Source organism: Dermacentor variabilis, unplaced genomic scaffold (genome assembly GCF_050947875.1).
Source record: "Dermacentor variabilis isolate Ectoservices unplaced genomic scaffold, ASM5094787v1 scaffold_14, whole genome shotgun sequence".
NCBI classification, from domain to species: Eukaryota; Metazoa; Arthropoda; class Arachnida; order Ixodida; family Ixodidae; genus Dermacentor; species Dermacentor variabilis.
The window spans coordinates 11,408,124-11,530,019 of record NW_027460302.1 but is presented as its reverse complement, the minus strand read 5'-3'; the positions used below and the strand labels follow the sequence as shown (position 1 = coordinate 11,530,019).

General features: G+C 45.4%; 2 protein-coding genes and 1 pseudogene across 6 annotated transcripts; 2 read left to right on the top strand and 1 right to left on the bottom strand.

Moving 5' to 3' along the window:
• The first annotated feature begins 8,727 nt into the window (after nt 1-8,727).
• LOC142567866 (U2 spliceosomal RNA) lies at nt 8,728-8,909 on the top strand (annotated as a pseudogene).
• Nucleotides 8,910-20,356: 11,447 nt separating this feature from the next.
• Nucleotides 20,357-24,685, bottom strand: LOC142567736 (uncharacterized). 5 transcript variants are annotated; one of them, XR_012825232.1, is made up of 4 exons: nt 24,362-24,685; nt 23,929-24,200; nt 23,085-23,172; nt 20,357-20,517 (listed from the first exon to the last, which is right to left on the bottom strand). XR_012825232.1 is itself a non-coding variant. In XM_075677912.1 (4 exons), the coding sequence occupies exons 1-3, from the start codon at nt 24,380-24,382 to the stop codon at nt 23,112-23,114; spliced, it is 390 nt and encodes a 129-aa protein (XP_075534027.1). In that variant the 5' UTR covers nt 24,383-24,684; the 3' UTR covers nt 20,357-20,517; nt 23,085-23,111. The 5 variants fall into 5 exon arrangements, 3 of the variants coding, with proteins under 3 accessions (XP_075534027.1, XP_075534028.1, XP_075534026.1); XR_012825233.1 differs by having other exon boundaries at nt 23,089-23,172; XM_075677912.1 differs by having other exon boundaries at nt 23,085-23,208; nt 24,362-24,684.
• A 4,798-nt stretch (nt 24,686-29,483) lies between these two features.
• Nucleotides 29,484-114,165, top strand: cni (protein cornichon). Its single transcript, XM_075677918.1, has 6 exons — nt 29,484-29,640; nt 29,806-29,874; nt 47,251-47,363; nt 94,236-94,379; nt 104,782-104,922; nt 113,947-114,165. Exons 1-5 carry the CDS (start codon nt 29,560-29,562, stop codon nt 104,810-104,812), a joined length of 438 nt encoding a protein of 145 aa, XP_075534033.1. The 5' UTR covers nt 29,484-29,559; the 3' UTR covers nt 104,813-104,922; nt 113,947-114,165.
• Nucleotides 114,166-121,896: the final 7,731 nt, after the last annotated feature.

Genomic DNA, 121,896 nt, shown 5'->3' with positions numbered 1-121,896 from the left:
GTATAGGTAGCAGTGCTCGGCAAGAAGCAAACCAAGCGGACGCACCCAACATAGAGAATGGAGGCACAGAAGGTGTCGCTTTAATAAAGCAATTATATGCATTCCAAGCTGCATATTCGTTGTACTGTAGACGTTGGTACAATTTGTTGTTTCACTGTGTAATTTCCTAGAGATCAGAGCTGGCTGCTAGCACATCTGTAAGAATGTACAGATGGGGCTATATATAGGCCAAGATTCGTTATGTAAGTGTGGTCCTATGTGTCAGCTGTTTGGCTAGGCAGCAGCAGCAACCACGATGAGCAGAGGCCAGGAGGGTTTGCCTAGAAAGCTTCGTAAAACAATTTGGTATACATCATTCCTGTCTACACCAATCTAGAAGTTGAGCTAATACACAAATACAGGCTATTAGTTTTATCAGTGTACTAAGTCTGTTTCATAAACCACTACAGGCTATCATTGTATCAGGTCTAGTTTATACTCCAATAGATCAATACAGGTTATCAGCATCATTAGTGTATCAGACTTATCATTTCATTATCCAGTAATATGAAACCTATAGAAACCAACCAAATATTTCTATTCCAATTTTTCCTAAGGAAATATAACACAACACAAGCAGAATTTAGCATAAACACAGCTGTCCAATGTCTTTTGCGAGTGTTTACAGAAGACATTCGCAGTCCATGTGGTAGACACTGAACACTGTGCATTGCATCTATATCTTTTTATTTATATTGTTTATTTAGACATACATTAACACAGATGAAGGGACTAAAGGCAGATGCAGCTGCCTAAGCAAGGCCCTCCTACCTGTACATTGCACAGAGGTGGAAAGCAACAAGAACACAGTGAAACAATACAGAAACAGAGAAAAACCAAAATCTGTGCAAAAGGCAACTAAAAAAAATTACACAAGAAGCTACAAATTGTTGGAAATCTATACTTGCATCATTCTCAGTAAAGCCTAAACAATTAGGAATAATTCTGACAAACAACAATGCTGAGCAATTGTGCAAGAGTTTAAACAATAAATAAGGAATATAGAAAGGACTGACATGACCACAGCAGCACTACGTATCACACGACAAGCATTATTCAACAGCTTAACAAAAGATAAACTTTTTTTTTGTTAAGGCTATAAACAAACCTGCATTGGCGAATCATATTAGCACTTTCACGATTTTTGATTGCTAGGTAATCGGTATTAGGATGAGCAAGTGCCTGTGTCCCATATTTACTTCTGAACATTGGTGTCCTAAGTCAGCTATGCCTAAGATGGTACTGTGTATTATTGTCAGGCAGAGAAGATGAGGAGGGAGTAATATACTGGTCACATAGAATGTTCTTCTGTCTATGCATAGGAAGCATTATTTGGAACAGCTAGTTAACTTTGAGTATGTTAAGCTTAGGAAAGAATAGTGCTGTGTTGGCCTTTTGTTCTATATTTTTATAATGCAGTGCAAATCTCTTTTTTGTAGAGCTGTGCACTGCACAGCTCTACAAACCTGTCTAAATTTGTCTCAGGAGCAATATCCCAGATGAGTAGCCAGTAGGAAACATGAGAATGAACAAGGACATAATATAACTGAAGTTTTAACCATTATGGCACCAAATTTCGAATATTGTTCATTATTGATATTGCCCTACAGATATTTGCATGGAGCTTGTTTATGTGAGGTGTCTAGCTCATGTTCTCTTCGAAAATAACACCTAACAATTTTTAGGTTTGTACTCATTCAATAGCACAGTTAATAAATTTAGTAGAAGCATTGTAATTTGAAAATAATAAAAATAATTTTCCTAATATTCAATTGAAGTAATTTAAATATAACCAGTTTCACAATTCAATCAACAGTCTAGTAGCTACCTTTCCAAGATAGAGTAAGTGCATGTTTATCTGCAAAAAAATGTACTAGTGTCTTTTGCATACAGTAGCATATATATAGCATATAGTAGTGTAGTTTGCATGTAGTAGTTTGCATATATATTGAGGAAGTTGCAGTATATTCACAATATCTTTTGTTTATTTATTTATCAAATACTTCAGGCCCTCACAGCAAGCCCTAGCAGGTGTGGCATAACTATACAACAATGCATAAAATGAATTCAGCGTAGTGACAGCACAAAACATAGGAGCTCATTTACAATGGGACAGGTTGTACAGTAACAGGAGAAAATTTATACAGTGTGAAACATGACTATGAATAAAAAGCAATCAATTTGTCAATAGATTCAATGGTCATAATCACATCAGAAGGCAGCTTGCACCATTCCTCAATTGTACGGGGAAAAAAAGAATACTTAAAGGTGTTTATTTTGACATGGTGTGGAGTTAGACACTGATCATGATGATGCCTTATACAACGAGTAGTAATGGGCATAAGATAAGGTTGAGGACTCATAGAAAGTTTATTGTTCTTAAGTAAAAATAGAAATTTTAGTCTTTGAATTTTCATTCGTGCTTGCAGCGATGAGATGGCATGCTCTTTCATTAAATCAGAGGGCGAGTCTGTACTGTGGTATTTTGAAAAAATGAAGTGTATGACTTTCCTCTGGGTCAACTCCAGTGCCTCAACATTCTGTTTAGTGTAGGGGTCCCAAACTGTACAAGCATACTCTAGTTTTGGTCTGCTGAGACTATATATAGTATACTAAATGCTTTATCCTGGGAGGAACATTCTTTAGTTTGTGGTGAAGAAGACCAAGTTTTCAGTAGGAAGACAAGAAAACATTGGTAACATGATTGTTCCAGCTTAAACGGTTTGTTATGGTAACACCGAGGTATTTATATTCATTAACTCCTATATAGGGGATGCGATGGAAGGGTGTATGGAAAGGAATGCACAAGTTTTTTGTTGGTAATCTAAAGTCCTAAAATAACCTAAAGTCTTAGGTAAATTTAAAGAGAGCATCTATTTGAGAAGAGGACTTGCAGATATCTGACACGCCATCTCCTGATGCACATTCACCGAAAATATTTTGCATGCTGATTCCTTATCCAAATTATGCCCATGATGCTGCATTTTGAAGACCTCACCGAGTACAATGTCTCTTCAAAATCCACCAGACGTCTTGATTTGGATGTGGGACGTGTGGATCTTTTTGGGACGTCCATGGGGACTTTTTGTGTCATCTCGCTGGAATCAGTCAACCTTACAAACGAATTAAATGACAAGTCATATTTAGTACATCCATATTTGTACATGTCTGCACCACACAGAGTGTAATGCCAGTAGTGCAAATATTAATTTTCACTTGGAAAATTATTTCCACCGAAACACATGGTGCATTTATGCCAGCATTAACTCTCACACTTCTGCACTGAAAAAAAAATCTATACTGTTACTCACAACAAATGTTTACCTAGGTATGAACAACAGAACTTAACAAACAAACCTTTTCAATTTCTGAGCCTAAGCTACACTCACCCAACTTGTCCAAGCCATATATCTCCTTTCAATTTTGTTGCAGAATTAGCAAATGATGTTCATTCAACACTAAATTGTGGAGCTAAATTAAGGTGCTCAAGCAGTTTTGGGGCAGTTAATTGCTATATTCATGCTGAAAACTTGGTGGAGAAGCAATGAGTAAGAGAGAGACAATACAAATACATACTTTTGATTGAAGGTCTGTTTTTGAAACATTGGTTAACATACCAGAAAAACTCGCACATGTTAAGAAAATCAAGACAAATTTGGGCCTCTGTTAATATATAGGTCTAAAGTACCTCAATGTCTTCCCACACCAAAATCATTAGAAGGATCGCTCGTCATCATAAAAAACACTAGAGGGCTGGCTGACATACTTTCCGCACATTTTCTTTATGTGGAATTGCTCACCGATTTCCTCATCAACATATGTCTCTATGTTGGAAATGCAACAATGTATGTGCAACATGAAACACTCTGCCTTAAGGGTGTGCACATTTTCTTTATGTGGAATTGCTCACTGATTCCCTCATCAACATCTGTCTCTATGTTGGAAATGCAACAATGTATGTGCAACATGAAACATTCTGCCGTAAGAGTCTATGAGCCATTGCATCTTTGCTTGCTTACAGCATATGAGCCATTGCTGATGATAATATTTTTTTGTACCACTCGACTAGACGCCGCATTCTTTAGATGTGAGCCATTGCCCTGAGCCACGTAAGGCTTTGCATCATGGAATGTGCAAGTGTGACTGAACGAGGACATAGAAAGAAACAGATAGACAGAGACAGCACTACTTTCAACTATAGATTTTATTTTCACAAGCATCGATAAATATATACTGAACGAGCAGAAACAAATGAGACAGCAAAAAAGAACATTTAGTGGTGCATGTCGATGAACCATACACATGTCCAAGGTATGGTCAAAACATGAACTGCAATGGTTACTACGATAAACCGAGGAATCATATCTCTTTTTCAGATATCGACACTAATGGCTTGCTCATGCACCTTTCCTCTAATTTTCCGATTTCATAGGCCTCCACAATCTCCCTTGTCATCCTACTATGAGCACTATACAAAATAGAAGTTCTCCCTAGGGAAAATTCTGACAGAAATATTTTATTGGTTTCTATATAGGTTTCATCTTACTGGATTATAAAACGACAGACCTGATACCCTAATAAAGCTGACAGCCTATATTGGTATATTGGACTACAAAATAGTATGCCTGAACACTGGCAACACTGATAGCCTGTATTGGTATAGATGTAGATATCGTATCAAGGTGGTTTGTTCTACAAAGATGCATTAATTGTTCATTCTAAAGCGAATCTTTCTACGTGAACAACGTGAACCCTCCCAGATTTTGCTGTTCTTGGTTGCTGCTGCTGCCTTGCCAAATAACTCACACACAGGACACAACTTATACAATGAATCGTGGGCTATATATATATATATGTATATGTATGTTGAAACAGGCATGTTCGTCTTGTCAACATGGGCACAGCATCTGGAAAAGGGCCACTAACATAAGGCAGTCACAGCCCGAAAAATCGACAGAGCAAGACACACACGACCGTCAACTTCTTCCTCCATGCTGGCACAGAACTGGTGCCAAAGTGCTCCGGTACAACATATACATGTATATATAGCCGCCGCATCTTTTCTACCCCGACATGTCTGCTCGAGGCCAGCTCTGATCTCTACGAAATTACGCAGTGAAGCAAAAAATAGTACCTAAATATCCTCAGCACAACAAATAAACAGCTTGGAATGCATAAACACTTTATTAAAGCAATGCCTTTCCCACCCTCATTCTCTATGTTTGGCGCATCTGATTAGTTGGCTTCTTGCCAAGCAATACTACCAATACAAGTTTATATCATGATATCGGTTTGTGTTTTTATCCTGCCATATCTGTCCTGCGCCTCATTGACGACTTGCTGAAAGTAATAAGTTGTCCCATGTCCTGGAATTTTGGACATTCCCCGTGCGACCATCTTTCCAACTTCACCGCTGTGTACCAGTGTAACTAAATGGGCAGCATATGAAAAGAAATTCAGAAGGCGGCCCAAATTCCAACTTTCCATTAGCAACATTGAGAGGGCACGCGCCGTTTTATTAACATGCGCATTTATGGCACTTGGTCCTAACATCTTTGCTGCATTATAGCAGTGTTTTGATTAGGATTAAAGTACTTGTTGAAATTCTGGCGTTCTTTCGAGATACCATTTTTAATATTGCAGCCAACTGAGTTACGCTAGTCCATTGCGGTGGAGTTCAAGAGATGGTCGCAGGGGCGATGTTCAAAATTCTTGGCTATGTTCAGCCCAATTTCTTTCCTGACTTTTCGAACTCTAGCTGTGTCTAGCCCTGCGATCCGTTTTCTGGATTCTGTATCATGTTAGTGAACTGTGCATATGCCCCCTGCCTCGCGTCTCGGCGAGGGTCCTATATGCGTTCCATAATGAGCAAATAGGCTTTAGTAGGCTTTACTGTAAAACAGTCCTGTAATACAGAGAAGCATACAGAGTGCATTGCGGTGAAGGTAGGCGAGAATTTGCGCAAGTACTAAGCGTTAACAGCGTGTATATTTAGTACGTTCGGGCTGCGCCTCCAGGACACCAAAAGGGCAACGGTGACGCCACAGCTGGAACCTGGGTTGGTCTGTGGGTTCAGGGCTCGCCGAAATGCCAACCTACGGTTCCACCTTTGATCTTTCCGCTGGCCCTTCCGTGCTTGGTATAAAGATCCTTCGCCGCCCACTTTATTTTAATAGATGCTCTCCTGAGGTCTCCGTTTGCCGGTATTTATATTTCTCTCACGCCAACTTCACTGTAATACATTTATGTACTGAGGTGAAACTTACTAAAGCGCATTGGTCATTACGGGACTCATATATAAGGCCCTTGCGGACTATGTATCACCGCTTTGTTTCCAAGGGGATGCCATTAGAGATCATAATCATGGGTGACACATCGCTTCCTTGGCTTTGTTGACGGGCACGACAAATCGTTTTTTTTTTGCGTCTAGAACGTTATGCGCAGCAAACGCCCACTCCGTTGGCGACGCGGAAGCACTCATGCAAGGAAAACGGTGTAGTAGAGATGTTCCGAGATACGCGGAGGGCAACAAATTTTCATGAACCCTAGCTTAGCGTTACATTGCTGCGCTGGCCACTGTCGTTGGTGCAAGTAAGCACCTAGCACACTATGCAAAGCAGCCGGTCACCTTCTGATTGCAAAGTCAGTGAAAGAGGTAAAGAATGTTTGTATTATAAATTTGAGCCACAAATGGGCTCTGCCTATGTCCCACGACTGTTCTTAATGAAAAAATAACTTCCTTCTTGATATGTACACCTGTTCATCCCATTACAACAACAGGTTTTCGACTATAGGCATCTCTATATGCCTCAATCCCTACTGTCATTTTAGTGCTCCCACTAGAAATATAATTTCAACAGAAAATTATCTGACACCTTTTGACTTGGAGTTTAGTACTGTGCCTGGGGTATAGCTTCGACAAAATGCACAAAAAAAATAATTTTAAAATTTTATCAGCCCTAATGGTGTCCCATACATTTGTGTACTGTGCTCTCAAAAGTTTGTTATTGTTCTTCTCCACTCGAAAGCACTTGTGCTGATAGTACTGTTTGTCAGTTGGAGGATGTCTCATCACCTGCTTTGAAGCCTCTCTTACAATATTCTGATACACTAGTTAAGTTCTACTCTGTTAATGAGATAAAAATGAAAGTGTAGGCTTTGGATGGTAACATTTTCCATTTAGCAATGAAGTATAAATGATGTCCAGAACATGCCTCTTGGGTAATGCATCAGTGAATTATTGAGGCAGCACTTCTTACAATTCACAGATTAAGTCATGGAATGCTTTGCATGTAATGCAAGGTCAAAAATTGTGGCTAGAAATCAGTGCACACTTTAGCAGTATGCTGAGCTGGGCTAGTTAGTGCATGCTGAAGGGAATTGAACAGTGCAATAGACGAGACATATTTGCATATGACAGCACTGTGCCTATTGTTTACACTATATGTCCAGTCTTTTGTGCTGTTTCATTTACTTCAATGTGTAGACCTTCACTACAATAATAATGCTATCTCATTAAATTTGGGCCGTTAGTAACATTGTGAACAAATGCACTATGCATTTCTTGTTATTAATGTGTGTGTATGCGTGTACTTGCATGCATGCATGTGTACTTTGTGGTTGTTACAAGTCTCTTTGATTACTATTAAAATTGGGAGATTACAGACAAACTAATTTTTGCTAACCAACCTTTATAGGAGTGGCAGACATCAGAAGTTGTGCTACCTAACTAAATTAAGTCATTAATAACTAAATTTAAGCAGTTATGTTAGGAGGCATGTTAACATGAAAGTGTAGATTTGAATATGTTCGGTAGTTGAGGAATAACCATTGCTGGAACTTCTGTGCCTTATTAAACACACTACTTTCTTGAAATAAGCTCAAAATTTGAAACAAAATACATTGCTCTTCCAATGAGCAGTTTTCATTACACCATTTTCTGTCAGCACATAAACATATTAACTGGAAGACTTTGCAAAACTTTGATAATTATTTAACCTATTGGCAATTATTCCACAAATTCTGACGTCCACTGCTGCTATGTAGCTTGGCCTGCAAAAATTATAATTTGACTCAAATCTCCTATTTCTCATAACGTGAAACAGACATAGCAGAAGCACACAAGATGAGTGTGTGTGTCAACGTGTGCATATTATAGAAAACTTAACACTACGTATACAGGGTGTTCTTTTTTAGCTGCACCAATTTTTTTTTTTAATTTCATGTGGTAGATAGCACAATTCTAACCCTTGATCTAAACTACTTGATAAAGTGGGCATTACTTCTACAAGAAATAAGAATGCCTGACTGAATAATTAACTTTATTCTAATTAACTTCTTGTTTGTTACTTTATGGCGCCCATTTCAATTGACAAATTGTAGCTGGTGAGATTGCAATGCGTATCCACTTGGAACACATTATCAGGACTAGCCCAGTTTCGAGATATGAATTTTCAAATGTCCAATGAAATGCATTGATGTTCCAGTTACCTTCGTGCGTCAATGCATAGAACAGTTTTTATAAGTAAGTGGAACAAAAGTGAATTTTTACGGCAAGTTTGATGCCACATATCTCGAAACTGGTGCCATCCTCAGAATTTGTTCCCAAGCAGATATGCCTTTCAAACTCACTGGTTACATTTTGTAGATTTGGAATGCCCACAAAGAGAGGGTGGTGCAAACGTAGACATGGCCAGCAAGGGTCAAAGTGCAGTGTCTGTTCTTATCAGCTTAATATCTGATATGGGTTCTATTTGGACCCAAGCTATTAAACTTATTTTTGCAAGTTGCCGGAGTGCTTGAAGCCTGCTTCACCAATACTTTTGTGCAATATTTTTGTGTGTACCTTAATGTGGCAAATATGCTGCAGTGAGGGTTGTCAACGCATGTGTGAATGTACTACTGTTTGAGCATAGGAAAAATAGAAGTAAGAATATTGGGCCTCTCAAATTAGCAAATTAGTTAAAAGACCAGGAGAATAATTTAAAGATACATTTAGAGACGTGTATCTGCCTTAAATACTGCATCTTTAAAATCAACATCGTCATCATCAACCTGTTTTATGTCCACTGCAGGACGAAGGCCTCTCCCTGTGATCTCCAATTACCCCTGTCCTGCGCCAACCGATTTCAACTAGCGCCCGCAAATTTCCTAATTTCATCGCTTCACCTGGTCTTTTGTTGTCCTCGATTGCGTTTTTCTTCTCTTGGTACCCATTTTGTAACCCTAATGGTCCACCGGTTATCTAACCTATGCATTGCATGGCCTGCCCAGCTCCATTTCTTTCTCTTAATGTCGATTAGAATATCAGCCGTTTGCTCTCTGATCCAAACTGCTCTCTTTCTTTCTCCCCTTTAACGTTACGCCTAACATTCTTCGTTCTATCACTCTTTGCATGGTCCTTAACTTTTTTCCCAATCAAGCTTCTTTGTCAGTGTCCAAGTTTCTGCCCCACATGTCAGCACCGGTAAAATGCGCTGATTGTACACCTTTCTTTTCAATGACAATGGTAAGCTCCCAGTCAGGAGCTCACGATGTCTGCCGTATGTGATCCAACCCATTTTTATTCTTCTGTGAATTTCCTTTTCATGGTCAGGGTTCCCTGTGATTAATTGACCTAGGTAAACGTACTCCTTCACAGACTGTAGAGGACAAATGGCGATCCTGAACTCTTGTTCCTTTGCCCGGCTATTTATCATTATCTTTGTCTTCTGCACATTAATCTTCAACCCCACTCTTACACTCTCTGTTAAGGTCCTCAATCATTTGTTGTAACTCGTCTGCATTGTTGCTGAATAGAGCAATGTCATCGGCAAACCGAAGGTAGCTGAGATATTCGTCATCGTTCTTTACTCCTAAGCCTTCCCAGTTTAATAGCTTGAATACTTCTTCTAAGCATGCAGTGAATAGCATTGGAGAGATTGTGTCTCCCTGTCTGACCCCGTTCTTTATAGGTATCTTCCTACATGTGTAGAATTAAGGTAGCTCTGGAATCTCTGAATTTTCCCAGGTACATAAGCGGTCTGTACTCCTTGATTGCGTAGTGCATCTATGACTGCTGGTATCTCTAGTGAATCAAATGCCTTTTCGTAATCTATGAAAGCCATATAGAGAGGCTTACTGCACTCTGTGTATTTCTCGATTACCTGATTAATGACACGGATGTGATCCATTGTAGAGTATTCCTTCCTGAAGCCAGCCTGTTACCTTAGTTGAATGAAGTCCAGTGTTTCCCTTATTCTATTGGAGATAATTTTGGTGAATATTTTATATAATACTGGGAGTAAGCTAATGGGCCTATAATTTTTCAGGGTTTTAATGTTTCCCTTTCAGTGGATTAGTATAATGCTTGCATTCTTCCAGTTTTCTGGGACCCTTGCGATCGATAGACACTTCGTATAAAGAGCCGCCAGTTTTTCAAGCATTACGTCTCCTCCATGTTTGATTAAATAGACTGTTATTCCATCTTCTCCTGCCACTCTTCCTCGTTTCATGTCTTGCAAGGCCCTTCTGACCTCATCGCTAGTTATAGGAGGAGTTCCTGTATCCTGTTCATTACTGTTTCTAATTGAGGTATCCTGACTCCTCTGGGTATTGTACAGGTCAGTATAAAATTCTTCCGCTGCTTTTACTATATCTTCGAGATTTTTGATGATATTTGATGATACCCTGCTTATCTTTTAATAGTTATATAACTAATATTAATATTATACTATATATAATATTAATGGTTATATTTTAAAACAAAATATAGCATAACCTTGGAAATTGCGATGCATAAAACCACACTTAACAGATTATTCAAATGTATGGTGATATTCATTTCTTGCATTCTTTGCCACTTGCTTAGCAACTGCACAATTCCTTTTTTGATAAATCTTGGAGAAGTTTACTGAAAGAAACATATAAATCCACTTAAATGTCCTCAGATGTTGAGAAATTTTTCATGTTGACGAAGTGGTCTAAGGGTACCGTATGTGAGGAGGGAGGGACTGTCAAGCAACACATCCCACTCAAGCACAAGCTATCTTCCCTCAGATATTGTGGGATCTGGCATTGTCATGATGAAAAGCAATGCTTCTTTTAATTTAAGAACTCTGCCCTTCTCTCCTAGATTGTTGTGCATAACTAATTGAATAAGCAACAGTAGTTTGCATAAATTGACTATTACATTGTTTTCAGTAAAGGATTTCTTGGGGAAAGGTTTGTGGTCATTGTTTTTACACAGCTGGCCACTTATGGGAGGCAGTGATAAAGGTTGCAGTCACTGAACTTTTGTAGAACTGAAATGTGTTGTTGGTTAATATATGCAGCTTTTTAGAAATGGTCATGAGTTCAGACATTTATAGATTGAATAGACTATCCACATACTAAGCACTTGGATGGTAGTTCTCATTACTTTTCTTAATTTTGTTAGAACTACCAGAGGTTATCTTGCCACTTCTGTGTTTGTGGTCTTCAAAAGTAAAGCGAAATGAGTGAAAAAAATTTAATGGAGCAGGCAAGCAAAACCTTTCAGTTGGAATGTTATTCCAAATGTCAGAAAAATGTTTTGAATGAATCTCTGTGAGTGAACATCTGAATTGCTTCATGCTTATGCAATCCGTAAGGAGTCATTTTCTTAGAGTGTAAAAGAATTAAGATGAGTTGGAGCACACTTTTGCAGAAGCAGTGTCCCCTTGTTTTTAGTGGTGTGTGGATGTTTCAGATCACAAATATTGAATTGAATAGTATTTGCTGTTTGATTTGTATTTGATTTATGAATTGATTATTAAAAATTATGGAATAATAATTTATTTTGATTATGTAAAGAATAACATTTATTGTGGCCTCAAAGAAGAGAAGGGGTAGGAACTGAGGACTATTCTGAATAAGTCTGCTGAAGGGAAGCTGTGGTTGCTATACATGAGCGCTAGTTCTTGAGCAAACACAGGGGTCAGAGGTGTTTGATTTTGGCAAAACAATTTATTATTTGGCCACTTGCATGATGTATCAATCATTTTAAAACAATGTGCAGTGCTTTAGTATTACACTTTTCTCCTTGAACAAACTCAACATTTTCCATGGCTCCAGATGTGCTATTCCAAATTTCTTTTTTTCATTACTGTCATTGCCATGGCATACCACGATAACTAAAAGTAGTTGTTTCTCATTTATGCGCTCCTCAGTTGACTGGACATCTATTTTGCAAACAGCATAATATGCATTTATATGTGCCTGTAAACAAGCCAAGTAAATAATGCCAACACACTTCATTTTTTACAACTAGCACTCTACACTTACTTTATATTTCAGCAACTTTAGAAATTCTAAATTTGATTCAGTATTTGGAGGTTGCTTTCCTCAAACATATGTAGATGCAGTAAGAAAATTTCATTATTTGAGCACCCCTACTTCTTTTCTGAAATGACACTATTAAATTATTTTAATCTCCATTGAGGGAGGGAGATAAAAAAAATAGGAGGGGCTGTTACATCACTTTTTGTGAAGTCAGACAATGCCATTTGGTCATGCAGCCCAAGCAACTTCTCCATCTTTGTAGGTGCTGTCAGAACACCCATGTATGTTTTCTGTTTCTATGCTACTGTGCACCAGCTTTGCGAGTCTGAGTGCATCACCTCTGTGGCCACAAAGCTCAGTATGAGCAACTGTGATGTATTTTAAGGTTACCTTATGAAGAAATGGAAACTACCCAGTTTTTCTGCACTTTGCATGCATAGCACTACGATACTGTGTAACTTGACAACAGATAGCTTCTTTTGTGTGCACAAAGAACTTGGAAGTGTGATAATTCCCACAATAATTTCATTATTTTTAGTATGCAATATTTTACCCAACTTTGCCATTGGCCATTGGTGTTTGCAGGTGTGCTACACATTTTAAATGTGGTACTATTAAAAAATAGGCTGAAACCTATTTATGGATGGTGCTGCATGTTAATTAAAAATTTTACCTGGTAAGAGCGAGTGCAGAACTTAAATCTGTTTATTGGAAAATGTTTGAGTTCAACACAAGGTTTAGTAGATTTACATGGTAACAACTTGTGAATGGGGTGGGGACGTGGCCATAGCAATTGTTCTGTCTCTAAAGTGCTACCTAGACAAGAATAGATACATGGTAATTGAACAAGGATTCTCGCTGAAGCCATCGTTTTGACAAAGGGACTTGTCTTCATAAGGCCAGCAACTGCTACAGATGAACAGGTCACTTTTGTGAGTATATATATAATGAAAGTTTACAAGAAGTTCCAGGCATGAAATAAGATGGAAATTATTTGCGTTATGTTGGCTTATTTTGAGGAGATAACCTTATTTGGTATTTACAAAATGTCATTGTTAACACAAACTTAGCATTTGTAGCCATTTTCATGGCTACTATACTGAACTGTACCCCCTTCAGTCACGAATGATGGTATTCTGCCAGGACATTTTTCGAGCTTGCAGGTATGAATGTTTCAGGTGTCCAGAGTTCGAAAAAAAAAATTCCCCTCTCTAGGAATATTATTTTGCAAAGTCAATCGCGTCCTCATATGGAGACATCGTGACTCAATACTTTCTATCGCAAGTTCACTATGCCACTTTAAAGGAAGAAGGGGCATTATCTATTCAGGGTTGTGCGAGTGGTGCATCGACTGGTTGACAGGTTGTGATATTTGAAGAAGTGATCCTGAGCTGCGATGCACAGAAAAACATCGCATTTCCGGCAGTGGCCCCGGTTTCTACCACACACTTCTCATACTTGCTTTGCTAAGGAAACGGCAACTGGACTTGCTGGGGCCAGTGGTCCTTTGCATCCTACCTCACACAATCGCATCATGTTTAGAGCAAGGATGGTGACTCAAAATGAGCTATTCAGGTTGGACATTAAAAGAAAATGCTAAATTGCAGCACAGACAAAATTCTCAAATACAAAAACAGAAAACAGTCTGTACTGCTTCTGCAGGTCAACTTCGCCCAAACAAAATTCTGTTGTTCTGGGACCAAACTAGGAATCTCTCGTATCTGGACAACCATTCGAGGAAGCGACATAATTGCCAGACTGACGTTGTTCGTTTCATGGTCCGGAAATGTGAGCATTTACCACCTTCATGACGAAACAGTGCGTACGACGATTTGTGCATTTAAAAAATGCCACCACTTAAAACTAAAAGGAACACTGAAAAACACAGTTTAATTCTTCGACGGTGAACTAGATTGCCCAAGAAGTCCAAAAAGTGTCGGTGGTTTTAAGTTTTCGCACAGTGGCTATGGTTCGCCGGCGTGGTAAAAAAGATTGAGTGAGTCACAGTGTCTCCGAATGGAGACTCGGATGAAAACAGGATCAAAACTATTCAGTAATAGAACTATGAGTATTGTGCAACTGTTTTTCTTTAAAAGTAGCTCTTTCTTCACATAAAACAGGGTTTTTAACCGTTCTGAATGTTTGAGGCTGCTGCAAAAGAGAAATTTGAGCAGCGACAAACCAGAGCTTCCGTAAAACATGGAGTCGTCCGTCTTCAAACATCTTTTTCTCTAGTAGTGTTTCGTCGCTTCATCAGATGGCGTTCATTGCATTTATGTATGCTTCCCATATTATCCCCACCAGTGTGCAGTGTCACTCCTTCGCTTTTTGATGAAAAACGCAACATAGAAAGTCGTATCTTCATATGGAGACACCGTGACTGAAAGGGGTACCGTACCCATAACAGCCATGTAACCATGATTGGATGTAGTAGCGAACAGGAAATGGACGTTCAATGTGTAACTATTGATCAGGTTTGAAGGGCTTCGCAAGATAAGTCCAAGGAAAATGTGGCAGGAGAAGATGAAATAACAGTTGATTTGATAAAACATGGAGGAGATGTTGCACTGGAATCTTGCAGTCCTTTATTCACAATGCCTAACAACGCTAAGCATACCAGACTTTAAAGAATGCGAGCATAATTACAAGAATGGAGGTGTTTAAGAATTGGAAGAACTACAGACCCATTTCTTTAGTCTCAGTATTGTACAAGATATTCACTATCAAATAGAATAAGGGATACACTTGACCACAATATTCCATGATGGATCTCATCCAATAAGACATTTGAGACCGTAGCCAACCTCTCTGTATGACCTTTGAAAAGTACATATTTGGTTCAAGAGACAATAGTGGTCATGGAGGCATTGCAAAGAAGTAGAAGCATACATGTATGCCTTATTGCAGTAGCGTAAAGTCACGCTTTCTCAGTGCATAGTTTTAGGCAAGCACCCTGAACAAAGCTTATGGAAAACTTTTGAAGACATTATTGCCATCCATAAATATTCTGAAAATTGTGTCGGCATGCCTCCACTATCACTACACAGCTGTAAAATCATGCATCTATTCAGCCTGTGATTTCGTTCTCTTAACAATCATATTGTACGTCATCATCTGTTTTTTTCTGCACCCAATTGTACATCCAGTATATATTGATATCAACATGCAATAAATATTGGTTCTAGTCAGCACAGTGTTGGATCTCCTCTCATTGTCCTGTTTTTAGCACTGTTCCCTTCAAGAGCTTTATTAATATTTTACCTTCAGGTACCACATACAAATAATAGGAAACATGGAACAGCAATGCAAAACTTTTTACATCAGTGATTTCTTTGAGCAGTGTTAAGGTTGACAATTTTGCCTCCTTCAGGAACTCCGTTGAATAAACTTCCTCTAAGCATCTGCCATCCTGGTGTCCTTTCACTACAAGATTTCGAAGGTTATGGTCAGATACAGACAAAGGAAACTCTGTTTGGGTCTTGGGTGCAGTAGTAAATTTCTTAGCATGACTGTGAAAAATTTACAAGGTGCCCAGCATAACCAATATAATCCTGACAAAAGTGTATGGGAGGCTATGCTTGTAGTATATGATGTCTAACAATGCTGCAAGGCAGTGCAAATGCCATAGACATGCATGCATCTTTGTGACATGCACTGCTGTGTCTTAACACCTTCAAAACAGTTTCACAAACTTTTTTTTAGCAATACCCGTCTCAACGTTGCTAAATTTTCTAAAAGCCATACTTCTACGTACATATACCACTGCTCACAATGCTTTTGTCACCAGTTGCAAAATGATGCATTCAGCTGCAAGTCGTCGTTGCATACCATAACGCCATATGAGACCTTTCATTTGCATTTAAAGCAGATGGTATAGAAATAAAAAACAAGTGCAGAGATCATGTATCTCTTTGCATAGTATGTAAATGTAATGATTCAGGAAAGCTTTGCTTATAGTGTATTGCAACAAAGGCAATGGATTTGCTGCAATTTAGCACCTAATAGACCAATCTCACCATGCCTAGCACGCAGATGCATGCTTTTTTCCTGCCTTGTTACTTGTAGTTCTTAGGAGAATTTGGAACACGGTGGGAAGGCACTGCGTAATAGTTATAGAGTTTGCATATTCACCAACATGAGTTTTGTGGAAGCAGTGGTGGTGGTCAGAGTGCATATTCAGCGACTACACTTCTGGCCAAGTTGAGGGGCTGGAGACGTGAAAGTTCATTATCTCAATGTGAATGACATGTGTTTCAAAGCTTGCATCTGTTAACATGCACCAGCTATGTGAAGCAGATTCTTTTCTGTTTGCGGCAGAAAATACTCAAGGAAGTATATAAAGGAAGAAAAAAAAAGTTGCTCTCCAATGACGTTTTGCATTAATATCCAAGCTTGACGATCCCAAATTACGACACCTTGCATATAAATGGTGGTGGTCATGTGTTTACATTTCAGCAGTGACTCGACCAAGGATATAATCTGCATGCATGTTTAAATATAAGGACATGCATTGAAATTTACTTAATGATGTTTATTTGCTTGAAGAAAATGCTTTTGCAATGGTTAATATCACATACACTATGAGGAACTTGGAAGCAGTAAGCTTTGAATGGAATAAGGAAAGCAGAAACTTCAAACGAGATGGATAGAGAGACAGACACAGGACTCTCTTTCTGTCCCGTTTGAAGTTTGCACTTTCCGCTATTAGACTGATAATGAACCAACTAGCCCAGCAAAGGATTTTCTTAAATGGTAAGCTTTATGGCTTATTTGACTTGCTGTTTTCAAGCACTCTAATAGTTGTACGAAGCAACAAAGTTGGGTTGCACGATTTTTGTTACAAGGTGCTTGTTGGCACGTTTTCTTTGATTCATTAAAGGACCTTAAAGATGAGCAATAATGCTTAAAAGTGACCAGTTGAATGCAAGGTTGTGAAGCGTTGGTTATGCTTTCTATTGCATTTTTCTTTTCCTGCAGAAAGTATAGAAATGCTTGGGTGAACTGTTTTTTTTCTTGAATATATGAGCGTGAGGTTAATTCTTTGTTGAGCCCGAGTGGTTACAATTTGCTTATGTCACAAGACGCATTCACTAATACGCAACTGTAGCCCTGCAGTTAAAGTGCTGTCTATCAACAATGCGAGGAGTTCAAGAAAGCAATGTTATCTAACCATCTAAATGAATGGGTAGATTTTTGATGGTCAGGGATGTGGCTAGGACTATTGTATAGCAGATGAGCGCAGGTATACAGATTGAGCAATGCATGTTTGTTCTTGTTTACAATGGCCAAGCCTGGCCGTGTGAGCAGCACTTCATACTGAATGCTCATTTGTCCGTTATATTTATCTGGTATTGCTGCATGTCTTCAAAGCCTCTCTTACTTCTAAGACTTCACTGCACATGACTGATCCTTTCATTTGTTCACATCTTTGTGCCTTTCACAGCATCGTCGTGTCCATTGTGGTGAAAATGCACGATTGCCACGTTCCATTTGCCTAAGTTTTACAAGCTGCACTAGCAGCCACAGCAGTTTTTCACGAAATCAAACCAACAAAAAAATTTTACTTGCTTTTCTGTCAGGCTAATTTGCTATAGTCCTTAAACATGTGTTCCTGTGGCAAGCTGTTGTCTTTTTGAAAGAAATAAAGACTTAGAGAATTTTGTTCCTTTGCATTTCATTGCAGCATACAGGGACGCAACAGTTTATTCCTTTACTATAATGTCACAATGCTTCAACGAAAAAAAACTGTTGCCTATGATCAAAAAGACTCGGTGGATTACACATTTTATATGCTCTCTATTCGCAACTCAGCTGTAGTGCAATTACCAGCATGCACCACAGCTGTGGTGGTGTAGAAAAAAATGAGACCAGTCTACTTTGCCTTTTATAATTTCAGGAAGGGCATTCCATCTGTCTCACGCCATTTTTTTTTATTAATAAATTATGTCGAGTAGGTTTTGCAAATGAACCATCTTTTTCCAGGGGTACATTATGTGACTGCTTGTATTATAGGATTATTTTTCTTCAAGCTTTAACAGGGACCAAGTTGCAAAGGTAGCATATATTATATATAATATTGCCAGCCCCAGTGATAGCAGTTCAGTAGCATCCGCACTTAGATGAAAGGTAAAACTAGTAAATTAAATAACTGGTTGGAAAATACAGCACCTGATAAAATATCTGGCTAAATGCGAGGTGTGCACCTGTGCTTTTGTCCACACATCCAAATCACATAAGGTACACTATTGGACATGCTTCACTGTGGAGCTGCTAACCAACAAGACACGAGTGTGATTGACCATGTATGAACAAAGTAGGGTAGTTCTGATCCAATTCTCATATGTAAAGGCAAATCAAGTAACAAGGAAGTTCCTTATATAGTTAAATATCGTGAACATGGTTCAGAACAGTAGATGTGTGGTAGGACTAATGAGGGCTAACCAACAGCAAACCAAACAAAACATAAAGTACAAAACTGGAATGTAGAGTGCAAGTTGCACAGATGTACACTATGAACTGCAACAACTGCTGCAAGGTATAGGTTGTGCAAAAGAAAAGGAGATACCTGAGGCTTGTGCTCAAGTTGAAGGGGTCAGGAATGCCGATCCACCAGCTACACGATCATCCAGCTTGGCAACAACCAGCAGAGCCAGCAAGTGAAAGGGCAAAAGTATGCAGAAGCATGCTTTTCTCTAAATCAGATTACTGTTTAATTGATGTCAAAAGCATGACTTTAATTGTGCACAGCAGTAGTGATCAGGCTAGGCTAGCGTGCAGTTGGCACGCATGTTTCAAACATGCCAGAGTGCATCGCAAACCAAATTTCGCCATGCAGTCTGGCATGTTGCCATGCATGAGCAACACACCTGAGAACTTTCTTCGACATTTCACTTGTTTAACTTCTTCCTCAATTTCTTAAAACATTGATGACTACTGTGGCACATATTTCAACACAGTGGCATAGCCAAAATTTTTTTTATAGGGAGAGCAGGTGGACGGGCTGCACCAACATGACTGCGGACGGAAAGGGGGCTGGGCAGATCCCATATAGATAGAAATTTTGTATGTGTGTGTGTGTGTGTGCACGGGGGGGGGGGGGGGGGTGGAGTGAGGGCTTGTGCCCAGTTTGTTACCCACTGGCTTCGCCACTGCTTCCAGATAGTCCATGAAGACTTTGTCCCAAAATGTGGACATATCAGATAAATTGCACAAACCTGGATTCTGTATTTCTTTAGCCGAGGGGAACAAATGCCTTTTCTTATGGGATTGTACAAAAATACTGAAGCGGCCTGTATGAACTTGAGGCAGCCTTCTTTTTACTATATGAAAAAACAGACTACAAAGCCAGAGAAAGCACAGGGGAAATTGTGTTTCATTGAAATGTAGAAATAAAGGAAATGAAAGTGGATGAAAAGGTGGGAGCTGAACCACATTATACGTACTATGCTATACCAGTTAAGCTGTCATGAGGGCCCTCCCTTGTTCACTTTCTTAGGTATTTGTGTACACATACAAAAAGAGCACTAGTAGTGCTAGCCAGGACCACTCGTAGCCAACAACAGCACATGTGGAACATCCCTTTTTAAGAACAGGAGTCACATAGTAAATCAGCTTTGCAGCAAGCAACCGGTCAAAGGTATTTTCTTTGGCTGCCTTGATGCCATGAGGGAGCATTTAAGGGCTTGTTGTCCAGTTGCCTAATCCTGAAGTCATACAATTTGACATCATCAGTTAGAGATGTTCCACATCCCCTGACATGGCCGAGAGAAGCAGTGCTGGCCAACCCTCCCAGGACTACCCCTTACACATACACAGATAGCCAAGTAAATGGGAGGACGACCACATCAGTAGCTTAATTGGCAATGCACGGCATGCTTAATGCACAGTATGGGGGTTCGGTTCCCACCTTCAGCAAGTTGTCTTTCTATCAACTTTCACTTCCTCTTTACTTATTATTTCTACATTATGATTTCCCCTACATATTGTCCAGCTTCACTGTCTGCTTCCTTCACAACATAGTAAATAACAGAAAATTGGGTCCATCAATTTCCTTTATTCTTTGTGCCTCGTTCTCTACTGCTGCTGATAGTTTACAAAATCTCCTTCACAATCTGTCCTTGTGTGAAGAGAAATTCAATCACCGGACAACACCCTGTTTGAGAAAAGTCCAAAGTGATCGACAACTTCTTCGGTTTGGTGCTGAAAAAGATTTGAGAAAAAATACTCAGTAGTCATCCAAAACATATTTTTACACAATGCCTTAAAAAGTTTTTATCAGACAAGAGGATCATGCTAAGGGATAAAACTTATCAGAATTTTGTTATACAGATCAAGAGATTACTTTAACTGTGAGGTTTTGACATGTAACTTCACTGTGGTTTACATCGTAGGTTCTAGTTTATTTTGACCACCGGAGATTCCTTAAAGTGCGCCCAAAGCTCAAATGCAAGTGTTTTTACGTTTCACCCCCATCAAACTGTGGCTGTTAGAGCCGGGAATCAAACCACTGAGCTTGTGCTCAGCAGGGCACTATAGACACTGAGCTGCTGCAACGGATACCAAGGGATGACTGAAACAAGGCTTGCGAAATTCCACAAGGTGAAGAAAGACTCACGGGATGAAAAATTGGCATTTTCTTGATTGGCATGAGCCTAGAAACTTACACATTTGCGTACACCCACCTACCAGTATAGTGTCTTTACATTTCACATCTACGTAGTGCAGGTTCTACAATGACAAATTCCTGATTCGAGCTCAAGAATAGCGCGAAAATAAAATCCAAGAGAAGGACAGGATACAAAGCTTGATTCCTACAATGAATCTACGTCGTATTTCCATACAAGTTGCGAAGAATGTTCGTGCAAGCATGGTGCCTCAGATAACAGCGTAAGAAACAACAATGCTAGTATACATATCAGTTTAGGAAACAAGCTGCACCACATTCTGGCTTCAAGACAAACTTAATTTGAGAGCAAGATTGAGCCTGAGTAGAACACGTTCCTATATACTGGTTTTCATAGTTTAGATTAGGGTTTCTCAACATGTGCATTTTGAAGTGTTGTGAGCAGGCGCAGAATGTAGATGCTGTAGCCTTCTTTGGGCTTTCTAGCAGGTTCTCAAGCAAGTCGTGATTCACAATCGAGCCGAGAAATCCGTGATTAGGGAAACCGTACAGTAGACGAAGAGTAGAGGTAAACGCTGCATTGAGTGCCATAAAAATTTGCGACAGCTCACTTACTCGCACATTATGCAAAGCCCCACGAAAGATGGAAAAAAAAAAGGAAAAGTCTTCACGATCAACGTACTCAAGTAAGCGACAGCAACAAACGTTTAGAAATATTTTAAATTTTTCTGTCATAAGAGAAGAAAGTGCCGCCAAGCTGAAGACACTCACGAGCTCCATTTACAACAAATTCAGCAAACAAGAGCAACAGCACTGAAAAACTGAACAGTAAGCTGCACAAAACCACGTTATGAACCATAACAGGCACTGCAAGGTATAAGGAAATGAGTTGCTTTAGGCGTGGGCCCAAGTGTCGCTCATGATCGCAAGCTCAGGCACATTTCGGTTGTCCCAGCACAACTAACTAGCATATTTTGCTACACAATACAGTAAGGAACCATAAATTTATGTTTTAACTAAGATCAAAAGTGGAAGCAGCGCGCGCAAACTGTAGCAAAATTGTTAACTGGAACACGCCATACTTGTTTAAACGTCACAATCACGTGGTCAAAAATGTGACATCACTTCCGTGCATGGCAGTAGCGTTTTGGTATGGCATTTCGCCTCTACTACGCGTGTCACCAGTCACCGCCTTTTTTTAAAAACCCATATGGGTCTCAAGAATTTTCCTTTTCGTGTACCCTCCTTGATCTTGCGGGTTTCTACAGAACTGATTTGCCAATAACTGGGGTTAGGAGCAGGCAAATGGTCGGAATTGTCATTCTTCTGCCTGTCCGTGTAGAGGTTAAGATGTCCTCTTTGCCACATTAGGGCGAGAAAATTGTTTAATAAATCAAGATTAACATAAAATACATGTTTTCTTTAGATCGTTGCTCTGGGTGATCTAGTGCCTCACTTGAAACAATTTTTGTGTTTCCATCGCTATGAATGTTCGCACTCATGCAAAAAAAAAAGACCCATTCTGTCACGCCAAAAATGTGTGCAACAGTGTACAACATTTATCGACGTGAAAGCAAATAATTTTGCTAGTGGCTCTCATACCACGAGACAAGGGTGTATGAAAAATCATGCCAACCATTTTGCATTGTGCTGTGGGTTGGTCTATGAGATACCTCTCGGCTGTGGCAAGTTCTATGTAGACCAAACGGCCCAATGCCTAAATGACTATTTGAGGGAGCATTCAAACAATTTAAATAAACCGGATGGTGCAGCGCACATTGCAAGGCCTGCTCATGTGAGCCGTGCTTTCCAACATTGTGATCCTGGGCAGAAGTAGCAACAAAACAGCACATGAACTCGCGAAGGAATATTTTATCAGAGAGATGGTGCACATGTCAGTAGCACTTCAACTGCCTTAATTCCCCAGAAGTGCACTTGTTTAATGCCGATTTGTAGCATTACTAGACAAACTAGCACTGTCACAACATTCGCCTCTTGCATGTGCACAAAATTTGTACCCTATCTTCCATCCTTTGAATCATTAAGTCAGTTGGTAGTTCGCACTTTCATGCGTCCTTCTTCTATAAATATCTTTTTGCACACAAAAAAAAAAAAAAAAAAATGCGTCGCAGATTTCACCAACTTGCCCAAGACGAAGTCCTAGTCAGTTTCAAAAATTTCCTTCAGAGATTTTCTTGTTGTGATGAGAATTTCTGTCAATGCATGGCACTCTGTTCGAACAAAGGGACAGGTGGTTGACAACTTCACTGAAGATGGGAGAAAAGAAAGGTTATAGAGGCAAAGATTGTCACATTATCACCCAGATATGTTCCCTAACGCAATGCCTAAAGAGTTTTTTTTTTGTTGGACAAAAGGATCAGGGTAAAGCTCAAGACCTATGAGCATTCTATTGCACAGACAAAAGGATTAACCAAACAAGCCCTGTGAAGTGCAGCAAGGTCAAGGAAGATTCATACAATGGAAACGGCATTTGCTTGAGAGCGGCATGCATGGACCTGCAAGCCCACACTGGTCATATTAGCATGCATTTCACATGTATAACAAAATGCAGGTTCCTGCAATGAAGCTACGTCATGTCTACAAACAAGTTGCGAGGAACATTTGCGCAAATCTGGTACCTCGCACAGCGCCATCATAAGAAGCAATACTAAATAGCAGCTTAGCAAACTAGCTGGAAGAAATTTAAGAAAATTTCTCGGTCTTCAAGACAGCCAAACTTTACAACAAAATTGAACCAAAGTAGAGCTATGAGTGGCTGGGCCACCTTTTGCAATATTTGTCTTCATAGTTTACATTCAGGTTGCTCAACATGTGCCTTTTGAACTGTAACGAGCAGGTGCACAAGCAAGTCGCGATTCGCTAGCCACCAAAATCCGAGGTAAACAGGGAAACAGCATGAAGATGCAAGACAAGAAACAGTAGAGGTAAATGCGACATTGCCGTAAAAAAATTGCAACAGCACTTACTCGGGCAATATATGCAACAGCAATCCTACGAAGGATGAAGAAGAAACTTTAATAGAGAATGGTCCGGCAGTTTTTGTCAGGTGGCGGCTCGAAGTCGTTGAACTCGAGCGGCACCTTCGGCTTGCCGGATGGCCCAGAGCTGCGGTCTGCCAACTCTGAACTTTTGAGAGTCGTCTCCCAGCGGCGGCAACGCCGATGGAGAAGGTCCCCGGCGGCCCTCGAAGCCGGGGCGGCGCCGGGAAGAAGCGAGCTCGAGGCTTCCCGCACTCTGGCTGCAGCGACAAGAGTTTAGAACGCGTTTAAACGTTTTTACCATAAGAGAAAAAAGTTCTGCCATACTGAAAGCCAACATGTGCCCCATTCACAACAGCAAATTCAACAAACAAGAGCACTGAAAAACGTAACAGGAGCTACATAAGACCACACTACCAACCATAAACGCGCTGCAAGGCATAAGGAAACGAGCTGCTCCAGCGTTGCGTCCAAGTGTCGCTCGTGATCGCAAGTTCGAACACCATCCGATTCTTCCAGCGCAACTAGAACAACATTCTAGCACACAATACAGTAAGAAACCGTAAAATTGTGTCTTAGCTAAGCTGAAAAGCTGAAGCAGCTCCAGCAGCGCGCGCAAAACTATAAACCGGAACACGTCATACTTGTTTAAACAACGTCATCATAACTCTGACGTCACTTCCGTGCGTGGCAGCAGCGTTTTAGTATGGCATTTCGCTACTACCACGTGCGTGTCAGCAGCTTACGCCTAGTATTTAACCTGACTCGCCGACAATGACGCCGCGCAAGGACGGCATCATGTGACGGCATGACTGAACCACGACCTACTGTATAAGGGGCTTCCTGCGCGTGCGGCGCTGCGCCAGCGCCGCTGATTTGCTTTTGCTTGTGTGGCTTTTTTTAGTTTTCCAAACCGCCGTCGCGAACAGTGGCGCTAGTGCTCACCCCCACCTACCCCAACCCCGTGGCCGGCCGCGCGCACGGGCAGCAAGCATTTTCAGCGAGAGCACGGAAGGACGTACGCAAACGCACGCGCGCGAAACAATCGATTAGCTGAGTGCTTGGTGATCTGTTGGTGTGGCTAGATCTTGATTACCAGATTCTATTTCAGTGACACTGTGATTCTCAGACCCGTGGGCGCCGGCTTTCGCGTTTGCGGCTTCTTCATGCACGATGGTTTACTTCTGCGTACCGTTGTGAAAGTCAAGCGGCCGAGCATCAAGAGGAATTTCATTTCATGAGTTCCCCGTGACCGATATTAGAAACCAATGGTTGAAACCTGAACAACAACAAAAAAAAATGGCTGGGGCTTAGCTAAGGTTAAGCCTGGATATCTCGAAGCGAAAAGGTTCGGTGATGCTTATGGTTTAGCTTATAGTTATGCTTTATGAGCCTATGATTATTCTTACGGTTTAGCTTATGGTTATGCTTTATGATTTAGCCTATGGATATGCTTACGGTTTAACTTATGGATATGCTTATGGTTTAATTTAGGGATATGGCTTGCGGTTTAGCTTATGCTTTATGATTTAGCCTATGGTTATATATATGCAAGCTTATGGTTTCACTTATGGATATGCTTTGGTAAGCTTATGGTTATGCTATACGTGTGCCTTGTGTAGTGATGCAAATTGCTTATGAATGATATATACCATAAGTTATGCAGGATTATTAATCTTTATTCATCGTTGTTGGGCACATTGTCTTGCGATTTCTGTACAGCCATAAACACAGCTCTCTGTATCGGTAGTGTCACTCTCTTCTCCTTCCATGTTGAATGCGCACGCCTGTTCTCTGGCAAGCGGTTATATAGTCGGCCTCCGCGATAAACACGCGCTTGCGGCGAATGTCAAACGACGACGCATAGCGCGCGGCAGTGGCCACCTGCGCCGACTCCGAACACGCTTACGGAGCCAATTCCGACATACGCCGGCTCGCGCGAAGCGTGGTGTCGACTAACGTAGCGAAGCTTTTCGTTTCAAAAGCCCAACTCCAGAAAAGTGCTTAAAGTGTAGTGACTATCTGTGTGATGGCACAATAAAGCGCCCTTGGAATTTTTCAAGCTAGGCTTTCGTTATCATTTGGTAAAGTGGCGTAAATAAATACGTCAATAACAGCACATTTTTACGATTGTGGCATGCACTGCAATTAAAACCACTCACGTTCTGCCGCGCTCTCAGCGGCACGTCACTTCACTGAACGTGCCGAATGCAGCAAAGGAACGCGTGGGCCCTGCAAAGCGGTACGTAGTGCGTTCATTGCGTCCGGCTCGGGACTAGCGAAACCTACGGGAGAATGAAGTGCGGGCGCGCTCAGACCTCGGCTAGCGCGGAAAGTGCGCACCAGACCTTATTGGCACCACAGCACTAACCAACATTTTAGCAGACAATGAGGAAAAAAAAAAAAGCTCTAAGGGATTACACTATTTCAATCCTAGCAGCCGCGCCGCCGCGCCTTCAAAGTAGTTTAAAATTTCATTGCACTGCACAGCGAAGATACCAAATATCTGGGGCGTGTATCGCATGTATCGACGCGGATTTTTCTAGCCGCACCCTGTCAATAATGTGAAATGCCGAGTTTACTGCAGCTCCTCTGCGAATTTTCACCGTCATCGCCGTACTCCTAAAGGCAGGGCCGGAGCGTTTCGGGCGTTGCTGTGAGGGTGAGCACTGGCGGCCTCTACCGGCACGCTTGGTCCCTACTCAATGATCACGTGGTATTTCTTCGGCCGCGCGCTGCCGTAGGCGACCACGGGATGTGCAGGTCGCCCTTTATACAGTAGGTCGTGGACTGAACACGATCCAGCGAAGCGTAACAAGACCACGCGAACGAACCTACGTGAGTCGGCAGAAACCACAGGGATTTAGCAGCAGCACCTAGCAGCGTCTTTCCCTAGGCGTACAAGTACCTATCTGGGGGCAGGGAGTACGGCACTGGCTTACGTCACATCCGGTTTGCCTCCAAACCGGGTACAGCCGGCGTGCGGGGAGACGCTTCTCGGCCACAGTCATCCTTCCTGAGGCCCTAGGGTTCAGAGATGATAGTCGTAAATAAATATGCGGTGGAAATTAGCAAAAGGCGATTGGAGGATTGGTGGCTCAAAAGCAGAGAGGTGACATAAGGCTAAAAGGGTAGGAAGACGTATTTAAAGAAAATCGAGAAATTCAGTAACACACAACACAGATAAAAATAAAAGGCAAAATAAAAATCTGAGCATGGTGGCAACTGCCATCGCCCCGTTTCAAAGGGGACGCTCCTACCTTCCATCCATCCATCCATCCGTCTGCTACGCGGTGGGCGGCTGTGCGGCGTTGTAATTAGTACGGCAGCTGTTGTGTTGTGACTACCTGCTTCTCTAGTTGATGATTTTTGCTAACACAGTGACAGTGATGTCACAAGGCTTTGATCGGTTACTTGGCTCCAAAAGTTGACTGCCCGAACCTAAAAAATGTCGGAGCGTGTAGTCCGCTGCTCTCTAAAATAGCGTTAAATAGCCGCTCCTATTGCCTTTTTCAAGCAGATTATTATAAATCACATTGTGTATAGAGTTCGCAACGTACACAACAGTTTCATTGTACACGTTGTAAAATTCGCTTCTGCGCTCTTTAGAAACTTGAAGCCACCGTAATGTTCGACGACAGAACGATTACCACTCATTTTAACTCTTAAAAGTTGTCCGTGAATGCGTCGCGAGTTCAAAATGTGAATTATGCACACAGCTTCACTGCGTTCGTATCTTAAGCACCACCGTTATGCTACCGCCGTACCACGCAGAAAAGCTAGCTTTACAGTTTGAAAAGTGTTCCGTGACACGATTTTTAAGGCCTGCAGTGCAGCACGTTTTAAAGCACTGGGATCGCTTAATTTTTTGCAAGCTTTCTACTGAGCTAGACATCTAACGACATTAAAAACAAGATGTGCTCACCTTCCCTTGAAACAGAATCGATCAGCCTATTGCACATATCGGGCTGAGGACTTACTCGTGAATACTTTTACTATACTTTTACCAGATCATCTGCCTTTCACTACGGCACACAGCAGCAAATCCTAATGTCATCTACGACATTAGGCTGTCTGTAATCAACTAAAGAAGGCTAGATTATCCTATGAGTTTTTTAAAACAATTTTTCCAGTCTCTTAAGGAGGCTAGGAAAGGGAAATTTATGCTGTCGATCTAGCATTGCAGCGGCCACCTATGCTCGTTGTTTACATTTCCTGCACCGCTCCTCCTCTTCTAGTTTCACTATTAAAACGCAAAGCATTCGTAAATATGTCTTCTTTTGTATATTTGGGAATTTATTCATTTACCGCCAATAGAAGCGCTTTGTGCCTGCCGAAATGGCAAGACAAGCGCTGAACAGAACGCAGAAGCAGACGACAGCGAACAGGTTATAACTAGCGGCACTTTGCTCGTACGTTCTTTCCCTAGCGGATAAAGAGGCGAACTAGACCAGGCGTGCTGGAGGAGGGAGATCTGTGCAGGTCTGGAGTTCAGTAGGTCGTGCTTTTTACGGATCATATAATCGTACACGCAATAAGAAGTTCTCATAGTTAAACAGAACATGTTTTTGCGTAATAATAAAACCAAAACAGCATTTTCAGTGCTGTTTTAGTAGAAAATGAATCAGTGTGAAAGACGGAACAGTGCTTGCTAAACGCATCTTCAAGGTGTCCTGTATCTGCGAGAACGATGCCAATCCGAAGTCACAATATACCGGCATTCCCATGCATACCACAGCTACTAGCCACTGTACCACAGCGCAGCAGCGCCAGATTTCCCTCTAGGTAATGTAGTGAGAAACTCTATGGCAAGAGTCAATTTCCATATATAGATACATGAAACGACCAGCGCTTCATGCCTCGAACTGGATATATGTCTAGGCATCCTTGCCCTCTAGTTAAATTGGTGGTTCCACGGAGGAAGGAAACTGAGGAGAGGCCTTACCCCATTACCCCCTGCGCGCGCTAGGAAAAAAGTGTGGAGGATGTGACGTAGTATGCCCTCTTCTTTTTTGCTGATTTTTTTATTTCTTTGCCATAGCGGCCACGCCTTTCGGGCCACAATGGTGGCTTTGTTTTGGTCCTGTGCGCTCACACGTGTTGCTCCGTAGGTTTCGTACCGTGTCAAAGGCGCCGTGCGGGCAGGTTTGCGTTGGTCTTCGTGTTTGGTTGCGCTGCGTTATCTGGACCGTGCGCTCCCGGATCTTGCTGTGGCCCGGTGGGACAGGAGGAACTAAAAATTCGTGAAATGAACGCGCATGCAACGCCGTATGCAATGTACCGCGCCACGGCAATGGCTACGGACGAAGGAATATCCGCGGGAAATTTTGCCATTTTTCGCGGAATCATGCTAACGTGCTAACGATTGCTTAGTATTGCTGCGGAGCGCGCTGGTCCGAGCAGCACGGTTGCACGCAGCGCCGTGTGGTTTCGCGAGAAATGCAAACAAGAGCGGAGAGCTGGCCCGATAGGCGGAGCAACGCCATGAGCAACGCCAACTTCCGGCTTCACTTTCGCTTCACAAAGAGTGACGTCAGGGCCTCTCCTGAGTTTCGTTCCTCCGTGGGTGGCTCAATGGAGGCGCGGCGCTCGTATCGCTAACGCCGTTGGACAGTGAAAATGGCGTTCAACTTCGTTGCGCTGTGCTACATCGTTGCTCTAATTCTCACGGCGTTCCTCATATTTATGGCCGTATTTCACGTACGTAACATGAACATGCTCTCGGCTCTTTCGCATGCAGCCTGCCTTATGGCCCCGTCTCGTGGGGATACGGCGGCGCCTTGCTGGTACCGGCCCGAGGCCGTTGTGCTGTGATATTGCGTGATTGTGCACGCAAGGCTTTCCTAATTTTGACATCTCTTCTAGGTCATCGCTTTCGACGAACTGAAGAACAACTACAAGAATCCCATCGAGCAGTGCGACAGCCTCAACCCAGTGAGTGTGGAGTTCCAATTACCGCAGTATCGGTGCTTGTGTAGACCTAGCTTTCAGTGCCGAACAGTCGCGCTGATTTCGCTAGTGCAGCGAGCCTCGTGATCCCCAACTTTTTTCCATGTCGCTCTTTGAGTGGCGGAAGTGAACGGGCGTGTTCGCGAGCGTTGGGTGGGCCCAGTCGCCGCAAGCGAAGCTCCGATAGCAGCATAGCCTCGCCGGTCACTTCGTCCTACAGCTTTCATATTGAGTGTTGTTCGCGATCTCAAAACGAGACTTGTTGTTATACAATATTAAAACGAGAGGTTCAAAGTTGGTGACTATAGCCGGATGGTCGCTTAGTAAGTACGGGGATAAAATCGTCAATTCCCACCAGTGCTAAAAGGTGCTAAGAAGCATCAAAGCATTCCGAGATAATGCATGTTGTCGAGCGAGCGAATGACACAGCAGTCGACTCTCCGGGCGGTAGGGTTTACGCCGCCCTTATATAGGCGTGGATGCTGTGCTGCCATCTAGTGGTACTGCCGTACACTACATGCTCACTTCGGTAAAACCAAACAACAAAACGGAGGAACTCTTACTCCGGAAGAAAACGTTCACAGGTGGAGCTTTCTCGGCCTGCAGATCATTTTGCCGAACCTTGAGATGCGTGGCGCAAAAGTGGAACCGCAGGATACCTCTTCTGTGGAGGTACTTTCCTGAGGCAATGCGGTTCTCTGGTCTTGGACTGCTTGAGCAGCTCCAGTCGTTGTGGACACGGCGGTCTGTGCCCCCGCGGTAGTTCCAGGTCACTTGGCAGTGCATTCCGCAGGATGTCCTGTCATTGGAACCAGGTGCGTCCGGTTGTGCTGGAGTACACCTATCGGAGTCTCCACCACGTAGGAGCGGGGTTGTTGAGCTGGCACCATGACGGTCATGGGGGATGTCCCATACCCAGACCTGCTTGTCAGCCTAAAGACGCCGCAGTGTGCGAGCCGCTTGTCTTCGGTTGAAGTTGGATGCTTGGTAGCTCTGGTTGTCCTGGCCACGCCGAGTGAATGGGCCCGAAAGGGGCCAGGCTGGCTCCAGCTGGTGCGATGTCTTTGGTACCCTGGTGTGTAGGCACCTGCCCATGAGCAGCTGAGGAGGGCTCACTCTGTTTACCCCAGGGTTGTCCCGGTATACCAGAAGCACCAGGTCGGTGTTTCGTTATGTCTCGTATAGTGGACGATAGAACACTGGACTTTTGTTAATGGAGGTTAACTGGGTTTATTAAGCATGGAGTACACAGGAATGGGTGTGGTTACATGGAGGTACAGAGAGTAGAGTCTGTTGAGACAGGGCGGCGGCCGACCAGCAGGAGGGGAGCGGGAGAGCCAGACGCAACTTGATATGTCGTCTGCTCAGAGTTCATAGAGGAGGAGGGCTGCCGCGACGGTGGGACCGGAGGTTTCAAAAGGGGCGCGTGGCCAGCACGTGCAGGATGGGGGCGCCATCTCTTGAGCCTTCTTGTAACATCCTTCCTTTTTTGGTGATGATGTTTCCACCGATGACAAAATCCTCGAACCTCTTGGGAAGTCTTGTGTTTCTTGGAGGTCTGATGGTGGTGTGGTTTGCCTGATTTGTCGCGCTGGTATCCTCTTCTGGTTGCGGTGTAGTGTCGGGCTGTTCTTGTTGGCTTTTGTCGGCAGTCGCGGAAGGTCTTGGTCTGATAAATACTCGGTTCCTTCGCAGCACGCTTTCACCAACTTTAACTTCATACGACCGTTTGTCAATTCTTCTAGTTATTGTCCCTTTGACCCATGTCCTGCCTTTCAGTGGTCGAACTGTGACACTTTGACCTTCGCTTAGGATCGGCAAATCGTTGGCTTGTCTGTTGTAGTACAACGTTGCTTTTTGCCTTTTCGCCTTTCTTTTCTCGCTCACGTCGACTGCTCTAGGTTGCAGTAGCTCCGATGGTGTTGGCAAAGTCGTTCTAGTGTGGCGACTCATGAGTAATTGCACTGGACTAGCGTTGAGTCCTTGCAGCGGAGTGTTTCTGTAATCAAGAAATGCCATTTGTGGATCTGAGTGGCTGTCTTCTGCTTTCTTGAGCAGCATTTTTGCCGTCTTTACGGCTGATTCAGCCTTTCCGTTGGAACGCGGGTATCCTGGTCTTGACGTTTTATGTTCGAAGTTCCAGGTTTTCGAAAGGTTGTTGAATTCCTCGCTGGTGAATTGTGGTCCGTTGTCGCTTATCAGGATTCTTGGTATTCCGTGTCTTGCAAAGTGAGACTTTTGTTTGAGTATTACTTGAGTGGAGCTCACTAATTTCAGTTGGTCCACTTCCCAAAAGTTGCTGTAGTAATCCACTGTGATCAAGAAGTTATTTCCGTTCAATTCAAAAATGTCGCATCCAACTAGCTCCCATGGATAGCTTGGTTCTGGTTGAGGAGAGAGAGTTTCTCGTTGCTGGGAGTGTGCGTGCTTTTGACACACTTCGCACCCTGCGATGAGGTCTTTTAATTCTGCATTCATTCCTGGCCAAAAGACACATTCACGAGCGTGCCTTAGACAGCTCTCAATCCCAAGATGTGATGAGTGAAGCGTTGCTTTGATCTCACCTCTCAGAGAAATTGGTACGATTAAACGTAATCCCTTGAAAATGAGGTTGTCTTCAACTGTAAGCTCATCTCTGTATGTGAAGTACATGCGCGTGTCTTGGGGTAGTTGACGCTTATCTTGTGGCCAACCTGACAACATGATTGCTTTCAACCTTTGCAGTGATTCATCTCTCTCAGTCACAGACCGAATCTTTTCCAGGGTTTTTTTTCTCACAGGAAGGTAGTGCAAGACGTTGATGTTTTCAAGTTCTTGTTCATTGCTTTCGTTGGGAAGGAACGCACGTGACATCGTATCAGCCAAAAGTAATTCTTTGCCTGGTCTGTGCTCGATGACAATGTTGTATCTTTGCGTCTGAAGAATCATGCCTTGTAGTCGTCTTGGAACTTGATCCAATCGTTTCTTCAGGATCGCTTGTAGTGGCTTGTGATCGCTGATCTTTGTTTCTCTTTCGAATGTGTACTGGTGGAACTTGTTTAGTGCGAAGACGATAGCCAACATTTCCTTTTCAATTTGTTCGTAGCAGCTTTCTGTCGGTGTAAGTGCTCTGCTGGCGAACGAGATTGGCTGTCCATCTTGAAGAAGAGCTGCTCTGAGTCCAAGATCGCTTGCATCACACTGAATTTCTAACTGCTTTCGTGAGTCGAAGTAGGCCAGAATTGGAGCTCTTGTCACAGCGTCTTTTGCCTTTTGAAATGCTTCTTCTTGCGGTTTTCCAAGGTGCCATGGTGTATCCTTGACAGTGAGCTTTCTCAATGGCTCTAATACACGCGAAATTTTCGGCAAGAATCTGGAGAGATAGTTGATCATTCCGCAGAAGCGTTGTATTCCCTGGACGTCGACTGGCTTTGGCATTTGTTCAATTGCCTTGACTTTATTTGGATCAACTTTTAGTCCTTCTTTTGTCAGCAGGTGTCCCAGGAAGACAGTTGATGAGGCTCTGAGCTGAGTTTTTTCTTTGTGGAGACGAATTCCGATTTGTCGGTATCGCTGGAGTAGACTCTCTAATTTCTTGTCATGATCTTTGACAGCATCTTTTTCATTTTCGCCCACTCCATAGACAAGAATGTCGTCTGCAATGCAGAGAACTCCGCTAAGTCCTTCAAGTGCCACTTGAAGTCTTTTCTGAAAAATTTCGCTGCTTACTGCAAGTCCAAACGGCAGGCAGAGCCATCGATAACAAGCTTTTGGTGTTTGAAATGTGGTCATATAGTTTGACTGATTAGCGAGAGAACATTGCCAGTAGCCTTCCCGCAAGTCTAGTTTTGAGAGGATTTTTGCTTTGGCAAGATCGGGTAGGACATCATTGAGGATGGGCAATGTGTGACGTTCTCGTTCGAGATCCTCGTTCAGTGCTTGTGGGTCAATGCATATTCGCATTTCACCATTTTTCTTGGTTGCCACAACCAATCTGCTCACCCACTGCGTTGGCTCTGCTACACTTTTAATGACACCTCTTTTTTCCAGTCTTGCCAATGTTTGTTCTAATTGCAGCTTAATGCTGACAGGCACTCTGCAACTTGTTATCGCTTTCGGAAGCATATCTAGCTTGGTCACCAAGTGTACTTTTCCCGGGAGTGTTCCTAGAGTGTCACCAAAAACATCTGGGTATTTTTCCACTATGTGATGAGTGAAATTTCGTTCTGGAATTTCGTCGATTCCAGCCACAAGGTTATAGTCTATGGTTATCAGACCCATTTTCTCAGCTGTCGATCTTCCGATGAGAGGAGTGAAGTCATCTTTAACCACTATGAATTCCACAAAATGTCTCTGTCTGTTTGCGGTTGTAACATCTAGTTGCGCCTTGCCTGAACAGTGAACTTTGCTTTCATTCCACGTTTGCAGTGTTGTTGTGCACGGTTGTATTTGCTGTTGCTTGACATGTCTAGCCGGGATGATGTCAACAGCTGCACCGCTGTCCACTTGAAACTTTACTTGTGTTCCGTTCACTCTCAGAAACGTGTGAACTGAGCTTGGTTTGTGGCTGTGAACTGCCAGTATGTTTTCATCCTTGCTATCTACTGCCAGGCCAGCAATTACCTTGCTGCTTTTGCAAACTACCGCGAAGTGATTTCGTTTTTTGCACTTGCTGCATGTTTGCTTCCAAGCTGGGCATGTTTCTCTTTTGCGCTCGTGGCTACCGCCGCAATACCTGCATGTTGGTACGTTAGCTTTTTGTGGTTTTTCTTTCTGGACTTTTGTTAACTGAGGTTAACTGGGTTTATTAAGCATGGAGTACACAGCAATAGGTGTGGTTACATGGAGGTACAGAGAGTAGAGTGTCTTGAGACGGGGGCGGCGGCCAACCAGCAGGAGAGGAGCCGGAGAGCCAGACGCAACTTGATATGTCGTCTGCTCATAGTTCATAGAGGAGGAGGGCTGCCGCGACAGTGGGAGCGGAGGTTTCAGAAGGGGCGCGTGGCCAGCACATGCAGGATAGTGGCGCCATCTCTTGAGCCTTCTTGTAACAGTCGGGATCATCCGCCTTCCGTAGTACGTCCTTGACCGTCCTCGCCATCCGTTCCACCTCCCCGTTCGACTGTGGAAAGTGGGGGCTGCTTGTAAAGTGGCGGAAACCATAGAACTTGGCAAAGGCAGAGAACTCCCTTGCAGCGGACTGGGGACCGTTATCGCTGCGTACCAATCTCGGTATCCCGTGACGTGCGAAGACACTCTTGATGGCGTTGATGACATTAGGTGCTTTAGTCGAGCACAGGCTGATGACTTCTGGAAAGCTGTTGCACTATGTGAGCAATTTGGTTTAGACCGTCTTGGCAAACAGATAGAAAAAAGCAAAATTAATGCCTTGAAAGTCTTCTTTTTTGTAAAAACGCATAAGCAGGGTAGGCCATTTAGAACAATAGTCATGGACAAAGGGTCGTGGCTGAAGGAACTAAGCCAGTTCTTGTTGGATTTATTCTACTCTGTTCCTCACAAGGCCGTTTGCTGCAGTGTGAAAGTATAGTGAAGAAAAAAAACGAACCCATCTCCTTTCAGAACAATGCGGGAATTTCCATCGACGAATTTTAACCCTTTTAGAGTTTTACTTGCAATCAACTTTTATAACATTTGACTAGCAGTGTTTTCTGCAGAAAGCCGGCATATGTATAGGATCCTGTGTGGCACCAGTATTGTGTAAAGAACTTATATTGGGGATGGATTTTTTGAGAGAGTATGGTGCAGTGATTAATGTCCGTGACCTTGTCGTCACATTTTCTACGAGTTCAGACGACGTTGACCCCGTGGAGCACCAGCGACCCCGCTTCCGTATCGCCGACGACGACGTCACGCTTCCGCCGCGAAGCTGTTCCCTCGTGCCTGTAATCTGCGACAACTTCAACACTGGCACTGGCGTCGCTGAACACATCGACGCACTGGTACTGAGTCAAGGCGTTTCCATCGCCAGGGCCGTAATTAGCGTACACGACGGACGTGCTGAACTCCTGCTGACGAATTTTACCGGGGAACGTCGACACATTGTTAAAGGCACGGCTGTTGCTTACTTCGATGAATTTACATCAATACAGGACTGCCTCTCAGTGGAGAACGCGACGTTCACTGGGGCTACGCCTGCCCCTGTGGTCGATATCAGTCCCACCTTATCGCCCGTCGAACGCAGCAGCCTTCTTGAGCTCATCAATGAGTTTAAGAGCTGCTTCTCATCCACGTCACGAGTTAGCCAGACGCCGCTCACTAAGCACCGTATTGTCACCGAAGCAGACGCCAGACCAATTCGGCAGAATCCGTATCGTGTAGCACCAAAAGAGCGCGAGGCAATCCAGACACAAGTGAAGACGATGCTTGATGACGGCGTTATTCGGCCATCTAAGAGTCCTTGGGCATCGCCTGTCGTATTGGTGAAAAAGAAGGATGGTAGCCTGCGCTTCTGCGTCGACTACCGAAAACTCAACCTGATCACAAAGAAAGACGTTTATCCGCTACCGCGTATCGACGATTCACTGGACAGGCTACGAAACGCACTTTACTTTTCGTCGATGGATTTGAAAAGCGGCTACTGGCAAATAGAAGTTGATGAGAGAGACCGTGAGAAGACCGCTTTTGTTACGCCCGACGGACTTTATGAATTTCAGGTGCTCCCCTTCGGTTTGTGTTCTGCGCCGGCAACATTTCAACGACTAATGGACACTGTACTCTCAGGCCTCAAATGGCAAACCTGTCTGGTCTACCTCGACGACGTGATTGTTTTCTCCATAACGTTCGAGGAACACTTACGGAGACTAAAGATGGTCTTCGAAGCAATACGCTCAGCTGGTCTAACTTTAAAACCTGAAAAGTGCCATTTTGGCTTTGAAGAACTTCAATTTCTCGGTCACATTGTTAGTCGTGAAGGTGTCCAACCTGACCCTGATAAAATATCTGCCATTGCTAATTTCCCAACGCCATCAGATAAAAAGGCCGTGTGACGTTTTCTGGGCCTTTGCGCCTACTACCGACGGTTTATTGCGGAATTTTCGCGCATCGCATGGCCATTGACCCATCTTACCAGAGAAGATGACCCCTTTGTGTGGGGTGAAGACCAGCAACGGGCTTTTGATGACCTACGGCAACGGCTGCAGGCGCCTCCCGTCCTCGCACACTTTGATGAAGACGCTCCTACGATTCTTCATACCTATGCTAGTAATGTCGGCCTCGGCGCAGTGCTTGTACAGTGGCAGGACGGCACCGAAAGAGTGATTGCTTACGCCAGCAGGACGCTATCCAGGACGGAGGCTAACTACTCCACTACAGAAAAAGAATGTCTCGCTCTGGTGTGGGCCGTCCTGAAATTTCGACCATATTTGTATGTTCGGAGTTTCACCGTTGTCAGTGATCATCATGCACTTTGCTGGCTGACTAATTTAAAAGATCCAGCTGGTCGGCTTGCGCGCTGGAGTCTTCGGCTCCAAGAGTTCGACTTCACGGTTGTGTACAAATCGGGGAAACGACACACCGACGCTGACTGCCTCTCTCGGTCTCCTGTTGAGACCAGTCCACGACGATGATGACGCGGTTTTTCTAGGCGTGCTAGATACTGTCGACGTTTCACGCCACCAACGCAAGGACGCAGAACTGGTTCCTCTTTTCAATTACTTAGAGGGAAAAACAAGCAGCGTGCCAAGGTTACTCGCGAGAAGGCTGCCTTCGTTTTGCTTACGCCACGACGTTCTCTATAAAAAGAACTTTTCACCTAATGGCGGCAGCTACCTACTCGTCATTCCCGCATCTCTTCGCGACGAAGTCCTACATGCCTGTCACAATGAGCCGACCGCTGGTCACTTGGGATACACCCGCACATTGGCAAGAATTAGGCTAAAGTACTATTGGCCAAGACTTGCGTCGATCGGGAAACGTTACACACAGACATGCCTAGATTGCCAGCGCCGCAAAGCCCTACCCGGCAAGCCAGCTGGACTGCTGCATCCTGTTCAGATACCGCAAGCGCCGTTCGAACAAATTGGCATGGACCTTTTAGGTCCATTTCCACTGTCTACTGCCGGAAATAGATGGATAATCGTCGTCACTGATTATCTTACTCGATACGCCGAAACACGTGCTATCCAACGTGGAACAGCAGCCGAAGCAGCGCGATTTTTCGTCGAAGCCGTCGTCCTAAGGCATGGTGCTCCCGCAGTGGTCATAAGACAGAGGATCTGCGTTCACGGCTGCGCTTCTGGATACCGTGTTGCGACTAAGTGGTACCACTCACCGAAAGACCACGGCTTATCATCCCCAAACCAATGGGCTGACAGAACGTATGAATAAGACACTGGCAGACATGATGAGTATGTACATCGACGTCGACCACAAGAACTGGGACGAGATTTTACCATACGTTATATTTGCGTATAACACGGCTCGCCAAGAGACAACACGCGTGACGCCTTTCAACCTCGTTTACGGACGCGAAGTGACAACAATGTTGGACGCAATGCTGCCACACGAGTGCGGTGACGATGAGACTGGTGCCAAGGAGTTTACTCAACGCGCCGAGGAAGCCAGGCAGCTTGCGCGTTTGCGAATCCAAGAACGACAGGAATACGATGCCCGACACTACAATCTTCGGCACAGACCCGTCACATACAACGTCGGTGACCAGGTGTGGATCTGGACTCCGATTCGTCGGCGGGGGCTGTCTGAGAAGCTCGTGCGAAGATACTTCGGCCCGTACACAGTTCTGCGCCGCATCAGCGATGTGAATTATGAAGTTGTCCCCGACAGCCATAACTGCTCCAAACGCCGGCGGCATCTGCCCGAGGTTGTGCACGTGCTTCGTATGAAGCCCTACATTTCCTCGTGACCTCAACTTTGCACCGTCTGTGCACAGCCTGCGGCGGTTGGTGCATCGGGACGATGCCTTTTTCTTTTTTTTTCAAAGGGGGGGGGGGGCAAATGCCACATCCTATATGGTCGCCGTGGGTATGTGCCAGGCGATGAGAACGACGCTGAAGTGGCGCGCGAGTGGAAAAACAGAGACGACAACGACGTCGCGTTGACTGCTCTCATAAAAGTGCTTTTACACGTCCTCTACGCCGGCTATCTATCTCCTAATAGGCTGCGAAAATATTTTTCTCTCACAAATGGATCAAGCTTTACATCAGATTTTACTGGCTAGGCACGTTTTTAAAGTTTTTAGGTATGTGGATGATTTTTTTATTTTTTTAGTAAGGACGGAAGTTTGAACTTCAAAGAGAATGTGCATGATATTTTATCCATATTCCGACAACATGGAAATGGCTTGCAATTCACCATTGAAGTGCCCGAGGGTAACTACCTACAGTTTCTAGATATAAATATTGAGTTTTGTGCGGATCGTATTTGTTGGGCATATGTACCTCGTGCAAAAAAAGGGCTTCTGCCATACGACTCTGCCCATTTGAAGTTAATAAAAAGGGGGATTGCTTCACTTTGCCTGATATCCGCCCTTGAAAAATCGTGCCCTCACAGGATGCAGTTTAGCTTCCAGAACCAATTGGCCAGGCTGTCTTCAGCTGGATTCCCTGATTTGATTGTGATGGCAGTCGCTGAAAGCCTGCTACAAAAGATGGAGTGCGGCTGTGAGAGCTGGGGAAGATCCCCGTTGAGATGAGGTGGTGAGGCCTGTGGTGGTGCCCTATGTACACAAGGTGGCCCACAAATTAAAGAAAGTTGCTAGCAGACATGGGGTGCCGCATGTGTTTTCAGACTCCAAAAAGCTAGGAAGCCTTTGTTCTCGTATCGAAAGAATCATCATCAGCAGCCTGGTTACGCTCACTGTAGGGCAAAAGCCTCTCCCATACTTCTCCAACTACCCCGGTCATGTACTAATTGGGGCCATGTTGTCCCTGCAAACTTCTTAATCTCATCCGCCCACCTAACTTTCTGCCGCCCCCAGCTACGCTTCCCTTCCCTTGGAATCTAGTCCGTAACCCTCAATGACCATCGGTTATCTTCCCTTCTCATTACATGTCCCGCCCATGCCCATTTCTTTTTCTTGATTTCAACTAAGATTTCATTAACAACTCGCGTTTTTTCCCTCACCCAATCTGCTCTTTTCTTATCCCTTAATGTTACACCTATCATTCTTCCTGCCATACCCCGCAGGGGCGTCTGCGTCAGCAGGCGTTTGGTGTGTTGCGACACCACGTACCCGAGCACACGAGGGTCGGACCCTCCCGCGTTTAACCGTGCGTGGCTTAGCCGTGTCCGGGGAAAAGGGGATCCTGGGGGTTGAGCCGATGCTGGGTGTTCGGACCTTTAAGGCCCCCCGGCGGAGGCAACACACCCCTTTGGCCTCAGCTTCACGTAGACGGCACCCCCGGACTGACCCACCCAGGGGAAATCGGTAGTTGCCTTTTCCTGTCTCTCTCTCCCTCCAGCCTTCGTCTTTCTCTTACTTTTCATCTTTCCTGTCTCCTTCTCATTTCTTTATTACTTCCGATCTTCCTGGCAGCAAGAGTTAACCTTGTGTGAGTAGCCAACCTGGGTTACGTCATATTTGGTTATAGTAGTAGCGTACAGCTGGCGTTTGTAGGCCCTGTTTTACAGGCTCTGCAGCGTCCCCTTGTTGGACTCCATGGTGGGTGGCTGGCGTTGCTGCCGAAAAATACACGTCCACACATGGCTACTTCCTTCCCTCCACTACCTGATCGTCCTCAGAAAAGAGGGCGCACCGATGAAGTCTTCCAATTTTTTGGCCGCCAAAAAGAATCCTTCCCGCGCTTCCATGTCATCCATTCTGCAAAACCAGATAAACCAGTAAGAACTATCTCACCCTTCCTTGTTTCCAAGTCACTAACTGAAGCCTTTGGTCCTGGATATAAGGCGTCGAGGATGTCAAGCGGTGATCTCCTCTTGGAGCTCCGCGATCAAAAACAATTTGAAAAATTGTCAACACTAGTGTCATTTGGGGAAACCCAAATAATTATAACCCCGCACCGCACGATGAACACCACCCGTGGTGTTGTCTCTGACGATGACTTGATGGAGCTCACTGAGGCTGAACTCTTGGAGGGCTTCAGTGACCAGAATGTTATCAATGTTAAACGAATTAAGATGAGAAGAGATGGAAAAGAGATCAATACGAAACACCTGATACTCACTTTCGGCTCAAGTGTCCTTCCCGAGTCTATCGAGGCTGGTTATATCAAACTTCGTGTTCGGCCATACGTTCCCAATCCTCTCAGATGCTTTAACTGCCAACGTTTCGGCCACAGTTCACAGAACTGTTGAGGCCGGCTGACTTGTGCCAAGTGCAGTGACAATGAACATTCCTCCGAAACGTGCCAGAACACTCCACATTGTGTCAACTGTGATGGCGAGCATGCCGCATATTCGCGCGCCTGCCCGTCCTGGAAAAGAGAAAAAGAGATTGTGACAATCAAAGTCAAAGAAAACATATCTTTCAAGGAGGCACGTAGGTGGGTGTCATACCTGTTAAGAGCAGCTTTGCCGATGTGGCGCGTAAGGGGACAGCGTCACAACGGCCTCCGGCGGCTGTCTGACCCACAGGCAGTGAGTCGGCAGTTACGCCATCTGCCCCCGCGGCGGTTGCAGCTAGCGCTGCTCCGTCAACACAGCAAGGGGGACCATCGACCCCGAAGGTGGGCGCAGCCGAGGCTGCCCCAACCTCCCCGGCCCCTTCCAGCGCTGGCAACAGCCAGCGCAGCCAAATCCCGCAGGGTACCCCATCGACCTCTGGGCTCGTGGGCGCAGGGGTCTTGCCCTACAAGGCAGGACGCTCCCTTGTAACTTCTCGCTCACAAGAGCACGTGTCCGGCGCCTCACAAGAGGCAATGGACACAACACCTATCCTCAAGGCGCACCAAGCGCCTAAGGAGCGCCGAGGCTCCCTCGAACGCTCCAGAAAGGGCAGAACTCCCGTTACAGGGCCTCGAAAGAGCTCTGTAACCTAAGGCATCACCTCCGTTTTCGTAAACACTGCACCAATTTTTCTTTAAATATGGATACACAAATCATTCAATGGAACGTCAGAGGTCTCTTTAGAAACCTTGACGATCTACAAGAACTCATCCACCAACACAATCCAAAAGTGCTGTGTTTACAGGAAACACACTTAAAACCACAACACACAAGCTTTCTTCGACAGTATGTTACTTTTCGCAAAGATCGTGATGATGCTATCGCATCGTCGGGTGGTGTTGCCATTGTAATTCAAAAAGCACAGCGTAACAGCCCTCCGTAACAAAATCACGGCGAACAGATGTCCTATTCTGTCGCCTCAGAATAGGACACACATTTGGCACGCATAACTTCTTGCTCACTGAAAATGATCCTCCAACCTGCGGTAGATGCGGGGAGAGGCTGACCGTCCTCCACGTCCTCCTGGAGTGTCGGGCAGCCGAATCTGAAAGAAGGAAACATTTTTCCCTAGCATACCGGCAGCACATCCCCCTACATCCCGTAATGCTACTCGGCCCAGAACCTTTATTCGATACCAATGCAGTCCTAAGCTTCCTGAAAGATGTTGTCCTGCATTTTTTTAGCCCCACATGTTCGTAGTGGGTCCTCTCGTCAGAGGATGTCGCTGTGTCGCTGTGTCGCTGTGATAGCTCTAGGCCCTTGTGTTTCAAGGGCTCTGGCGAGGCAGCAGTGCTCCAAGTAATTTTACCATCGCATATATTTTCTATTCTGTGTCATTCTTTTACGATGGATTTTAATGTTCATAGTATTCGTCATTAGTCATCGCCATAATTTTATAGCACATAGATTTTATGCACTTTGCAGCGACTATTTTTAGGCCACTTTACAGCCAAGTCACATCTTCCATAATACATCGTTAACACTACCACTTGTCATGGCGCTCTTTGGCCAAACCTGGCCTTTGCGCCATAAAACACTACACATCATCATCATCATTCCTTCCATAGCTCGTTGTGTTGTCCTCAATTTAAGTAGAACCCTTTTCGTAAGCTTCCAGGTTTCTGCCCCATACGTGAGTACTGGTAAGACACAGCTGTTATACAGCTCGAAAGAATACGAGAAGATAAAAATGGATGCGGCACCAAGCATGGGCGACCGTTTATGAAGTGCACCGAAGGTGTCGTGTACGAAATCTCCCTATCATGCGGCCACTTTTACGTAGGGCAAACTGGGCACTGCGTTAATGACTGAATTAGGGAACATGAAGGAAATGTAGAGCAAGATAAAGAAGGACCAAACATTCCCGAGCAAATTAAGTCCTGCCAGTCGCGCTCTTGTGAGGCATGTTTTGCAGGGGCGCGGATTCTAGCAAAGAGTAAAGATAAATAAGCTCGGTAACTAATTGAAGCTTTCTTTATCGGAAAGAAAGGAAGTATGTGCGTCGGCGATCCATCAATATCTTTATATATGGCTGAAAAGAAATATTTAACCACTTCCCTTCTATATCAGTCTTGATCTGATTGTGTTCCTTGTGTCTAAGACGGGTATGTAAGTGTGTGGTGTGCCTCCAAATATAGCAGTTGTAAGTGGCGCTCTGTCCCGTCTCCTTCCTTGTGTCTTGTGCGTGTTCGTGCCTAGTACTCAAGATGAATTGTGACCAACTTGCCCAACAAGACATACTTTTAAAGACATAACCTAATTTTGAGAAATACTTTAATGAACCATCAGGATTTGCCCAGGGATAAACACCTGCGCTGCACGTTTCAGCTTTGTTAGTTAACCATCTGTACGGAGGGCTTGGGCTGACAGTTCTTTATTTTGTAATTATGAAGACTGACCTAATCTGACCTAAATATTCATGCCACAATTCCAAAATATTTTTGCCAAAGTTCATGCCATGTTTCTGAAAAAATATGAGGCTATAAAAACACTGACTCATAATTTGCGACTTCAGGGGATAAATTTTGCACTGTATCATGATGTCCTAATAATGATAATGACACCACGTTGGGCCTTTCAAGACCAATTTTAGTATGAAATTAAAATGTAAATGTTTTCTAAACATAGTACTTGCTAAATGCCATCCTTTCATGTGCAAGAAATGTTATAGTAGAGGTTCTACAACTTGAAGAATGTGTCACTACTCCTTTAAGCAGCTTGTGGTATTGAGTGCAGTGCATAATATTCGTGCTGGGTCTGGACAGCTGCCTTAGTTCAAAGGCCTCAGCTGGCAAAAGGTGTTTATCTTACTTTAATTTAGGAAGCAAAGTATTTATTGAAATTTTTAGCCGCTGCAGTGTAGTGGCTATGTTGTTGCACTGCTGAGCTTGAGATCACAGGTTCACTGCTGGCCACAACAGCTGCTTTCCGGTGGAGGCGAACTGCAAATATTCTTGTGTACTTAAACTCCGTTTCAGACATCAGACAAGTGCAACGCTGTGGAAGCTACGTAAGTAGTTCGGTGACGAAACTGTATCACTCCACATGGTCCATCCATGCTTCGCTGCACCCCAATGGCGTTTGCTTGCGCAGGTGTGCACGTGAGGCTGCAGCGACGGGCTGTCAATAAAGAAACTGAAAAGAAATGTAAAGAAAAACAAATTGATTTAAAACAACACATTAGATAGCAATATACCACAGTTTGTTTGTTTCTAAGTATTACAACATTTTCTTCATTCGATACTGAGTCTCGTATATAAACGACAGATTCGCACAATTGCTATCAAGAACACCAAACTATTTCCAAGTGCAGACACAGCCACTGCAAGAAGTCTCTCTAGCCTCCACAGTGTTGCACCTGATGTCTGAAATGGAGTGTAGGTGCACACACAAAAAATTCCAGGTGGTCAAAATGAATCCAAAGGCATGAATCCAAATTATATTGTACTTTTGGCATGTAAAACCTCAAAATGTAATTTAAGAATTTGTTGAATTTGTGCGATCCCCCTTCTGAGGTTGACTGCTCACATTGTAGTGAAGAGCGGTTTATCCCTAAGTGTTCAATGCGCCCCGCTTTACTGTAGAAGAAAAATGTGTTTTCTGCAGATGTACTCATTTAGGTGTACGATAAAATTAAATATGGCGATAGCAACAGATGGTGTCAATTTTTTACAACACATGCGCTGCGCACAAATATCTGCATAGCAATGCGTTGCCTGCAAATTACAGAGATCACGAGAGCGATTTCAATTTGCTTTGCTTGGACTACTTTTGTGCCAGATAACAGAACGGCTTTGCGCCTGCCTCGTGTGGTAGAGCAGTCCATAAAATGTTGCCGAAATGGCTTACTGGTCACCTGTCACTTTGGCCACCATTGCATGATTTATTTATTTATTTACATCATACTGCAGGCCTTGTGGGTAATGCAGGAGGGGCAAGGTACAGTTATAAATGTGCAATAGAAAAGGCTGGAACACTAATATAACATTGCAAGAAAAACTGTATTATCATTGTTAAACTTGAGAGCATTCGAATAGCAAATCTTCTGAATATAGTACAAATGTCCAAGAATAATGAGCTTCAAATTTCAGATTGAATACCAAATACCTTTCTTTTTTTCATTCTCTAAACGAAATGGAATACCTGTATATGTTGTGTGGAGCTCATTTGATAACAACAACAAAAAAATAGTAAGAGGCTTATTCACATCATAATGCGTGTAATGCCATTCAGAACTGCACATCTGGTGAACTGTAGAGCTTGTAAATGAGAAAACACCTGAAAGGTGATGATGTATCATGTGCACCATTGCAATGACAGTGATAGGACAGCATGTCACTAGAAGCACTTTGAGGGCTGTGTTTGTTGAAGGAAGAATGGGTAATACTTTTAAAAAGATGCAGACGTGGTGAGATTGGTCTAAATAAATTGATTTGCCTAAATCAGAAAACAGGTTCACAAGCTGCCTAAAGGTAACGTGTACTTATTTATTGACTGGAGATTATTGAGTAGTTAGTTGCACCTACGACTGCAGCAATTGTACTGTTGCTCTGTACAGCAATCACTGCTCCCCTTCAGCAGGATAATCTGGAACAGCCACCACATGCATTTGAGTGGCTTTTCATCTGTAGACTCCGATAAGTGTTATTATCCATTATATTTGAACAGAAATGAATGTTTAACAACTTCATTAGCTGTTTCTCTAATCAAATACCAACTGATTAGCAGACATATTTGTATTCAAAATTGCAAATATTTGCACTCCTTTAGTTAGAATACAATATATGGTGCTGTAACTGGCACAGGTAATCACGCAGTTTGACAAACTGTGCAAAATTTGTTATGCTATAAAAGATGTGAAACAAGGTGAAGAAACAATGGAACAGGGAAAAGCGTCTCTCCTGTTCTGTCGTTTCTTTATATTGTTTTGCATCCTTTTACACCATATGTATGAACCAGCTAGCTCAGCAACAAGTAGTCATCTGTACCAAACAAGTGTGGCTTTTACTTATGTAAAAATGACCACAAAGTCTATGCACACAATTATGTGCAACATAAAGGAATCGTCACATGACATTTTCAACTTTTCATTTCTATACATTGAAAAAATAATGGGAAGCCTCAGAGCACCCCAAATAGCTTAGTATAGCAGCTTTCCTAGGACCATAAGGCTTAGAAGAAATTTGTGTGGGCCTAGTTGGTATGGTATGGTAAAACTTTAATGAACTCCTGCAGATCGCGAGTCTTCACGAAGTGGGCTGCTCCCATGTGGGAACTGGAAGGTCAAGCCTCTCGGCTGCATCGTAGGCCTGCTAGACAGCCCAGAGTTGGTCAGCCAGAGAAGGGCTGCACAGAACCGCTTCCCATCTGGCCGAGCTGTTATCGTACCTGACAAATATTTTTAAAGCGCAAACAAGATACACGGCACAAAAGGAGGCTCATACACGGGACAGGCACAACTGATCCTAGGAAGTGCCTGTCCGGTGTATTACCTTCCCTTTGTGCCATGGCTCTTGCTTGCGCTTTAAAAAATATTTTGCTTAGGACTAGTTTAGTTTTTTGTTTTCCATGACGTCACTACGCAGGAGGGGTCACGTGGGAGCAAGATCGCAACAATGTGGTGCCCGCTCTCGCTTGCTCAATGGTCTGCTATGCTGCTTCTCATTTTGCAGCCAGACGATCGAGCGAGTGGAAAAACGTTGTGATGGCCGGTTCCCACGTGACGCTGCATCATGAAAACGAAGCTGGTCCTAGGAAGGCCATTGTATCAAGTCACTGAGGGTTCTCTGAGGCTTGTCATTATTTTTCTTGGGGGAGGGGGTTTAGAGGTCCAGGGCTTTTATGTAAAGTACATAAAATGAAAAGTAAAAGAATGCCATGTCAGTGCTCATTGAGGAACAGTGATACTTTGACAGAGCTATGCTTATAGTTATGCACTGCATTCGATAATGCAAGCCAACCACGGCTGCTCAGCAGTGTGTCCTGTGTTTTCTTTTGCAGCTGGTGCTTCCCGAGTACCTGGTGCACATTCTCTACAATGTGCTCTTCCTCTTTGCGGGCGAGCTCTTCACTGTGCTGCTTAACCTGCCACTCATCGGGTACCACATCAACAGGTGTGACACTTTCTTTTGTGCAGAGCATTCCTTGCTTCATCCCAGGCACTTTGTGGTAGGAGGGTAGGTTCTTGTCCTGCATTGTTTCAGGCCTCCTCAGTAAAAAAGAAATTTATCTGTTGGTGGGATCAAGCCTTGGCCTCCTAGCACGACAGCCCGATGATGTAACCATTGGGCTACACTCACACACACAATTCTCTTTAGCCAGGGCCAATTCGCTCTATAGACTGGAATATGTGTCACATTGCAAACGCAGGACTGAAATTTATCAATAACAGCTAACCTTACCACTGTCTTTAACTGGTATTACATCACGTTTCATTTCATTTATTTCACTTTAAAGGCCTGAAGGCATTATGTAAAGGGTGCGTACGAGGTATAATATACAATTGAACAAAAACTCAGAGAAGAAAAAGAAACGCAGTACAGAAACTAGACAATCCTAGAGCAGCAATGACAATGTTACAAAGCGGGACATAAAAGAGCATTCTAAAACGACGTAGGACAAGTATACTCATTCATTCATTCATTCATTCATTCATTCATTCATTCATTCATTCATTCATTCATTCATTCATTTATACTGTCGGCCCTCATTGGGCTATTACAGGAGGGGAGAATAAAAACAACAAAAAGAAACATAGAATGCGACCGAGTTACAAGCTTTGAGTTTACAAGCTTGTCTTAGAATGGAAAAGTATGAACTACAACGTACAAGGGAAAGTAATAAAGAAACCATTCACAATTTGGCACCGCATCGTCATAGACACAATAAGAGTCACACATCTAAAAGTAAATGCATATATATTGGGTAAGTCACTATGTGTTATTACAAAAAATGGTGCTTTTAAGACTTTTCAAAAAGGTTGTTAAGGGCATCGAGGTTACAAGAGAGTCGGGTAACAAATTCCAGTCTCTTATTGCCCTTAGAAAGAAACTGAACTTGAAGCAATCATTGCGGGCGAGTGGAGGAGGAATGTACATACTATGACGACGCCTCGGCGCGTTCATAGGAAGCTCAAAATAATCATCTGTGGCTTCAAGGCCTCCAACTCTCAACAGAAAAATGTTCCGTGATTACATTCACGCGAAAACAAATGACCAGGTGTTCGATAATCGTTAACGGAGTAGTGATACCTACGGTTACACACCACAGATTCCTTGGCTTAGTCATAGACCGGGGATTATCTTGGTCAAGACACGTTGCCGCACTGAAGTCAAAGCTGAAGAGTTTTGATCACATCCTTCGCGTCGTTGCAGGAACAAGATGGGGCCCTTCGGAGTCGTCATTACTCCAATTGTACCAAGCACTATTCGTAGGGTATATATGGTACTGTACAGCATTCCGGCCCACTCAAGCATGGAACTTAGCTGTGTGCGCGCGCTGGAGAGCTGGTGCCTGTGTCGGGTCGCTGACCCGACACAGGCACCATCCTCTCTCATCGCTCTCTGCCACCCACCCAGGTTCCAGCTTTTCAAGGACTATATTGCGCCATCAAAGTGTTTTGCCGTCGAGATTTTCTCCCGCCTGTATTCCAAGCATACCCCGTGGGTTCTGCCTAAACCTGTCGTTACATTGCAGATACCTGGAATTACTAAAAAGTCATCCATTGCATCTATTGGCCTCAGGCAACTCACCCTGTGGCACATTTCTGAAAAGTACAGAGATACTGTACACGTGTATACCAATGGCTCTGTCACACCATATGCCTCCACTCTTCGTCATTCCACATATGATCATCGCTCGGCGGTTTAAACTAGACCATAGCTCAACATCAACTGCCGCAAAACTTGTTGCTATCCGGGAGGCACTTAGATTTCTCTCCGAGGAGCCTCCTCACGTATGGACGATATTCTGCGATTGCAAGCCAGCTCTTCAAACGATTGACTGTGTCCTCAGACGGGGCCCATATTATTCCATGGCTATAGAAATTACAGAACGCCTCGACCACACAACTAGGAATGGCCACAATGTCACCTTTCGGTGGATACCCTCACACTGTGGCCTGATTGGGAATGAACAGGCAGACACTGAAGCAAAAACTGCTTTAGATAATGCTTGTGAAGTACGCATTCCGTTCTCACGTACAGACACAAACGCCCTACTTTGTTGTGTAAACCGCAGCTCTACGTTAGAACACTGGACCCAACAGATCGACGACACAAGCGATTACACAAATGGGACCAAGAAATGAAATTTCGTATGCCTCACAAGCTCAAAAGAAGCCATACGAGCATGGTGCACCGGATTCGCCTTGGTGTCGCATTCACCAACTGTTATAGACATATGATAGGTGCCAGTGATACTAGCCCAAACTGTGAGTGCTGTGAGGTGCCAGAAACACTTGAACATATATTTTGTGTGTGTCCTGCCTACGCGCAAGAATGACAGCAACTTGTCTCCTCCATTGGAAAGATCCACGAGAGACTGCTATTGGACGAGTTTCCTTTAGGTCCTTGGCCTAATGCAAGCCCTGGTAACAAGAGTCGCTATAGCTTTTCTCCAAGCCACTGGGCTGGACGCACGGCTTTAGAGAGTCCACAACTCTGTGAATTTGTATATACGCATCTCTTCCTTATACCATCATCATTCATCAGCCCTTTCCCTCCCCGTCCCTCTTCCCCAGCGTAGAGTAGCAGGCCAGAGCAAGTTATAGCTCAGGCCGACCTCTCTGCCTTTCTGTAAATAAATTTCTCTCTCTCTCTCATCTAGTTTAATATCTACTTGATTGTGAATAACTTCGAAGAGAAATTTTAATCTGTCATATTTATTTCTGAGCTCAAGTGGTGCTAGATCAGCTAATTGACATAACTCTGTTGGAGAATGATTGCGACGATATTTATTAAATATAAACCTGGCAGCCAGGCTCTGTATTCGGTTAAGTTTAGAACAGTTAGTTATGGTGTGTGGGTCCCAAACAATTTTAGCATATTCAATAATTGGTCTAACTAGAGTTTTGTAAGCAAGACATTTAATTTCAGTTGTTGCCCGATAGAGGTTCCGCCTCAACGACTACAGGGCTCTAAGCGATTTGATGCACACATTTTCTGTGTGTGTATTCCAGCATAAATCTGATGTAAAAGTTAAACCCAAGCATTTGTGTTTTCAACGTTTTCAAGTTTGTTGTCAGCAATGTAGTATGAGTAACTAAGGGTATGCTTTTTGCATGAAATAGACATAAAGACCAATTTCTGCGGGTTTATGGCCATTTGCCAATCGTCGCACCATTTTAAAATTTTTTGTTGATTTGAGTTAAGCTCTTGGTCTTGTCTCAATTGAATTTTGTTATGACACAGTCGTCAGCAAACAAGTGCAATGGTACAGTGATGTCATTAGGCATATCATTAATAAATACGAGAAATAAGAGTGGTCCTAGTACCGTGCCTGAGGTACACCAGACTACAAGTGAGGGTACAGACTGGCAGTTTCCAATTTGAACATACTGTTCTCTGCAATGAAGGTAAGACGTGAACCACTTGGTGATTGCGACATTTTTTAAATATGGCGTCTATTTTGTGTAATAACTTAGGATGATAAACTTTATCAAACGCCTTTGCAAAGTCTAGGTACACTATGTCGGTTTGGCCACGTGAATTAATGGTTTGGGAGAGGTCATGTACAATTTTTATAAGTTGAGTTGTCGTGGAGAGTTTTCTTCTGAACCCATGTTGACAGCTGTATAATACCCTATGGTAATCCAGATATTTAATTAAATGTTTTGATACAATATGCTCCAGTAATATTGAACACGCGCTGGTAAGGGAAATTGGCCGGTAGTTGTTGACGTCTGCTGTTGCGCCGCCCTTTGTGTATGGGTACAATTTTGGCACGCTTCCAAGGACTGGGGAAACAGCCGGAAGTAATAGATGAGTGAAATATAATGGCAAGATATTTTGAAACTCACTCTGCGTACCTGTATAAAAATTCGTTGGGTATTTCATCTGGTCCAGGCGATTTCTTTATATTAATGTTGAGGAGCAAGTTAAGAATTCCTTCTTCGCTAATTACTATATCCTCTATTGGGACCCTATCAGAGGTATCCACAAAGTGCGGAACAGTACCGTTATCTCGTGGAAGAACAGACGAGAAAAAATCATTAAAGCTGTCAACCTGTTTATCGTTATTTTGGCTCGCATCCACGTGTAATCGCTTATCCTTAAAATTAACGTAGCGCCAAAATTTTCCGGGGTCTTCTGCAAGAAATTTTTAAAGTGTGATGCTATAAATCCTGTCCTTGCTCTCCCGAACAAGTTGTTTTAAATGGTTACTTAGTTCTCGAATGCGTTCCTTATATTGTGAGGTGGGGTTTTGCGAATGGGCATTTCGTTTCCTTTTCAGTTTCCTTTTAATATGTATAATTTCCCTCGTCATCCAAGGAGTTTTCTTCCTGACAATTTTGCGGCATTTGGGGACAAAACGTTCGATGCACTGTCGTACAATGTTTGAAAAAGTGTTCCACAGTGGGTCTGTACTGGCTCCGGAACAATAACGTATTAAAAACTGGTCGAGGGACTGTTCTAAGAAGTCAGGTGCACTGACGTCATCAGCAGCTTGAAAATCTAGAATGAACTTCTTTGAATGAGTACTAGGCATGTCTGCAGTAACGTTTAAAGATAACAAAACCATATTATGGTCGGATAGACCCTCTGCAACTTCACAGCAAACAAGAGAAGACATCAAGCCTGGCGATACAAAAACCAAATCAAGAATCGAGGACGTCTTTCCGCATATCGTGTGTAATCCGTTACAACCTGGGTTAGCTCGTAACAAAGCGCAAGCTCTAGTAGTTGTTCACAATTGGCGACTTCTACCGGTCCGGGGGATAGGGACAGCCAATGAATCCCTGGTAAGTTAATCCATAAAGTTCCTAAGTCAATACAACGCATCTATGGGGCAACCGGGGGGATGGTACACACCACCTGTGAAAACTGTACGACTGCCTAAGTTAGTTTTAATCCATACTGCTTCAATATCACTCTCAACTGGCAGAATCGTGAATGAAATGTTGCTTTTAATCATAATGGCAACACCACCAACCCTTCTCCCTCGATCTTATTACTATGTACCTGGAAGGTGTTATTTCCGCATCACATATGTCCGTGGGTAACCATGTTTCTGTTATGACTAGGATGTCTGGGTCATGTTCCAAAACAGCACATTCCAAAGCATCAGCTTGTTCACCAGGCTTCTGGCATTTAAATTTATGATTTTAAAAGCAGAGGGTTCTCGGTGATGAGTTCATGTCATAGTTTTATCGGCAGAGGCATTGCCACTTGCTCCGCTCGTTTGTTATGTCATTCCAAGTGTACATAGTTTTATCAACTCTGAGCTTGTCAAAGAATAACTTAACCTTGGCACCCTTAATTCTTTCTTCTTCCGATGATTTCCAAAGTTTCTTGCGGATTTCAACGACTCACCTGGAAAAGTATTCATTAATGCTAAATTCTGTACCTTTGAGTTTCCTGCAGTTGCTCAAAATTCTAACTTTATCCCTGAAGTCCGTAACTCTAAGAATAATTGGACGACTTTGACCAGGGATTTTCTTTCCTAACCTATGTATTCATTCGGTTGGGTTTAGTTTCTGTTTTAGTATACCTCCAAAGATTTCCTCGTTCACCTTTTTCATCAAAATTTCATCTGTTTTGGATTCTTCCTCCTCTACTCCTCTTATGATAAGATTATTTTGCCTAGAGCGTTTATCCAAGTCCTCAGTTTGTCTTCTCAAGGCAGCCACGTGCACATCTAGTGTCTCAACACAACTTTCCACTTTGGCAAGCCTGTTCTCAATTTGGTCCATGCTCTGTAACTTCTTTTCGATATCGACAAGCTTGCTTTGAATTTGCGTTATGTTTAATTCCAATGATACCTGCTTTTGTTGAATTTCGGTAATTTTTGACAAAATTTCTTTTTGGTTCTGAAGCATTTCTTTAACCATATCCTCCAGTGGAGGCCCAGGGTTTTCTTCTACATCTCCGGAAAGCATAAGTAGCAGGCTTGCCATTGAAAACACATCATTCAAACAATCCAGCACTCTTTGTGGGCACGGCAACACAATAAGATAAGGAATTGCTAGAAAAGCCTGTTTTTCGACCACCAACCTGCACGAAGAGCGGCACATTAGGTGTCATCGTCATGACAGGGTTGCCGTGTCCACTGAAGAAAGCAGGCGCTGGTAGCCCTTTTAAACCCAACGGTGAGGTGATCCACTTATCAGTGAGTGATGTCATTGTAGCTTTGTGCGGTCCTCCCTAGGCATCATGCGCATGCGCAGCAGCTGAGATTGTTGGGGGCGTAGAAAAGGTACCGAAAGCATTGTCGAAACTAAGCGAAACCGGAGTTCCCAGTTCAGCACCACGCCAGCAGCATACATCGTTTGTCGAAATTGTTGTTCCCGAGGCCAAAGCGAGAACAAGGCGTCCAGCGGCAATCCGCACGAACAGCGACACATTAGGTCTCATCGTCTAGACAGGGTTGCCGTGTCCACTCAGTGAGATTGCCACATGTGATTGTTTAGCATATTGCGGAAAGTTTGACGGTTACTGCATGTGACTATATTATCGGGTAGGCTGTTCTACAGTGTTATACCATTGGGAAAGAATGAGTTATTCAAGGCAGAACTTCGGCCGTTGATTGGTGCTATAGGGTGGCTGTAGTTTATGCGGGATGAAGTTTGATGTGGATGGTTGCAGGAGGACGGGGGGGGGGGGGGGGTGTCGTGTTTGAGGATCATAGAAAAAACCATGGATAATGCACAGTCGGGAAACGATACGACAAGATTCAAGTGACGACAGATTCAGTGATTTTTTCAGTGCAGTGATGCTGGTATTGGTTTGACTACTGGGAGCATATAAAATGGGCAGCGCGGTTTTGGATCCTTTCTAAATCATTAGTAAGATAAGGTTGTGAAAGGTGCCAAATTGAACAAAGCATAATCGACTTTTGGTCACACGAAGGTTTGCTAAGCTAGCTTTCTTATGTCCAATGATGCTAATTTCAAGTTGCGACGAGTGTATCCAAGTGTGCGCGAGGCTTCTGCGCAGATGGATTGAATATGGTTTGACCATGATAGCAATAGTGACATATGCACTCCGAGATATTTGTATGACGATGTATGGCTAATGAGAAATGACTTGATCCTATAGGTGTGATGTGCTGTGCTGATTTTGCGGGATTTGACATTTAGTAAGGTTTAATGGCATGAGTGATTTATCACACCAAGTTGCAATTACCGTATTTACATGATTGTAAGTCGACTTATTTTTTTTTAATTTGAAGATGTGAAGTGGCGGGGTCGACTGACAATCGAAACCAAAACATGGCACCGCCATAAAAAAGCGAGACCAACAAGATATTAGGGGAGCTACAATGTAGTTACAATTTTATGTTTGCTGTATGGCCCTACCCGTAGTTTTCGCTATCCCGCGCGTTTGTTAGTTTTTTGGAAGGGTTTTTCAACATGTTTTAGGGTTTTACAGCGCACGCAACACTCATGGGGGGTATCGATAGTCGCTGGAAGTGCCACTGTTCCATTCGCGGCGGCACCCCCAGAACGGCGGCGCTTGCAGGGACTATCGATAGTTCATGGAAGAACAGACGCCGCTCACATGTTTGCATTTCCCTGTAGCTTATATAGGTGTTCTATGGTAGCTTTTAGTTTGACGTGTTCGATTCTACTGCCGGCTACGTGCTACTTCCATGCTTTCTCATTCGTCATGCGTGCTCCAGGCCCACTAAACGTTAGGTCCTCATTCACAGCAGCGTTCAAGAGGGCTGCCATCCTTTACACCAAAGAAACAAATCGCTGCGCAGCGGGCTGCAAGTTCGATGTTTCCTCCAAATGGTTGGTGCGACAGTGGCAACTGCAGCGAAGCAAAATTTTCACCTGTGACAGCAAGCGAAGAATTTCCAATGGGCCGAAGTTGGGACGCTTGCCGGATATGTAGGTGAAGCTTGCACAATAAGTCAATGTAGGCGAAGTTTCTAGGCTACGTCGCTGAAGTGCGTGATCGATCCCTACCAGTGAAGTGCGACATGGTCATGAAACAAACCCGGATCTTTGCCTTTGAGGACCTACTCCGTCGTGAGTACGAGTGGCCGGCAGTAGAAGACTGTGAACTTGTGCCAATTGGACCTGTAAAAAGCGCCTCCCTGATGGCTGCATGTGGTTGGGTGCATTCGACGTGGGCTGCTGTTTCACAAGATGCCATAGTCCGGTCATTTGCCAAATGTGTAATTTCGCTGGACGACGACGCACTGTGGGACTGTAGCAGCGATGACGATGGCAGCACTAGTGAAGACGAGCAGTCTAGTGACCATGCTAGATACTAATAAATTTTCGTTATGAAATGCGCCCTTGGGTATGCTCTTTTTTTTTTCCTGTCACGCAATACGGGGGGATTGACTTACAATCGTGTAAATACGGTAATCCTAGGTCATGTTGAAGTGTAGTGCTGTTGTCTGGATTACGGATGGGAGAGTATAAAACGCAATCATCGGCAAGAAGTCTTAACTTCGTTAGTCTGTTAGTGGGTAAGTCATTTATGTATATTAGGAAGGGAAGCGGGGAGAGACAGGCACCCTGGGGTACGCCTGACATTACGTCAGAGAGAGGCAAGCCGTAGTTATTAGCGGTTGGGAACTGCTTCCGTTCTCTTTCTTTTTTTAAGTTTTCTAGCCAGGAAATTATGTTGGGAGGGATTCCAAGGTGGTATAGCTTAGAGAGTAATTATTAGGGGCATGGTTGAATGCCTTAGAAAAATCTAAAAATATGGTGTAAATTTGAAGGTTTTCATCCATGTAATGTAGTATATCTTGTGTGAATTCTGCCAGTTGAATTTCACACGATAACTGTTTTCGAAAACCATGTTGGCGGTGAAAGAAAAATTGATAGATTCCAGATAGGTCATTAGGTTTGAAGCTATGATATGTTCGAGCATTTTCGATGGGATGCTGGTTAAGGATATAGGACGGCAGTTTGCTGGGATCGCGCGATTACCTGTTTTAAAAATTGGGGTAACCTGAGCTTACTTCCAATCATCAAAGACGTTTCCTGTTTGTAATGTTTACATGAAGATTTAAGTGTAGTACCTGGCTTGAGACTGATACGGTACCTTTTAGTAATTTGCTGTTAATATTGTCACAGCCAGCCGAGGATGAAAATTTGAGATCATTAATCAGTTTAACTGGCATTGCTGCAGTGGTAAAATTGGGCAATGTTCCTTTATCAGTGGTATTATTAGCAGTGGAAAACACAGAGGAAAATGGTCGTTTAAAGCAGAAGCACAATGTGCGGCATCAACTCTGTTAGCGTTTGTGAGGTCTATGTGATTAGGTTGTGACGTAGGGGAAAGCATGTGCCAAAATTTGTAAGGGCTTGTTTGAAGTATTGATAGTAGGTCGTCGGAAAAGAATTTGCTTTTTGCAGCTTTCAGTTTAAGTATTGCCTAACGCATTAGCGGTACCGCTCTCATCAGTTGCACTTTGGCTTTGGTGAGTCGTTCTGTAGAGGCGTTTCTTGCGGTTGCATAGTGTTTTAAGCTGTCTGGTAAACCATTGGCAGTTAGAATCGAATTTAACAAGTATAGTATGGATGTACTTGTTCTTAAGGTTGAGCATTGTAGTCTTAAAAAGTTCCCAATTAGCATTGACACTTCGAGTCAGGTATGCGCTCCTGAAGTTAATTAAGAAATCTGTGAGTTCGAAATTAATGGCATCAGAATTTCCTCTCTTGTAATCTGTGATTACTTTCTGAGTAGGCGATCTTTTTTTCCGAGGAGTGGCGATGCAGATATTGTAATGTTTGGAGTCAGGCATCAATTAGATGGTAGCTGGCCCATGCTGTCGTCCAACTTATCCACGCTGAGGACGTTGAAGTGAGAGACTTGTTCTCATCGAGAACGAGGAATGTGGGTTTATTTACAGTACCTACATAAGGACGTTGCAGTTCATCAGTCTAGCATGGCTGCGAGAGAAAGTGCCCTGAGGAGCTGCGCAATAGCTCCTTAAATACTGTCTGTCCTCCCTAGATCCCTAGGTGAGGGAAAACGTTCGACCAGAGTCATCGTAGCTGAGCCGCCTTTGAGGGGGAGGGCTTACACACACACTTCCACACAAGTTTCACCGCCCCCACCGAGGCGAGACGGTTTTCGCAGAACTGGGTCTTGCCCTAAGGAAGTGCCTCTTAATCCCCGAGCTGACCCCCGCAGAATGGCCGCCGTGGTTTTCCATTGTCTTGCGTCTTGAAAGGCGCGTGAGACGATGCCGCCAAATACATTCCTTCATAAGCTCCCCTGCTCCCGACAGACCAGGTTGGTGATGGTGAGTTCACTAACGAAGCCTGGTTTGCCGACCTTGTCTCTCAGCATTCTGGTGACGAAGAGTTGCTGACTCGGCGTATTGTCCTCCTCACAAAGTCAGTCGCCGCAGCAGACATTGTGACGCCAAGAGGCGGCGGAATAATGCCTTGTCCTTTCTGTCACGTGGTTAGTGGCGCGTGAGGCACGAGCACGCAGGGACGGACCGACACGTACCGCCACTTGCTTAGACAAAAAGGGAATGCCCCTCCTTTACTGGGTCCGAGCATATATACACACACACAGGTCACAGGGGGCGCCACACTCTGGTGGCAGCCTAACAAACAGGGCTGAACTGTGGCGACCTCTACATCTCCCCCCTTGAAGCATTGGAGGTTAGACGGGAGAGATTCAGGAAGCCAAATGCGTCAAAAGTTCCACAAGTTCAAACGGCGCGGCAGAACAGCAGGCCGGCCGTAACGTGTTCGTGTCACACCGTCACTGCGGTCCCTGGCTGCAGAGGACTGTTGCACAGACTGTCCGAGGAGGACCGTTGATTCCACAATGTTGGCAGGCTGAAGTTCCTGACAGCGAATTTGCTGCAGTGGTGGTGGTTTCTCTCCGGAGGCAGTAGGCCCAAAAGGCACTAGGTGACGCCGGTTGCGCTGTAGGGTGCCACCTCGCTCCGTTTCGACCACGTAGCTTCTTGGTGTTTGCCCCGGACTGAGGACCGTAGCCTGCACTTGATCAGGTCGCACCCAGACACACTGACCTGTTTGGAGTGGCGGTAAGTCTCGAGCTCCATGATGCCTGTTGTAGTTGTCGGCCTGCTTCTGCTTGTAAGTCACATCCTTGGCGACGACTTCTTTCGTTGGGGCCCAGTTGGGACATAGCTGGGAGTCTTGCTTTGGGACTCTGGTTCTGAGTTGACATCCCATCAACAGCTGGGCTGGACTAAAGCCGTTGACTCCTGTAGTATCCCGATAGCTGAGCAGAGCCAGATGAGGATCCTTTGACTTGTGAAACAGGACCTTGATTATACGCACCATCCTCTCCACCTCTCCGTTCGATTGAGCGTAGTGTGGACTGCTGGTCCTGTGGTTAAAGCCTTATGACGCTGCAAATGCCGCGAACTCTTGCAATGAGAACGGTAGGCCGTTGTATGACCTGACTTCTTGCGGGATTCTATGGCGGGCAAAGATGGATTTGAGAGTGTCGATGACTGCCTGAGCTGTCGTGCTCCTCAGGGTCACCACCTCAGGAAACCTTGAGTAATAGTCCACCACCAGGGTGAACTTCTGGCCATTGAGGTGGAACAAGTCCATCCCAAGGAATTCCCAGGGATGTCCAGATAGGGCTGTGGAGAGCAGGGGCTCGGCAAAGTTCACGCGGGTGGAAGCGCACTGTTCACAGTTGGCAACGAGAGAGGCGATGTCTGTCAAGATACCGGGCCACCAAACTGACTCCCAAGCTAGGGCTTTGGTCCTGTTGATGCCCTGATGACCTTCATGCAACAGCGTCAAGACCACTGGTCGAAGGGACGATGGGATGACTATCCGGGCACCTTGCAGCAGAACACCGTCGCAGACAGAGAGCTCGTCTGCCACAGAGGCGTACTTTGAGAGGTGCAGTGGTATCTTGGTCTTTTGTGGCCAACCATGCTGGCAGTAGGAGGCGAGGGCCTTGCACTCGCCATCGGACTCTTGTGCCTGTCACACGTCTTTAGGGCTGAGTGGCAAGACTTCCGACGTGCAGCCGACTACCTGTGCTGCAAAAAGTTCGATAGTGTCTAGAGGAGTGGGTGGCTTGTAGGTGATGCGCGACAACGTATCGGCTGTGGCTAGCAGCTTTCCTGGCACGTGCAGCATACGGAACTGGTATTGCATGGTCTTCAGCCGTAGTCTCTGAATACAAGGCGGCAGCATGTCCAGTTCCATCTTGCTGAGAAGTGAAACAAGTGGCAGGTGGTCACTCTCAACGTCGAAGGGGGATGCCACGGACGAACTCGTCGAACCTTTGGATAGCCCACGTCGTTGCCAATGCTTCTTTTTCAGTCTGGCTGTAACGCTGCTCGGTCTCAATCATTGACCACGAAGCGAACACGACTGGGCGGCGCTCTCCAGAGGGTTGCGTCTGTAGCAAAACTGCGCCGAGTCCAAATGAGCTTGCGTCTGCAGACACCGTAGTGGCGTACAACGGGTGGTACTTGGCCATGCACCTGTCTGACGTCAAGAGTTCCTTGATTTTCTCAAATGCTGCCTTTTGCTCGTGCTGCCACACCCAACTCGCAGACTTGTTCAGTAAGGCTCTGATGGGAGCTGTGACATCCGAGACGTGTGGCAAGAATCTGGCAAAATGATTTACCATTCCGAGCAGTCTTCTAACGCCAGCAACGTCCGTTGGAGCTTCCATGGCTCTGACTGCTTCGACCTTGCCCGGATCTGGCCTGATGCCCTGTGCTGGGACGACGACTCCGAGGAAGGAGACCTCAGGTACCCCAAAACTACATTTGTCCTGGTTCAATGTGATACCTGCTTTTGCAAGGCAAGATAGCACCTGGCTCAGTCTGGCGTCATGTTCCTGGCGGGTGCGTCCAAAAACCAAAATATCTATCATATTGGCGACTCCTTCTTGGCCCTCCAGGATTCTTGCCATCTGCTTTTGGAAGTACTCTGGTGCGGAGGTGATGCCAAAGGGGAGCCAGCAGAAGCAGTATCGGCCATATGGGGTGATGAATGTCGTAAGCTCTTGGGAGTCGTTAGAGAGCTTCACCTGGTAGAAGCTTGTGGTCGTGTCCAGCTTCGAAAAAACTTGCATCACCGAGGAGGCCAGGGACTTGCTCAGGGAAAGCCTGCGCTTTCCAATTTGTCCAGCTCGCAGCGAACAATCTCGAGCAGCGGGATGGGGATCCTGCGAGGTACACTTAGCGAGAAAGGTGTGGCATCAGGTTTCAACCGGATGTTGTATTCGTCCTTGAGGGTGCCCAATCCATTGAAGAGCTCGGCGTGCAGCGTCGCTTTTGAAATCTTGAGTTGACCAAGAAATCGAACTACTTGGAGGGCTTGGAGCGCTGGCAGTCCCAAAAGAGGAACAGTGAGAGACTGGATCACGTAGAGGCACTGACAGCTTGTTTTTCCTTGCCACTGAAGTCGTGCCACATACGAGCCCAGCACGCGTAGTGGCTGTCCTCCTGGGCCAGTGTGCAGAGTGTCGACATGGTTGAGTTTGTTGGGCAACGTAGGAAAGTCGCTGGGAACATCAGATACTTCGGCTCTGGAGTCAACCTTGATCTGCGCTGTGTAGTCATCAACGGTGACGTCGAAAAACTTAACCGAGGCGGGTGTCGCGACGGCGTGCAAGTGAACGGAGCTGAGCTTGTACTGCTTGAACTTCCGCGAGCAGCTTACTTCAGCAAAGTGGCCTTTCTTTTTCCAGAAGTTGCAGGCGGAGCGTCGGGCCGGGCAGTCTGAACGTCGATGAGGCGCGCGGCCGCAGAATTCACAAGTGGACGGCTCGCGTGAGCACTCTGCTTGCGGCTGCGGTGAACGAGGTTTAGCGCCGGAGAGACTATGAGAGGGGAACTTGTTAGCTTTTGTGGCGTCGAGGTTGAGCTTGCGGGAGTGCTCGGTGCGGTTCTGGGGCAACGCCTTTTCCCTGTCGGCGTCTTCAGATTGACGGGCTTGTGTCCAAGCGTACTGGAGTATCAACTTCGCATTCCGGCACAGCTGGTCCGAGAGACGGGAGTCGCGGAGGCCGACGACAAACCGGTCATGTACGAGCCTTTCCTCGACAGCAGCAGACGGATAGTTAGCGCTTAACCATCCTGCGCAGTTCTGCGTAGTACGTGTCGACGCTTTCGTCGAGTAGCTGAACACGTCTGTGGAAGCGTGACGACTCGTAAAGCTCGTTTGCCGGGTGCACGAAGTGCTCAGTGAAGCGGTAGGCAACATCTTGGTATGAAGCGAGCGACTGGGCATCGAGCGAGAAAGTCTCGAGAAGCGGGCAGGCCTCCAGGCCCATGCAGTACGGTAGCGAGCGTACCTGCATGTCTTCCGATGCTTGCATCATTCCTGAAACCACTGCGTAGTCTTCGTAGCGCCTGAGCCATGTCGCCCACGTTGGCGGGTTCGCGAAGTCTAACGGTGCCAGCGGCTGGAAGTTGACGCCGTACAATTTCGGCGGCTCGCCGGTCTCGAGGGACATCTTGGTGCCGTCCTATGAGGTGAGGGCTAAGGCAGGGGGGCGTTTTCCGGCCACTTCTGACACCATGTCGCGTGGCTAGTGCCGCGTGGGGCACGAGCACGCCGGGACGGACCGACACGTACCGCCACTTGCTTAGACGAAAAGGGAATGCCCCTCCTTTATTGGGCCTGAACATATATACACACACACACACACACACAAACAGGTCACAAGGGGCGCAACACTCTGGTGGCAGCCTAACAAACAGGGCTGAACTGTGGCAACTTCTACACTTTCAAAGCAAGTTTCCACAGTAGACCTAGTGGCCCCGTTTGGCTGGAGACGGTCGCTTCCTAGAAAACGCCAACCCCGCTGCTGCAGCTGGCTGGGAAAACTTCATATGTTGGCACCTCTGCAGGCCGTTCCTAACAGCTCCTCCATGGCCCGGAAAATCTCAACTGTCCAGCTCTGACAACTGCTGGGCAGGAAGAGAACAGCTGGTGGCAAGGGGGTGATGCCTTGGCTTGCAGCAACCTGCTGTGAAATGATGCCACCGCCCCAAAACATCCAACAAGGACAGGCAACTGCAAAGCGAACCCCACAACACGGCTCTGCGCCGAGGTGACTTATCTTGGATCGCACTTTAGACCCGCTAGGCTTCAATGAAAACTTAAGTGTAGAAACAAAAAATGCTGCATTTCGCTATGCCAATTTTTTTTCAAAGGAATTTCATGCTGACAAATTGAGCAATCATGGAAGGAATCCTGCTAAAAGGGAGGGGATCTTCTTGGCTTAACCAAATTAACTATAACAACCCCAAAATTTAGGCGAGATCCTTAAACGCAGAATTCAAATTAGCCTGCTCAAACCATCCGCATTGCTATGCAACTTTCCCTTCCTATACCTAACGGAGAAGTTGTACTCTTGGCGAGTGAGGCTCCATCGGAGCAAGCGGCCATTTTTTTTTGTGACATTTGATTGAGCCACGTCAGAAGACAGTGGTCGGTCTCGAAGATAAACCTCGCTCCGTACAAGTAACACAACAACTTCTGGGCTGCCCAAACTAAACAAGCACATTCCTTCTCCAAAGCGCTGTAGGCTTCCTCACTTACAGTTTACGGCTGGCATGGAGGATAGGATGTTCCTCGTTGTCGTCGCAGACCTGACTAAGTACCACACCAATACCTCTGTGGCTTGTGTCACACTCAACTATGAATTCCTTTGCGTAATCTGGCGCGCGAAGCACAGGCAGAGAAACCAATAGCGTTTTCAAACTTTTGAAAGCATTCTTTTTGTCCTTATCCCAGTGCACGCTATTCAGTACTCTTTTTCGGAGGGCATCCTTAACGTTAAAGGCCTTGCTATTTGCAAGTAATTTGGAATGTATCGTTGATAGTACCCCACAAGTCCCAAAAATGAACGAATGTCTGTCTTCGTGCGTGGCTGTGAAAATTCTCCAATCATAGCTATTTTCAACTCTGCCGGCCGTCTTGTGCTCTGACTGACAACACGGCCCAGATAAGTAACCTGCGATCAGCCGAACCTACACTTTTATGCCTTCATCGTTAAGCTGGCTTCCCTCAACCGTGAGAACACCTGTTTGAAGTGTGATATGTGCTGTACCCAGCTGTCCGAAAAAATTGTTACATCATCCAGATATGGCAAGGCGAACTCCTGCAAGTCTTTCAGGACAATGTCCATTAATATAGAGAAGCTAAATGGCGCATTCTTCAGCCCAAAGCTGAGTGCGAGAGGGCGAAAAGTGCCTACAGGTGAGATAAATGCGGCATAGCGGATGGCAACTTTCTGAAAGGGGACCTTGCCAGTATCCCCGCACGAGATCTATAGTTGAAATATATTTAGCAGCGCTAACTCTTTCAATTCATTCCCCAATGCTGGGTATCGGGTATAGCTGATCCCTAGTGATGGCATTTAACTTCCTGTAATCAACACGTGGACGAGGGTCCTTAGGGGTTTCTACAAGTATTAGCGGTGACGTATAGTCACTCTTAGCGAGCTCAATAACTCCCAACTCTAGCATGCTCTGTATCTCTGCCTCCATAACTTCTCTTTGTCGTGGAGACACCCTGTAAGGCTTCGATCTTACGGGTTCGGTTGATGTCAGCTCTATTTCATGCGTTATTAGTTCAGTTTTACCTGGCCGATTGCTGAATCTGCCGAAATATTCCCCCGACAGCCCCTTAGCTCATCTATCTGCTCAGGTCTAAGAGCGTGCGAGCTTACTGAATGTTTTACTACTTCTTCTAGGCCGATTTCAGAGTTGGAGGTTGCCTCATACTCCTTAAACTTGGTACTAGTGTCGTCCTGCTCTTTGATGGTACAATTAACGACTCCGCTCCACTGTACATACGGCTTCATCAAATTGCAGTGATATATCCTCACCTCCTTCCTGCGACCGGGCATTTTCAGAGCATAGTTAGTATCTAAAAGTTTGTGTAACGCTTTAACGGGCCTGTCCCAGTGAACTTCAAGCTTATTCTTTCTTGAAGGTTTGACGATAATTACTTGGTCTCCGGCGTTAATCGTACGAAGCCTCGCATTCTTGTCGTAATAGAATTTGGCGTTCTTTTGAGCTACTCCCATGTTCTTTCCGACTAGTTCTTGGGTTGCGCTTAGCAGTTCCAGCAGATTTAGCACGTATTCAACCACTGTAGGACTCTCTCCTCTTTGCTCCCATATCTCCTTTAACATTTTCAGTGGAGAGCGGAGTGTCCTCCCATACACTAGTTCTGCTGGCGAGAACCCTGTAACCTCATGAGGAACCGTTTGTAAAACAGACGAAGTGGCCGGAAGACAATGCTCCCAGTCCTCCTCGTGTTCGTAACAGAGCGCCCGCGAAACTCGCTTAAGCACTAAATGCCACCTGTCTGTCTACACTATTTGACTGAGGTTGATATTATTTATTGATTGATTGATTTATTTATTTATCTTGTAATCGGTGCACTGAGCAGTTCCAAGGGTAACGTCTCTTCGTAACCGAGGAGGCAGGTGACGCAGAGCAGGAACAGCTGGTTGCCCGAACGGCTCCCACTCGTGCAAAGCACTGGTGATCCGGCTGGCCCACTGGTTGCACAGCAGGCATGAAAGAGACGATCTGGCTGGCCTTGTTCTTGTGCTCTTCTTCTTCATTACAATTACCCCCGGTGCAAAAGCGGAGCCATCCTGGCGACTTACGACGTGGATACGAGCGGGTCATGGAATGGTTTCAGACGGCGCACGTGAGCAACATCCCGTCCACGGCGGCGCTTGTCGGATGTCGATGTAAGCGGCTCTATGACATAGTTGACCGGAGAGGTCTGTTCGACGATGCGGTATGGTCCATCATACTGCGAGAGAAGTTTTGTCGAAAGTCCAGGCGTGGTAAAAGGCACGGACAACAAGACAAGGGTGCCGGGAGCGAAGTTCGGATTCGTAGCGTCGCCATCACGATTGGCTTTTTGTTGTTGGTCAGCGGAGGTGAACTTTCGGGCTAATTGACGGCATTCCTCGGCGTATCAGGCGACGGCTGAAACGGGAGCACATTCTGACGCGTCTGGTGTATAAGGCAAACCCATATCAATGGTATGGGAAGGATCGCGACCGTAGAGAAGAAAGTATGGAGAAAATCCTGTGGTACTTTGTGTAGCCGTATTATATGCGTACGTGACAAATGGGAGGCTGATGTCCCAGTTTGTATGCTCTGATGAAACGTACATGGCGAGCATATCACCAAGGGTGTGATTGAAACGCTCTGTAAGTCCGTTAGTTTGAGGATGGTGCGCCGTGGTGGTCCGGTGAACTATGCAGCATTAAGCAAGCAGAGCTTCAAACACCTGCGACAGAAACACACGGCCTCTATCACTCAGCAGCTCCTGAGGTGGGCCATGACGAAGAATGAAACGATGGAGCATGAAGGATGCAATGTCACTGGCGGTCGCTGCAGGTAGAGCAGCGGTTTCGGCATAGCGTGTAAGGTGATCAACTGTGGCAATAATCCATCGTTTTCCAGCGGGTATTAGTGGTTGCGGCCCGTACAGGTCAATTCCCATACTGTCGAAGGCACGCGCGGGGCATGGAAGCGGCTGTAATAAACCGTGGGCTGGATGAGGTGGAGATTTGCGGCGTTGGCATTGTGGGCACGAGCAGACAAACTTTTGGCCAAAAGTAAACGCTTCGCCAGTAGCATTGCCGCAGGCGGTCATACATCTTCAAAACGCCTGCATGTGCACATTGTGGGTCAGTATGGAAAGACGCGCACATGTCAAAACGCAAAGTCTTAGGGATAACCAGGAGCCACTTGTGACCATCGGGCTGGTAGCTGCGTCGATACAAGAGTTTATCCCGGACAGCAAAATGGACAGCCTGGCGACGAAGGGGCGGGAGATGGGAGATGCAGGCGAGCCAGAAAGGAGATCCAAAAGAGAGGCCACCCAAAGATCCTTGCGCTGTTCTGATACGAAGGTCTTGATGTCGACCGAGGATACCGCCTTAATGGTGGAGAGGGAGGCCGTGTCGGCTGGCAGCGGAAAGCAGGACAGAGCGTCGGCGTCAGCGTGCTTGCGACCTTAGCGGTAGATGACGTGTATGTTGTATTCTTGAATGCGCAGAGCCCAGCGGGCAAGGCGTCCAGACGGGTCTTTTAAAGAGGATAACCAACGAAGGGCGTGATGGTCAGTAACGACATGGAAAGGCCTGCCATATAAATAAGGGCAAAACTTTCAGAGTGCCCAAACAATGGCCAGGCATTCTTTTTCTGTGACGCTGTAATTGCGTTCCGCTTTGGACAGCGCACGACTGGCGTAAGCAACGATGTACTCGGAGTAGCCAGACTTGCGCTGCGAAAGGACAGCGCCAAGGCCAATACCACTGGCATCGCTATGCACTTCAGTTGGGGCAGTGGGGTCGTAGTGTCGCAGTATAGGCAGAAACATCAGGAGACGGCGTAAGGTCACGAACGCAGTGTCGCATGCAGGAGACCAGGAGGATAGGTCGTTGGCGCCACTTAAGAGTTGTGTCAGAGGTGATATCATCGAGGCAAAATTGCGAACAAAGCGTCTGAAGTAAGAACAGTGGCCGATGAAAGCACGGAGTTCATTGAGTGTCTTAGGTTTTGGAAACTCTGCCACAGCGCGAAGTTTTGATGGGTCGGGGCAAATTCCGTCTCGTGATACGACGTGACCTAGAATCATGAGCTTGTGCGCGGCGAACTGGCACTTTTCAGGTTCAGTTGTAGGCCTGCGTTGGTCAAGGACGTCAACATTTGCCTAAGGTGAAGAAGATGCATGCTGAAATCAGGGGCGAACACAACGATGTCGTCTAGGTAGCACAAACACATGCTCCACTTTAGACCGCGCAAGATATTGTCCATCATTCGTTCAAAGGTAGCAGGCGCATTGCATAGGCCAAATGGCATCACATTAAATTTGTGTTAACCATCTGGCCTAATGAATGCAGTTTTAAGGCAATCAACTGCTGACATCGGGACCTGCCAGTAGCCCGAGCATAAATCCAACGAAGAGAAGAATTTGGCGTCTTCCAAGCTGTCCAGAGCGTCGTCAATGCGCGGTAGAGGGTAGACGTCTTTGCGCGTTATCTTATTTAGGCGGCGATAATCAACGCAGAACCGAATGGAACCATCTTTTTTTGTGACGAGAACCACCGGTGATGCCCACGGGCTATTGGAAGGTCGAATGATGCCGCGCTGGAGCATGTCGTCCACGTGCTCACTGATCACGTGACGTTCCTTGGTGAATACGCGGTGCGGGCGCTGCCGCAATGGCGCGTTGGAGCCAGTGTCGATGTGGTGGCTGACGGTTGACGAGCGACCCAGAGTAGGCTGAGCGACATCAAAAGAAGAACGGAACTGGGCAAGCAGGTGAAGAAGCTGGGAGCGCTGCTCGGAAGTAAGGTCGTCAGCAATGAAAGGTGCGAATAAGTCAGGTGATGGCGGAGCAGAAGTGGAAAGTGCACAGAAGTTGGTGAGCTCTGCATACAAAGCATCCGGCACGTCGGTTATAAACAGGTCATCTGTAGGCTGATCGTGGCTAAGTGCTTCGCCGCGAAGAGCCATCAGGGCTGTAGGAAGCGGATTGCAGACAACGATGGCGCTGAAACCGGCTGAAATGTCAATCGCGGCGAAAGGCAGGGGAATGTCTTTGCAGGTCATGAAGAGTTCTGAAGGAGTGAAGAGGACAGCGCCTTCAGAGACAGCGCCACAGAAGACGGGAACAACGGCAGATGAGTACGGCGGTATGGCGATGTGTTTTCGAAGAACTAGCTTAGCGGGAGGAGAAGTGGCTCTGACGAGGGGCACGTCACACAGAGGCGATAGTTCGACTTGAGCACGTGCACAATTGATGACGGCGTTATTTCGCGAAAGAAAGTCCCACCCAAGTATCACGTCGTGAGAACAGGACTGGAGCACCACAAACTCCACAATATAGAGAACGCCCTGAATAACAACTTTAGTTGTGCATGCTGCTGAAGGCTGAACTGGCTGGGCGCTTGCTGTGCGAAGAGAAAACCCAGAAAGTGGCGTCGTAACTTTTCGTAAAGCGCGAGAGAGGCGTTCGTTTAGGACAGACAAGGCTGCTCCAGTATCAATTAGCGCAACACTAGGGACGCCGTCAACAGTAAGGTCGACTACGTTCGAAGGCGACAATGGAAGACTTGCACAGATCGATGGCGACGCAGTTCTTGCCTCCTGAACTGCGGCGCCTAGTTTTCCTCTTGCGTGGGCGAAGTGCGCCGACGCATGGGGGACAGCGAGCGACGACGCGGGGAAGGCGAGCGACGTGTAAGGACCGCGCCCTCGGCTGGTGGCCTGTTCGATTGCCGACTAAAATAAGTGTTGTGGAAAGGCTGCACGTTGACGTAGGGAGGCGACTGCACAAACTCATCAGAGTGCAGCATGCGGCGGCGGCAGAGTCGTGCAACAAGGCCGGGAATACCGCAGGCATAACATATGGGCCTGTTGTCTTGCGTGCGCCAAGGATTAGTAAAGGCAGGAGCAGGTCGATGAAAGGAACTATGAATAGGTGGTGGCGGCCATGGATGTAGTGCAACGAGTGGTTGACAAGAGGGCTGCGCGGCGACGGATGCATAAGTTAGTGGCTCGGCGGCAGGGTACTGCTGATGCTGCATTGGTAGAGCCTCAGCAACTTGGTCTTCAATAACCCGCCGGAGCGTAGGAGCAAGCTGTGTAGGAGGCTGTTGCGGCAGCGGCTGCTGTAGCTCAGCGAAGGGCAGCAGAGAAAGCTGACGTGCAACTTCCTCCCGCAAGAAAGCTTCGGTTTGTGTGAGCACGGAGGAACGATCAGAGAAGGCTGTCATGGAAGAGAGGGCCTCGTCAGCCACTGAGGGGCGCCTAGTCAACTCATGCTGCCTCCTCAGCTCGTAGCTTTGGCACAAGTTTATGAGCTCTGCTACGGTGCGCGGGCTCTTGGCGATCAACATTTTGAAAATATCATCTGCGATGCTCTTCAAAATGTGCTTCAATTTGTCATTTTCAGGCCGACGCATCCACACGTTTGCATAGGTCGAGGACCTCTTCAGTATAACAGGTGAATGTTTCACCGGGTTGGGTCGCTCGCTCTCGTAACCGCTGCTCGGCGCGCAACTTGTGGACGGCAATGCGACCGAAAACTGCAGCGAAACTGGTCTTGAACGCGGACCAGGACTGAAAGTCGGCCTCGTGATTTTTAAACCACAGGTGAGCCACTCCTGCAAGGTAGAATATGACGGCATTTAACTTGGCGGTATCATCCCATCGATTGTGCAAGCTCACCCGTTCGTACGTAGCCAACCAGTCATTGACGTCCTGTTCATCCGTACCGCTGAAAACCGCTGGATGGCGTTGCGGGACAGCGCCAGAGCAGGCAACGGGGGGTGGCGGCGGCAGCTGGGGAGAGTCAGGCATGACGGGAGGCAGAGTCCGAGACCGGAGTTCCAGGGTGTAGATGTTCTTGAGTACCCCGCACCTTCCACCAATTGTAATGGGTGCACTGAACAGTTCCGAGGGTAACGTCTCTTCGTAACCGAGTAGGCAGGTGACGCAGAGCAGGAACAGCTGGTTGCCCGAACGGCTCACACTCGTGCCAAGCACTGGCGATCCGGCAGGCCCACTGGTTGCACAGCTGGCATGGAAGAGACGATCTGGCTGGCCTTGTTCTTGTGCTCTTCTTCTTCATTACAATTTATTTATTTATTTATTTATAGATACTGCGATATTTTACAAGATTTTAGCAGGGTGGGAACATTCAAGTACATTCATACAAACGTACATTTTAAGCAATCATGCCAACGCTTGAATTCAAAATGGCAAAAGGACAAAATGCATGACGAAAAGAGCAAATAAAGTATATGCGGTTGATTGATGAATGCAGGTGCGCCTGAAAACGGGATAAAGAATTTTGTGTAATGACTTCATCAGGAAGTTTATTCCAATCAACTATTGTTCTTGTAAAATAAGAGTATTTGAAGCAGTTGTTCTGCATTGTTAACGGGGTTACTGCTAGGGAGTGTTTACGACGAGTAGCATAACCAGTTAAAGGTGTTAAGATGTGTGAGGTATCAATATGGTAGTGGCCATTCATTAGCTGAAAAAGAATTTTAATCAGGAAACACGATTTTGTTCTGTAATTGAAGAGAAGCCACTACGTTTAAAGAGATCTGTTATAGAAGTTGATAGACAAAAGTGTGTATCAACTTTACCCCGCACTTTTGCAAGAATGTGGAAGTCAGTGTGCTGGTGAATACTGACCCTTGATCGGCCTGAATTTCGGCCAGAAACCCAACTCGTGCGAATACTGTCAAAAGCGCGTCTACTACTTCGGTGTAGCCGAGTTCTTTCTGAGGGATTGCTTCTGGAAACTTTGTAGCCGTACACAGCATGGTAAATAAGTGCCTGTAACCCGACTTTGTTTTCGGTAGAGCCCTACCGTGTCTATCACAAGTCGTCTGAAAGGTTCTGTTATTAAGGGCACTACCTTTAGTGGAGCTTTCCATGTCTCTCTTGGTGTTCCCGAGCGCTGGCAGGCGTCGCATGATCTTACAAAGTTTTCTGCGTCTTTGAAACAGCCAGGCCAGTAGTATTCCATAAGCAATCCTTCTTTTGATTTGTTTATGCCTCGGTGGCCGGACCACTCATTTCCATGACAGAGACTCAAAAGGTCCTCCCTGTACTTAGTAGGTATGACTAACTGATCTGGAATCCTGCCATTTCGGTCTCTGTAGTGCCGATACAACAATCCTCCTCTCTCTTGTATCATCACGTTGCACCTAGCAATGCCTTCTTTAGCTGTGGGATGTAATTTAGCTAGGCTGTCTTCATTCGTTTGCTCGGCTGCCAGTGACTCTCTGTCCACACGTAAGAGCTGATCAAAGTTCTTGGAGGCCGGTGATAGTAACGACCCTGTCTCGCTTGTGATTGCGTCAGCTGGCTCTTCCTGCAGGCGTGAACTTTGACACTCTAGTGATACGCTCTCATTGAGCTGGTCAGCTGGCAGGCTTTCCTCAACCGTTTTTTTTGTCCCTCAAGCCTAGCTCGGATTCCGTTACTGAAGTTACCTCTTTTGCTACTTCCGCTGGAGCAGCTTTTGCATTTTCAGCCGAAAGAGACACGATTTTATGAGCTTGGCCTCGCATCAATGTCTGTACTACGCCTTCTCCCAGTTTAAGCCCTTTATCACACAGTAACTGATCCGACTGATTCGAAAAAATGCAAGGGTACTGCAGTGACAAAAATTTGGAAACTGCAGCTTCGGTCACAAGCTCCCCGAATGGTCCACTGATTTTGACTTTGGCCATGGGTAGACACACGCTGTGTTCTTCTACAAACTGTTTAATCCATGCTACTTCTCCAGTGAAGTCATCTACCATCACATAAGACGGATGGACAATGTCCATAGTGGCGGCACTGTCTCACAGCACCCGGCATGGTTTGCCATTAACTTGCAGGTCGTGAAGATATGGGCTTAAAAGATCCATATTCTCATTTTTTTCATCGACGTAGAAGAAAACTATGCTAGGCTTCCCACAGTTTACCACGATATGTCCTTGTTTGTGGCACTTGTAGTAGCGAATCGGTCTGAAAGATTTAAATTTTCTTTTCTGCTCTTTTTGTACAGTTTCCCCGTTTGATTTCTCCTCACTCTTTTCTGAGGGCTTTTCCTCCACGTCTACAGGCTCAGGTCGTTTAGTCTGCAAACCCTTTTTGACAAAAATGGTCTCCGCGGTCCATTTTGACTGCCCCAATTTCTGTCCTCGGCGTTCAGCTTTCTACGCATTGCATACTTTTCAGCTAATTCAGCCGCCCTTTCCACAGTGTTTACATTCCCTCTGTTTTGCACCCGCAGTTTCATAGCTTCGGGGATGCTTTTGTAAGACTGCTCTAGACACATGCATTCAATGATCATGTCTCTGCTGTCGTATGCTTCTACAATTTTCAGCCACTCGACTAGGTTTGCCTTTGAGCTATATGCAAACTCCGGATATCCCTCGCTATCCTTCTTGCCTGTGCTTCTAAACCTCTGCCGAAAAGCTTCGGCTCAAAGGCGGTACTTTTTCAAAAGACTAGCCTTAACTTTCACATAATCATATGCATCCTGCTCACTGAGTCTGGCGATTATTTCCGCAGCCTCACACGGCAACATAGACAGCAACCACTATGGCCATGTACTCGGACCGAAGTTCATCTTCTCGCAAGTCCTTTCAAAATTTTCTAGGAACAAGCCTATGTCGTTCCCCACCTCAAATGGCTTTAACAGCCTGTCCATGCGGTATGATTCTGCCTCACTTGATCGTCCCCGAGCCCCTTCACTTCCTTGAGACAACTTCATACGTTTGCTTTCAAGCTCAAGTTGCATTTTTCTTAACTCACGATCTTTCTCGTGTTCCTCTCTCTCTCTGTCCCGTTTCTCTCTTGTTTTAAGAAGTTCCAACCCCATTTCAATGTCTTCCTCGCTGGCCTGTTCATAAATTAGCTGCAATAATTCCGATTTTAGCATTTCCTTGCATACCTCTAGGCCCAGTTCCTCACCAACAATCAACAACTCGTGTCTCAGCAGTGTCCTTAACTCCATGATTGCTGCTTTACTGCCTTGGTCCTGCTCGCTAAACCTACCTAGGAAAACGCAACCTAGTTAAAAATCAACAATCTAGCTTCCCTACTGTTCCAAACAGAACAATCACAAAATGAAGCCTAGAGAGTCAGAGCAAGAACCAAGCACTCACCGCAGACACAGCACCACGTTGCAAAGTCCGTTTCACCGCTGTCAGCCAGTTGTTATGTTTGGGAAGTCAATCCTACCGCTGGCAACCAGTTGTCATGATTGGAGTCGGGTGTGAATTAGATGGTAGCTGGCCCATGCTGTCGTCCAACTTATCCACGCTGAGGACGTTGAAGTGAGAGAGACTTGTTCTCATCGAGAACGAGGAATGTGGGTTTATTTACAGTATCTACATAAGGACGTAGCAGTTCATCAGTCTAGCATAGCTGCGAGAGAAAGCACCCTGAGGAGCCGTGCAATAGCTCCTTAAATACACTCTGTCCTCCCTAGATCCTTAGGTGAGGGAAAACATTCGACCAGAGTCATTGTAGCCGAGCTGCCTTTGAGGGGGAGGGCTTCCACACACACTTCCACATAGGTTTCACCGCCCCCACCGAGGCGAGACGGTCTTCGCAGAACTTTGTCTTGCCCTAAGGAGGTGCCTCTTAATCCCCGAGCTGACCCGCACAGAGTGGCCGCCGTGGTTCTCCATTGTCTTGCGTCTTGAAAGGCACGCGAGACGGTGCCGCCAAATACATTCCTTCAGAAGCTCCCCCACTCCCGACAGACCAGGTCGGTGATGGCGAGTTCACTAATGAAGCCTGGTTATTGGTTCACTCGGCGTATTGTCCTCCTCACAAAGTCAGTCGCCGCAGCAGACATCGTGACGCCAAGAGGCTGCGGAATGACGCCTTGTCATCCTTTCAAAGCAAGTCTCCACAGTAAACCTAGTGGCGCCGTTCGGCTGGAAACTGACGGTCGCTTCCTAGAAAACGCCAACCCCGCTGCTGCAGCTGGCTGGGAAAACTTTGCCTGTTGGCACCTCTGCAGGCCGTTCCTAACAGTATGAATTAGATTGTGGTCACTAAGGCCGGGGAGGGTATTAATCGTTTTTATGTCGTCAGGGCACGTAGTTAGTAAGAGGTCGAGGATATTATTACCTCTCGTAGGGCAAGTTACGATCTGGTGAAGATTGAAATCAGGTACAGTGTTTAAAAATTGTTGTTCTTTATACGAAGACCCATTCGACACTGAAAGCAACAGCCAGCTGATTGCTGGATAATTGAAGTTCCCAAATAGAAATATTGGTGCTTTAGGATATTTATTTGTTACTGTGATTAGGGATTCATGAAGTATGTCACAGAAGCCAGGGTGGTTGTCTGGTGGCCTATAGCAGGCACCGAAAACAAATTTCAAGGCTCTGTTTTATACGAGTACACACAGTAATTCTATGTGTTCATCATTGAGGATATGCGAGGAAGATAGGGTATTTTTAATGGCAATAAGCACGCCACCTCCTTTCTTGCCTTTTCTATTGCGCTGAAAAATCGTGAAATTCAAATTTGAAGGAAACGCTTCGGTATCTATGATGTCTTCGTGCAACCATGTTTCAATTGGTACCACTATGTCAGCACTGATATCATTGATGAAACTGTGAAGTTCGTTGAGTTTAGGGATTATGCTTCATATGTTAGTAAATGCGGTGTTTAAGTTTAGAAATGCCATAGGGCGGATACACGTGTTACACGAGGCGGAATGCTTCAAAACATGTCATGTGCTGCCATCGGATGCGGGGCATCTGATGGTTAGTTGTTCTGCTGCGTAATGATGGGTGAGTCGCTGAATTCCATGATGCTGTCAGTTTTCACGTTGTAGAAGTAGGTCTTGTTCCCAACAATAAGTTCGTCCACCCTCAACTTAAACGCACACTTTTGTGGCCGAATGAATTGCGGCAGTTTAGCACATGCAATGCGAGTGGCTGGAGCAAAGTCCTCTCTCATGGCAAAGGCCGTTTCTTTTAGCTTATTTCCACAGTTGAGAATTTTTCCTTTTGTTTTAAAGTGAGCCAGCTTTATCATGATTGGGCGTTTTTTCTCGTGTGCAAATCTTCCAATTCAATGAGCTCGCTCAATGGCATTTGGTTCAAGGGTTATACCAAGTTGATTATCGCAAAGTTTTATTGCGTTAAGCTCTGATTATTCCCACGTTTCTTTTGCAGAGTTGTAAATTCCTAGGAAAAGATTGTTACGGTGCAGGTGATTACTAGCGTCAGTATTAGCAGCTTTCAGTGTTTCTATTTCACGTTTAATTTTGACCGTGTCTTCATGCACGACATTTGGTGAGGGCTCAATTTGGACAGATTCCAGCGATGTAATTCGTTTTTTTAGTGTTGAGAGAACTGTTTCGTGGTTAGTTTGCACTGCTTTGAGATGGTTAATGTCTGAGCGAATTTTTAAGACTGTTTCCTCAAGCTGCTTGATAGTGTCAAAGATAGCTTTTATCTGAGCTTTAGTTGGGCCGGGGTTCAGCTCCACATCGCCGGATAACAATAAAATTAACTGTAACAGCAAATGTAGGGCGAACACATCCTAACACATACATAACAAGGTGCGTAACATGAAGTCGTAGGGGCACGACACCATGGAAAGGAAGTAGTTACTGGTAGAGTATTGCTTAGAATGGCTAAGGTAACCAACCTGGAATGATATGAGCGGTGTGGCCATACTGCGCCAAGTGGTGTCGTGCCCCGGGCTTTCGGTGGTCAGTTGTAAATTAAGTAGGGTGCGCTCGCCCCACGTGGTTGGTGACATTGACGATGAGATGTGTTGCCAGGCGAAGTTGCAAGCGCGGACTGGTGATGGGTATTGGGTTCTGGGATTGATCCAGGCAGCCAGTGGGTGCTACTGGCACGAATAGGTCTCTGGGTGGGGACCAGGCGCAGTCATACCGTTCAGTGGTTACAGCAACCCAGCTTGCCAGGATCCGGAAGGATACGAGCGGCGTGATCTTACTGCGCCAAGCAGTATTGTGCCCCGACACCACTTGGCAACAAGTTGGAGAGTGTGCTAGTTTCTGCCATGTTTTTCTTGTGGAAGCTAGCTTTTGAGAGGCTGTGTTGGAATGCACCCATGTAATCGGCCCATATTACCCTGTCCTCACACCCGCCGCGGTGGCTAAGTGGCTATGGTGTTGGGCTGCTGAGCACAAGGTCTCGGGATCAAATCATGGCCATGGGAGACGCATTTCTATGGGGGCGAAATGCGAAAACACCCATGTACTTAGATTCAGGTGCACGTTAAAGAACACCAGGTGGTATAAATTTCCGGAGTCCGCCACTATGGCCTCATAATCAGAAACGGGTTTTAGCATGTAAAACCCTAGAATTTTTTTCCCCTGCCATCATAGCAGGTCGCACTATGAAGACACTGTACGACATTGTACTGCCTTCAGGATTTGCCCAGTGTGTAATGGAACAGGTTGTAACATTTCTATGCCAGAGTACAGAAAATAATTTTGTCATGCCATCACTGTGATCCTGCGGCTTTTTCACGCGCTTTTGCATCGCACACACAATTACTCACCTTACACAAGCACATGTGGCCATCTGGTAATGCTTTGCAGTACCATAAATGCTGTTCGGTCGCCAACTAGCTGGAAAATGCTTTGCATAACTAGATTCCCTCAGTGCATCAATTAATTTTCATTTTTTCATTATAATTTATCACGCATAAGTGTTTTGCATCACTTCATGGTGCCACAATTCTGTAAAGTGTGCTACAAACTCTGTAACTGGGGCTGCTATACATGGCTAAATATGATGTACTAGTTTACAGCTTAATTGAAACTGTTATATTGTTTATGGGAGTCTTGACACCGTTCGATTGACAGACTATGGTATAGTTCGATTAGTGGTTTATTTTGTCTATTTTAGATGTCATGATATATGAAGTCTACAGAATGAACAATTAATTTCTTCTTTTTTTTATTGCTGGGTTTCAAAGTTGTAAATCTAATGCTCCATTTTGTGGAAAAGTTTGCAAGCTTTGGTATCTTTCTGTAGAAAAAAAGTGATAGTCTTAAAAGGAAATTTTCAGTCTAATAATCAGCAAGCACAAAAGGAATGGCATTCTTTTTGCATTGCACTGGCCCAGTGGTTTGTTCATTAATGATTTTTTTATTTTCTGTGTCAAAATTGACAGAACACTAACGCTTGTTGATGTTGCAGCCTTGAAGGTCCCAGCCAGTGCCCCTACATGTCTATGGGCCTATACTTCTGTTACATGAAATTGACCCCAACTGTATAATCAATTTGGTCAATAAGCATGCGCCTGACCCCATCAGTCTTGGTGGCACTAGGGAACACACTGTCTCCCCCTGGAAATGGCAATCTTCTGCTTACCATTCACGCAGTTTCAAGGGGAAAGGGCGGCTCACAATGAACGGTTGAACATTTACCTAAATCTGACTACTTTTTACCCAAGAGTGTGGAATGATTACATATTTACCTGATCATATAATGCACACTTTAATAGAAGGGTCTAAAAATGGCCTGCACATCGCAGTTGGATCATCATCATCATCATCAGCCTATATTTATGTCCACTGCAGGTCAAAGGCCTCTCCCTGCGATCCCCAATTACCCCTGTCCCACGCCAACTGATTCCATCTTGCACCTGCGAATTTCCTAATTTCATCACCCCACCTAGTCTTCTGCTATCCTCGACTGCGCTTCCCTCCTCTTGGCACCCATTCTGTAACTCTAATGGTCCACCGGTTATCTACCCTACGCATTACATGGCCTGCCTAGCTCCATTCTTTTTTAAATGTCCACTCGAATATCTGTTATCACCATTTGCTCTGATCCACAATGCTCTCCTCCTGTCTCTCAACAACGCCTAACATTTTTCGTTCCATTGTTCTTTGCGCGGTCCTTAACTTGTTCTCGAACTTCTTTGTCAACTTCTAAGTTTGTGCCCAATATGTTAGCCCCCATATGTTAGTACAGGTAGAATGCAGTGATTGTACACCTTTCTTTTCAGTGATACTTGTAAGCTCCCAGTCAGGATCTGGCAATGCATGCCATATGCACACCAGTCCATTTTTATTCTTCTGTAAATTTTGTTCTCAGGATCAGTGACCTAGGTAAACGTACCCCTTCATAAACTCTTGAGGCTGTCTGGCGAGCCTGAACTCTCGTTCCCTTGCCAGGCTATTGTCTTCATTGTCTTCTGCATATTAATCTACAACCCAACTCTTACTCTCTCTCTCTCTCTCTGTTCAGGTCCTCAATCATTTGTTGTAACTCGTCTCCAGTGTTGCTGAACAGGACAACGTCACCTGCAAACTGAAGATTTCTGAGATATTCACCGATGATCCTCACTCCAAAGCCTTCTCAGTTTAATAGCTTGAATACTTCTTCCAAGCACCCATTGAATAGCATTGGAGAGATTGTGCCTCCCCGTCTAACCCCTTTCTTTATTGGTATCTTCCTGCTTTTTTTGTGTGGAATTAAGGTAGCTGTGGAACCTCTGTAGATATTTTCCAAGGTATTTACGTAAGCGTTTTGTACTCCTTGATTACGTAATGGCTTTATGACTGCTGGTATCTCGACTGAATCAAATACCTTTTCGTAATCTATGAAAGCCATATAGAGAGGCTGGTTGTACTCTGCGGATTTCTCTATTACCTGATTGATGACTTGGATGGGATCTATTGTAGAGTATCCCTTGTTGAAGCCAGCCTGTTGGAAATTATCTTGGTGAAATTTTATACAATACTGAAAGCAAACTAAGGGGCCTATAATTTTCCAATTATTTAACTTGTCCCTTGTGGATTAGTATAATGTTGGCATTCTTCCAGTTCTCTGGTAAACTGGTAAGTTGTGAGGCATTGCATTTGAAGGGCCATAAGCTTTTCAAGCGCAATTTTTCTTCCATCTTTACGTCAAGTGTTATTCCATCTTTTCCTGATACTTTTCCTCAGTTGATGGAATGATGATATCTTGCAAGGCCCTTCTAACTTCATCGTTAGTTATAGAAGGAGCCTCGGTATCCTATTCATTACTACTGTATTTACTTGCATAATGATCACACCCCCTGAATTTTCCCATCAAAATTTAATTTTTTTTCTTTCCCGTGTAAAGATCACACCCCAACTAGCTGCTGTGATATGTTGTGTGCCAAGTCTAGCTAATGATGATCGCGCTTACTATCTGTCGAATGCTGTGCGAACGACTCTTCCAAGACATACCAAGTGGTCTGCACGCACCCTACATTCTTAAGCAGATGCCCCATTTCATTCCCTTCATCATTTTCCGCACTTCCATGAAAAAAAAAAAGCTACAACCAAACTTGCCTCGGGGTTATTATTTGTAGGCTTTATAATGGTTGGGGTCAACAACAACAACAAAAAAGGCGCCTTTCGATTTTGCTCGTATGCACTCATGGGCACGCAACAAATCGCGAGCGGCGACAACAGTAGCCACATTTACACTGATACGGTAGATGTGTACCTTATTCATACCCCGACGTTTGTAACACAGCTAAGATATTCGCCCACCCTTAGCGGAAACGTGCCTTATTAGGATAGTAGTGAAGACAAATGCCGCAGTTTTCTAAGCATGCCCACCATGTGTTCTTATGTCACTGGTAGCTAAGCGCACCCCAGTTTCTGTCCCCTCAAAGTGGACATGGCTACATTATTGCCGCAGACTTGCCGATATTAACAATATTATTCATTACTGATGTAGCGTTCCTAGTTAAAGGACACAATAGACGGAAAGTATTGCTGTGGTATTACTAAGGTAATTGCAAATGAAATCAGGAACACCTTAGACTTCCGTCAACCAAAGGACCAGGCAGGATTCCGTAAAGGCTGCTCAACAATAGACCATATTCACACTATCAATCAGGTGATAAAGAAATGTGCGGAATATAACCAACCCTTATATATAGCTTTCATTGATTATGAGAAAGTGTTTGATTCAGTCGAAACCTCAGCAGTCATGGAGGCATTATGGAACCAGGGTGTAGACAAGCCATATTTAAATATACTGAAAGATATTTATAGCGGCTCCACAGCCACCATAGTCCTCCATAAAGAAAGCAACAAAATCCCAATAAAGAAAGGCGTCAGGCAGGGAGATACAATTTCTCCAATGCTATTCACAGCATGTTTACTGGAGGTATTCAGAGACCTGGATTGGGAAGAATTGGGGATAAAAATTAATGGAGAATACCTTAGTAACTTGCGATTCGCTGACGATATTGCCTTGCTTAGTAACTCAGGGGACCAATTGCAATGCATACTCACTGATCTGGAGAGGCAAAGCAGAAGAGTGGGTCTAAAAAATTAATCTGCATAAAACTAATGTTTAACAGTCTCTGAAGAGAACAGCAATTTACAATAGGCAGCGAGGCACTGGAAGTGGTAAGGGAATACATATACTTAAGGCAGGTAGTGACGGCGGATCTGGATCATGAGACGGAAATAATCAGAAGAATAAGAATGGGCTGGGGTGCGTTTGGCAGGCATCTTCAGATCATGAACAGCAGGTTGCGATTATCCCTCAAGAGAAAAGTTTATAACAGCTGTGTCTTACCAGTACTCACGTACGGGGCAGAAACCTGGAGGCTTACGAAAAGGTTTCTACTGAAATTGAGGACGACGCAACAAGCTATGGAAAGAAGAATGATGGGTGTAACGTTAAGGGATAAGAGCAGATTGGGTGAGGGAACAAACGCGAGTTAATGACATCTTAGTTGAAATCAAGAAAAAGAAATGGGGGGGCATGGGCAGGACATGTAATGAGGAGGGAAGATAACCGATGGTCATTAAGTGTTACGGACTGGATTCCAAGGGAAGGGAAGCATAGTAGGGGGCGGCAGAAAGTTAGGTGGGCGGATGAGATTAAGAAGTTTGCAGGGATGACATGGCCACAATTAGTACATGACCGGGGTTGTTGGAGAAGTATGGGAGAGGCCTTTGCCCTGCAGTGGGCGTAACCAGGCTGATGATGATGATGATTGCTGTGGAACTGGCGTCCATCTTGTCTACCTTTTATTCTAACTTCCTTCTTCTCTTCTCCTCAACCCCGGTTCCTGCGCTTCATCTTCTATTCGAAGGCTCATACCGCTTCACCCTTCCAGGTTTCTTTTGCTAACCCCTCCTGGGGTAATACTTGAAAACATTTCCAATCGAAGCTCATACCGCTTCACCCTTCCAGGTTTCTTTTGCTAACCCCTCCTGGGGTAATATTTGAAAACATTTCCAATCGAAGCACATTCAACTGAGCCACGTTCACCAATGTACCACACAGTCTCCAGTATTCCTTTCTGAGTGGCTGTCTTTGTCGCAGAGTAAGGACCATAAAATTTTGCACTGGATTCTCTTACTCCTTTCCTAACTAGAATGAGGTCGGTGACTTGAATGTCTGGAATGTCTGAGCAATGTCTCCTGTCAAAATTTTTTTTCATTCGTTCACGGTACCTCTCCTCCTGCAATTTATGTTTCCTTTCCTCGACGATCTTGAGATGTTCTAACAGTCCCAGTTCACGGTCTGCCTGAAGAATAGGGGTTTCTCCTGAAGAAGCGAACTGCGGGCTGCATCCCAAGACACTGGTGTAGGAGTGATTGTGATGTATTACAGCTGCTTCTAAAGAGCATTTCCATCCACCAGGGAAACTTTCGTACATCCTGATGTATTGTTTCACATCTTGTATAGCACACTCTGCAAGCCCATTCGCCGCGGTATGGTATGGCACACAGAATTTGATTGATATATTGTGGTCTCGAGCCCTTCTTGCTAGTTTTTCACTCTTGAATGCTGGACCGTTGTTACATACGATCGTCCTGGTTGTCCTAAACATATCCCTTTCGAGAAGGGTGAGGACACTATTCACATCTTCTTTTCCTGCCCGTGCCCCAACCATCCTGGTGCATTCATCTATGGCCAGAAGAAACGCTTGCGTTTTTCTGACTCCTTCACGTTTCTTATTTAGCTCGGCAAAATCCAGGGGTATAACTTCAAAAGGGCATGTTTGAGTGGCAAGGTATTATCATGGCGTCCATAGGCTGCTTATATTTCACTTTGTTGACTTGACAAATGTGGCATGAACAAACATATTGATTGACGTCTTCTTTCATGTGAGGCCACGTAAATCTCTTGACTAGCTTGTTGTAGGTGCGCCAAAATCCGTCGTGACCTCCAGATTCTGGGCTATCGTGGTACAAATAAAGCACCCTGGAAACCAGCATTGGCGGGACTTGATAGCGACTTTCCATAAAAATCAATTGTTCAGTGCCTTCCCACAATTTAACTTCGTTGATTTCTTCTGATTGTTCTTTGTTGGCCTGTATCATCAGTCTAGACAATGCATCTGCATCAGTCAAAAGGTGTCCAGGTCTGTGGGAGATGGTGAAATTGAACTGCTGAAAGGAGTTCACCCATCTGGCGATACGTCCGTTAGGTTGGGTCATATTCAAGAGATGAGTGAGGGCCTGGTGATCGGTGAACAAAGTAAACTTCGCACCTTCTAGGTACGTACGGAAGTACTGAATTGCTTTAAGGACAGCAAGAGCTTCCTTTTCAGTAGTGGTGTAGTTGACTTCAGGTGGCTTGAAAGTGTAGCTGTACTAACCTACTACGTGCCGCTTTTCTCGGCCGGATGCTTCTGGATATTTCTGGTACAATACTGCACCTGTCCCATAGTGTGATGCGTTGGTATTCATTTCAAAGGGTAAAGTGAAATCTGGTATGCGTAGAATAGGGTCAGCAGAGATTTTGTGCACCAGATCACGGTAGACTTTCTCACATTCCTCATCCCACTCAAATTTAACTTCTTTCTGCATTAGGTGCGTGAGGCATCTTGTTTTTATGGCAAAGTCTTTTATGAAGGCTCTGAAATGTCCTGCTAATCCCAAAAACACACGCAATGAGTGGACGTCATATGGTTTTACTGGTTGGGATATCCTCTCGACGGACTCTTGTTTCGTGCTTTTGGTAGTCCCATCAAAGACTCTTCCAAGAAACACAACTTTTCTTTGAAAGAGCGCACTTTTCTTAAAATTAACCTTGAGGTGTGCCAAGCTCAAGGCATCTAATACATGGGACAGGTGTTCCTGATGCTCAGCCTCTGTTTTTGAAAAGATGATAATATTGTCTATGTACACGTTACAAAAGATACCTAGGAAAGGCTTCAGGACTTCGTTCATAATCTTCTGGTACCATGCTGGCGAGCTTTTCCAGCCGAAAGGAAGCCGGTTGTACTCGTACAGGTCGAAGGGCGTGATAAAAGCACTGTACATTTTTGTTTCTTCAGTTAGCGGGATCTGCCAGAAACCTTTGCACAAGTCAATCTGTGAAAAACTTCGGCAACCACCTGTCTCATCTATAATCATGTCTATCTTCGGCATGGGAAATGGTATAAGTTCTGTCTGGTGATTGAGAACCCTGTAATCTGTGCACAGTCTGAAAGTTCCATTTTCCTTCAGCGCAATAGTTACGGGAGAGGCGAAGGGTAACACTGAAGGCCGGATTATATCGGTGTCTAGCATCTCCTGCAATTCTTTCTTTAACCATATCTTGCGCTCTCTTGACATGTTATAAGGTGATTTTTGGATGACGGTCTTGTCAGTTAGTTCGAAAGGCACCTTGTGTGACGTCATCGCTTGTGGATAGCTTCCCATGCATACCAGTTCAGGATAGGTCGTTGCAATATCCTCCATGCACTTGACAACTCGCAGGTTATCTTTTCTATCCTGCTTTGTCTCTTCCCTTGATAGTCCTTCCACTAAAACTGCATCGTCCCAGTATACGTTGATTTTTAGTTTCCTTATATCTGGTCTGGATAGCAGAAAGTCGTACGTCACCCCGTCTATCACCAGTACTTCACTCTCTATTTCATGACCTTGGAACTCGATGTTTACTGAGGCCCACTGATTATGCATTGCCACTTTTCCATCATAACCTTGCACCCTTAGTACTCTTCCACTATGCATGTGACTTGAATCTACCAGCTTGGCATTTATTATAGACGCAGAAGCACCACTGTCAACTAAAGCCATCATATGTCTGTTTCCCACTTTGACAGGAATGTGAAGTAGGCTAGAGCAAGTTAAATAAACAGTCTCAGTTGTGGTCATCGGGTCGGACTGATCACCCTTGTTTATTAGTTTTTTGTCATTGGAGACTCTTGAGCGTCCGAAAGTAAGCGGACAGGGTCGCTGCCGACGTTATTCACCCAACCTCTGGGAGCGCGTCAACCAAAGTTCCCTGTGCCGCCTGCAAGGTGGCTCGGTTCTCGCTGATTACAGCTTGACCAGTCCGCGCCGGACCGTCTGAAGTGACTGCTTGAGCTAATGCTTATATTTGCTTCTGAAGTAGATGGGTATGTCGTGAAGGCACTCCAGGAGCCCATCCATAGTTTTAGGTGATCGTATTTGCACTTGCCTCAGGATTTCCGCGTGCAGTCTGTGCATTATTAGTGCTACTGAGTCTTTCTCACGTTATAATTTCGAACGTCTCTTACTTTCTCCTTGTTGATAAGTTTTGACAGTTCTGCAAATTCTATCTGATCTCTTGAGTTTATTTATTTATTGTACCCTCAGGGCCGAAGCATTACAGAGGGGAGTGATAAAAAAAAGATAGAAAAAAAAGAACATTTCCGTCAAAACATACACCAATACATTAAATTATATAATGCACCAATGTAATATAAATACAGTCCTCCAATCATCAAATCAAATAATCAATACAAATCATCAAACTATATAACATCGTGAACTCACATAAAGATGATACAGGTAAGCACAAGCAAGAAGAAACAACAAACGTGGTAAAAAACTATTCAGTTAATGTTTGTTAAAAGATTCTTGAAACGTTGATGGTCTGTAATGTCTGCAGTGATGGCAGGAAGATGGTTCCACTCCTCAGAAGTCATGGGGAAATATGAATACTGGAAAGTCCTGCAAAATGGAATGGCAACCTTATGTCGGTGATCAATGCGTGATGATACATACTGGGGAGGAAATATGAAATCATCCTGTAGTGAACGATGGTGAAATATGCGGTGAAAAAGACACAAGCAATAAATCTTGCGGTGGGATGCTAGTGGTGGTAGTTCAAGACTCGATTTCATATTAGTCACACTTGCAGCTCGAGCATAGTTAGACATAATAAAATGTGCAGAGTTATTTTGAACCATTTCAAGTGAGTAGATTAGATTGTCATGGAAAGGGTCCCAAACAGAAATGGCATATTCCACCTTCGAACGAATTAGTGTTTTATTAAGTAAAAGTTTAAAAGCCTAAGGAGTGCGTGAGAAATTCGGACAACGATATGTAAGTGTTTTGTTGGTGCTGGTGATTATGGATTCAGTGTGATCATTCCAGGTAAGTTTTAAAGTTATGGAGAGGCTAAGGTATCTGTAGGACAACACTACTTACAAAGGAAGGTTGCCCAGATGATATGAAACTGATGTATATATAGATCGAGTTACATGCATAATGCTGAGTAGACCATGAATATGATCTCTTTGGCACAAACAAAGAACGACAGAAGGGAACGAGGGGAGCGCCACCTTTTTACTGTTTATTCTCTTATTTTATAACATGCACTGTATACATGCAGGCAAATGCACAGCATACAAAACAGCTTAAATCGTGCGACACCCTAATCACAGCCAGCTTTCAAAAAACCTTCTTTCTGCATGCAAAAGTAAAAGTTGTGTGTTGCTAACACAAGATGGTACTCGCTCTTTAATATGAAACTCCTCTAACAAGGCACGTGCTGCAGTGTGCCTGCTTCTTCCAAGAATCCGCATCTTGTCCAGTCGTGGCTCACGGTGATGTGACATGCAGTTCCTGGGTAAACGTGCTGCGTCTTTACCTTTCGGTGGCAGCTCACGATCCTGTGCACGCTCATTTATGCATCGCCCAGTCTAGCCGACACGTCTTACCGCAAGACAGCGGAAACTCATAGACAACTCCGGTAGCGCATTGTGTGTACAGATTGGCATGTATATTAAAGCAGCCATGTTTCTTGCTCCCATGAGAAAGAATGCGAGGACACAACTGAGCTAGCTTGCATGGCGCAGAGAATACGACTGGCACCCCTTGTCTGTCAGGAGTTCCACAGGGCTCAATCTTAGGGCCACTTTTGTTTTTACTCTACATAAATGATATCTCTGTGGGTATTTCTTCATTTATGTGGTTGTTTGCTGGCGTTTGTGTTACTTATAGGAAAATTAAAAGTGAACAAGATGCTACCACGTTACAGTCACATTTAGAATGTATTAATACTTGGTATTCCACATAGAAGATGAATTTGGATTAAGAAAAGTGTGTTCACGTTTGTTTTACAAAAAGAAAAGAAAAAGATTGTTAGTCTTTAGCAAATAAATGATACCCTGATAGAAAAATGAACTTGCATACAAGTATCTGGGTGTCACATTATCATCTGACTGCTCATGGTCTGCTCATGTGGATGACGTCATTGTAAAAGCCAGAAGGGCACTCAGCTCAGAGGAATTTGAAATGTTCACAGTCAAAGCTAAAAAACAACAGCTTACCTACATGTGTGAGACCAATTTCAAAGTACGCCTGTGCTGTCTGGAACCCCGTGCAAAAAAACTTGACTGATAAACTAGAAGAAATACAAAACCAAGCTGCTAGGTTCGTCCTGGGGCAGTATCGATAGAGAGAAAGTTGTATTGAAACGAAACACGAATTGAATTGAGAATCGCTTTCCTCTCGGCGGAAAAAGTTCAGACTTAAATTTCTATTTCTCATTTTTAACAATAATACTGGAATTATCAGCGAAATATATTTTAAACAACCACATCATGTATCTAAGTATAATGATCATTCTCTCAAAATCCGCAAGGTGCGAGGACAAACTTGTTTATGGTTATATTGCGCTCAGTTTTACAAACACGATACTAAGGAAGGACAGGACGTGGACGGACGAAGCGCAAACTACCAACTGTTTGATACTGTTAAAGAACGCGCTTATATACAAGGAGATATGGTGCGGGGGGGGGGGGCTACATATAAAAAGATATGACAAGGTGACGACATGTGATTATAGTTTGGGTCAGGCATACATCCTTCACATGCACCCGTTCGCCCTGGCGAACTCGACCTCAGCTTTGATAAGCGTGATGGACGGAGTGCTTACGCACGTCTCTTTTTCTTTAGCTATCGCAAGCGCCTCCCATATTTCTCGCTCCGTTTTTGTTTTTGATGTTCCGATGACTGTGGTGCTTTCTATTAGCGGAGAGCATTTGCACTGTTTGCAATGTGTGGCCAAGTTGCTAGGTGCTGTCAGAAGCTGGCACGTGTATTTGTGCTCCCGTAACCTATCGTTTAGACAACGTCCAGTTTGCCCAATGTATACTTTCCCGCAGTCTAGTGGGATTTGGTAAACAACTGAAGTAGCGCATTCCACGTACTTTTTTGCGTGCTTAGTCTGACAGACCGTACCACTAGGGTTGGCCTCTTTGGATCCTGCGTTCACCTTCTTGCACATGCCTTTTAGTTTTTGCGGGGCGGTGAACAGAACTTGAACATCATGGCGTTGGGCTGTCTTTTTTATCCGATGTGACAAGCCATGGATGTAAGGCAACACCACGCGTTTTTTCAATTTTTTCTGTGTTTTCTGCCTTTTCCTGTTGGCTCTGATTTCGGGCAACAAGTTTTCACAGATTTGCACCACCATGCTGTTCGGGTACCCACTGTTTCTCAAGCGGCTTACTTGCAGATCGATGCTCTCCCTCACCGCATGGTGGCATGATTTTTCAATTGCTTGACTGATGCAAGCCTTGGCGATGCCTCTTTTAATGATTTTAGAATGGCAAGAGTCGTACCTCAGGATTTCTTTTTCTCCTCTAGTTTTGTAGCACCAGCACATGTGGGAGCCTCTGATCCTAATGTTTATATCAAGGTACTGCAATCGACCTTCGGTAGGAGTCTCGTACGTGAACTCTAAACCTTCATGTGCTTTTTTGAACATGCTGATGACAGTTTCTACGCTACATGGATCGGTTTGGTTTTCTTTCATGCACACCAAATAATCGTCAACATATCTGAAACAGGTAGTTATGTTCGTGTCTCCAAACAAGGCGGCAAGTTTCCTGTCTCCCACACTCAAAAATAAGTCGGAAAGCACGGGAGCTATACAAGAACCAATAGCGATTCCATCCTTCTGCTCATACACACTGTCACCATATTCGATAAACGCACCATGTAGATACAGTTTTAACAAGTTCACAAAACTAGAAATACTGCACTTGCACACGTCCTGAAATTTGGTGTAGCCCAACGTGTCGATGGCTTCTTCTACTGCTAGTACCACCGCTTGCCTCGGGACACTGTAGAACAGGTCCTTCACGTCGATTGAAAAACAAGATGTCGGCGGGCTACTCTTTAGTGTTGCAATAACTTCGTCAGAGTTGCGGATCAAGAACGGGTCATCGAAAGGTAAAGAGTTCAAGCAGGCCTGAAGGTAGTCCGCGATGCATCTTTGCCATGTTCGACGTGAAGGTGTGTTCGACGATGCGGTATGGTCCATCATACTGCGAGAGAAGTTTTGTTGAAAGTCCAGGCGTGGTAGCAGGCACGGACAACAAGACAAGTGTGCCGGGAGCGAAGTTCAGATTCATAGCGTCGCCATCACGATTGGCTTTTTGTCGTTGTTGGTGTGCGGAGGTGAACTTTTGGGCTAATTAACGGCATTCCTCGGCGTATCGGGCGACGGCTGAAACGGGAGCACACTCTGACGCGTCTGGTGTATAAGTCAAAACCGTATCGATGGTATGGGAAGGATCGCGACCGTCGAGAAGAAAGTATGGAGAAAATCCTGTGGTACTTTGTGTAGCCGTATTATATGCGTACGTGACAAATGGGAGGATGATGTCCCAGTTTGTATGCTCCAATGAAACGTACATGGCGAGCTTATCACCTAGGGTGCGATTGAAACGCTCCGTAAGCCCGTTAGTTTGAGGATAGTACGCCATGGTGGTCCGGTGAACTATGCGGCATTGAGCAAGCAGTGCTTCAACCACCTGTGACAAAAACATGCGGCCTCTATCACTCAGCAGCTCCCGAGGTGGGCCATGACGAAGAATGAAACAATGGAGCAGAAAGGATGCAACGTCATTGGCGGTCGCTGCAGGTAGAGCAGCGGTTTCAGCATAGTGTGTAAGGTGATCAACTGCGACAATAATCCATTGTTTGCCAGCGGGTGTTAGCGGTAGCGGCCCGTACAGGTCAATTCCCACACAGTCGAAGGCACGAGCAGGGCACGGAAGCGGCTGTAATAAACCGTGGGCTGGATGAGGCGGAGATTTGCGGTGTTGACATTGCGGGCACGAGCGGACAAACTTTTGGCCAAAAGTAAACATGCCTCGCCAGTAGTAACATTGCCGCAGGCAGTGATACGTCTTCAACATGGCTGCGTGTGCACATTGTGGGTCAGTATGGAAAGACGCGCACATGTCAAAACGCAAGGTCTTAGGGATAACCAGGAGCCACTTGCGACCAACGGGCTGGTAGTTGCGTCGATACAAGAGGTTATCACGGACAGCAAAGTTGGCAGCCTGGCGACGCAGGGAGCGGGAGATGGGAGATGCAGGCGAGCCAGAAAGGAGATCCAGAAGAGAGGCCACCCAAAGATCCTTGCGCTGTTCTGATACGAAGGTGTTGATGTCGACCGAGGATACCACCTTAATGGTGGAGAGGGAGGCCGTGTCGGCTGGCAGCGGAGAGCAGGGCAGAGCGTCGGCGTCAGCGTGCTTGCGACCTTAGCGGTAGATGACGTGTATGTTGTATTCTTGAATGCGCAGAGCCCAGCGGGCAAGGCGTCCAGACGGGTCTTTTAAAGAGGATAACCAACGAAGGGCGTGATGGTCAGTAACGACATGGAAAGGCCTGCCATATAAATAAGGGCAAAACTTTCAGAGTGCCCAAACGATGGCCAGGCATTCTTTTTCTGTGACGCTGTAATTGCGTTCCGCTTTGGACAGCGCATGACTGGCGTAAGCAACGATGTACTCGGAGTAGCCAGACTTGCGCTGCGAAAGGACAGCGCCAAGGCCAATACCACTGGCATCGCTATGCACTTCAGTTGGGGCAGTGGGGTCGTAGTGTCGCAGTATAGGCAGAAACATCAGGAGACGGCGTAAGGTCACGAACGCGGTGTTGCAAGTAGGAGACCAGGAGGCTAGGTCGTTGGCACCACTTAAGAGTTGTGTCAAAGGTGATATAATTGAGGCAAAATTGCGAACGAAGTGTCTGAAGTAAGAAGAGAGGCCGATGAAGGCACGGAGTTCTTTGAGTCTTTTAAGGTTTCGGAAACTCTGTCACAGCGCGAAGTTTTGATGGGTCGGGGCAAATGCCGTCTTGTGATACGACGTGACCTAGAATCATGAGCTTGCGCACGGCGAACTGGCACTTTTTCAGGTTCATTTGCAGGCCTGCGTTGGTCAGGCACGTCAACACTTGCCTAAGGCGAAGAAGATGCGTGCTGAAATCAGGGGTGAACACAACAATGTCGTCGAGGTAGCACAAATACGTGCTCCATTTTAGACCGCGCAAGATATTGTCCATCATTCGTTCAAACGTAGCAGGCGCATTGCATAGGCCCAAATGGCATCACATTGAATTCGTATAAGCCATCCGGAGTAATGAATGCAGCTTTAGGGCGATCAACTGCTGACATCGGGACCTGCCAGTAGCCCGAACGTAAATCCAACGAAGAAAAAAATTCAGCGCCTTGCAAGCTGTCCAGCGTCGTCAATGCGTGGTAGAGGGTAAACGTCTTTTCGCATTATATTATTAAGACGGCGATAATCGACGCAGAACCGAATAGAACCATCTTTTTTTGTGACGAGAACCACCGGTGTGATGCCCACTGGCTATTGGAAGGTCGAATGACGCCGCGCTGAAGCATTGTGTCCACGTGCTCACTGATCACCTGACGTTCTTTGGCGGATACGCGGTACGGGCGCTGCCGCAATGGCGCGTTGGAGCCAGTGTCGATGTGGTGGCTTACGGTTGACGTGCGACCCAGAATAGGCTGAGCGACATCAAAGGAAGAACGGAACTGGGCAAGCAGGTGAAGAAGCTGGGAGCGCTGCTCAGAAGTAAGGTCATCGGCAATGAAAGGTGTGAATAAGTCAGGTGATGGCGGAGCAGAAGTGGAAAGTGCACAGAAGTCAGTGAGCTCTGTATACGAAGCATCCAGTACGTCCGTTATAAACACGTCATCAAAAGGCTGAACTTGGCCAAGTGCTTCACCGCAAAGAGCCGTCAGGGCTGTAGGAAGAGGATTGCAGACAACGATGGCGCTGAGACCGGCTGAAATGTCAAGCGTGGCGAAAGGGAGGGGAACATCTTTGCGGGTTATGAAGAGTTCCGAAGGAGTGAAGAAGACAGTGCCTTCAGAGACAGCGCCACAGAAGACGGGAACAACGGCAGACGAGTACGGCAGTATGGCGATGTCTTCCCGAAGGACTAGCTTAGCGGGAAGAGAAGTGGCGCCAACGAGGGGTACGTCACACAGAGGCGATAATTCGACTTCAGCACGTGCACAATTGATGACAGCGTTATTTCGCGAAAGAAAGTTCCACCCAAGTATCACGTCGTCAGAGCAGGACTGAAGAACCACAAACTCCACAATATAGAGAACGCCCTGAATAACAACTCTAGCTGTGCATGGTGCTGAAGGCTGCAATGACTGGGCGCTTGCTGTGCGAAGAGAAAACCTAGAAACTGGCGTCGTAATTTTTCGTAAGGCGCGAGAGAGGCGTTCGTTTAGGATAGACACGGCTGCTCCAGTATCAATTCGCACAACGGTAGGGACGCTGTCAACATTAAGGTCGACTACGTTCGAAGGCGACAATGGAAGACTTGTACAGATCGATGGCGACGCAGTTCTTGCCTCCTGAACTGCGGCGCTTAGTTTTCCTCTTGCGTGGGTGAAGGGCACCGACGCATGGGGGATAACGAGCGGCAACACGGGGAAGGCGAACGACGTGTAAGGACCGGGCGCTCGGCTGGTGGCCTGTTCAACTGTCGACTAAAATAAGTGTCTTGAAAAGGTTGCATGTCGGCGTAGGGAGGCGACTGCACCAACCCATCAGAGTGCAGCATGCGACGGCGGCAGAGTCGTGCAACATGGCCGGGAATACCGCAGGCATAACATATGGGCCTGTTGTCTTGTGTGCGCCAAGGATTAGCAAACGCAGGTGCAGGTCGACGAACGGGTGGTAGCGGCCGTGGATGTAGCGCAACGAGTGGTTGACGAGGAGGCTGCGCAGTGACGGATGCGTAAGTAGGTGGCGCGGCACCAGGGTACAGCTGATGCTGCATTGGTAGAGCCTCAGCAACTTGAGGCTGCGCGGCGACGGATGTGTAAGTAAGTGGCGTGGCGACAGGGTACTGCTGATGCTGCATAGGTAAAGCCTCAGCAACTTGCTCTTCAATAATCCGCCGGAGCGTAGGGGCGAGCTGTATACGAGGCTGTGACGGCAGCGGCTGCTGTTGGGGTAGCTCAGTGAAGGGCAGTAGAGAGAGCTGACGTGCAATTTCCTCCTGCACGAAAGCTTGGATTTGTGTGAGCAGGGGGGAGCGATCAGAGAAGACGGTCGTGGAAGAGAAGGCCTCGTCAGCCACTGAGGGGCGCCTGGTCAAATCCCGTGCCTCCTCAACTCGTCGTAGCTTTGGCACAAGTTTATGAGCTCTGCTACGATGCGCGGACTCTTGGCGATCAACATTTGAAAAATGTCATTGGCGATGCCCTTCAAAATCTGCTTCAATTTGTCATTTTCAGGCAGACTCATCCACACGTTTGCATAGGTTGAGGACCTCTTCAATATAACAGGTGAATGTTTCACCGGGTTTTAGCGCTCGCTCTCGTAACCGCTGCTCGGCGCGCAACTTGTGGACGGCAGGGCGACCGAAAACTGCAGCGAAACTGGTCTTGAACGCGGACCAGGACTGAAAGTCGGCTTCGTGATTTTTAAACCACAGGTGAGCCACTCCCTTAAAAGGTAGAATATGACGGCATTTAACTTGGCGGTATCGTCCCATCGATTGTGCAAGCTCACCCATTCGTATTTAGACAACCAGTCATTGACGACCTGCTCATCCGTACCGCAGAAAACCTCTGGATAGCGTTGCGGGACAGCGCGAGAGCAGGCAATGGAGGGTGGCGGCGACGTCGGCTGGGGAGAGTCAGGCATGACGGGAGGCAGAGTCCGAGACGGGAGTTCCAGGGTGTAGATGTTCTTGAATACCCCGCACCTTCCGCCAATTGTAATGGAGTGTTTGAACAGTTCAGTTGGCAGCGTCTGTTTGTAATCGAGAAGGAAGGTCACGCAGAGCAGGAACAGCTGGCTGCTCGAACGGCTCAAGCACTTGCTAAGCACTGGCGATCCGGCTGGCCCATTGGTTCCATTGCAGGCACGGAACAGACGATCTGGCTGCCCTTGTCCTTGTGATCTTCTTCATTACATTTAATTAATTAATTAATGGTGATGACGACGAACACGGGAGCAGTAGTACGAGCGCATTCACACAGTAGCACCACGGGGCGCCAATGAGTCAACTGCGCAAGACGACGATGCTGGAGCCTATCCCCATGATGGTTTTTTTGTCTACACACACTCGCAATAGTGGGGAAAGGAGCGCAGCTTCACTGTAAAAATTAAGGCCTTAAATCAAGATTTCGCTTCCAACAGGCACTATAATTTAACTTTCTCTCCCAAATGTGACAAATTTAATTAAAAGTAGCCCAGTGGTTATCTGATAAAAGCATTTCCATGTTTTACATGTATTTGAATGGGTGGCATTGGAGTTGTGCCCAAGCTAAAGCTTCCTCTTAAATATAGAAAATCTTTTTATTTGCACTAGGCTGCACAGGCTGCGCAGTCATGGAAGCATTGCTCTGTGTGTAGCAGTGCAGCTGTTCTCGACCTGTGGCACCATCTGTGTACAGAATAACTACTTGGCATTTGACAACCACGAATTGCCTGGTTGCATACCCTTTGTTCACTTTTGTGCTTGCATTATGCAACATGCCGTAGTGGTTGCGAGTGCTAACAGTAGGCCACTGTTTAACAGAGACTTGTCACTCCTTAACAAGACACTGTCACTGTAACAAAGACTTGTCTTTCCGTGGTACATAGGTGTACTTCTACGAAGCCTTTCACATAATGCATAAATATAATCATATTTTGTGGCATAAAGATGTGGGACTGGGTGTTACATGTAATTACATGGCACTTTCGTGTACCTTTCTTGCGTATGTGTGTGTGGAATGGAGTGTGAAGAATGGTCCCTCCTTCCATAGGTACCGGCAGCGTCCCGTGATGAGCGTGCCTGGCCTGTACGACCCTACGAGCATAATGAACGCTGACCAGCTGAGCCGGGCGATGCGTGAGGGATGGGTCAAGCTGGCCTTCTACCTGCTCTCCTTCTTCTACTACCTCTACGGGTGAGCTTTTCTTTTTTTACTTAGACACTTTTGTTGCCTCGCCTGCTTCGCTGGTCTGCTTGCCCACCAGAAGGTGCTACGTGCTTAGGTGTGGCAACGAATGTGTGTTGGTAACCCTTTAAGCACAATAAAAATATTATTATATTGCATTATATTTGTTCTTCGAAATGAAAATAGAAGGTGGAGTGAGACACCTTATAATGGTGACGGCTGCACCTTCACATGGAATAGCAATAATAATAATTTTTAAGATGTTCTAAAGAAGTTAAGAAAATCCAGGTGGCATTACGTGCACTTCATAGTTGCGTGCTGTGCCTTTGCATATACAGTTGTTGACACTTAACGTGTCCACTTCAGGTTTGGGTATGGCCACATTGATAGAAATAGTTGCTCAATGACAGCTGCCTGCTAAATGACATATTCGAGATGTGACACCCAGAGTTTTCATTTGTGTACTTGTGTTCTTTTGCTATGTAATTTTCTCGTCTTTAAAATGATTTTTCAGTGCACATTTGGAAATATACAGTTGAACCTTAATATAGTGAAAATGGATGTAGCAGATTGCGGGATAAAACAAAGTAAATAAATGTTGTTACCATTGTTAGTGTAATGAATGTGTGCTTATAATGAATACTGGATATTACAAAGGTATCTTTGTGTCGAATGCAACTGTTTAACAAGGTTTTACTTTTTAAAAAGTCAGCTTGCATTGGGCCATTCCTTCAGCTCTGGAAACGTTTACTGCCCCAGCAACAGGCGCGCACAGTGCATGCTGCTGTCTCTCGAGACCAGCTTCTTCTCTGTGATGCGCGACATGTCTCCTGGTGTGGCCTCAAAAATGCCTGAACGGATGCGACCACTTTTCGGATCTGCATAGGGTGTTAAACCTTGCATAAATTCATCGTCACCAGCCTATTTTTATGACCACTGCTGGACGACGGCCTCTCCCAGTGATCTCCAATATACCCTTGTCTTACACTACCCGATTCCAACTTGTACCTGCAAATTTCCTAATTTCATCACCTCACCTAATTCTCTGCTGTCCTCAACTGCGTTTCCCTTCCCTTGGCATCCAAACTGTGATTCTGATAGACCACTGGCTATTTGCCCGACACATACGTGGCCTGCCCAGCTAAATTTTTTTCTTTTAATGTCAACTAGAAAATCGGATATTCCTGTTTGCTCTCTGATTCACACCACTCTCTTCCTGTCTCTCAAAGGGCCTCCTCACCAGGTCTGGTCCTTTTGAGCTGACAAGTGCCATGCATACAATGCCCACTAACGACCGTGTCTGCTCAGTATTGCATCGCCACGTGCTGCAGAAAGAGCTTAAATTTCGCTCCAAATGCCATCTGCCCTTCTCGCGGGTGCCGTGCTCCCAGCCAGAGAGTCGACGCATGTCGCACAAGTGCGCTTACATACATGGGAGTGCTGTGATGTGCCTCCTGGTGTGGCATGTGATTTCAAGAATTATTTGAGGTGCAAGTGGTTTATTCGGGCCGTAGAGCAGCAGCGACAAACGCAGCACCAGCAGGTAGGGCGCAGCCAGAGAGCGAAGTGGGTATGAGCTACACAATGGCAACAGTGCTTTTGAGCGTGCTGATCTCCCTCACAAAGGCAACATCTCTCATTTGTGTAATCTGGTGCTTCAATAGACAAATTTAAGTTTTAAGAAATAATAAAAAAACACACACCAAATGTCTCTGTTTTTTTTACTTTGCATTGCAGCAAGAGAGATGTACTTCCATTTCATCTGCTTGTTCCCAGGTTGTGCACTCGCACACGTAGACAAACAAACTACGTCATTTTCTACCGTGTTCCAGCGCAGGATCATGTGATCCACTTGTTTCAGCTTCAGTATTCGTGTAGCCCTGACTTACACGGCTAGTAGGGTGTCCTCGTGCACAGCGCGCTGCGCGAAATGACAATCTCAACTGCTGGCGCGTGACGCCATCAGTGGAAGTGCACTGTGCAGCAAAAAGGCGAAAAAAAAAACAAAACAAAGATGGGGCCCGTGACATATACATCTGTGATGTGTGGCGCACAACATGGTGCGGTGATCGGGATGGTCAGGAGCAGACGACAAAAAGAGACGCTGGGGAGACGCCGGGAGAGTTCCAGGAAGCGACGCCAGGGGGAGGTCAACCACCGGGAGTTGAAGACGGGCCGTCGGGTTCCGGACCCGAGCCACCAGGACTTCACCCGACTGGGGCCTCCTGCCAGCCCGTTCCTGTGCGTCGCCCGTCTACCCGAGCGTGCCTTCAGCTCCTCAAGGCCGGTGAGCTTCTGCGCCCGTGGGCAGGACGAGAACAGTCGGGCTACGGGCCCCGAGTTCTACGCCAGCTGCCCGGCCAGAACGCCGCCCCCGTCTGTCATGCCGCCTGCGGCCTGAGGCCGGCGTTCGAGCTTCTGCGCCCGTGGGCAGGACGCGTGCAGTCGGGCTACGGGCCCGAGCTCTACACCCAGCTGCCCGGCCAGAACGCCGCCGCCGTCTGCTCGTGCCACCAAGCGGCCTGCTTTACCTCTCCAAGCCAGAGCTGGCGCGCTTCGGTCGCCCGGTCAGTCAACTTACACCACGACCTTTGGTGAGACCGGCGCAACTCCTTGCGCCAACTTGTCGCTGCGTCTCCGCATCGAGACTGTCATGCGTCCCTGCTGTCGTGGCAAGCCCGGACTCGCGCACTAGTTAGCTTCACACTAGCCCCAAATGTGTCTTATCGCCGTAATGTCTATTTGAGTGTTTATTTTATTGTTTCTATTTCTTTCTATAATTTATTTGAAGCCTTTTTTAGTTCCATTAAAAGTGTGTGTGTGTGTTCGAAACCAACGGCTTTGTCCTCAATTGGGTTCTCGGAGGCTCCACCTAAGAGAACCGTTAAAACCTTTGAGTACACATAGCGTTGTCCCCATATTTGGGCATCACAGCATCACACAATCCTCCAACTCCAGTATGGGAGAACACAGGGAAGGAATTTTGCTTCCGGAGGCTAGATGGGGGGCAAGTAGAAAGAGTGTCAGTGTCGAGTTCGCAGCATTGAAATATTTCTATCTCGGCTATTAATGAACCAATTTAAAAAATTCTCAAGGCAGAATGCTCCAGGACATGTAACTTCCAGCGTATAACCGAAACTTGCTATGTGGCCTGGTGAAGGTCCCTTTGACATTACACTTCACCAATTTCTATTCCATTACTCTTTGTAAAGTCCTCAATGTCTTGTTAAGCTTGTTTGTTTACCTCCAAGTTCCTGCCCCATATGCTAGTACTGGGGTAGAATTCTGTGATTGTACTTTTCTTTTGCTCAGCTGTTGCTCAGTGCTGTGGCTGGTGTGTCCAGTTCCCATTGGTGCAAGGGCACATGTTCAAATCCCAGTGGTGGTGTTGGGCAAAGAATTGGCAAGCTGGCCTGATGGTGACACGATAAACATGACTTATTGATGATGATAATGGTGGTGGCCATCGTCATTGGTGTTGTAGGTAAGATGGACAGGCACAGAAAACCCAGTTTTGAGTTTCGAGCTTCGACTGCTGTAACAGTAATATACTACTAAAAACTCTGAGTGGCTACTGCTCACCTTCATGAACGGGCTGGAGTACCCTGCTATTTAAAGGGCCACACAAGAGAGACATAAGTTGAGTTGAATTTGTAAATTACTTTTCTGTGATACCAAAAAAAAGAACTAAAAACTCTTGTTACGAGAGAAGGCTTGGCAAGCCTGAAGGGTGTAAAATAAAATCTAGGTACTGAGTCGTGACCCTACCTTAAAGTCCCCATAACAGCTTGCCATGACGTCACAGGTTCTGGTGGTACCAGTTGGGGATTAGTTAATTTTTATGGGTTAAGATGGACAATATTACTCTGGCTAGATGGGTAGGAGTGCCATGTTCCAGGTGCTATGGTCCGTGGCCTGTCATAGTCTGTGCGTTGTGTGCTGGTGCAGCCATTTCACAGTGGAACTGCAGCGTATTAAAGTGAATGTTTCTTTACCTCTTCCTTCGACTTTCCCACTGCTGCTGCTGCTGTCTGGTACCCCGTGTCGAAAGGTGGTTCAGAGCGTGTATGCATGGCAGGAGTGCGGCAGAGAGGAAAGGCGATGCAAGAAACTCGTTTGGACCTTTGCACCACGTGTCAATTTGCACAATGGAGCTCACTGGTTGTTGCCACATTAGCCTCTTTACAGCTGTAATTTTCCCTGACCCTCCACAAAAGCATAGGCAGAACTTGCAGCGCTTACTTTCTGCTAACGTGCAAGTCCAGAGGGAAGCGAGATAGAGTGAGTAGAACCGATGTAGTCGGGAAATGAGTGAACAACAGCCTTGCCACTCTTTGCTTGCAGTTCCCACACAAAGGGGGGGGGGGGTATACGGAAAAGGCGACGCGAGAAGGCAAGGAAATGCTACTGCTATAGACACGACAGCAGTAGCGGGCAAATGGGATTAATTTAAGTTCACGGTACAGTACAGCACGCTCCAGCTATTTCTGTAAAATGAACACCGTGCAAATTTGTCAAGCACACAACTTGGGCACGGCGTGCAGATGCAGAGCCGCACTAAAGCGCATTGTCGTGTCTAGGCAACACTGTGGAAGCGGTCACGCATCAAGGCCCCAAGCAATATTGTAACGATACCTTTTCCCGATGCTAATGCCTTTAGTGCTTTTCGCGTTTGTGAGTGGTCAAGAGGTGCTCTGCTCTGGGCAGTGTCGAACGCGGCCACTCACAAATGCGAAAAGCACCGAAAGGCATTGGCATTGGGAAAAAGCAATGCTACAAAATGACGGCCCAAATGAACACTTCTATGCCCACCGTGATAGCTTTGCGGCTATAGCATTGCTCAGTGTTGCGAGTTTGATCCCGACCGTGGTGGCCGCACTTCGATGGGGGTGAAATAAAAAGCGCTCGTGCACTTAGATTTAGGGGCACGTTAAAGAACACCATAATGTCAAAATTAATCCGGAGTCCACCTCTGCAGCATGCCTCATAATACAATTGTAGTTTTGGCACATACAGTCCCACAATTCAATTAAAGTTTAATGCTTCTGCCACGATGCGATGTGCTATGTGAGGCAATGTATATGCTCAACGTTCACGCTCAACAATGCCTCAAGCAAATACATCTCCCTGTCTGTTCTGTGTACTACGCAGACAAACAGCAATGGTGCACACAAGGTAGCGTTTAACTTCAACAACTCACCGTTCTCATCTTGCACTAAACATTGAAGAAATTAAACATTTGCCGTCAACATCACTGGTAATTATGGTAAATCAAAGTAAACAGCACAGAAAGCTTCGCTTACATTGATTCCCACAGTGTGTGGGATGTGCACATGTTTATGACTGTATTTAAACTAAAAACTGTCTTTATATGGCTTTGCAGTCGAACCCACTTATTGCACCGAGAAAACCTCATTGTTAAACCGATAATTCTTATAACTGGATTTCAAGAAAAAAATCACAGGAGACAAACATCCAAACATTTTTTTTATTTTATTCGAAGTACCTTACAGTCATCTATATGAGGAATTGGGTAAGGGGGGCTAGCACAATAATATGGGGATGTAAAACAAAAACAAAGACTTAAAGCAAACTGCATATCAGAGTACAGGGAAAAATTATACACAAATTCGCACATTTCAGGTAAAAACGGCATACAATATACAACAGCTATCTGAAGATGCATGTTAAAGAAATAACTTTAAAACAAATATGATGAGAGAACTAAGTTAATATGAAAACAGATAAACAGTGCCAGGCAGTGCACATGGCTATTTCATGTTTAACAATGCAAATGAACAGAGAAGACAAGAAGAAGAAACATAAAAGCTACTGCTCTATTTCATCCAATTAAATGTGTGGTTAGATGCTAGCTAAATTTTTTGTTATCGGAGTTAACGCCGATAAAACCTGGTAGGTTGTTCACTCGCATGGCGCCTGTGAGTGTTAAAAGGAAAGTGACCGTCGTGCCATAGGTGCGCATGAAGCTGAGATGATTTTGTAATCTGAGTGATGTGCAAGATGGGATAGACAGACATAAAGTTGAAAGCCTGGCACTCAGCATTTTTAGTGAAACAAGCGCAAAAGCTCAATGTCATGACGCACACATGGAAGTGAAAGAACATTTCCGTTATGCTAGATAGAGGAGACAAAATGAGTGTACCTATTCTGCACAGATTCTACAAGGTTATTAGATTATTGTGGTTGGGTGACCAGATAGTGACTACATACTCAAGCTGCAGACGGAAAAGTGTTTGAAAAGCCAACTTACAAATGTTACAAAAGTCAGGCATTTGTGTAAATTAAGACATAGGCATCCTAAAGATCTGAAAGAACTAGCACGAAATTAATTACTTATTACAGAAAAAAAATTAACTACACAGAAAGAAGTACAGTCGAAACCCACTTATAGCATTGCCAGTTTTAACAATATTCAGATGTAACAATGCGCAGCTGCCCCGCTGAACTTTTGTCTGTGTTCTGTGGGCGAAGTAGCCTGCTTGCTGCAACTGGCTACAACACCATGTCTTCGTTGCATCACAGTCCTCAGGTGCTATCTCCCTTCTACCTCTCGAAAATTGGCGCAGTTGACCCGTGCATAGGAGGGATGGAAAGGAGATGTGTGAGGCCTGCGATGCGTAGGGCGATGTGCCAGATGCGTGGCTACAAAGGCAGTTGTGGCAGAAGTGTGCGGCATGCATTCTTTTTTTTTTTTAAGGATTACATGTTCTTTTTCCTTATAGCACGCAGACCCAGCAGGCAGATTTAATCATTATAACCTATAATGCATAATACATGGGAGCATTGTAGTAAGCAGTTTATCTTGCCATAGAACACGTACAAAAGTTGACGATGCATCAGCTGCTCATTGTTATATCTTATATGTTAAAACCAGCATTATTGGAAGTGGGTTCGACCATAGTGACAGTTACAAATTTATAAATGCCTCGCACTAACGCCACTTTCAAAAGTGACAGACTTATATGGTCAGTCTGCTGCTGCTTTCCAGGTTTGAGAAGCAATATTTACAGCTCTCAACGGTATTCAGGACTGTATAGTAATTTGTGATAACAAATTTTGATGAACTATGCACTAATTCTGTACTGAATAGCTTTGCATCAGTCCTTCGAAATAAACAGCGATGAAGAATTATGTCCAAGATGGTATACGTAAGTGGGCTTATCCATATGCCAGTGTAATAGCCCTTTCAGGCAGGCAAGTTAAGGGCAATCGAAGTGTACTCGCAGAAGAGTGCACTCCTGTTGGAGTGCGTACCCTTGCCGCCAGTGGTTTCAGCAATACAAAATGTAATGCATGGAAAAAGGACACAGAAGTTCGTTTTAGTTGTTGAACAGCTTTTAGCAAAATAATCAGAGCAGAATTCGCTGATATTCTGTTATGACAGGACCAAATGCTGCCTCCTCGCACACCACCATCTTGTTCTGGATTGGCTAGGCATTAGTCTTGGCTGGCGTTGACTTGCAACACTCTTATAATAAAAATATTTTTGTTTTTGTTGAGTAAATATAGATTAAGATTGTTTTGTATTTATAATACAACTAAAACAATCACCTTTAAGAAGTTTTTTTATTTTTAATCTACATCTTCAAAAAAAAACACAATATTAGTCTGTCACCGATTTTTTTTTTTTTACTGCGAGTGCGCTCCGTTTTCCCGTTTAGCACCGCGTAGCCTAAAGTGTTACACAAGGTCCCAAAGTGCACTTAACTTGCCCTCTTGACAAGGGTATAATACGTGCGGGGATTGACTTTTTTGAATTCTTTTCTGGAGAACATGCAAGAAAATTGTTTTGATTTTGAACGAATGTAAAAGAAGATTGAGCAAATACTGAGGCCTGTGCAACTAAAGCTCCCAGTTCCTTGCACAGCTAGACGATACGTATGAGGCACGTGTACGACAGAAATAAGCAATCTTTTTCAGCTACGAAAAAATTTGACAGTGTTAGAAATACTACAGTTTATTGCACCATTCAGTGATATAAAAAATTTAATTCGGGAGTTTTACATGCTAGAACCTCAATTTGAATATGAGGCGCAGACTGTGGTTGGGGACTCCGGATTATTTTTGACATGCACTCAATGCGCGGTGCATGAGATTTTTTGCATTCTGCCCTCATGGCCAGTATTAAACTAGAGATTTTTTTTTATTGCAGATTCCAATTCTTCTTAGGGACTTATTTGGAAAAAAATTTACCGTAATTTTTCTACGGTGACCGTAAAGTGAGAAAAAACGGCCGTGGCTTAGCTTGGTTAAGCCTGGTGATTGCGAAGCAATAGTGTACACAGAGGAGTGTACACTATCCCTGTTCAGAGGAGTGAGATGTATCATTATCGACGAGGTCAGCATGTTATCTTCGGACCTGCTTCGACAAGTGGACCGGCGGCTTCGTGAAATAAGGCCGGACAGGATGTTGGAACCCTTTGGGGGCTTCGATATCATTCTATGTGGAGACATGAGGCAGCTGCCGCCCGTTAGAGCACCCAAGGTGTACAAGTGCAAAGTCGTGTGGAGCCGTGTATAACACAGATGTTCTACCGTGGCATCACCTGGAATACTTCCCCCTAACCCAAGTTGTCCGCCAAAGCGACGCAGTCTTCTCAACTCTCTTAACCAAGATTGGCGATGGCACGTTGTCGCCGAGCTGCATACTGGGCACGCCGCTTAGAAAGTCGTTCTTCTCGTTCTTCTTCCGTCTCCGTAGCTCGCTGATGCTTCCTCTTTGCATTCTGCCGAGCTGCCTTGTTCGTAGGCACCATCGTAACATCTGGCTGTATGACTGCCTTGGCGAGAGGAGCGGAGCTGTTTTATACAGCTGGTGTGACGTCACTCTGTCAGTAGCGCCCCTTGTGAGAGGAGCGGGAGTTAGGCCGCCGTTGGTGGCTACCGCCTCGCTTTGCGACGGCGTGAGATGGGGCCCCGTTTTTACACAGCTGGTGTGACGTCACACCGACCGTAGCGCCCCTGGTGAGAGAAGCGGGAGTTAGGCCGCCGTTGGTGGCTACCTCCTTGCCTCGCGACGGCGTGAGATGGGGCCCCGTTTTTACACAGCTGGTGTGACGTCACTCTAGGTCACGTGGTGTGACGTCACGCAGCGAGGTCACGCTAAAGGTCAATGGTGCCTACCACCGCCTCACCACGGAACGGGCTGAAGTGCAACCTAAAGTAGTATTGCTTTGCAATAAAAAATATTTTGCTTTGCTATATATGTACTCTTCATTCATAAATAACAACATTAAGAAAGGAAATAAACTTATAAGAACTGAAAATTTGATGCATTGTTATAGTTCAAGGCTTTGAAAGTGCGCACACGAGAATATTTCGCAAGACTCAAGTGTTCCTGCTCTTACACTAATATGTACATCCATAACGTAATCGAACTGCGTAGGTGCGCGCACTCAAGAAAACTATGTGGTTGTGTGCTCGTCAAAATAGCAAAACGTGACAAACTTCCGCTAATCTTCATGTTATCGCCAACCAGAAGCAATTAGTTTTCGCGAGTCTCAAAAAAAAAAAAAAAAAGCAGTGGAAATGCATGCACGGCGGCACTGTTCCTATGCGCACCTCCGTGAGCACTAAACGAGTGAGAAACAAGCGGTCGCCCTTTGAGCGATTAGTAACGAGATAGCCATCAGTTTTGCAAGCGCAAGAAGCCAAAACCGCCCGTGGAACAAAGCACAAACCGCCATCCGCCCGTACGAGCGGTAGCATATAGTAGACGCGCGAGAGCAAACTAGCGCTAAAACAAACCATGCAACAAAAACTGAGAGAGGGAGGCGCGCTATTTAAATGTACAGACGGTGTCGTATACTTAACGTCATTGACCCTCAAAGGGTTAATAAGTGACTGCCAACAATAAAAATGTTACAGTGATAAATAGCATTGTATGCATGTGCGATGGCTTGGATTGCTGGTTGTGAATGCTGTTAAAATAATGTGACCTGCTGTTAATGAAAATTAGTTGGAAGTCAGTTCTCTGTGTGTCTGTTTGCTACATGCTGTGTCCTGTCCTTTGTGCTGTTTTGTTCAAAGGTTTACTCTACCTCAACGACACCAATATGGGAAAATACTTCAGGTGCTGTGGTTTTGACACAAAATCCAATTATGGAATTTTGGCCTTAATTTTCTGTTCCATTAATGCACTTTATCAGTCCAAACTGATATAGTGTTTCCGTTGAGTTACCCTTTAATGTTTCAAATGGTCACACACACACATTTTACACTTTATGAGCTCTGGCTTAACAGTAGAATGAGGTATGGAAAGCGTGCATGCACATGAATGTTTCCTTTTATGGTCAAACTGCCTGAGTGAACTTTGTTCTTGTGGCTGTGCTGCTGGAAGTAGAACTGCTCTTGCAGACTTGTGAACCGTGTTTTAAATTTTCCACTGCAGCATGATCCACTCCCTGATTACGGTGGAGTGAGTGTGGGCCATACCCGGGAAGGAAAAGCGGCAACCCAGGTGAAGAAGGATCCTTCCAATCGGCTGTCGCCCCGTGAAGCAAGGCTGCAACTTCCCGAAGTGCTTGCTAAGGTTGAACGAGTGTTTCTCCTCTTACCGTATTTACTCGCATAATGATCGCGCTTTTTTGTAAAAAAAATTGACGCAAATTCAGTGGTGCGATCATTATGCGAGTTAGATTTCCCACGAAAAGAAACATTTTCTTTTTTCATCCCGCATTTGCTATGGGATGACAAGCAGGCGGCTGCCGCTGTCAGTGCAGGACACTAAAACAAAGATGGCGGCCAGCGGAGCAAGCCGAACGTGCCGAACGCGATTATTTTTATTCTTGTGAGTACATTACCAACATTGAAACAGTTTTTTCCGTATCAATAATATCAGCAAGTTTGCTGCAATAACCTAGCCATGCCCACTTTGAGGGGACAGAAACAGAGATGGGCGCGCTTAGCTGCCAGTGACATAGAAACACATGGCAGGCATGCTGCAAAAACTGCGGCATTTGTCTTAGCTGCGTTAAAGCATCGTCATATGAATAGGGTACACTTCTAACATATCAATGTAAACATGGCCACTATCGTTGCCGCTCGCGATTTGTTGCGTGCCCATGAGTGCAGACGAAGAATCGAAAGGCGCCCTTTAGGTTGTTGTTGACCAAAACCATTATGAAGCCTACAAATAATAAAGCCGAGGCAAGTTTTGTTGTAGCTTTTTTTCATGGAAGTGCAGAAAGTGATGAAAGGAATGAAATGGGGCATCTGCTTAAGAATATTGGGTGTGTGCAGACCGGCTTGGTACGTCTTGGAAGAGTCGTTCGCGCAGCATTTGACAGATGGTAAGCATGATTATCATTAGCTAGACTTGGCACACGACATATCGCTGCAGCTAGTTCGAGGTGTGTTCATTACACGGGAAAGGAAAAAATCGAATTTTGACAACAAAGTTCAAGGGTGCGATCATTATGCAAGTAAATACGGTATCTCTTGTCCATAGAATTTCCTAAAAGGAACTCTGGTTCTGCAGTCATTCGGCTAACATGGAAATGATGGCTTAAATGCAGGAATTCTTCCACAAGCACGAAGATGGAGCATCTTTGTGCTTTGGCTTCAGACGGTGTTGCATTGTTATGCTTAATTTTTTTTTATTCTATATAATAGAGCAGTCATAAGTTTTCTATGCTCTTTAAGGTAATATGATCATGCACACGTGCATAATCACCACACATTGTTGCACTTGCATCGCACTATAGGTGTTGCCCAAACTAAACCCCTTAGCAATAGCTCCTTCGGCATAACTTGCCATGTTTTTTGTGTACTGCAAGCACCAGAAGCAGCTGCAAGAAAACATTATGGTCACCATGTTTTTAAGCAGTGCCTATTGTTGGAAATGATCAATTTACAAAGTCGCAGAGCCACTGAAAGCCAAAGTTTAGGCAAGTCCTTGTAGTGCTCCACTTCATTGCGATGCTTGATGAACCGTAGTGTTTGTACTTCCTGTCGACACTAGCACCAGATTGCAAAAATTTCTGATGAGGTGTGGGTATGATGGCATTATGGCCTGCAATTTCTGTAGTAGAATATGCTGGGCCCGTATCATCAACTCCCTTATGTTCTGGCATATTCATCTTCTGCTTAATCAGCACACAGATGATGCATGGAAAAGTAAAGAAGACTGCACACCACAGCACTGTCTAGCCTCTTTTTTTTTTACCTTTCCTTCAGGCGGGACACGCATAGACTTACAAGTTGCACGCAACAAAACATATAGGAATGAACATGGGGGATACAGTTAATGGCCAATTTTTCTGACGCCTTCGCGGCACTGCCACGTACCCCATAGAATCAATGTATAAGAACATCTGAAATTTCAGAAGCAAAGATGCTTCTCCATTTGATTTTCCGGACTTCTTGCCATGACTGCAGCGCCAGAAGAGATGTCAATGTTACCACCGCTGCCATTTTGATTATCTTGCCTGCCTCGAACGGGCAGCCTGGGACGCAAATCCACTGGCAGCCATAGCCACCACAGCGTTGCATAATGCCGGTTAGAAAGTCAGCTTCGCCTCATTTTTCGTAGTGAAGCATACCAAGAGTGGGAAGGGGTAATTGTCACGGTACACTATGTATTCATTAATTATGCACGTGTGCACCCGCCATCTCCTGTCATAGTATGAGCACCGATCTGACTAATAAGTGTACTTACAGGCCTTCTGAGCTACTTCAGACATGCCTGTGGTGATTTGAGACTTCGGGGGCTGCTGCATTCATTTTTTTCGGACAGCCCGATTTTTCGGCCGTTCTCGCATCCCCTAGGGAGCCCGAAAAATCAGAAGTTTACTATATGCAGTTTATTAAACAAAGAACCTTTAGTGTGTCACTAACATCAATGATTCGCCATGGCATAATACATTGTGCATTTATGTTAACTAACGCATGACATAAGTAAGCATAAGTAAAAACCTACAATTTAAAGTGACAAACGGCAAGTGTGAACTCATAATTTTTTCTCCAAGTTGAGCAACCAGCGCACTAATTGTGCAGGACGCATCTTCAAGAAGCATGGCAATTAAAGGCCTTCACTACCCTGCATTACCACAAGCTTTCTCTGTGTAACTGTAGGAAGCACAGTACAGTAGAACCTTGTTCATACGTCTTGAAAAAAAAAATTGGCAAACACAACTGCAGCTGAGACTACCTGATGAGAAGCATTGCGTCAGTTATTGCAGCACGAGACGCTGACCTGTGCCAAGCTGGTGGGGCTCGAGGCCCATGTTGTTGTGTTCCTGTCGCGTGTTTTCAGACAAAAGACTGGGAATGCGGGAGATGGAAATTCTAAAACGTGAACATGGTGAATGCAGGAGCCAACGTTTTGACAAGTGGACTTGTCTTCTTCAAGGCGACGTATACTTTCCTCGCCACCGTATATATATGAACAAGGTGAATGCAGGAGCCAACGTTTCGACAAGTGGACTTGTCTTCTTCAAGGCGACGTACGCTTTCCTCGCCACACCCTCTCCCCTTTAGAAGAACCCCACCTATATATACTGTGGCGAGGAAAGCGTACGTCGCCTTGAAGAAGACAAGTCCACTTGTCGAAACAGCTCCTGCATTCACCTTGTTCACGTTTTACTCATCGTGTTTTCAGACAGTGACATGAAACAAGATTGAGCTGGTGGGCGATGCTGGAATACGATGTCGCCAGAGCAAAACATGCCACTCACTTCGTGTTTTGGTTATAACCTGTTAAGGGCATGCAGTAGACGCTTCCAATGGCACCACGCCAAACGCACTGAAACATATAGGTAAAGCAAACATTTTTTAACTGCGCTAACAAACGGACCACAGAGACAGCATGGGACAAGGACGGGTGCAGACTTGCAACTAATATTTATTCCACAAAGACCACATTTAAGTACACCGCCGACATACACCACTGCGCATGTGCGAGAAAAGAAAAGATAAAGGAAAGAAAAACCTTGTATATGCAAAACGCGACCTACCTATGCTCGTCAATAAACCTCATCTCACTGTTGTGCAAATAACCTGAGGTGTCACTGACACAGTCTTGTCCTTTCTTTCTAATATGGTACGCCTCGAGTAGCTCTCTGGCTCGGCTATCTCGGCAGCGGCACAAAATCTTTACTTCCTTCACGATCGGCTTGCACGGGCACGCCAAGCAGTGGACACGCAGGTGCCCATTCGTTGTATTTCTAATTGACAATTCATAGTCACGCAAGCGCACATTCACGCACCTTCCTGTTTGGCCTACGTAAACTTTGCCGCATGATAGAGGTATCTGATAAACTACTCCAACACTGCAATCGACGTGGAAAATGGCATGTTTTGTTTCGCACCCTTGGATCCTAGCTTTACTTCTTCCTATGCACGTGCATATCCCAGCGAGCTTGCTGGGAGCCGAGAACGCTATCTCAACTCCATACCGTTTCACAACCTTTTTTATGTTGTGGGAAGTCTTGTGAGCATAAGGCACAACTTTATGTTTCTTATCCTTGCACTCCCTTGCGTCTTCAGTAATATTGCCTTCCGTCTTTATCCTCTTAAGCACTGCCTCCACTACCGCTGAAATGACTGATTGCGGGAAACCTGCTTCTTCCAACTTTCCAACAGGAAGCTGTTACTAGGTTTATAGAGTCGTATGACGATAATGGCCATGCTTTTTCCATTGACATAGAAGATTTGTTTTATTCTATCCCTCATGCTGCGTTGTTTCAGGCTGTTCAGAAATGTATTGAAGTTAATGGCGAAGTGTCTTTTCAGAATTATGCCGGGTTGACTGTTGATAGGTTTTTAGCGTTGCTTGAGTTTTACCTCAACTCTACCTTCATCCAGTTTAAAGAAGACTTTTACGTGCAGAAAGAAGGTATATGTATAGGCTCCTGCATTGCTCCTATCTTGTGCTATGTTTACTTATCGGAATTTGACAGGGCGGTAAACAAAGAAATCGATCGTGACCAGGTTGCTACCGTGTTTCGTTATGTTGACGATTTTCTTGTACTTTTAATGAAGCAAGCCAGTTCCACGTATGACGACGCCATCGCAGGTGTACTACACATCTTTCAGCGCCTTGGTGAAGGTTTGACTTTCACCCATGAACTAACAAAGGATAATATTCAGTTTTTAGACAGCGCTATAAGCTTCTGTGACGACCATGTGTGCTGGAAATATAACCCAAGATCCCAAAAAAATTGTTGCCCTACGACATGGAGCAAGAAACATTTAGGAGTGGAAACTCCGCTGTTTGCGGCGACCAGAAAAGGTCACAAGCCCGCGGAGCCGTTATCAGGCTGGGGGCCTGGAAAGAAATTACCGCCGTTAAGAGCAAGCGGGAGCCGCCGGCCCAGGCACTGCATTTTTTTTTTTTTGCTGCGGCTTCTACGACGCGCCGCATGACGCCTCCACTGTATACGGCCCCGTCGGTGCATACAACAATTGTGACCTTATCTGGTCGCTGGCACTTGCTCGCGCTGACGGGAGTTTCACCTCCTAATTGTCTTACTCCGTGCCCTACGATGCGGCTCATTCGAAAACGGTAAAGCGGGCAATAGCCACCCAGTGTATCATATCAGCCTTAAGAAAGTCCTGCACGCACAAAATACAGGAAAGCTTTGACAGGCTGATTGTAAGGTTGGAAGAAGCAGGTTTCCCGCAATCAGTCACAGCAGTAGTGGAGGCAGTGCTTAAGAAGATAAAGACGGAAGGCAAGATAACTGAAGACGCAAGGGAGTGCAAGGATAAGAAACGTAAAGTTGTGCCTTATGCTCACAAGACTTCCCACAACTTAAAAAAGGTTGTGAAACGGTATGGAGTTGAGATAGTGTTCTCGGCTCCCGGCAAGCTCGCTGGGATATGCTCGCGCATAGGAAGAAGTAAAGCTAGGATCCAAGGGTGCGGAACAAAACACGCCATTTTCCACGTCGATTGCAGTGTTGGAGTAGTTTATCAGATACCTCTATCATGCGGCAAAGTTTACATAGGCCAAACAGGAAGGTGTGTGAATGTGCGCTTGCGTGAGCATGAATTGTCAATTAGAAATAAAACGAATGGGCACCTGCCTGTCCACTGCTTGGCATGCCCGTGCAAGCCGATCGTGAAGGAAGTAAAGATTTTGTGCCGCTGCCGAGATAGCCGAGCCAGAGAGCTACCCGAGGTGTACCCTATTAGAAAGAAGGGACAAGACTGCGTCAGTGACACCTCAGTTTATTTACACAACAGTAAGATGAGGTTTATTAACGAATGTAGGTAGGTCGCGTTTTGCATATACAAGGTTTTTCTTCCCTTTATCTTTTCTTTTCTCGCACACGCGCAGTGGTGTATGTACTTATATGTGGTATTTGTGGAATAAACATTAGTTGCAAGTCTGCGCCCCGTTTGTTAGCGCAGTTAAACAATGTTCGCTATTATGTACCAACTCGCCCAACAACAAGTTCTTCTAAACTACATATAGGTAATGATGCTTATCACAATAGGTTTAGAGGGGATAACTGAGTGCATCGTGCGACAGCCCACAAGATTTGCTGGTGAAGGAAACTAAGTGCCTCTTGGCATTTTTACGCGACACTGGCAGACGAGTACTGCGGGGAAGCTGCCCTGGCAGGCACGTACTGCCCTTGATTGCACACGCCTCGCACCTTTTCTTGTTATGGTGGCTAGGTCTCATGTGAACACCTATCATACAATCGCAGTTTGGTGATGTACTAAACAGTGGTACCGAAAGATTGTGTTTCCCAGAAACGTATTAACCGGTACAAATAAAAGCAGAACTGTATAGGGTCATATTTCGTGTTCTCGATCACGAACATTGGCACTGGAAAATTGTACAAAACGGGGTCGTGTCAACGAAGTTCTACTGTACACACATGGTATGGTCATGCTCTTGGAACTCCATCCTTGTTTATGCAACAGGTTTGCCAGCCTAGCAGTCATTTAACTAACCTCTACTAGCAGCTTGTTACTAAGAACCTAGAAGTGCATGTGAGAGCCAGTTGCTAATCTTATGTTACTAGTCTTATGTTGAGCATTACCTCTTCTCCCCTTTACAAGAACAATACCTATATATACTGTGCTGAGGAAACCATATGTCGCCTTGAAAAAGACAAGTCCACTTGTCGAAACGTTGGCTCCGGCTTTCACCTTGTTCTCGTTTTGCACATCGTCTTGAATTTTGATCTCCTGCCTTCCCCGTGTTTTCCCTAGTCTTGTGCATTTCTTAAGAGTGCACAATCTGTTCCAACCATGTGCTACCTGTGCGCGTGCTCCAGTAACAGTGCGTTTCAGAGAGGATTTTTGGCATGGACATTGCCAGATGTAAGCATGCTCTAACTTGAGAGTCATGGTGGTGCCCCTTGAAAAGAGAGTTGTTTGCACAGTGTGGCAGATTCTCGGCACTTGTCTGTGCATTTCACATAGCCACCAATAGTGGCTGTCATCAGACAATGGGACAAAACTCTTGTGCTGTCACTATGTTGAATAAAGCTTTAACTTTCAATTGCAGGGTGTCTACCATCAGAAAAAATCTGAAATTCTCAGGGAAAAAAATAGTGGGGAATTTCCACCTCAGCTATTCTAAATTAGGAAAATTAGTACTTATACAGTGGTTATGGCTTACATAGTGGCATGGCAGAAGTAAGCAATGGTTTCAACTGAATCTTTGCAAACTGCAGAATATTGGCGCCTTTTTATGCGAGCAGGAGTGTTAGGGTGGTTGTAGTTTGCATTAAACACACAATTAAGTCAAATCTGATAGTGTGTTCCAACTGACTGACATCTTACTGGCAGTAGTTTAAAATCATGGGCTGGTTAGTACTTTGGTGAGACAAACCATTAGTTTTTATTGTGAAAATTTTCATAAGCAATCTGTTAAAGCTTGAAAAAAATTGGGCAATTTAAAAGCGCCAACATAGTGCAGTCAGCTTCCATTAGTTCAACCCTGACGGGCCCAACGAAGTCAATTGAATTATTAGGCGGGTTGAAATAAACAAGAGGCAAAAAAATGCCACTACACACTGCTGGTTCATTTGGCAGTATTTGCCCACTTTCTCTGTGCCCAAAGTAGAAATCAAATGTGCACCCAATTTTTTAGCAAGAAAAATTGTAGTACAATGGTGGCCACTTTCCTACAAACATCATGGAATGGTCTCTGGTATAGTGCTGCAAAACAAGGACACCAAAAGAAATGAAAGATGGACGTAAGCACTATCAATGACAAAATCTTAACACCAGGATTGGTAGTACTTACACGCACACAAAACCATGTACACAGTAAACCTCTATGATACATGACAGCACGAAAGCAATCTTAAAAAACCGATACATCAAAGAAAGCCCAAGTGTTACATTGCTAATGAAGCCAGCTCTCAAGGCATGCGGAAATAATCCATTTCTTTCATGGAGAAGGACAGTGTAGATTTGCTTTTACATTGGTGAGCAGCAGAGATGATGTGTTCGGTTTCTATTATTAATCTTACAGACTCACGTTTATTGCCACCTATAATAGTGATGATTTCTAGAAGAGAGTGACAAGTACGTGTGTTGCAATGAAGCACTAGAAAACAGTCACCCAATACTCTCTTCACTTTGTTTCTTTGCTCTCTCAAGCATTCACTGATGCACCTTCCAGTTTGACCTATATAGCATTTACCTCAAGGTAGCGGAATACGATAGACTACCCCTACAGAGCAAGTGGCGAACTGATCTTCATGCTTCTTATCACAGACCGGCTTTCTTGTTCTCATCGGGTTAGTGGTTTTGCACCGAGTGTTTAGCTTGTTTGGAGCTGAAAAAACAACCCGCACATTTCCTTGGCATCCTATGTTTTTCATCCCTGGTGAATATATGGAGTCGCGGTGATTTTCACCTGGTCAGGGCTGCTAGCTCTTGCATTTTCACGGGGGAATTTTCCTAACCACGTGTTGGTATTGGTGGCAGAAGTGCTGCTCAAACAGGAACGATCGAGCAAAGTCAGTTTCGTCGTAGTACATCTGTGTTATGGGCCAAAGCATGCAAATGTTCCAAAGGCGATTTTGGTTTTTGTGTCCGACTGCACCATGCAGAAAACTTCCGGCCCAATTTTCTTAACAAAAAAAGAAGAAAGGTGCGTCAGAGTTGGCATTTGCCGATAATCGGTCGTTGTGAGTTAGGGTAATCATTTGAAAATGTTCCCGACATGTGCTGCACCCATTCCCTGTACCCTAAGACAGACACCGTGTACGGGTCAGGTGCACGTGCGCTGACCGATCAAGTTTAAGTCATCCGCCGAAGGCCACTTTGGAGATCGAAATAACAAAAGTTTCGGCCCATCGAAATGCATGGGCACCAGCCGGGATCGAAATAACCGGAGTCAAATTAATGGAAGTCTATTGTAGACACCCTGCCATGTGAACTCGTGGGAACACTCCTACTCAACATTATGGGCTACACTCAAAAGGACCGTGTGTTGGCAAAACGCATTTTTGACACAAGAATTTTTGGAGCAGAAATTAAGGAATTTCAAAATTGGTGGAACAAAAATGGGCAGCCACTTCCACTGTGTTCACCTCTTTTCTCTCTCTTCCATGCTCATCGACTCTGGCCTGCGGAGCAGCCAAGTGCGATGTGTGCCGTGAACTGTGCCGGAACTGTTTCTGCGGACTGGAGGTTGTCCTTCCCCGCCTCGGAGAATGTGCCGTATTTATGTGCCGATGTACAGCTGTGTGTGTGTGCGTGTGTGTACGTGTGACCTGCTAGTGCAATATTTCAAGATTACATGGGGCCTTTGCCTGGGCTCTTTTGCTTAGGGTTGAATAAAAACATTGTAGCTTAACTTTTGTCTGTCGTCTGCTACTTATCGCTTGACCCAAGTCTCCTCTGCAGGTGCAAATGGATATTTTACCTGTTTATCCATTTTTGTGTGTGTGTGTGTGTGTGTGCGCTTTTATTCACAGCTGCACTGACAGCATAGGCATACTCGCGTGTGCACTGACTGACACTCGCTCCGCACCTCTTTCGTGGGTGGAGCATTATTTGAGTGGTTTAAGCAGCTGTGACCGGCTGCGAGTGCTGGTTAAAGTCACTGTGATTCAGAGTGGACAGGGGCTCAAGTGGCCACTGGTAAGTTTGAATGGAAGTGACTATGAACGCTACTCAATGTTGCTGAGTACGAATGAGTGCAAGTACATAGCCTGTGAAAACATTTGTGAGTAATTATGAATGAGTATCTGCTTATTATGCTAACCTATGACTAGCAGAGTGTCTTATCTGAACTGAACCTAACCTGAACTAGAAAAAAAAGATGTTACTGGTTTGCATGTGGCGTTTAGGGTGGAATTGGGGTCAAGAAATGTACCTATTTGATGTATGCTGTTATTTAACGTCACTTTTGGCAAGGGTAATATGTGGACATTTGATGCAATAAAGAGCAAGAAGAGATCACCAAGAACATGTACAGTAGCAATCAGGATGATATAGATAAGAAAAATGGTTAAACTGTTTTGTGTTCAGGACATGGGCATGATTTCCAAGAAAACCCGAAGTTTATGTAGATGTGTGTTTAGTATTATGTAGTGTTGGTAAGTGATAGAGTGTTTTGAAGATCGTAAGTACTCCATTTGAACCGTTTGATTATTATTAACTTAATTAACCTAAACTCATTATTGTATATTAAGCCAAAGCACTTGCATAGCTCAAAGAAAACAACTCTTCAGAAAATAGCCAATGTCTGTGCACACCACTAACAGCCTGTTGCAACTCGTGAGACGGTGAATGTGGAGGTAAAGGGGAAAACACTCTAAGCGCCAAAAACTGCAGTCACCTAGACCATAGAGTTTACCTAGACCAAGGCGCGCACATTGTCAAACTTGGTCCAACATGCATCCCAACAGAAACGGTGGTCAAGTGGTGCCGAGATTGTGCCGTCTGTGTAGAATTCCAGTGCTCAGCCATTGAATCGCGCAACTCTTGTTAAAATTAGCAGGAAGCTTTGCCAAAAAATTGGAAGTTTCGCCCCGAGGGTGGAGCACAGACTAGGCTAGCAAGGTTTAGTGTGGCGCCTTTAATTCTTGGATGGTGTTGCAACTATAGGTGGGTTCGACTAATGCGAACCACAGCCACAGCCACAGCCACCGTAGTCCTCCATAAAGAAAGCAACAAAATCCCAATAAAGAAAGGCGTCAGACAGGGAGATAAGATCTCTCCAATGCTATTCACAGCGTGTTTACAGGAGGTATTCAGAGACCTGGATTGGGAAGAATTAGGGATAAAAGTTGATGGAGAATACCTTAGTAACTTGCGATTCGCTGATGATATTGCCTTGCTTAGTAACTCAGGGGACCAATTGCAATACATGCTCACTGACCTGGAGAGGCAAAGCAGAAGAGTGGGTTTAAAAATTAATCTGCAGAAAACTAAAGTAATGTTTAACAGTCTCGGAAGAGAACAGCAATTTACAATAGGCAGCGAGGCACTGGAAGTTGTAAGGGAATACATCTACTTAGGGCAGGTAGTGACGGCAGATCCGGATCATGAGACAGAAATAATCAGAAGAATAAGAATGGGCTGGGGTGCGTTTGGCAGGCATTCTCAGATCATGAACAGCAGGTTGCCATTATCCCTCAAGAGGAAAGTGTATAATAGCTGCGTCTTACCAGTACTCACCTACGGGGCAGAAACCTGGCGGCTTACGAAAAGGGTTCTACTCAAATTGAGGACGACGCAACGAGCTATGGAAAGAAGAATGATAGATGTAACGTTAAGGGATAAGAAAAGAGCAGATTGGGTGAGGGAACAAACGCGAGTTAATGACATCTTAGTTGAAATCAAGAAAAAGAAATGGGCAGGACATGTAATGAGGAGGGAGGATAACCGATGGTCATTAAGGGTTACGGACTGGATCCCAAGGGAAGGGAGGCGCAGCAGGGGGCGGCAGAAAGTTAGGTGGGCGGATGAGATTAAGAAGTTTGCAGGGACGGCATGGCCACAATTAGTACATGACCGGGGTTGTTGGAGAAGTATGGGAGAGGCCTTTGCCCTGCAGTGGGCGTAACCAGGCTGATGATGATGATGACTAATGCGAATGTGACCTGTGGGTGCGCCAAATTTTCTGCCGCCCTTCAAAGCTCACCGTGTACGGCCTGTAATGACATTGCACAGGTGCCACTACACTGCCAATTGCATCGCATTCAGATCCGAGTGCCGATATTGTTTTGCACTTTTAACAGTTAATGTTGTTTTTAACGACATTTGTTTGTGGGCTGCCATTCTCAAAATTCTGAGGAATAATTTCATCAAGAACAGAAGACCTGATATAAGCAACATTAGCGATTGACTGGTGCAGTTACGTAACCTCCACATATGGCATGGATAAGAAGTGTATAGCATACATACACATTATACCTTTATACCATTACATGCAGAGCCCCACAGGCAACGAAAATTCACTTGGAGGTGTCTGTATAATTACTATTGCAATAAAAGCACATCATTTAACGGCAAAGTATGGGACACACAAGGACAGGGTGCTGTCCCATTGTGTGATGTCAAGTCTGCTTTTTGGCATGTGCCAGCCAGCACAATTGAGCGCACTGTTGACCCCTTAACAGCTGGTGACGAGATAACTCTCCATCACAACAAGCATCCTCTACAGTCAGTAACGATTAAACTCGTCGTGAATTCTTGGCGTTCTTTGCACATCTGTATGCGTTCAGTTTTTTGTAATTGTGACAAGATGATTTTTGCCAATTTTTCTTGCACTCCTCAATCTTTTCCAGAATTTGTCATGGCAGTTAAGGGGCTAAGGCAGATCTAATGCAGCACCTCTTATGCACCTCTTAAGTGCATGACAACAGAGAAAGTTTGTTTGGCATCTACTGAACCAATCCTGATAAGATTTGTTGCATATATATAGAGAAAGTAGGATCTGCAGGGTGCCTGCCAAGTTGACATTTCCAAATTCCCCGAGTTCTCTAGGTTTTCCCCGAGCACCTTTGCAAAATTCCCTGAATGAGCCAGAACTTTGTTTTATGTCAAGTCAGGCTGACGCCATGTTGCCCGATGCTGTCACACTCTAGTAAGAATGTTAGAACAAAAAATGACTTAATCCAGTTAGAATAGTAAGGAGTAACATCTATTTTATTTAAAAAGGAAACAGAAAGAAGGTGTTAGTAAAATGCACAGCGAAGAAATGGTAAAACCCATTACGAATTGAGTCGAACATTTTCAAATACGAATGAAAAGGAGATGCATACATAAGTAAATATTTTTGAATATGAGCTATTTCTATCAACTGACAGCAAGCCCATCGGTATGAGAGCTGAACTTTGTCACAGCTAAGATTATCAGCAGCTGAAAAGTCAACCTCAACTGTCCTGACATACTCTCAGCCCGTACACATCTCAGTGTTGGGTTTCACTGTTTTAGAGAGTTTCTTTTGGTTTGGATGAGGGGCACCTGCATCTCCGGGTCAGCCAACACTGTTTTTTGAGCTCGGGCTCCTTCAAGCAGGCGGCGGCTTTCCATCAGGGTCCTCGGACTCTTGCTGGAATCTCGTGGGGGCAACTCACAGGCTATAGCCCGCATTACCTCCAAGACAGAGAATATGCTCCAGTTTATCCTCAGGATCTCGAATTGCAGAGGGGGTTTAAAGGGAAGCTGAAAGGTTTTCCAGAAAAAATGAGTGAACATCTGTACATAATGGTTTTCAACCCTCCGAATTCGAATATCGTATCAAAATTGAGCGAAAGAAAGCGCAAATATATTTTATTTCGACGAAAAGTGCAGCAGCGGATACGCCCAGCTCGTGCGTCTCGTTTCTGCCTACCCGCCGTGGTTGCTCAGTGGCTATGGTGTTAGGCTGCTGAGCACGAGGTCGCGGGATCAAATCCCGGCTACGGCGGCCGCATTTCGATGGCGGCGAAATGCGAAAACACCCGTGTACTTAGATTTAGGTGCACGTTAAAGAACCCCAGGTGGTCGAAATTTCCGGAGTCCTCCACTACGGCGTGCCTCATAATCAGAAAGTGGTTTTGGCACGTAAAACCCCATAATCTAATTTAATTTTTAAATTTCGTTTCTGCCTGTGATTGGTCGGGCGCCTCGTGACGTCAACACTAGTGTTCGTCCGAACCGACTGCTGCCGCTACACATGATGCGCGGTGCCAGGTAGTTTGGTGCTGTTTTTCTGAGACAGTAACGGAAAGTTTAAGAGAGACTGCGTTTTTCTGAGGAGTTCGGCGTTACTCCCTACATGTACGAGCCGATTGCGAAGAGCCGGCCTCTCGAAAAAGCGAACGATGCTGGTGCGAGCAGTGCTTTCGACGCGAACGAAAGCGAAGTCTTGGGATCTCCTCATGTTGGAAATTCTCTTTGGTGAGTATGTTTTTTGCAAAGCGATCTAGTGATCTCGCCAATCTTTCGCCTATCTAGTGAGCTCGCTTCCGGTCAAACAACTGTAGTTTTGTGTTCCTGCATGCCTCCTCGTGGAACGTAAGCGGGGATGCGATCGTCGGCATTTGTTCGCTGTTCAAAGCCGTCTGCAATCTACAAAGACGGTTTAAACGCGTGAAAAGCTTCCTGGTTCATGCAGTACGTGTAGTGACCTTCATCTGTGCGCCATCCGCACACTACTCGTAACCGAAGTCGTAAAGGCGGCGAATTCCGTCGGCTACGCGACTTAAAAAGAAGTCTTGTTGGGCGAGTTGGTCATAATTCATCTTGGCTACTAGGTCTACTACTACTAGACGGTCGGTTTCTCGCTGTGCGCGAGAGAAGGGGGGAGCGTAGCGTCCTGGCGTGCGCCGGCTTTCCAGCACATGCAAACTCTACATTTGCACTGCGTTATGGTAGCGGCATGCAGGCTGTTTTACAACACACGTGCAAGTAGAAAATTCGCGGCGCTTTGCGACGAAACCTGCGTCAAGGGCGGGAGATAAACGTGCACCTTCCGTTCAGCGTGCTAACACGAAGGAGCTCGCAGTAAATCAAAATCCTGGTTTGGGCGAGTTAGTGTATTTATAAGGCCTTCCAACACCAGTTATCATCAGTCAGTCCGCACTCGTGCCGTCTTTGTTTTCGTTGCTCCGATCTTTTCGCGCTGCGTTTAGAAAGCCTGCTAGTGGCAAGTGGTCCTCTCTCATTCTGTGGCCATATACAGCAACTGCGCAGGCCGAATTCCTTCTTTTCGCGAAAGCTGGCCTTGACAGCGGTGACGAGCTCCTTACGCGAACACTGACGGCACTGCGCCGGGCCTTAGACGAGCCGACTTGACTGGCAAACCCAACGCACGTTTTAATGATAAATTCTGGGGATAATCGTCGTCACGGAAGTGATTGGAGCACAGCACTGTTGTTCTTGAGGGCTTGGAATTCTTTCGCTTCACAGCAGCCCCCCACTTCGTTAAAAGCTTCTTGTCTTGTGGGAAGTAATGGAAGACAACATCGTCGCGGCCGCTGGTGTTCGTGCAACCGTAGGCTGCACAGAAAGCCGGCATGATCGGCCCGCCACTTCAGTTGATGCTGCGCACGTTGACTACCACTCTACATACGCGCAGACGCACCAAGAAAGGAATGCAGGGTCGATCGAAGCAGATTACGATGGCACGCACGCAGAAATATGCACGGTCAGGCACGGTCGCGGAGGCTGCGAAGAAACGGAACACTAGTGTTGACGTCACAACACCGCGGTTTCCGGTCTCCGCTCGCATCGTCAGCGTCAGCAGCAGCGCGCGGCATTCGACGGGGGGCGAAGCTACAGCGCAATTTTAACCGACGATTACGTCGCTCCTAATTGAAAACAAAACCCCAAATCTTACCTACATGGTTTATGAGGTTTCCGCATCCCTATATGAGCGTCTTATTGAATTCGACAGACTCTTCAGCTTCCCTTTAATAACACCTTTAAGAAAGTTTTCACGAAAGATGACGGCCGTCTCCCACCCTTTAGCATGTCCCTTCCTTCCATGCCTGATGTTATAGTTTCTGAAGAGGGTGTTTTTAATCTATTGTTAAAACTGGATATTAAGAAATCACCTGGACCAGATGATATTCCGAATGCCTTCCTTAAACAGTTTGCAGAGGGGTGTTCAAAGTATTTGTGCGTCCTATTCACTCGATCATTGAAAGAAGGTGTTCTACTGTGTGATTGGAAAACTGCTAGAATTAAGCATATGCATAAAAGTGGAAAGAAGACGTGTATTGAAAATTATCGCCCTATTTCATTAACTTCGACAACGTGCAAATTATTGGAACACATCATTCATAAGCATCCAACTAATTTCCTCGACGAGCGTAATGTACTGGCAGCTGTTCAACACGGGTTCAGACGCGGGTATTCCACATGAACTCAGCTGGTCGAAACAATCCATTATTTTGCGACAGCAATCAACGAAGGAAAACAAGCTGATGTTATCTTGATGGACTTTCGAAAAGCTTTCGATAAGGTTTCGCACAAGAATAATAAACAGATATTAACATGGATACAATCGTACCTATCTGATCGCCATCAGTTTGTCGAACTGAATAAAACTTGCTCCAATTACGTTCCTGTCGATTCTGGTGTTCCCCAGGGATCCGTCCTCGGCCCCCTGCTGTTTTTAATGTTTATTAATGATATTGTTAAAAACCTGTCAGTACGTGTTAAGTTATATGCGGACGACTGCGTCCTGTATGAGAAAATAAGTTCGACTGATGAACAAATTAGGCTGAATAATGATCTTGCTAAAATAGTTTCTTGGTGTGAGAAGTGGCAAATGTCAATTAACTTTGAAAAAACCGTATTTATGAGAATAACCAGTGGCGTAGCAACAGGGGGGGCCGGGGGGCCGTGGGCCCCGGGTGCAAGAGGCTAGTGGGGGTGGGGGGGGGTGTCATATACGCCTGAAGACACCCCTCTTTCCGTCGGCTTGACTGGGCGCAAATTGCAAAGAATGCTCCGGTATCCAGTAGCACGAGCTCATGCACCCGATGCGTTGCGCCGCAGAATTGTCGACTGCAGCTCTATCAACATCCCACGAAATAATTGCACAAACTGGCTAAAAAATTTAATTCGCAAAATGGTCGCTAAACTACTCGCCTTAGCGGAACGTTCCATGTGGGGTGCGCTCGTGCTGTGCGTTCATGCTGGGAACAGGAGTCGCTAAACCTACAGTGAGGCGTTGTAAGGCGTTGGGGCTCTTGGGTCCCTCTTCCGTTCAGAACGCGAAGTGAAGACGAACAAAGACAGCAGCAAGAGGGCGTTGAACCAGCGCGCCCGGCGCTCGCGTTTACGGCGAAGCGTTCGTTGAGAGCGACGTTGCATAAGTGGGGCCGTCAAAAGTCGCGAATGGGATTCTCTGGATCGTCTTCAGACTCGATTCGGCGGAAGAGTTTGGCGGCGTATGACTCGACAGGCTGTAGTCGCGGGCCCGCCGCGATGTCCTGCTCGCTTTTACTTCCCCTCTCCCGCTCGCTCCGAGAAGCCGCTGCGAAACCTGCCGTTATGTTTCACGCTTTCCTTCTTACCCTCGAAAGTTTCCGAAAACTGTTGTTGTTGTGTGACTTCATGTCACAAGTACAATGTCTGTATC

Excerpts from the sequence above, each read along its gene's own strand:
- LOC142567736 (XM_075677911.1), bottom strand. The coding sequence starts at position 24,382 with ATGCCTTGCAGCGCGTTTATG. Across the intron at positions 24,201-24,361 it reads TGCCTTGCAGCGCGTTTATG|CCAGAGTGCGGGAAGCCTCG; the intron begins GTTGGTAGTGTG and ends TTGTCGCTGCAG. Across the intron at positions 20,518-23,928 it reads CTGTTGCATATATTGCCCGA|CACCAAACCGAAGAAGTTGT; the intron begins GTAAGTGCTGTT and ends AATCTTTTTCAG.
- cni (XM_075677918.1), top strand. The coding sequence starts at position 29,560 with ATGGCGTTCAACTTCGTTGCGCTGTGCTACATCGTTGCTCTAATTCTC. Across the intron at positions 47,364-94,235 it reads ATCGGGTACCACATCAACAG|GTACCGGCAGCGTCCCGTGA; the intron begins GTGTGACACTTT and ends CTCCTTCCATAG. Across the intron at positions 94,380-104,781 it reads TTCTTCTACTACCTCTACGG|CATGATCCACTCCCTGATTA; the intron begins GTGAGCTTTTCT and ends TTTCCACTGCAG.